Raw genomic sequence first — 144179 nt, 5'->3', positions numbered from 1 at the left:
ACAGTATTTATCAAAACTGAATACAATTGTCATTCTACTTCTTCCCCTCCTTGGGCTTTACTGTCTTTACATCTGTGAGATCAAAGGTGTTATCTTATGGTCAAAATGACCCCTCTGTCCTCTGAAGATAATGATCCTTGACCCCCCCTGGTTTGATAACCCCTGTCTTTTCCTGCCTGGCAGGTGTCCCGTGAAATGTTAATTGTTAACTCAGCAGCTGCATGTCCTGCTTTTCAAGCCTTTTACAAACATTCACACATACCCTGAAGAGAAACAAATACTTACTACAATTTCTAATAAAGTTAATATCTAAACAAAAGGTAGAAAATATGAATTTTCTACCACACCACATTCTCATCCTCCTATTAATGTGTTTGAAATGCAAATAGGCCTCTGTCATCTACAAACATTTCTTAAAGTCATCTATGCACACTATTCAGACTATGAATAGCTATACCTAAACTCACACTTATCAAGACATAAACTGCAGTCATCATCAAACACACCTGACTATTAACCGTTCATATTTCTTATCTTTTCTCCAAAAAAGATTTGCATTTAAATCAAAATTTTAAACTTACATTTTTCTGTAGCTTTTACCTAATTTTTACATGGCCTCTTAACCATTTTCAAAACATGTCTATCCTTCCTCAAGCAGTCTCTCGTAACACGCATGACTGCTGCTTTCTCTAAACAAATGCTCTTTTCAACAGCCTTCTAAGACTGTAATTTAGACAAAATGTAACAATAAATTCATTACAATATCTTATTTTATGTATTAGTTCCTTCGTTAGTACTAATTGGCCCTTTGTATTGCACTTTTGCACTTTCCAAAACTTTCTAACTTCTAACTTCATCTATCATCTTGTTAACTCTAGCCTATAGCTTGCGTTATCTTTTCCATAAATTAAATGCATTTTCAATTCAAGCATAATTTTTATAGTTTCCTTTGCCTCTATAGGGAATTTAGACATTATAAATTCCTACTCAGAATGAGTCTCTGTTGCACTGAAACTGTTTCAGCACACATCAAATTCAGATAATCAAATTGTTTTCAACCAAATCATAAACTTTATCCTATTTACAAACAGCACATCAGCTTGTAGTTCTTTCATAATCAACACGAACAAGCTCAAATGCCTTTTACATTTTACATTTAGCAGCTGTTACCCCCTCAACACTGCTTCTACTTAGCTTATTTGATTCTTTAGAAATCAAATAATTATTATTCAGTCTCAATAACGTTTCAAAAAGTTTCATTACCATAGGATAATGTCTGACTTCCAAATGTTCTCTCTTAGGAGTTTACCAATCTGCAATTAGAATAATCTAAAACATTTTGCAACTCATTCAATCTTCTTCAGATCTCTCTGTAAATTTCCGTCACCCCTGTATGACCAGATCAAGCTGTTTTAACACAAAAAGGACCTTCGAAAAACACCCCAGGGGAGTTTGAGCTTTACTGTCTTCATGACCCTTGAGTTCAAAGGCTAAATAACCCATCTGACTTCCTAAGGACAATGGTCTTTTCTTTACAAGTTAACCACACTGTTCTGTTTACTGCTTTCAAAATACATCCCCCATTCACTAATGCAAACAGAGCTACTAATGCAATCTGTTGCAAATTGAATTATAATAGCCAAATGCCAAATCATAGTAACATTACTCTATTTTTTCTAATCCATGTTAACACAGAAGCTTTCTTCAAATTTGTATCATTTTTGCATTTCTTTGTTTGAAACCAGTCTATGTTTATTGTTTCTTTACAATCAGAATCAAACTTTTACAAAACCATCATTTGCAAATCTCTTTAAGGTCAGAGCTTCAGCTGGTTACAACATTTGCTCTCTTTTGTCTCACATTATTTATCAGAACTGTTCATACAGTATAAAGACATTTAGCATGTCATCAATTTCATTAACACTGTTTGGAAGCTTTTTCTTCTATCAAATGGTTACTCTACAGACTGTTCAACTTATCATCATTATTCCTCAGTCCCACTTATCTTCTACTGTTTCACAGAAATCACAAAATTATTCATATCTCAGTCCCTAAATTACAGACAGCTACCATAGCCGCTCGCACCTTCAAATCTTTTATAAACTCTGTTATAAACATATGGAAATCTATTCTTCAATGCCCTTGTTTTCCTAACATTAATACAATAATGCACATTCACATCATAATTAACACTGACATATAGAATTTTCCCATTCTGCTTAATGCAACATTCCTTATCTTTATGTCATGTTAATCCCTGTTAATCATACTCAATGCCTTATTTTTATCTAAAAACTCACTTTTCAGACCATTTCAACTTAATTTAACTTTCTTTTCGCTCTGCTTCATCTAACCAGTTCAAGCAACACTGTTTGCTTATAATCCAACAATTCTCAATCCAACATTTCAGTTTCTTTCTACATCTGTTCTCTTTATCTGCAATCCAACAATTCAGTTCAACAACTCACTCTTTTGTAATTTTCCATCAGAAAAAACAAACATTCTATCTTACTATCCTTTGCTACTTTTCAGTTCCTTCTCTTTCATCTTCAATTCAACAATTCTTTTTATTCTACTTGCTTCTTCAGTTCAACAATTCTGTCTGTTCACAGTTTTACACACACGCTGAACACGATCACAAAAACCCTTCTGTTACAATTATCCGTTCCCCAATTTCTTGCATGCTTTTCTGGCCATAATTATTTTTCCCATTTTACAGCATAAAACAACCGGTGTATTAAAAAGTATTATTCAGTTTACTGTGAGATGACCCCGTGCCGACTGATTTCTATTTCCCAGGATTTACAAAATCGACGCGCGTCTAATAATCTGTGAGACGTCTCTCTACAGATGCTGAAACAATTATGGCTTTTTAGATTAATATCTGATTAATCCCGACTGGTAATCTGCACCGGTCTTGCCCAAAATAGTTCAACCAATCAACTTGAAACCACTTCTTGATCTGATCTGCAGATCTCAGTTAGTTTCACAAAACGAGTGTTCTAAGCCCACATACAAATTAGGTTATAGCACTCGTACCATGGAAATAGACTTCAGCCGCCCTGGTTCATTCACAGTTATACCAAAAGTTACCCCCACAAAACAAAAATAATTTGATTGTCTTTTTTACCTGAGAAGCATCTGCCACCGTTCTTTTCTTAATTCCAGTGGAGTGCCACTAGCCCTGATAACAGTTTGGCTCTTTCTCTCTCAATTCGGCGAGGTAAGACTAAAGCCTGGTGCTTTAGGATGATCAGTCTTCCATCTGCTTTTCAGGGCCAGCGGTCACTTCCAAGGAATCCTCACTTCTGACACCAATTGTTGTGGCAAAACAATATTTAACAAACGCAGCATTCTCAGGCAAAAGAGACGTCAATATTCAAATTGTATTTAAAAGAAAATATACATTTATTCTGCAGAATAGTTCCCAGTCTAGCCACACAGGCCAGCTGCAGGGTGAGGGTGAAACCCACCAACCCTAACAGCCCAGTATGCAGGCAGAGTGAGACCCAGATAGCTGTTTTTCTGGAGTCTTATAATGTTCTCATCAAAAGCATTCTTTAAAACACCCACCCCAGGGGGCAGGAACAAAGGAACCCCCATGGTCGCCTTACCCCTCCCCAGCCTGGGGTCCTCTCAGTGTCACACCCATACAGCTGTATCAGCGTTACAACATAAAGCTCAAAATACAGAACACATGGCATTCATATATTATCATTGAGAAAACAAAATAAACAAAGAAAAGATTAAAATTGCCACTACAGCCGTCATCTTGGCCCAGAGGGTCGCTGGCTCCGGCGCCCTAGCTAAATCATTTCAGTATGACCTGAGCTACATCTGTGCCGAATTTGGCACTTTTAGATGAATTTGCGCGAAAATGTGCTTAAGTCCCCCAACTATAAGAACACTGCTTTCTCACATAATGCAGTGAATTAGTAGCCTGGTTCTAGACTCTGGTACATTTCATTTGTACAGGGAGTCTGGCCTCTCTCCATTGACAAGCGTTAACTTCCTTGAAGGCGGGTACTCTGTTGAAGTTTAAAACTATTGGATATGCCATAACCAATCGCTAACGTTTGGTCATGAGGTATGACGACTCAAACTAGCGCACAACCTCAACGTCATCGTTCTCAGCCACTCCCTCTGTTTGCGCTGATTAGACCGGTAAAACCCAAGAATATACCACAATCCCAGACGTAGCCAGGCTAAGACGTAGTAGCCTACTGAAAGAAAATTAAAATTGAGCAGAAGTAGGAGGGCGGAGCCAGGCTAGTGAATTAGCCCCTGCACCAGAGAATAATTGTTTCTCGAGCCGTCGATATCAACAAATTCAGCACCATCGACACGGACAGCACCTGGTAACGTCGCACGTAAGAAGGTAGGCTACATCTTAAGCAGCTTCCTAAGGTATGGTTCAGGGAACACGCCTAGAAATGGTATACCTTTAGTTAAGTTATACCTTAAGAGTCTTCGTAGCGCGCTAAGAGACAACGTTATCGGAAACGCAGCCCAAATCCTTTAAATTTCACTGTAGGCTATTCAACGCAAAACAAGAATGAAAAATACAAGCATAAGATAAACATAAATTATAGTGCCATTCATTAGTCCACAAACAATATTTATTTTAAAGCCTAAACAAATTTAGGCTAGCCTTTTTAAAGCGAAACTTTTTAAAGCGAAACTGAAACTGAAATAATAGACAAAACACCAATAATAAACAATTCTGTACTTTATTTAACGATCACCTTAATCACTGTCATCTTGCTGTAAACAGGACAAAGCAAAGAAAAAAGGAAGAAAGAATTGTGTTAGTGACTTTATTTTTGTCTTCAATTGCATTCAAAAAACCTCCTCATTTATAAGTTGCTTTGGATAAAAGAGTCTGCTTAATGAATAAATGTAAAATGTAATGTAAATGCATAAGGTAAAATAATTACTTTCTGGTAGGCAAATGTTGCTTCTTTTCTCATTCTTTTTGCAATCACCTGGTCAAATTCCTCAACTTCACTAAAATAAAAGATGAATGTCTTCTGGAAGTGAATTCCCCGTTTTAATTGTTATATCCATCTTCAAAAAAAAAGAGAGAGTCAAACTCAAATTCAAAATTTAAGACCACCCCACAGAGCCCATACAGTCAAATTTCAGTCAATACAAATTAAAACAAGGAACCCTCAAAAAAGGCCAAATGACACATTCTAGCTCACATGTTAATACCATAGACTGGTTAATACATAGTGAAGGCATAGCCAATTTGATTATTAGGCAACTGTAGCTTATGAGTTGTAAATGGCTGGCAACTTCATATCACAGTAAAATTCATATTGATCCATTTTAATGTTTTATAAGAACTAAATTATGTAGTCTACATAAATTATATAAGGTAAAATAATTACTCCGGCATTAATTAATTCAATAGTTTTAGGAGAAAAGTTCCGATAATTAAAAAAAGGTAAATCTGATTAAATAATTAATGATGACATTCTTTGATATTAACACATATAATGTATTTAATTGGTCTACTTTAATGTCAACTAATTTTAATCAATTTTTTTACAATGGCTTGTCTACAAAAAGTCCATGGTTAGAGGCTAACGTTATCTATCAAAACATTTTCGGGGGGAAAAGGCGAAAAAAAACACATTAACGGCTCAAATTTTGTTACAAACTATCATTACAAATATTAACGTTAAATAGACTGTTCATATGTTGGTATATCGATGAACTATAAAGTAGTTTGATTAAAAAAGAAATCATTGAATAAAATTGACGATACTCACGTTTCGGTTCTTTACGTGTTTATCCATGTGTTTATCCGATCCAATTTGATAGGTGGCGCTGTCTCGAAAAACGAGGGGTCTGAGAATGCGGGACTCTGGGTGCGGGACTGTAGATGCAGCAGGCTCCGCTAAAGGGTGCCATGCATAGACATCATATAATGTCTATGGTGCCATGTGCGTTGGATGTAGACGATTTGTCAAAAGCGTCAGTATATGACGCCCAAGGATGAGAATGCGTTGGCTATTCACAACGCCAGACACGGTTAACTCTAGAGTGACCCACACACCGTATATATTTATTTATTAAGATGGATTGTGTTTATTTATATATATTTACTAACTTATGCTACATATTCATGATCTACTGTATACATATATGTTTGATTTATTTGTTTGTTGTATTATTTACATATAATATGTTGATGCTTTGGCTGGCAACATTGTGTTACACAGTCATGCTAATAAAGCTCATTTGAAATTGAAATTGAAAGAGAGAGAGAGAGAGAGAGAGAGAGAGAGAGAGAGAGAGAGAGAGAGAGAGAGAGAGAGAGAGAGAGATAACAACTGGAGGTGCACGGAAATCTTCAAACCGGTCATACAAGCTGTGTGTGAAACACCGCCTATCACCTTTACAATCACAGTCAACATAAGCACACCAGAGAGAAGTCTATATTGGATATCACTGACACCAGTGCGAACACCTGACGAGACTTAAAAACGGGTTTTCTACGGCGCGTTATTAACAGCAGCCTACATACTTTATTTTCGTTGTTATTATTAATTTTTCTCCAGGTGGTTGAATATCACATGGAAAGAGCTCTTTGCTAGGAATAACCTGGCAAAATGTCTTCAGTATATCAAACGCATCGGACCCAATAACGATAAACCAAATTCGAACAAGACTAAACAAGGTAAATATAACTTCATCCATTTATATTCTTTTAGTGGTCTCTAATAAGTATAGAGTTCTAACATCTGGTGAAGTGGTATGGATGTAGGTTATTAATTTTGTGGGTGCGCTAAAGTGCGTAACTGAGATTAAGTCATAAATGTCAATTAAATATTATTTGGCAGTATTAATTATTTATGAGGTAAGTGGAATTCAGTGGGGATTAGTTAGAAAAAATTCGAAAAAAAATATTTTCAACAGTTTTAGTCAAAAGCGCACAAAGACACATGTAGTAAAGGGATTTAAAAAATAATAAATTATTTGTATGTTCATTTGTTTTTTTAAATGATTTTATTACATTTATTATTATTTATTTAAACAGCATCTATATAAAATGGCATTATAATATAAAGTTGGAAATCTTTACAACATGTTAGGCAAGTCATATATCATAAATTGCTTTAAGTTGGTTAAGCTGGGCTTATTGTCAGTGGAGGAAATTCACTAAAAAGATTCACTAAAATATTTTATATTTTAAAAGCATAAAAAAATCCCACTATATTTATATATGAAGTTTGCATAGCGTTTTGAGGCTATTATGTGGATAAAAGATGAAAATCCTCAACATTTTGAACTGGAACTCCACCCTTTAAATTCACTTCCTGCATCCATTTCCATCTCTGGTTTTTGGTGTAATTTGGTCTACAAGTTTGTTCAAGGTTTTATCAAGCCAGATACTGTTAAATAATAACATTCTCATTTGGCAGTGGATTTATGATGAAGTCGCTGAGAGCATTTAGATGTTGAAGCTTGATCTCAGCATCTGTACCAATGCTGGAGTTACTGAATATCTTTAACATGACGTGCATTTTTCTTTTGTTTCTATCAGCACATCTCCTCTAATGGCCTCCTTCTTACAACAGTTAAGACTTCTTCTCTGGAAAAATGGCCTCAGTGTCATCCGGCAGCCAGTGAGTAAATGCAAATTGTACAATTGGACATCCTCATTTTATGGATTCCAAAGAAAAAAGAAAAAAAAGAAGAAGCTGGACGCCCAGATTAAAATGATAATGTCTGCATTGAGCATGCATTCTATGGAGTTCTGTGGGTTTCTACCCTTTGCACAACAACATAGAATTAAGTTAACACAGCAAAGTGATACTGTACTCTATGGAGTGATATCTATCAGATAAATTACTTGCTGCATTGTACAGTAGGACAGTAGTTCTTAGATTACCTGTGCTTTATTGCTTTAATATTGTTTGTACCCTTAAAACATATTTTTTTACATGTTTAAGAAGACCTTAGTATATGCACGTCTTATGGTATGTTCAGTACAATGTAACCAACAGTAAAATCTGACGGGACATTTGTTTATTGATGTTTTCAGGGCTGGTCACTGGCTCTCCTTATCTGGCCACTTGTGATCTTTATCATCCTAGCCGTCACCCGTTCACAGTTCCCTCCAAAACTCAAAGACACCTGTAAGTGCCTCTATTACACAGCATCCTAGACTGCAAAAGGAAGTCAACTATGGTAAATACTGTTGTGATCACAGTGAGTGACGGTGACTGAAGGCATTCTGGGTTGGTTAAAGGGTGATATAGGTTCTGGGCTTCTATATAAAGGGTTGCGGTTTCAATCCTGAGAAGGTCTGAGTCAGAAGCTGTGGAGTTACTGAGATCTCAATCCTGCTTTATTACTATTATGTCCTTTGAGCAAAACACTTAACCTCAGGTTAGCCCTTTGGGGACTGTCATTGCACTTAGTGTACTGTAACTTCCATACTTTAAAGCGGGTCTGCTCATCTGCAAGGAACAGTAACATTGCTGATGGTTTGATTCATGGTCTGATGGGGATAATGTTTTACTTCCTATTTAAATATGTGTAATATGGTGCAGATCTTAAGCAGGCTGATGCAACAGATCTTTTGAGCACATTTGACGTTTTCCGCCATGTCTTGCTGCTTGGGAATGTTCTGGACTAGTGTCTTATTTCTACGTAATGGATGCCCAGCAGCTAATCTCCAAATCGACTTTATTCTTGTTAAATGTTTTACATTATCCATCTGCCTCCAGGTTCCTTTAAATATGATATGGGATAAAAAGATTTATTCTCAGATTTTTATGCAATCTTTCTCTTTAATCTGACTGTCCTTTGGGAGTTTTCTGTTATTTCACATCTCTCTTTTGAGGATTGGGTTGTTAGGCCTGGTCCTTCCCGTAAGTAGCTCCCTTATGCCTTGCAACGTTCCACACAGGCAGACTCGAGTGTTTGTCTAATTGTATATGCATCCATAAGAAACTCATTTGATAATGTGAGAAAACAAGTGCTTAACCTCAGAGGTAATCTATTCTGACCTCCACTAATTTTAGTTGGTGTGTTTTCCTTGATATTTGCATATAAAAGAGAGATGTATAGAGAATAAGTAAACAAAATATTATATTTTTTAGTGCTGTTTTTATTGTTAAAAGAAAAGTTAATATGAGGATAATATTTAGGTAAATATCCTGGCCGGCCTTTCCCATATAAAAACTAAATTAATAAAATATTACTCATGGTCATCTATTTTTGGCTAAAGCCCATATCTGTAAAAATCTGTAATGGCTGGATAAACAACATTTGGATATGATAAAATCGCATTTGTTATTAAATTTAAATGTATTGATGACTAACTTAACCCTTTGGTTCTGTTCGTTCATTTGGTTTGAATTTTTAAACTTGGTAAAGGCTTTGACACTTGCCATGTGAATAACAAAAAAAAAAAAAATCATGGATATGAATCTGATTCAAAAAGGTTAAATGGTCCTGAAACATATAATCACAGTTGTACTAGGATCTTAGTGTTTTTTGTTTAACTTTTTTATTTATTTAATTTTCAGGACTATGCTCAATAAGTGATTAACATGTTATAAATTGATCATAACTATTACATAAATACATTAAATAGATAAATACATAAAAACATTATCACACTAAAATATAGTATTTTTTATAAAAACAAAAACAAATCTGTAATTTTTGACCTCCACACAAACAGAACCAGATGGTCAATGCAATAGTCCTGGTTATTTCCTCATGTTAAAGGGATAGTTCAACCAAAAATGTTAATTCTGTCATTATTTACACACCCTCAAGTTGAATGAAACAGTTGATTGTCCCCATTGTATTTTTTCCCATACTATGGAAGTCAATGGGGACCATCAACTATTTCATTAACTGTCTGGTTACCAACATTCTTCAAACTATCTTATTTTGTGTTCAGCAGAAAAAAGAAATTCGTACAGGTTCGGAACAACTTGAGGGTGTGTAAATGAGGAACTATTCCTTTAATAATACTTTCTCTGTATGTTTGACGAAGTTACAGCAATCAAATCATTTATATGCTTGGCACACCCCAAGTATAATGTCATGTTTATTTCATATTAATCTCAATGGTTTCTCTATGGTTTTGCTTCATTCAAACACTATTTGCTGGACAAACATTGCATAAGGTCAATAATCCTAAAGTACGAATCCTTTTAAGTCGTCACTCTTAGTCTATAGTAATGTATGTTTAGACTCATGGCATTGTGTTTGTTTCTAAGAACTGACGAAATCAAACATGGTATATTGCCATTGAAAGTCCTAAACCATAAAACCAGACTGTAAAAACAAACATTCTCCCTCCCTATATATATATATAAAAAAAACAACCCAGGTTGAGAAAAACATGATTGAGATCTCAATTGTTTTTTCCCCAGACAGCAAAGCGATTAAATAGAAAATGAACGTAGACGTAAAAGTACTTCCTCTTACACAAGTTGGTAATCAGATATATCTAAGACTTCAATATGAGCTTTACTTCAAGACAAAACTATGTGGGCTATTGTAAGAGTAGTTTATTACATTATGTAAAAGATGAAAGCTGATGTTATATTTTAATATTTGATGTCAATTCAGATCTATTGATGACGGGGGAGTGGAAGGAGAGAAAAAAGTATAAAGAAGTGAAAAAAGAAGAAATTGTCAGTGTCCGAGGGGTTTTATTTCTATATTCCTGAAGTTTTCTTAGGATTGAATCTCAGAGATCACCTGTTTCAGTGGGAAATTTGTCAACACAAGAAGTAAAACCGTGTTCAACAAGACATCATCTATCCTTAACAATGACAAAACAAATCTCTGAGCATTAAAATAACTCTGCGCTGTTTCTTTCAGGCTATGTGGCACCGAAAAACCTTCCGAGCGCCGGATTCTTCCCTTTCCTGCAGACACTCATGTGCAACACCGACAGTATGTGCACCGGCAAATCTTACCTAACAGAAGGACAGTCCAAATCGAACTGGTACACAGGTCATCGTCGCCGCAGGGATGCTGAATCTCACAGGTAATGCTTACGTCTGTGTAAAATAACACATTTCCAGAAACAATTCATGTAGCACTATTTTCTTAGGAAGCCTCAAGTCTGTTTTTGTTTTGAATCCCATATTGGTTGTGTTATGATGATCAGATGATCAGAATAATGGTGATATTTGTGGCCCAGCACATTAATGTCACGTGCCTTAGATGTCTGATAAAGATGGCTCAGTTCACCTGTATTTTTATGCATCACTGATGATATAATAATGGATCTCATGGCAGAACACTGCACATCCCGTGACATCGCTGTCTCTTTATTCTCAGTATTCATAAAGTATAGTGTATTCAGTATTTATAAAGCTAAGAATACCCTTGTTTGGTCAGATGATTCGCAAAAGCTTTTGGCTGTTTAATAGAAGAATATCTACTAAACCTATTGTTCCACAGCAGTTCTTTACTGCAGTGTGTATAATATCCATGTTGAGTCAACAGTCAAAATCTTTCGTCAGAGTCATTGTTGCATAATGTTTGTTTGGTGAGTCATGTGCCTCATAGATTTTTTCTCTCGAATCCTGCTACTAAAAAAATACATATTTTGATAATAAATTGAATTATTATAGGAAAAAAGTTGTCTAAACGCATAGCAGTAGAAACTTATTCACTGTTATAATTCGGTCAGTTCATGTACATACAGTATTGTCATAATGTTTGAAACTTGGATGAACTTGCTTTTCTGTGAAACACAAAAGTCAGGAGTAAAAGGAGTACAAATGTCAAAGCTGCTCTTTTCCATACATTTAGGTTAACATTTGTTTTTCTTGCCTCCAGATCAAAAACTTTAATATCAAAAACTTTAATATTATACTAACATGTCAGTGAACTGAAGTAAAGTATAAGGTTAAAGAATGAAAAAGAATTAAGTGGCACCGCCTCAATAAATTAAAGTAAAATTCTCTTTAACAATAAGGTTTGTTAGTTTAGCTTTGCTTTGCTTTATCATAAACCAAAGATCATTTCATGGGTGAATTTAAACATTACAAATGAAAACATTCCATAGAGGGGCAGAAACTCCCATGGTGACATTCCTCAGGACTTCCTTTTATTAATTACATTTCTCTTAACAAACTCACATTTACCGGTAAATTCACATAACTTGTTTGTGTAATCCTTCACCTAGTGCTTATCATTAAGTAATTATCCATCTTTCACTGTGACACAGGCTTTTGAAAAATCTGTCTATCCTGTTTCTTTTATGTGTTGGCTTGTGCAAAAACGTCAGCATTTACATAACCAAATGTCTTTGTTGAGTACGTAGTATAATATAACTATAACAATTTGCTACACTTTAAGTAACAAAACTATAGATTATTCTTTTTAAAAATAAATAGAATTCTTGTATATATATCCATGGTCCTGTTTTATTTTAGTCTACCAGACCTGCTCCATGGTTTACCTCCACTGGCCCATCTAGAGAAGGGAGGACTGGTTCACTCAATCCTGAAAAGAGATACATCAAACCATCCAGAGCTCCTGGAGATATGGGACAGGATGCTCAGTATGTAAATTATCTTTAGTCTTTTAATACTAAGCCACTCATTTAAAACAAAACAAAATTAACCAGTTTCTATGTGTTTTTTTTAACTGTTGTTTACATATTTTTGTAAAGATTCCAGCCTTCAAAACATTCCCAATGTGACTTCAGTCATGCAAGCTTTTAACAACACAGATCAGGTTTGTGTTTTTTCGTAATCTTGACGTATCCATGTATGTTGTGACATATACCACATTTTAAAAATTCCTCACATCTAATTTAATTTAATTAAAAAAAAATTTTTTAAGAGAGAATATGTAAAAGGTTAATTAATTATTTTATATTATTTTTTAGTTTCACAGTCTATACAAAAATACATATACTGTAAAAAAAAGTGTATTAGTAATATTCAATGTTTGTTGTGATGGTCCATTAAAAAGTAATCATTATAGTTTAAATGTTTCTGTATATTTTTCATGCAATGTGGTTACATATCTTGGCTTGACTTATGCAACAACAAACAGGGAAATGGCCGGTTATTTAATTATTATTATATATTTTTTTTTCATTCTTTGTTGTAGACAATGGAAGCTGTTTGGGAGTCAGTGAACATTCTGAAAAAGTCCTTATGCAGCTTATCCATGACTGCCATCAACACATCAGGCAATACCCAGGATCTCTTCACACAAGGCTTTATAAACTTCTGCAGTTCTAATGACACGGTTCTAGAAGCATCCTTACTAACCGTGAACCAGGTGGGTCAGACCTCCCACACTGTTTCATTATGCCCCTCGCCCTCGAATATCAAATGAAAGTGTCATTTAAATGAATCATTAGACATCATGGCTTTTATATTTATCTGATGACTTGTGTGGGTCACCAGGTACTGACAAACATGCTGCTCAATAACCTGACAGAAGTGTTGGAAATGATTGGAGGGACTGTGGTGGTCCTAGATAGGCTTCAACAGGAGACGTCAGTGTGGGACTTCATGCTTGGCCTGCCAGACCTTTTCCTGAAGCCCACAGATAAAGAGAAACTAAAATCTGGGGCAGGGGAGTTGGAGAATCTTAAGAAGTGAGTTTTAAGGAATAAAAGGAATTCAGGAGTTTTAAGGAATTCAGAAAGCATGCATTTAATTGATTAAAAGTGACGGCAAAGAGATTTATAATGTTACAAAAGATTTCTATTTCAAAAAAATTCTGTTCTTTTGAACTTTCGATTGATCAGATAATCCTGAAACAAAAATGCACAACTGTTTTCAACATTGGTAATAATAATAAATCCTCAAATCAGCATAATAGAATGATTTCTGGTGGATCAATCAGAATGTGACACTGATTGATTGTAATTGCTATGCCATCACAGGAATAAATTAAATTAACAATAAGAAACATTACTGTTTTTTCAGTATGTATTTTTGATCAAATAAATGCAGCTTTGCTGAGCATAAGTGACTTTTTTTTTCAAGAAACATTTAACAAGTTTACTAACCCCAAACTTTTGAACGATTGTGTAAATTAAGACTTGCAAGTGATAAAATATGTTAGTTCAGTTATTAGGGTTCTGGAAATTCCTTATATCTACGTTGATATATATGTAGGTGCTCTGCTTGGATTTTGAAAGTCAGTTTGATGTGTACATCCACAACATTACACGTTCCCATTACGTGTGAATTACATACATGTAATGTTTGTTGTTTTGACTAGTTTCAAAGAATCTCATCCTCTCTTTATTTATTTTCAATTAGTGTCTTGACATTCCTCCAGAGGACTTTCCCACAGGCCAACATCTCTACTGCTGCCACAAACCCAGTCATCAATAAAGGCATTGGCATTCTCAACTACATGGGTGATTGGAAAGGGAGAGGTATGCTGAAGTTGACCTGCTGAACTTGTTTTGTGAACTGCATGCATGACATTTGTGGTGATCTATTTAAAGTGCTATCATTCTCTTAATTACTTAGTGAGTACAAGAGATCTTGTACACAAATCTTGGTTATTGAATCTCTGTTATAAAGTTCTGCCCCACAGACAGAAATTTGGGTTAAGATTTTTGAAGAACAGCATGCTAACATCGCTACACTACAAACCTTATCTTCTCCCCACACGAACTCTGGTCAAACGTACTTATTTCATATATTAGAGAAATCTAATACATTGGCGGGCCACCCAAACGACCGCTCGGCCAAATACAAATACAGCAAAATCTAACAATACAGTATTTAAACTTGAATGCACAAAAACAGCATTTGGTATCATTGACATCAAATGCCAGAGTAAAGTGACTCTTTATGTGACAAGGTTGGATGAGTTTTTTCATTGGATAAGGATAAACAGAAAAGGTTGATGAGCAGAAAATTGTTGGTTTGAAACATTGCAAGGTTACTACCAATGTGCCATTGAGCAAGGTACGTAACTCCCGGTTGCTGGCTGCCAGGTTCCTTACTGTCTTGGGGGAGATGTTGATCATTAGGGGATTTAGAGACCAATGGTCTATTGTCAAAACCTGTTTGGATTGCCTTGTTCTATGTGCACCACACCCTGTCTTAAATGAAGGTGAATGTCCTACTTTTTTATCACATTACAATGATGTTGTCATAGAAGAAAGCTAAGTGGTGTTTTTAATGGCTTTTATTATTTTTATCCCTGTTTAATAAGCTCAGATATGCATATGAGAGCCATTCATAGGTTGATTTCAACCAAAGGTATGAGTTTCGGGCTTGGTTGTTTGATTATTGGCAGAAGTGTTCAGGAAACCTTTATGAAAACAGTCATTTTTTTCAAATCTTTTATAAAGACTCTGGTGTGTGAACCAGCATTTTCCCTAAAATGTGGATTGACGTTCAACTTTCAAGTGCTTTAGAAAGCTGCCTGCATCCTCGCACAAGAACTCTCACTTGTTGGTCAAAAGTGTAATCACATACTTCTCTTGTTTTTATATAGATGTGTATGTCAAACTGAGTGATGTTATGAGCCCAAGCAGCATTGTTGTACTCAGCTCAGAGATAAAGGACCTTATCAACCAAACCCAGATCCCTCTAGACAAGGTAGGCCTCTCTTGGTTTCTCAATGCAGGTTCTTTGTTTAAAAATATGAGTGCTTATTCCACTATGGACATAGAGCCCTGTGGAAATAAATACCATAGAACACTTTTTTCACTCTCTTACTAATGTTTAATTTGTGCACTAACTACATCCATTGTATGGGCGTGTATCAAAGAGAATTATCTGCCTTTTGTTTCCTTTAAAAGTTATGAACATTTCCACCACATCTCAAATGATGTGCGTATTATTCTGTGGTGGAAATGACAAGAGATTGAAATAAAATGTTAAACATTTAAACACTAAGGCTAATTTCTTAGTAAACATTTTGTATTCATTAAATATACACACTACAAATATTCTGTTCACATGTGATATTTACCTTCCTTATTAATTTTATATTTCAGCTGATTTCAGGAGAGTTTGATGTTAGCATGTTGCTAATTTTACAACAACATGACCCTCTAACATTAAACTTGATTCATGCATTTAGTTATTGTATGAATTTGTAGTATTTATTCTCAACTGATTTTTCACTTTTTTTATAAGTTGAACATTTTGGAAAAATCTTTATTCAGTTTGAGTAGAATTTGATCTTAACATGTTGCTAGGCTAGCAACAACATGAGATTCGGTCACATTAGCAACATTTCTGTTAAATTTCTTTTTGGTTTAGTTTTGGGAGAGACCAACAGTGTGTCCGAAATCGCGAACTGTCTGAGTAGTTACAACATTTGAATTTAAACTTACTTTGAGATCTTTAAAAAATAATGTTCTATATGGTATGAATGCGTAGAATGTATGTAACCCGGACGTACTACATTTGCCATGTTGTCATTAGCATGTGACCTACCAGCGTCAGTTGTGTCCCTTGCACCTCCATTCATAAATCTAGTTGGGAAGTATTCGACATCAGATTGTTGTACTTTACACACAAACATTCACCACACATTGTGTCCTTCTCAGATTCTTGTGCTGCTAAACGAGGAAGACTTTCGTACCTTTTTGTGTGACCAAAACATTCTCGCCTCCTATTGTTGGAGTTGGGAAGTGGGCCAGGTATTTCAAGGGATAAATACATGGAAGATTGTTGAACAGGTACATTTCTCAGATACTTACAGTATTAGAATCTATTCATATCTGCTTCATAACCTACAATATAACCTGTTTGTAGGGTGAGAAATTCTCAATTGTGGTTCCTCCTACTTACCTGCTATCTTGTGGGAAAGCACACAAACATCAGCTATGCATGTTACCTAGGAAACCAGCTCAGTCTAAATACAAAACAGCACGCTAGCCGCGCTGAGACTGATTGCATAAAAAGTATATATATGGAGCAAGCCTCCAGGGAGCCCCAATTAGATATTCCCCTCACCTCAGAGGGGACTCCACAACAATATCCTATCACCATGATATTGCATTCAAAAGGCATGTGACATGCTCATATGACAAATGCAATGCTGAGTATTTAGTATGACTGTCAAATAATCATATTAATTTAGGGTGATTAAAAAAAATGCATGCACGTTTTGAGGCTAGTTGACCTAGTTTTGTTGACCGAATAACTTCCTGTAAAGTTGCTTGAAATAAAGATTTTTTGTTGATATATTTGGAACACACCCACTTCTTGCATATGTCTTTTGCATTCATTTAAATTTTGCATGATGTTTTAATATTGTAAATGACCAGACCAATAACATTTTCATGTCTCATGCCTGCATGTGCTCCCCGCAGGTGCTGTTGGCCTGGAGTCAGACCTCTGCCTATGCAGACCTGGCCTTCACTAAGGAGGTGTTCAGCTTGCTGGGCCTAGTCTCTCCATCAAGCATGGATGCTCTTCTCAAACACAGCAGATCGCAGAGCAGCAGTGACGCTCAGCCACAGAGCCTATGGGAACAATTGTATGTCAACCTAACCTAGACTACTTTGCATCTGTTGAGATGGAGTTAGATGCAGTAATGAAATTGATCTGCTTTTCTGTAACAAATAGTCGGTTTTACTTCAGGGTCAATATTTAATGTGGGTGGAAGTCAAGTGATGAACCATGAAAGTATATAACCGGTTTTTACTTGCATAGTTTTGGTTGTTTTTTGAGGATGAGTGCGTGTCACGCAATCTGTCTATGGTGGCATCTGCATAATCTGGTTTGAGAGGTGACTTTGTGCTTGAATAGCAAAGAGTATAAATTTTTAAATTTTTTAGCAAAAATAGATTTTATTTATTTCTTATAAATCTTATATCAGATCTTTCTTATATCAGATTTGAAAAACCTGATATAGTTTGGCAACAGAAGCTGGCATGGTATTAAACAAACAAACAAATGTTGTTATGTTACTGCTGGTTTAGCGCGAGAATCTACAGCCTATAAGTTTTTGTCATAAAAAAGGTTATTGTACAACTTTTGTTTATTCTCATTGCCACTTCCTGACATCTGAATGAAAAAAAAGAAATCTGTTTTTAAAGTTGAACCTAAAATCCAACCTATTTACCCCATACAGAATTTTCAGATTAGGCAGTACAGCATTTGATTTTCTACAAGGGATGCCAGGCTGGGAATACATTCAGACTTTAATGATAGGTGGCCATTCATCCATGCAGATGGCAAGAGTTGCAATGGAAGCACAGCTACGTATGTATCAGCATTTGCAGAAAATTATGCTATGCAAACAATTTCCAATGCCAGCCACATACAGTAGTTCATCGGAATTATCATTATCTGTTTCACAGAATTTATTGATGTGGTCCTGGGGGATGCCAAGTATGTCCAGGAGGTCTTCCTTTCTCTAATGCAGAATGAGACATTTGCTAAGGCCTGGGTTGACCATGGCATGAACTCTATTGTGCAAACAGTGGCCAAGGTGGGTTAAAAAAAAAAACATTCATGTAGTTTGCATTAAAGACTTCATTTGCCAAATTGGATGTCCCCTATTTTATTCATACAGGTTCTAGAAGGTCACACTAGCTGCAGAGAACTTTCTGCTCCCTGGGCTTGGATGTCAACATACAGCTCTATAGACCCTGCGTTGTGGGGCACTCTAGTTTGCTCTGGGAATGACACAATACTCTTAACACCACTTTTGCCTGTAATCGAGAAGGTAAAGGGATGTGTTTTGAAGTGATTTGCAGATTCAAGCTTTGTTACTATTTGACAAAAAATTTAAATTAATGATTATGACTAAAAATGTTTTCACAGGTCCAACAGTTGGTTGATGTTGTATATGGAACTGTAAAGTACAACGTCACACCCTCCATTCTTATGGCGGAGTGGCACAGTCTATACACAACCTCCCAGCAGTATGGCTCTGCCCTTCAGAACTTGCAAGCTGAGCTTAATGAGGAATATTTTGCTGCTTGGATCCCAGGGAACATTTCAGTTGGTTTGCACCAGATTCTGTTGACCAGGTCAGTAACCTACTTATTGCTCAATTTCTGCTATGTCATCAGGATGTTTTATGTTGAGAATTACATTAAATAGTGAACCAAACTATTACAGTCCCCATAGAAACACATTTCTGGGCAATTTACATGTTTTTTTGCATTTTAATTTCTTGTGAAACAGGGGTACTGATGCACTTGAGATGGGTTCTCTGCTAGAGAAGAGCTCTCTGTGGCCCTCCATGGAACCATATTTTCATATGGCTTATTGGATTTTGACCTACCAACCAAACGCCACTGTATTACCAAACTGTGAGTGTCAAAAATCAATCAGTAGACTGGGTTCTTAATATCTGATTATGTTGTGGAATTATACGATTTAACATAGTTGTTGCTATTCATTTTATAATGATGAGTAATCTTTTTACATCATTTATTGATCTAGACTTTTTTTTATTCATAATTTTTTTTCTTATGTTGAATTATAATTCAGTTATGTAAGAATATAAGCTGTATAAATTAAAATGAATGTATTTCAATCAAACATGAAATAACAATGAACAATAGTATAGTTATAAGTTAACATTTCATATAGATTAATAACTGCTGTAAAATCGTTATTGTATACTTGTTCACGAAACCTAATGCATGTTAAAAAAAATCTACATTATTGTTGCCGTTTTATTGATATGACATAAATATAACTTTGACAATGTACTGAAAAGTGTTATAATTTCCAATTATCTTATAACTTAACATCATTGTGAAATTTAAAGCTATTGCTTGATTGTCATTTTATTTATTTAAAAAAAAGTATAATTAATATACAAAAAACTATGAATAATATGCAGTGAATTATGCTCACCTTTTTGCAGGCACTTTATCGGCCTTCACCTGTCAGACCGGCTTTACCTGGGAAACATCTGTTCCAATGATTTATTCTTTGATATCTGAAGTGATCTCTGAACCTGACAGTCTGCTAAGGTAGTGATTGTTTACTGCAAAACATTTATTGATACGAAAGTAATGTTTACCTCCTGTACTACTACGCATTCATGATATTCAAAATATATTAAACTGCACAAGAAGACCAGTAGGTATATATATATATATATATATATATATATATATATATATATATATATATTGTTATAGACTAAATTCCACTGTAATACAGACATTTTTTATTCTGATTTTAGACCTCTCCAGGGAACAGTGGCTTTACTCCAAAACAGTTACATGGGACTTTTGCAACAAGTCCTTGTAAACAGCATACCAAATCAACTGCTTAGTAGTGACATTTCACTACAAGACTTGTTGCTGAACCTCATTAATACAGTTGAAAAAGAAATTCAGCTCCTCTCCAACATTGAGTCCACACAGCAGTTTGACACTCAACTCTCACTCAATCTGTTAAATGACATCATGGCGGCTCTTGGACTGGGGCAGATAGAGAACCTGTTGTCAGGAGGATCCCAGACAAACAGCCTACACCCGGTGATCATGGATGTTCTTCAGGTCTTGAACAATAGGTCCATCCAGATGCTAAACAATGAGGAGGGTTTTGCAGTTCTTCAAACAATTTTGAGCCAACTTGGAGCCATTTTGCCTCCAGAGCAGCAGTATCAGTTAGAAGCAGGGTTAAATAAGACTCATGTCCTCATTCGAGATCTGGAGATCTGTTCATCTCTTGGCCAGGACTGTGTTGCTGATGTCCAGAATGTATTTGATTTTCTTGGTGCAATGCTTGCATTTGAAAATAATGTCACCATCCAAATAACACCTCTTAGGGGAAACATGACTCTCCCTGTTGTAGTTGATGTGCTCACTCTGTTCCTGCCATGGAACATGTCCCAGCCAGCAGAAGCCTCTATGGAAATTGTGAGGAAGGTTCAACATCTTCTCGAGCAGGCTTATGCATCTCCTGTTTTCAACATCAGTCAAGGACTACAAGCCTCCAATCTCACCATTTTTGAATTAGCACAAATCAATTCTACAATTCATTATAGATGGTCAGCGTCCATACTGGAGACTCTGAATATGGCCGTTCAAATCCCACAATGCCTGAACCCTCAAACGACACAATCTCCCCAATGGCATCCTGCCAGTGGAGAAGCCAAATGTGTACTTCAGCTCATTCAGAGTGCATCTGGTTTAATTGAAATAATACCTGTAGCAGAGAACGTTCAAATGAGCCTTAAAGATCTGCTTAACATCACTGTGGTAGAGTATCAGAAACTAAGTAACATGTCTAGTTCCGGATCTGACCCATTTGCATTGACAGAAGAGGTGCTGATTATAACACTGTCAGCCATCAGACAGAACCTTCAGGGTCTCGGTGTAGAGAACATCACTGATATTACAAGTGATTTAAACATTCTGGAAGACCTCTTGAAAAAGGTAATCAGAGAACAGTATCCATACCACACCATTAACTCAACATTGATGGCACAGGGGCAGTATGCACAGAAGGTGTATGGAGATATCACACTGTGGTATCTTAAGAAGCTTGGAAATGGCACCAGTGGCAGTATGTTTGCAGAGATTCTCAATCATCTGATACGCATGGCAGAAATGCAAGTGGCACTCATCAATGCAGAGGCAGACATGGCGACACAGGTGATGAATCAGATCCAGAACTTGACCCATGTGCAGCTTCCTCTGGAAGGACAAGATCTTGTACGAGTTGCCAATGCAATTATGATTATGCTGCAAGGTGAGCTGGGACTGATTAAAAGAAACCTTGAGATTCAACAGGCGTTCTACGATTCTCTTGGCTTCCCACTGAACATTAGTATTCCTGCTGATATTGAAGCTCAGATCATGACCTATCTCAGCTTGACGAGGGAATGGATCACTAACCAACAAGTGACAACGGCACTTGCAGGAATTTTCCAATGGGAAATTAGCTCTGTAGATATCACAACATCTGGGATGGATCTTGAGAATCTCCTCCAAGCCATAATTCCCCTTCTCCCTCCTAAAGAGAGAGAGTATCTCGCTGTTGTTGACCAGGTCTCTCAGGCAGTAAACTACGCTCTACAGGTGGCTAGCTCTGACGGTGTTTTTCAAAATGAAAACTTCACCGAAGCCATCATCAGTGCTATGAGAGTGGTTCTGGAGAGCATGCATAATGAGATTGGTGTTCTACCTCAGGAGGTGGTTGAAAATGTTCTTAGTGCTTTTAACGGTACCCTTCAGCTGATCTTGAACACCAATATGAGCTATGCTCAAGCTAGCAACCTCACACATGAGACTGTCCAGAGGGTGGAGGGACTGATTAATGCACTTTTGCCAGCAGAGGCAGCAGAGGTGTTGGTTCCCATCACAAAAAGCATTCTCACCTATTTGCAGACCATCTCCCAACCTGGTGGATCCGACATATGGAATGATCTGTAAGTGCAATTTTTCGATTGACTATATATGTATAAAGAGAGAGGAATATTCCATAACAGTCTTGATGATTTTCCTTTTTTCAGCATTATCAATTTGATGAAAGAATTTCAGAATTTCGTCCCATCGAACAACACAGCTCAGCCTATTGTATCCATGTTGATGAAGGTCTCAAAATTCATTCTAAGCTCAAATGAAGGCAACTTGACAAAGGACTGGATCATTAACCAACAACTGACAATGGCACTTGCCAGAATTTTCCAGGGGAATGTTAGTTCTTTAGATCTCGCAACAACTGGGGTGAATCTTGACCAGCTTTTGCAAGCCATGGCCCCCTTACTCTCCCCTGAGGACAGAGCCTTCCTTGCTGTCACTGACCAGGTGTCTCAGACATTAAACTACGCTCTGGAGATGGCTAGTGCTGATGGTGGTCTCCAAAGTCAAAACTTTACAAAAGCCATCATTAGCATTGTCAGACTGGTTCTTGAAAGTATTTCTAATGAAACCGGAGCAATACCTCAGGATGTGGTTGACAATATTCCTGGTGCTTTTGATAATTTACTTCAGCTGATCCTGAACCCCAATATGAGCTATGCTCAACTTCGCAACCTCACACAGGAGACTATCCAGATGGTAGAGGAGGTGATTCATGCCCTTTTACCAGTAGAGGCGACTGAAGTGTTGGTTCCCATTAAAAACAGCATTTTAACCTATCTGAATAACACCTCCCAACCTGCTGGATTTGATCAATGGAATGAACTGTAAGTGTAGAGACTATATTTGTTGCATATTGTTCTTTCTTTCTATTTCACTCTCTTACGCTTTCTAATTACATTTGTATGTACTTTATGTATATTTGGAAAGATGACAGTTATACGGATTTTTTCCCCCAGCATTATAAACGTGATGACAGAACTTCAGAATTCCTTGCCATCTAACAACACTGCTCAGTCCATCATATCAATGATAATAAAAGTCACAGAAAACCTTCTGAGCTCAAATGAAGGCAACATGACAAAGGACTGGATCATTAACCAACAACTGACAATGTCACTCGCCAGAATCTTCCAGGGGAATGTTAGTGCTGTAGATCTTGCAACAACTGGGGTGGATCTTGACAATCTTTTGCAAGCCATTGCCCCCTTACTCTCCCCTGAGGACAGAGCCTTCCTTTCTGTCACTGAGCAGGTGTCTCAGACACTAAACTATGCTGTGCAGGTGGCTAGCACTGATGGTGGTCTCCAAAGTGAAAACTTTACAGAAGCCGTCATCAGTGCTGTGAGAGTGTTTTTGGAGAGTATGTCTAATGAGACTGGATCTCTGCCTCAGGATGTTTTTGACAATATCCTTGGTGCTTTTAATGGTTCACTTCATCTGATACTGAACCCCAATATGAGCTATGCTCAACTTGGCAACCTCACACAGGAGACTATCCAGATGGTAGAGGAGGCGATTCATGCCCTTTTACCAGTAGAGGCGACTGAGGTGTTGGTTCCCATCAGAAACAGCATTGTAACCTATCTGAATAGCATCTCCCAACCTGCTGGATTTGATCAATGGAATGAACTGTAAGTGTAGAGACTATATATTTCTTACATATTGTTATTTCTCTCTGTTTCACTCTCGCTTTCTTTTTACATTTGTCTATACAATATGTACTTTATATATATTTGGAGGACAGATGACAATTTTACTGGTGTTCTTTTTCAGCATTATAAATGTGATGACAGAGCTTCAGAATTCCCTCCCATCAAACAATACTGCTCAGCCCATTTTATCAATGATAATCAAGGCCACAGAAATTCTTCTGAACTCAAATGAAGGCAACTTGACAAAGGACTGGATCATTAACCAACAACTGACAATGGCACTTGCCAGAATCCTTCTGGGGAATGTTAGTACTGTAGATCTCGCAACAACTGGGGTGAATCTTGACCAGCTTTTGCAAGCCATTGCCCCCCTACTCTCCCCGGAGGAAAGAGCTTTCCTTTCTGTCGCCGAACAGTTGTCTCAGACACTAACCTATGCTCTGCAGGTTGCTAGCACTGATGGTGGTCTCCAAAGTGAAAACTTCACAGAAGCAGTCATCAGTGCTGTGAGAGTGGTTCTGAAGAGTCTGTCTAATGAGACTGAAGCTCTACCTCAGGATGTGGTTGATAAAATTCTGGGTGCTTTCAATAGTTCACTTCAGCTGATCCTGAACCCCAATATGAGCTATGCTCAACTTGGCAACCTCACACAGGAAACTATTCAGATGGTAGATGGAGCGATTCATGCCTTTTTACCGGCAGAGGTGGCTGAGGTGTTGGTTCCCATCAAAAACAGCATTTTAACCTATCTAAAAAACATCTCCCAACCTGCTGGATTTGATCAATGGAATGAACTGTAAGTGTAGAGACTATATATTTGTTGCATATTTTTTCTTTCTCTCTGTTTACTCTCACTTTCTAATTGCATTTCTATATGTAAATATATGTATATTTGGAGGAAAGATGACAGTTTACTGATTTTATTTTTCAGCATTATAAACGTGATGACAGAACTTCAGAATTCCCTGCCATCTAACAACACAGCTCAGCCCATCATATCAATGATAATAAAAGTCACAGAAAACCTTCTGAGCCCAAATGAAGGCAACATGACAAAGGACTGGATCATTAACCAACAACTGACAATGGCACTTGAGGCAGTCTTCCAGGGGAATGCTAGTTCTGTAGATCTTGCAGCAACCGGTGTAGATCTTGACCAGCTTCTGCAAGCCATGGCCCCCTTACTCTCCCCTGAGGAAAAACAAATTATTTATATTGCTGAACAGGTGTCTCAGAGAGTAAACTACGCTCTACAGGTGGCTAGCACTGAAGGTGGTCTCCAAAGTGAAAACTTCACAGAAGCTGTCATCAGTGCTGTGAGAATAGTTCTGGAGAGTATTTCTAATGAGACTGGAGCTCTACCTCAGGATGTGGTTGACAATGTTCTTGGTGCTCTTAATGGTTCACTTCAGCTGACCCTGAAACCCAATATGAGCTACAATCAAGCTACCAGTCTCACACAAGAGACTGTCCAGATGCTAGAGGGAGCTATTCATGCCCTTTTGCCAGAAGAGGCAGCTGAAGTGTTGGTTCCCATCACAAGTGGCATTCTAACCTATTTGAAGACCATCTCCCAACCTAGTGGACCTGACAAATGGAATGAAGTGTAAGTGCAGACAATATATTTCTTCCAAATCATTCTGGCAATCTCTGTCTTTCAATATGTATGTAAGGGTGTTCTGACACAAGGCCGGAGCACGTTTGACCTCCAAAGTCTGGTTCGTTTGACTAGCATGATCCCTCCTTACTTTGCCCGGACGTGTAGTGTGATCACTAAATGTGTGGTAGCACGGAACAGCAACTACTCTTGTGTGCGATATTGTCATCATTACTACAATACAACATCTTTTATTACTACTTGGATAGTACACTTTTTAATTAATTCAAGTATATTTAGGTTTATAACGGGTCTGGTTCTGAACATGAATTATAGAACATGAATAATAACTGAAATGCAACTAATCTTTCAAGAAAGAGTCATGAGAAACAATGTTCATTTTCTTTTTCAGAATTATAAATATCATGAAAGAACTTCAGGTTTCCTGGCCATCAAACAACACAGCTCAGCCCATCATATCTATGTTGCTAAACCTCACGGAATTTGTTCTGAGCTCAAATGGAGGAAACTTGACAAAGGAGTGGATAATTACCCAACAATTAACAATGGCACTTTCCGGAATATTCCAGGGGAACGTTAGCACGGTAGATCTCACAACAACTGGGAAGGTTCTTAATAAGCTTTTGGAAGCACTGACACCATTGCTCTCTCCTGAGGACAGAGCCTTCATCTCTGTCACTGGACAAGTATCTCAGACACTAACCTACGCTCTGCAGGTGGCTAGCACTGAAGGAGGTATCCAAAGTGAAAACTTTACGGAAGCCATCATCAGTTCTGTGAGAGTGTTTCTGGAGAGTATTTCTAATGAGACTGGAGCTCTACCTCAGCATGTGGTCGACAGTATTCTTGGTGCAATTCATGGTTCACTTCAGCTGATCCTGAACCCTAACATGGACTACAGTAAAGCTAGCAACCTCACACAGGAGACTATCCAGATGGTAGAAGGAGCGATTCATGCCCTTTTGCCAGCAGAGGTGGCTGATGTGTTGGTTCCATTGAAAAACAGCATTTTAACCTATTTGCAGACCAGCTCCCAACCTGCTGGACCTGACAAATGGAATGAAGTGTAAGTGTAGACTGTATACTTCCAAAGTATTGTGTCTATGTCTCTCTTTCATAGAGAGACATAGACATTTATAGAGCAGTGATTCTCAGCCTTTGTATCTCCAAGGCCACTCTACTAGCTACAAATTGAATGAAGTATAAATGTAGAGGATGTATCTTTATAAGGGAGATCTGTTAATATATAGTAGATAGTGAAAAACAGACATTTATCTATCCATCCATCTATTCATCTACTGTATATACAGTACTAGCATTCAGAAGTTTTGGGCCAGTAAGATTTGTTTAAATAAATAAATTCAGCTATTTTAAATTGTAATATTGTTTCACAATATTAGTGTTTTACTGTATTTTTTATCAAATAATGCAGCCTTGGTGAGCATGAGAGACTCATTTTAGAAACATTAAAATGTCTTACCGACCCTAAACGTGTGTATGTAGTGTATATGCAGTACATGTATTTGTGTATGCATGTCTCATGGAAGTTAATGATCTTTTTCTTTCTCATTTTCAGCATTGTTAATGTGATGAGAGAGCTTCAGAATTCTCTGCCATCTGACAACACAGCTCGGCCCATCATATCTATGTTGCTAAACCTCACGGAATTTGTTCTAAACTCAAATGAAGGCAAGTTTACCGTTTGTTGGAATTCATTGGATTATAATTACTGTGGGCATCATTCTTTTTTTATTCAATCAAGTTGTCATAGATATATGTACCATATTATATGTACCATATTATTTTTCTCAGGATATACAAACATCTGGGACAACTTAGGAAACTTCAGTCTTGGCAGCCTAAATGAAATAATAGAGCAGGTAAATTGCTTTTATTTCTCTAAGGCCCGTTATTGACATCTCCTTCATAACAAACAGATATTCTGACACAAAAATATCACCATGTTGTGATGTGATGATTTATTGCATAAGTAAAAACACACAAACATGTCAATTTATACTTGATTTAAACTATTAACTTGATTTGTGATGCCACAGCTTGCCATCTATCTGAGCTATGTGTCACCATTCATGAATGAGTCCGCCCAGACTGCCACAGAATCTGTAGCCGTTCTAGTTCAGATCCTCTCCGGGAGTGCTGACCAGCTGACCTTTGACAAGTAAGGCTGGCATCTCACTATTTGATTTTCAGTCAAAAGCTTAATTTACATTGTCAAGAGAATCAGAGAGTCCATGTGGCCATATCTCTGAGTATCTCTGACAAAATTGACCATGTTTGAAATGATCACAGATCATGGTTTTGGCTGTGACTAATGAGTTTTTTCCTCACACTGGAGATCTGATAGCTATTGTTTACGTTGGATTTGGTCCAAAAAAATTTGTCTGCGCAAAGCCACTTATTACATATGCTGATCTTTGATGATTCTATATTCAAGCGGTTGTGGGTTTTCTACTAAATGATTACAAATTATGAAAGCGGAGGTAGAAAATTAATGTCAGAGGTAGTCGTTTAGTCTGTCACATCACGTTTTCAGCATAAATGATCAGTAGGTGTGGCAATTTTTTTTAACCAAAATTGAGTTGTCTTCTAATAGGATGTTGATTAAATCAACTGATGAAATTCCGCCATATTGGTCAGGATGGAGAATAGGGTGTTAAAGTACCCCTATTATGCTATTTTAAATGTTCCTAATTTTCTCTCCTACAAAAGGTTTACATGCATCAAATGTCAAAAAACACTTTTAGTTTCTCATAATATACATTGCACATCACCACATTTTTCAATGATTGTCAAACGACTCCTCCGAAGGTTCAGTCTCTCCAAATCCCTCCTTTCCATGAGCCTTCTCTGCTCTGATTGGCCAGATAGCCCAGTCTGTTGTGATTGGTCTACCACTTACAGTGCGTGTGTCGGAAAAGGAATGGGCATTACCATAACTGAATGGTAGGCTTCCTAAAGCTCAGTGATTTTACACACTGTAAAGACAGTAAAGTTAGCGTTGATTTTATCATATCAATCCAAGCGCGAGTTCGATGATGAAACATTGAAGAACTAACAGTTAAGCGGTTCAAAGTCAAATTCAAAGTCGATTCTTTCTTTTGGGAGACAATAACTTATTGTGAACTTTCGACTTTACAACTTTGTTTACCGTTTACAGTGACAGAAAGCTATATTACACTGCATGAAAGGTAATATTCAAAAAAGCATAATAGGGGCACTTTAATATATTAAAAGGACACATACACTTACTGTAGCATACCCCCCGAACAAGGATGAGACTTTTACTGATGGTTTTATGATGTTTAATCCTTTATGAACCTTAATCCGTTCACCATATCACCAACGTAAGAGCTGAAATGTACACAACATGTAACTGATCAGCTAACATTGTTCACATTCACATGTCTTACATTTGAGCGAAAAACAAACATATAACAGACAAAATGCTCATATCTCAACTGATTTAACGTACCTTTTGCCTCTTCAGAGGGGCTGCAAGTATAAATTGGACGTTTACCACGGCTCCGTGTCGAAGTTATTGCCGTAGTCGGGATAACAAGCTAGGCTATATGTTATAACATGCGCTAACCAGGGCGCGCGCGCTTCCCAAAGGAAAACAAAAGCGCGTAGCGGAAGACCGGAAGTCAACAATTTCAATACAAACATTTCAAATAAAAGACAATCACCTTTTCTGTAACAAAATATACTTATGGTTATTTACACTTACATTTATGGATTTGACAGGAATCAAACCAATAAGCATTCATAACATAACCACAGAATATATTAGAAATTTCCATTTTTTTTTATTGTCTCAGCTTTTGAATGGTAATCCGACTGTGTTTGTTAAACAGGTTGGAGGAGATGCTGGCTGCTCTGTTTTCAACCTTCAGAGATACTCCTATGTGGGATTCGTTGCCGTCTATAGTGTCCACAATTCAAGAAGCCATTGTCAACAGTACTCACAACATGCAGGCACAAACAGGTGAGAAAAGCATGCCTACGGTTGAATACAGCTGCAAAGGAGTTGCAGTGTGGGTTTCCAGATTCTCCCAAATAGGAACTGTATGCATCTGACTATAATGCAAATGCTTTCTTTTCCACAGAGCTCTTCTATGTCCTCCAGCAGCCATTGTCCAGCCTTTTAACAGATATTTTCCATGTTATGAACACAAGCAGTTTTACGGCTCAGTCTTTTGTTAGTGGATTGCCACAGGCCATTGTGTTGACTGCAGAAGCTGCTCTACAGGTTAGAACAACATTTCTATCTACTGATGTGATGGACTGTTAAGACACTTATACTGTACTTCCAGAAAGTAAAGAATGTAAAGAATGCAGGGTTTTCAGGATATAATAGAGGGTTGGTGAACTGGAATTCCTGTTTAATACAACTAAAGCTAGGTGAAGAATGATTGACCTTTTCATTCATGACACATACTGCATCATTAACAAAGTAATGTGCATGATACTGTGTTATCAGATACCTACACTGTGTTTGTTGTGGGTCCAGTTAAAAAAAGTCCTTAGTGACAGTAGAAAGAAATAATGGCATTATATAAGCATGATAGTGTAAAATCAAAATGGAGAGTTGTATCTATGATCAGTTGTTACACAGTCGTTCCCTTTAAGGTGGCGTCCCACTAGCCAATTCAAATTACTTGATTTTGATCTTGAATCAAATTTTTTGTCTAAGACAACATTTAGTAAATATTCTTATTAGGTGTGTGATTGGAAGTGAGAGAAGTGGCTCCCTATTATGCGTATTAAAGAATATCTGAAAACACAAAAAAAGAGGATTTGAAAGGTTGGCTTAGAGAGCTAACAAGTTCAAATATCTTTTGATTAGTAAGAACACGATATCATAGTAATCTGCTATGTTTTTGATCAGGCTTTAAGGAGATAAGATCTTGGATAACCTTGGCATTATTTGTTAATTAGCTTGTTGTGTGTTTCCAAACAGCTATCGGCACAATTAAATAATTTCTTTAGAAATGAATACAGCAATATTGGCCTAAAAGGCCCACTCAGTGTGCCAAGAAGTGTATTAATCACAGATAAACACAGATAAACAGCTAGCCCACATTAGCTAGTGTGCGTTAGATGCTGCTTTTCATCCCTAGAGTGAATTTGATTTCCTTAGACAAAAGATGCTCAAATCCAGGCAGGAGTCATATATCTCTACTTATACTTCTACTTTTGTGTTTTATATTGTATATAATTGTATATTGCTCTACTTTCTGCCACTCGTTCAGTGAATGCTTTGTCTATGAGAGTATCAATGATCAAGTCACTTGAATTCCCAAGGCATAAAAAAGATCCGCCCTCCTCTTCCCTTGGGCCCAATGTATGAACCATGGTCAACATTTTTTGCCATCCTGACAAACTGAGAAATGTGTTTATGTATTTATTTGGCTGGTATATTGTTTTATTTAGTTAAAAACGTGACAAGTCCCTGAAGGTTAAGAATATAAATGATATATACTTTGGTAGTATATTAGTCTATTGGAACAGTAAATAATACAAATTCTTAAAAAAAGGTTTTATTGTCATCCTATATCTCTTGCTATCTCTGCCTTCTCTGATAATTATTTATTTTATTTCCATTGCTTACCCCTCAGGCTGGTTTGGGGGGTCAGAGCCTGAACTGCAGCTACGTGGAGCAGATATGGCAGGATGTCAAAGTTGTGACTGGAATAAGTGAAGACCATGTCACATTGTGGTGTAACACAAGCCTACTGCCAGTCATAGCAGCCTTCAATAAACCAGGAGATGCAACTCCAGCCTTCAATATGACGGTGAGACAATTTACAGTTTTTCTGTTAGTAGTTTGTGGTAATAGCAGTTTTTTTGCTCTCAAATGCACCTGTCATATGTCACCACTAGATGGTGGTGTGCACTTAAGACTGATTTAGACTTTGTCCCTTTATGTTTCTAAACAGGGAATGGAGATGAACCCTCTTTGGATAAACGTCACTGCAGAAATGATGGCCGGGTCACTGGAGAATTTCTACGGGGCGATCATGAACAATACCTTTGCTAGCATTAACCTAAATGAAGTGCTGTTGAATTACACATCAATGATATCCAACCTCTCAGTATCCGAATTAACAAACCAGGCAAACTGGAATGCCCACCTCTTGCAGATGCAGCTGTATCAAAGGTATTAATGCGCTGGAGTTATTTTTACAGGAACATATATTCTCACCGTGATACATGACCTGAGTCATATTAAATGACAGAAAACAAATGGTAGTCTTATAACAGAGAAAGATCTTTTACAAAGATACATACTCAGTGCTTCAATGTGTATTGAGCTTTTCACCATTATTTTTCAAACTGTATAGCTTGAATAAATTGGCCACAACAAAAGTATGCAGCAATTCCACATGCACTCATACGGCCATTATACCTCGACATTATCATAAGCCCGATTATATTACCGAAATGCCTCCTCAAATTTGCAATGAGATTTGCAGTTATTACCCATAAGGACCAGGGGTTGGAATCATGCAAACAAACTAAGTAAGAGTAATTAAATTTGCATTAAGGTTGATTTATTCAGTTTGACTCCTTTGCTTCCAAACAGGTTTGAGCAGATAAAGTAGTTTATATTATTCTGTTATCTCTATCTCCCTGCTCTTAAATTGATTCTGCTTTATGTGCTCATCCCTGCAATGAACTGACTACTGATAGGAATCAAATTATGCATTTGTGCATATCTGGGCAAATCAGTCACGTAAGACTGGATGAACATTTATGCACCCGCTGTAGATCATTGAACATGATGAAAATTGTCTCTAAGTCTATTATAATACAGTTCTATAAATATAATGTGAGTGCCCACTGAAATGGAGAGCAAAATCAAGATGAATTATAAACTGTTTTGCAGCAATTAGATATAAGTAATCCAGTTTAAAAATTGTAGACATTTTATGTTTGTATGGCCGATACATAAAAATCGATTTAAATATCTTGGACTGAATTAGTTCATAATCTCTCTTATATAGGCATAACATTACATTATCTAATCTAGCTAGTGAATGGGTCCTTAAAGAGCCATTTTTATTTGTCTTCTTTTTTTTTGTGAACATGCAATACTAATTTCTCTCTCATCAGCCTCTCCACAGTACAAATGGCTCTGGAGCAAATTAAGACAGAAGCTCCATGGATGGTGCCATACATCGAAGCAATTGGAAAAACCATTGAGGTCATCCTACAGAATGGCAATCTCATCCAGAACTCAACTGCCAGCCCTCTGATCGTCATGCAGGCTTTGGAGATCACACTCACCGGAATGAATTTCACAGAGGAAATCATTAATTATATCCTGAGTGGAGACATATTTATGAACCCCAATGGAAGCATGGTTGACAATATAATAAAAGAGGTGATCCAGCAAATCATTGGTACAGGATTGCTGGGAGAGTGGCCCATGCTTTATGGAGTAATGCAGCAGGTTCTGTACTTCGAAGATACAAGTGGCACCCTGTGGAAATCTGTTGAGTTTTTCAACTGGCTGTACACTACTGAAGATACTGGACTAAATTTTGCCTTGGAGATCCTGCGCAAGTTGTACAAGATATTAAGGGATGCTTTAACCAATATGCCAACTCCTCTGTCGTGCTTGTCAGGCACTTTTATTGACATGGCAGGGAATGCTTTATACCTGCTGAAACAGATTAAGCTAACCAGTGACCTCTTCGCCCCTGTGGAACAATACCTAAGCCCACTTAAAATGCAAATGACTAATGGAGAGAACCTACAAGGTCTTGTGTCCCAAACAATAAACACCAGAAGTGTTGCACGTAAAGTACAGAGGGAGCCGGTGGATGACTTCCTTGACCTTCTTGACATTGACTACCAAGCCTTGCTTGCAGTTCTCTCCATTCCACCCAACTCGACTGAAATTTTAGAGACCATCCATGTTTTCTTTGCAAATCCAGACTTGGGTGTCATCCTGAAGGGTCTTTCAAGGGAAATGGCTGGAATCACGAATCAGGAAGTAACCATTGACACAGCTCTGAACGTGCTGTCTTACTTGACACTCCCCAGTAATGGACAACAGTTCCTAGAGATGTTCATGGACATCGCTAGTGAAGGAGGGAGTTTGAACGACCTTAATAAAGTAGAGAAGCTGGTAGAAAGCCTAGGAAGAATGATTGACATGGCCATGGTGCTATCTGACCAGCCATCTCTGAACATCGCACAAAGAATCGAGCACATGGCCCAACAACTTCAAGCTTCGGTGTCGAACATCGTCTCACAGGAAGGCAATGGCACTGACACTGCAATCCAGTTCCTCACGACGCTCAACAGCATCCTTAGCGAGAACTTTGAGGAAATGAAGGACATCAGCCCTCAGGTCACTGGCATTCTCCAAAACATAATTGGCTCATTTTACAGTACAGGGTCTCAGATGAGCATAGCATCCTATTTGGAAGCCATGGATCAAACTGCTGAAACCTTCGCCTCACTCCTCTCTGGAGAGGTAGCAGGGTATTTCAACATATCTGGACAAATGCTGCAAGCCTTTGCATTGCTTGAGGCATATCCTGGAGACATAGAAAAAGTCATGATGTCCACCAGCACGATTTCTAACTCCCTAAATCACGTCCTTGCCCTCTCAAATATCACAACTCTTCCAAATGGACAATCCATTCAAGAGGTCACTCATCCCCTCATTCTTAGCAGTGCCATGGCCACCCACATTCTTTTCAACCTCTCCGTGTCAAACTACAGCCTGAGCAGTAATGCTGAGAGGGAGATGCTTTTGAACCAGACATTCGATCAGATGGTTGTAATTCTCCCCAAAGAAACACATGTGTACCTCTTCGCTATCAAATCGGCTCTTTTCACTGCCCTCTCAACAGTATCTAACACTGCAGAAATCACATCCCACTTCCCAGAAATCTCTCAGTTGGTAACTCAGTCTCTCCTTAACTCTCTAAACATTACTTATGATCTGACATCCACGCATATGACTCCAGATGGCCTTGTTTACATCTTGATGACGGTGTCTAATCAAGTGTCCATGAGTCTCTACGAGGGCCTTAAGTTATCCGGTTCCCCTATCCAAATCTTACAAGTTGTGAACTCTTTAAGTGAGGTTGCATCTTCCATATACTCGATAATGCCTGTTGAGGGACGGCTGTACATCAATATCACGGTCGAACTCATGGAGACAATGTCTTTTGTACTTAATGACACCAGCACCTTTGGGTATGTCAATGGGGCTGTATCTCAAGTAGTCAATTCTTTCAACAACCTTCTGGCCATGGTGCCCAACATGGACACCGACTCTTTCAGCAGCATTATAGGAGACCTGGAGCACACCCTGAAGACAATCTTAATGATCATCCAAGCAGACCAAAGCCCTCTCACCCAAACAGCTGATATTACCCAGCAGCTGCTGCACACCATCCAAAATCTCATCTCGCTGGGCAATAGCAGCAGTGTGGAGTCTGAACTCTCCAAAATAGTGCTGGGGGCTTCTAGCATGAATATTGGCCATCTGCTGGGGATGAATGACACTAACTGGACCGACAAGTGAGTTTCTTTGAGGTTCTGCTCTCAAGGCTGGTTCCGGGTTATGAGCTCATAACAAGGCCCAGTTTTTCATTTCTTTTTCTTGTTCATTGCATGGCTATTACTTTGCTCTCATGGTTTCATCCACCATGGCATTTACCCTGCATAATTGCTTACTTCTTCAGAGAGATATAGTTTATGACTCTGAAAAGAGCACATTCTTGAGGTCATGAAAATAAATGATCATAATCCATAGTCTAGTGCATTATGATTTAGTTAACCCAGCAAATATATCAACTTTTTGTTAGTTAATTCAACTTTTCTATGTTTACATAGGCTGCCTGTGCTGCTGACAAACCTTGCTAATAGCCTTCCAGATGACCTACAGTATTCTTCTCTTATTAAGTCCATCATGAGAAGTCTGGCCAACGAATCCCAAGGTACATAAATCATCTCACAACATCTATTGACCTCTAACACTGTTCAGGGGTTTTATTTCCACAATCGTATGTGCTGACTATATATCTACAGTTGCATATAGCGTATTTTGCTGTGTGAATACATAATTATTTTTCTACATAATTTGCTTTTGTTTAGCTCAAGAAGAACAAGATGCATGTGCACAGTAAATGTTGCAGGCTCCATATTCTCCCACTGAATACATTACTCTTAGTAATCCCCATTGACATTAAACAATGTATGTTGCTTTATGTTTATGTCATTGCAAACATGTTTTTGGTTTTTATAGCAATGCAGTAAACAGCAGGTTTGAAGTCAGCTTTCTGCACTATTCAGCCAGAAGGCATGTGGCCAGACAGAGTATATGAGAAAACCTTTTACAGTGTCTTTGCTCTTTAAAATAGCAAATATTTCTGTTTTCTTCCTCGCTACGCTCTTTTATATTATCAGCTTTAAATGCAACTGGGCATTGCCCAATTTTAAAATACAAATGGACGGAAGAAATTTGGAACCTTAAATTTCTTAAGTCTAAAGTATTAATTTCACTTCTGAAAAAAATCTTGTTTTGCAGAGGTTTAGATATTTGTTTTTACCAGAAAACAAGACATAATTAGATCAGAAGATAGTGCAAGTACATCAATTTCTTTGGATGAAGTATCCTTTTAAGAGTTAACTTTAAAATATATCACCATGCTGTACTTCAGAGTGCACAATTTTTAGTTTCTCTGGAGATCCACAGTTTTCCTCCACTTCCTTTGTGTGCAGCACTCCCTCATTTTCATTGATAAGTCGCTCTTTAAGCCTCCCAGTTTGCGGTATATTTTCTTTAATAAAGCTGATGTCTTCTTGAGCATTTAATTTCCCTCATAAGTGTCTGATCTTTTATATCGCTTGAGGTGTTATACACGTAGGAGCTGTCAGACCTAAATCAGCACACGGCACCATAAAGCTTTTCAATGTCTCTTTTCTAAGGGGTGTTTCTTTGCTAGATCATTTGCTGCTTGCTGCACTGTGAGGTTGGCCTGAAAGCGGAGTTAGGTGCAAGTAATGATGCCTGTAGGGAATTTAAGTTACTTTAGCTCTGCAAAAGCTTGATCTTTGTTTTGTCTCTTCCATTTCTCTCGTCTCTCTGCAGAAAATCTGCATCTTCTACTGCAAGTGCTAAACACTGTCTTTGAATTTGGCTCAGCCAACTGGGCAAATGAGAGTACAGGCCTGATACTGGACCACCTGTTAACTCAGGTAAGATTCTTGATGGTTTATATAGAAATATATCATATATTTATTAGAAGAAAGAAAAAAAAATCAACATTTTGTCATTAGTTACTCATTATTATGCACATGCCATACAAAATGACAAAAGGAGACATTTGTTGTCCATTTGTCCAAGTATTCTGAAGACATGCATATAGTTTTATGTCAATATAACGTAGCACATGAGTGGATTTCTGTGTAGTGTTGGCTTACCTGTAACTTTCTTTCTTGATAATGTAGGTGTGTGCTCTGGAAAACATGACCTCTGTGCAGCTGATCAGCCAGGTTCTGCCACTAGGTCCTAGACTGCTATGTGACACCGTTGTTCCCACAATCCAGGCCTTCCATGTGCTCTCAACCAGCCTGGTGAACCAAACCAGCAACATCTATGACCTGATTTTCCAGACATTTGTTGGAGACCCTAGCACTTACAACACTAAAGTGGACTGGTACTGCATTCTATAATGATCTTGAACCTTGTTGGCGTAGCTTGTATTATGCATGTTAACAGTGTTGCGCGGTAACTTACTAAAAGTAGCTACACTGCTAACATTTTTAATTAGAGTGAAATCAGATAATTCCTTTTCAATACAATGAAGCATGTCCAGTACCAAGCTACTTTTTCAACGATTTGCACTATATTTGTTATTAGTGTCACATTCTCTACCATGCACAGCTTAAAGCGTAGCAAACTGGGGTAGCGATTAAACTGACTCGCCTCAAATGTCCACTTTTTCATATGAAGCATTGGCAAGTCTGATATATTTTGAGAATTAATTTTTTGTTCAGACCCCAAATTCCAATGAATAGGTAAAAAAATGTATGATTCACCAATTCTTCAGATGATTACACATCTTCTCTCTCTCTCTACAGTATATATATAATTAAATTAAATATAGCTGTTTATCACTGTTTCCCATCTAAAAGAATATTATTATATTTATGCCAATACTAATATTAATATAAATATATTTACAACATTTTAAACGGTTTGTCTCCAGGAATAATACTCATGGTTTTAATATCTCTCTCTCTTTTTTTTATTTTTTCCAAAGGACATCAGCTCTCTCTCAAATTGTAGGCTTCAACGTATCCACTCTGAAAACTCTTGATATCAATATTACATCTCCAGGTGTGTACCGCCGTCGCTTCCAGCAAAAGAACAGCAGAAACACCAGTGTTCCTTAGCTATCAGATGGTGTTTCAATCAGTCTTTTTCAACTTTGTCATGCATGCATGTCTGCTCTCTCATTGTCTTTTGTCTTGCATTTTGACAGCTGAAGTGAAAGTTTCAGAGCTGCTGAAAAATACAACTCTGTTTGTTCAGGATGTCAAGCGGTATACCAACTTTCCCCCTACCGTTCTTCAGACTCTGCTAGATCACGCTCTACCCAGCAGCAACATGCAGGTACACCACAAATCATGCATACATGTCAGGGGCTCAAAAGAGTTGTCCAAAAATCAAGGCTTCACACAGTGTGAGGCAGAAACAAAAATAAATAAATAAACCGAATCACACTTAATTCTGAGGAAGATGGGCTCCTCCTGCTGAATCTTGGTTCCTCTCAACGATTTTTTTCGCCATCCTCCTCATCGTACCTAAACATCTTTGACTATTTTCATTGCTATTTTGGCCTTTGGCTTTCTCATTGAGGGATGTTGGGCTTTATTCTTGATAAAGCTGATTTGAAGCAATACCCTTTAGTAAAATCAGTATGTGGATAAATAGAGAAATTAAATCGATGAAAATGTAGAAATATGTGCAAACAATCAAACTGTGGATTATATATAATCTATATTTATGATATAAAAAAATAAAAGAATAATGTATATATATATATATATATATATATATATATATATATATATATATACTGTTTTGCCCGATGCCGTCTGATGCCTTTTAGTTTGAGGCTGTTTTGCCCAATGCCTAATTGTGCGAGACCTGACACCTGACTGTTTTTCCTGACACTTGCAGCCTTTCAGTCTAAGGCGCATTCGATGGCTAAAGCCATTTAGTCTTAGGCATGATGCCTCTTCATCATATGACTGAGGTCTGAGGATGCATTTTCAACTGCATTTTCAACCATAAAATGTTTATTTTATGTTTCTGACATTTAAATACAGATATGTATTAATAATAATTATGTATGACTGCTTGGTTTTAAATACTGGTGTACCACAGGGAGGTTTACTGTCTCCAATACTGTTCTCTGTATACATTAATGAATTACAGTGTGATGATAATAATCTCTCCCTCATAAAGTATGCTGATATGGCATTTGTTTCCTGTCAGAAGGAAATGAACTGCTGCTCATACTTTGAGTATATTGATAGTCTTATTTGTTGGTGTGCTTGTAGTTTTCTTAATATTGAAAAGACTGTAGAGGATGTTTTTGTTTTAAATACCTAGGAACAATTATTGATGATAAACAAAGTAACTTAGAGTCCATCCATATGAAGGCAAGACAACACCTTGGTCTTCTTAGGAAATTGAGGAGTTTTAACATTAGTACACATACTTTATGATTGAGAGTATCCTTACATTTAATATATGAGAGTATCCTTATGTCATGAAACTGCACGAGGAAACAGACAGAGGAGATCCAAATGCAGGCTTTAATAAAGGATGATCCAGATAACACAACGAATACTCAGGCAGAGGGTCAGAGTCCAGGTAAGCAGTCCAATATAGCAGAAATACAATACAGGGGCAAGGCAAACGGGTAAACTAGATACAGGCGAGGTGTCCAGGAAACAGGGAAACTCAGACTAAAACAGGATACAATGAAATAGCTCAGGCTTGCAGCGTGACAGTCTAACAACACTTAGCAAAGAGACAAAGGAAAACCAAGGCTTAAATCAGAGAAGCTAACAAGCATAATCAAAAACAGGTGAAAGACATAAAGCATAATCAGTCCAAGTAAAACCATAAGAAGGAATGAAAAATAGAGAAGGTGTGCCCGCCAGTGGCTCACGCGTCCGAAAACTTTCGTCTTTCATAAAAAAATCAGATTGAGTTAGATTTTCTGCATTTTTCTGCATCCTTAACAAGCATTTTGAGAGGTATTTTGACAATTCAGAGAATGACGAATACGAATCGGTGTGCAAGGTCCTTTAAACAGAAAATAGCTTTTGATTAATCTGGCAAATAAGATCACTGGGCAGAAACATCACTCACTCCAGGACTTATTTGGTTGTTTTATGGAAAAAAAACAGCAATAGCAAGTTTTAAAGACCACACTCCCCCCTTTCACTTTTTTTTGAAGTAATGCAAGAGAATGGCATTAACCCGCTTTAAGCTCTTTTTTAATTGATTGTCTAGATTATTATATATACATATTATTGTGGTATGTTTGTAAATGTAAAATTATAGCAATGGTCTCTGTTTGCCCTTTTTCCTCTCATCACAGATCTTGACATGGTTGGCAAACCTGCGCCAGTGCTCAGACCCCTCGTCTTTGCAACTGGACCCAACAGATCAGGAGATCTTCAGTGCCTTCTGTGAACTGTCAGATGATTGGTACAGCATCACTGTTCTCTTTCTTCGTCATGTGGACACGAAGGCTGCTTTATTCAAGGTAAAGAGCTGTGGGACACAGAATGTATTGGACACACTGTATCCAATGAAATACAAAGGGTGCTCCTCTGTTTTGTAGTTAATTAAATAGAAGTAATGTTTTGCACACGATTACTATGAAACTAAATAATAGTTGCTTTTTTTCTTATACATTTATTATTATTTTTTTTTATTCACTTTACTAGATTAGGGCTGGGTCTTGCTGTTAAATGGCCAAGATTTTGCTATACCGTTTATTTAAAATGAAAGCTATTTATCAGGAATATCCAGATATTTTGTTACATTTCCAGAAAAAATACAGTCCAAAAAATACCGTAAACCAGTGGTGCTGCCTGTTGTAAACCTGTGACTTTTTTTTTGCAGCTAATGTTATCCAAAGAGATTCAGGATTTAATGGGAATTATGCTACAGATTATCAAATTGTTGACGGACATGATGCAGAAACTGGTACCTGCCATTACCAAACTGGAGGAATACCTGACAAACATAGGAAAACTAAACCTGGTGGCCAACAAAGAGTTCCGCAGTGTAAGTTCTCCCAAATAAAAAATGATATATGTATGTATTTATTAAATAAAGTAATTTTTGTATTTATTTATTTAAATGTGTCTTTGGATTCTCTCTCTCACAGCTGGTGAGGGGAAAGCGGTCCACCATATCTAGCAGGGCCACCTTTAACACCATCTCTCGTGCCTTGTGCAAAAACGGCATCCTGACGCTGTTTGCCATAACGAAAGTTCCTATCGTAACCGAGACTGATCCTTCTGTCCAGTCGGACCACAACAGAGAAGAGCTCATTGAGAAGTTCAAAATCCCACACGATGCTAGTATGAACGCATAATCTCAGCATCCAGCTAAATGTGCAATAAAGCATTATGATAATGACCTGTCAAGAATCTGCTTACTGCATGTTGAGTTCAGATTGATGAAGTGCTGTGGTCAGGCTTAATTAATATACTGCTTATGTCTTGGTCTCCAGGTCCCTTCTGTATGAACCTCTACTTGGATATGGTGAACACTACAGGCGGTGCGGTGGCCTGGGCCTTCCTCAAGCCCATGCTGTTAGGACAGGTTCTCTACTCACCAGACACACCACTGACGAGAGAGATCATGACAAAGGTGCTGCTTTTAAATTTATCTGTAAACTTCCAATGTTATACAATACATAAATGATAACTGACAGTTTTTTTTGCATGCATGTAAAAAGCAAAAAAAAAAAAAAAAAAAAAAAAAGTGAGATCAAATCCCATGTTCTCAAGTTGGAATTTCTGATTTTCTTCATTGAAAAGTCAGTGTAAGAGAATATTAATAAAACTGTGAATGTGTGACATCATGCAAACATGGCAGTACCCGGGGAGAAGTATGCACAAATAAGTATATTCAAAATATGAATTAAAGAAAAGTTCCTACATGAACACTGTTAAACACAGTGAATGACCCTTTCTTTTGGTAATCGTATTGATATCATTGCATAGCGTAATTTTTCCTCCAATGTTTGGTTGCTAGGATACGTCTTAGATAAGAATCAAATACCTGCAAAGTAAAGTACATATCGCAATTCCGATTTGAAATGGAGTGCAGCATAAATCCTGATTTTTTTTACACAAGGTCATCTGACCTACATCTAAAGTCATATCTGATTCTCCTCTTACGATATACTGTAGACCAAGTCTAGTTACAAATATTTTTTTTGTGTGTTTTCTTTAAACGTCATGTGTTTGACTGTAACAACATTTTTTCTTTCTTTCCTGCAGTCAAATTCGTCACTGCACCAGTTTGGTGATCTAAAGCTTTACGCGTCTGAGTGGATTGAGTCATCATCCTATGTAATGCAGTCTGTTAATATTCTGACAAAAACCTTGCCAATACTCCAGGTATACTACAATAAGTCAAGTGAAAATCAAATAAGCACTTTTTATTACATTTTTTTTATTCCCCTCCACTGCATTAACTGTTTTCTTATCAAACAACTCTTCACAGAATTCTCTGCGCAATCCCTTCGTCCAAAACTTCATTCAGACACAGACTGGTATTGATGTTGTAAAAATGAGCTCAGCTCTCAACCAATTCTGTAAGTTCTCAAGAGTTTAAAATCATGGTGATACATCATTGCTATTACAAAAAGTGTATCATTATTATGTGACAAGTCAATATAACAAGAATGTTTCTCAATTTTATGAGAAAGAGTCATTATTACGAGAAAGTTCTCGTTTAGCGTTTCTGATGAATTATTATGAGAAAGTTTTCCATTATAATAAAAAGTGTTTAAAAAAAATTATAATAACATATTAACCCATAATTAAAGTTTCTCATTATTATGACTAAGACATTTGAATAAGACACTTTTTGAGTAGTTTTATATACAATATATCAATTCGCCCTTGTTATCTTAAAGACCCTGAAGTTTGACTATAAACCATAAGCAGTGGTTAAAAAACGGACATTAATGATTCACACAGCAATTAAAGGGATAGTTCACCCAAAAATAGTGCCACTGTTCGTCCGACTGTTTGTACTCTATTTTATTTTACTTTTTATTCTAAACTTTTTTAATTAATCTTATTTATTTTGATTATTTAAATTTCTTCTATGTAAAGCACTTTGAATTACCATTGTGTATGAAATGTGCTATATAAATAAACTTGCCTTGCCTTGCCTTGCCTTTCCTTGCCTTGCCAAAAATGAAAATTCTGTCTTCATTTACACACCCTCAAGTAGTTCCAAACCTGTATGAATTTCTGCTGAACACAAAAGATATTTTGACTTCCATAATATGAAAAAAAAGTGAATGAGGCCCATCAACTATAAGGTTACCGACATTCTTCAAAACATCATCTTTTAACAATAGTAGCTGAAATACAGTGAGCAGCAAAATAGATACTAAATAGATACTAATTAATACAATTATTTTGATCTGTCGAACAGATACTGTAACTCTGACCGTTTAACTAAAACAGGTTTGTGACAAGTTATTAAACAAGTTGCTGAACACAAAAGATGTTTTGAAGAATCTCGGTAACCTATTAGTTGATGCGCCTCATTGACTTCCAAAGTATTTTTTTTTTTATATTACGGAAGTCAAAATAACTTCTTTTGTGTTCAGCAGAAGAAAGAAATTCATACAGGTTTGGAACAACTTAAGGATGAGTAAAGGTTGACAGAATTTTCATTTTTGGGTGAACTATCCCTTTAAATTACAGACTACCATCTATACACGCTGAATTCATGACTCCCTGAGAAATACAGTAATTACTTTCCAATTAGGGTTTAAGTCTGTGACATACAAATTTACCAAACCTCCTCAGGGAAAACTAGCCCGGTCTGAATAGTGCTTTACAGTCGAGCACTTGACAACTAATGACAACAGCCAGAGATGCATTACTCCTATACACCCAAATGGGTCTTATCCTAAATCTGCAGTGGCTTGAACAGTTTTTCTTACTCTCTTTTCAGCAAACATGACAGTCCTGTTAGAGGAAAACAAGTTTATCATGGAGCAGATCACCACCCTCTCTATGCTGATGTTGAACCTCTCCTCATGTGTCAACTTTGACCGCTACCGAGGCTTCAACTCCACGGATGAACTCGACAAACAGGCGGAGAAACTGGCTCAAAACCGCGAGCTCTACGCCAGTGAGTACACGCGCACACGCACACACACACACACACACACGCACACACGCACACACACACACACACACACACACACACACTCCACTCATGCGTTTGGTGATACTTTTCGGTTGAAGACGCCACAGACACTGGAGGGCCATCGGGCTGTAAAGCCTGTAATTCAGTGCAATTCGATTCAATTCCATTGAGATATAGATTTTCACTGTTATCGAGGAGCAGCAGGCCTCTGAGGTTACTATGACAACAGATCACTCGCACACTGAACTTCCCTTTTATACACATGAGTTCTGCTCATCTTCACAGGCATCATTTTGAAACTTCCCGAGGAGACCTCCAGCGGCCTGCCCCCGAACATCGACTACACCATCCGCATGAACATCGAGAACGTCATGCGCACCGACCGTTCGCGAAATCCCTTCTGGGTGAAAGATGCCTACATCTCGTCAACAAAGACCCAGCGGTACAGCCGAGGCTTTGTGTTCCTGCAGGAGAGCATCGAGAGAGCCATCATCGAAATGCAGACGGGTAAAGCCATGGATGGGCCAGCGGTCCAGATGCAGGCGTTCCCTTATCCCTGCTACTACAAGGATGAGTAAGTGTCTCACAAGCACAAACCCCACATACACACTGAGCGTCTCATATATGGACTGAGATGCTCATCTAAGATGTGGCATCTGTGTAAATAATCAGTAGCTTTACACCGACACTGAACACCTGTTTCACTTTGTTTATTAGAAAAAAACTCTAGTAAGACGAATATTCTCTTGTATTTCATAGAAATACTAGATTTGCATTTGCTACATGAAACTGTAGTGCTTGCAAGACAGCAAAAGAATTGTGTAGGTTTTAGGTAAGCTTAGGTCTGGCTTTGGTTTTGTGTAGATGAAGTGCTGGATCAGAGCTGTTGTCATGGCACTGTGTTTTCTGCTGGCTAGAGAATCAATATAAATAAGTTCACAATGAAATCCCATACAATTATATTGCTATGCAAAGGTGGCTAAACAGATGCTGGTGTTGTTTTTGTTTATTAAAAAACTAGTAAAAATAATTTACACTGAAGACGTAAAGCGCCACGTTAAGAGCTGCAGATTGCGTGGTTATTTTAACAATAGCTGAAACACAGTGAGCAGCAAAATGAATACTTTTGCTACAACGCTGCAGAAAACGAGAATGCAGCAAATACAGTTATTTTGATCTATCATACAGATAACTGACCGTTTAACTAAACCAGGTTTGTGACAAGTTAACACGTTGCTCATTCAGACGTTTTGTTTTCCCCATACATTTAGCGTTATTAATCAGCATAATAATAAACAATGTTATAATTTGGAAAATTGTTTAGAGAAGACAAGAGAAGACAAAATTCGATTAATTATTAGATTAATTTCGCCGTACAAAGGTAAATGTGAAAGAAGGCTAAATGGCTTATCAGTATGCAAATATTATTATGACATCATCACTGTTTAAATGTTCCTATTCAAAATCCGACGATGCAAATCCGTGAAAGATTTGTAATGTTTAATCTAAAAATTTTAAAAGAATCTTACAAAGCGTAATCTTACAAAAACCAATACATTACCAAATTAACGTCTGAATTAATCGCAGAAGTTTAACACTTTGGGCCATTAATTTAGACTCTTAATTACAAAAATTAGTCATATGGCTCATCAGTTTCTCTTTCTTAAACATTTGAAGTAAATTTGAATATCGTGCAAAAGTATTTTGCAATTTATTTCAGTAATTCAACTTAAAAGGTGAAACTAATATATTATATAGACTTATTACATGCAAAGTGAGATATTTCAAGCCTTTATTTGTTATAAAGGCTTGAAATATCTCACTTTACATGGAATGAGTCTATATAATATATTAGTTTCACCTTTTAAGTTGAATTACTGAAATAAATGAACTTTTGCACGATATTCTATTTTTTCGAGTGTCACCTGCATAGCCTCCACCAGGTAATCTCAAATCTTTCTCTTCCACAGTTATCTCAACAGCATCGCTTTTGCCTTCCCAATGGCACTCATGATTTCCTGGGTGCTGTTTATCGCCAACTTTGTGAAGAAACTCGTCCACGAGAGAGAACTACGACTTCATGAGGTATGGACCCAAACATATTTTCCCCTAGTCGGTTCCAACATGCTTTGTTTAGGTCTCTAAAAAATGTTCTCTTATCCCACAGTACATGAAAATGATGGGGGTCAATCCCATCAGCCACTTCTTTGCCTGGTTCATAGAGAGTGCTGTGTTCTTGCTTGTGACCATCATCATCCTCACCATCATTTTGAAAGGTGGCGGCATCCTTCCTCGCAGCGATGGCTTTGTGGTCTTCCTCTACCTTTGTGACTACGGCTTCAGCGTCCTCGCAATCAGCTTCCTGGTCAGCTCCTTCTTCGATAAGACCAACATCGCCGGGCTGAGCGGCAGCCTTATCTATGTCATCTCCTTCTTCCCCTTCATCGTGCTGATCCACTTGGAGGACAATCTTTCCTTCTCTGTGAAGAGCGCTCTGGTCTGTACTGCATTTAAATTGGTTTGCAATTTAACGTCATTGCACAGTTACATTTTGAGATATGTAAAAGGGCTTTCAGAGTTCTCATTAACGCATGAGATTAATTATATAAATGCAGAATAATGAATGCAGATTTTTTCAGGCTTTCAGTTTGACATTATACATTTCATTCTGTTTGTTGTGATTTCTAAAACACCATTCTATCATGGTGGGGGACCTTTTTGCATTTTTATATTCATACATTATTTAGTATGTTTGTTAGGTCACTTTCCTCAATGATTTCAGGTTTTACTGTCATTTTGGGGACCAAATATTCAAATATTCAAACGCACACACGCACGCACGCACACACGCACTGAGGAAAGAATTCTTTACGGATAATTTATTTATAAATCAAAGCCAGACGGGACATTAACAAAAGTCATTTGCATTCTTTGTTTGGTGAAATTTAATTATCATAGCAGCACCACAAGTGAAATATCACCCACAAATGTGAAACCGCATAATTCATAGAAATGTTAATGCGAACACCAGCAGAGGACTAATGCACAGGCCGCTGCAAAAACAACTTTACATGTGATATGTCCATGAAGTGTGGGTTTATACAGTTGTGAGTTATTGCAGACTTGCATTTCCATGTTGGTATTTTCTATTTTCTATGAGTTTTGATCTGTTTTTGTGCGAGTGAGAATTTTACCTCTGTTCAGTCTCGTTATATAGATATGGATATACAATATATTCCATTACTTAACCCAATAATTAAAGATAATTTTGTTTTATTTAATGCATTACTGTATTAGCTACTAGAAATATGAGATTAATCACAAAATATTCACCCCCATTTTTTTTTTTATTCTGTCATTATTTACTCTCATGTTTTTCCAAACCTGTATTTTTTTACGGATAGTGTCGCAATCCTTAACAGCTCACGTTTTGTAAGAAAGTAAGGTTTGGAATGACCTTTTTGAGAGTAAATAATGACAGAATGTTTGATTTTGTGTGAACATCGAATGACAGCCGTAGTATAAATCTGTCTGACTGTGTTTGCTTTTGGTTCACAGAGTCTCTTTTCTCCGACATGCTTCAGTTATGCCAGTCAGTATATCTCCCGCTATGAAAAACAGGAGGAAGGTAAGTCGGCACAAACCCTCAGACTCTCAGTAATTAGTTTTTGTTTGGGATAATTACATTGACTGAATGTATTGTGTATTTACACCTCAGGCATCCAGTGGAGCAACATGTATATCTCTCCTCTGGCTGGTGACACTTCCTCCTTCGGTTGGCTCTGCTGGTTGCTGTTTATTGACTCAGTAGTATATTTTATCATTGGGATTTACATCCGCATGGTCTTCCCAGGTATGTGTGAACTGCTCAATTGAGAAACCCAAAATTTGTTTTTGTGTGGTTAGATAAAAAGAAACAATATTCATTTTACAAGTGAATATTAAAATATTAAGGTGGTAATCCAGTGTATTTTTCTCTCAATCAGGAAAGTATGGGATTGGTGTTCCATGGTACTTCCCTGTGACACGATCCTTCTGGGCAGATATGTTCAGCTGCTGTTGCAGAGCGCCAAAGAAAATAGGCAGAGGGCTGCTGTTCACCAACATGATGCAGGAGCACAAGAGCACTGACAAGACCAAAGGTACATAATTACACACTGATTTGGAATGCTTGATTCTGATTGGTCTATAGCAGCATTGAGCGGTAAAGAACTTTTGCATGAGTGCTAATCTGTATGTTTGTTTGTCTCTCATTTCACTCCTTTTTTAATACCGGTGGAAGTTAATTGGTGCATCCGATTACAGAGGAAGACATGCTATATTGCAAAAAAAAAAAGTTAGCTATAGTTCATGAAAAACTAAATTTCTTTGTGTTCTGTGCTGTTCGACTATTTTTCTTTTTGGAAAACAAGCTGATTTAAGGGAAAGATACGGTAATCGAAGAATTTCACAAAGAAATGAAATGCTTCAATGACTACATTTTTAATGTCTGTTTATTAATTTGTTTAAGTAGCTGTGTAAGGAGCAGAGTAATATACAGTCAACTGGTCATTATTACAAAATAATAAGACCCCTCTGTTTCGCCTCAGTACATTACCTACACTACCGTTCAAAAGTTTGAGGGCTGTAAAATCTTTGAAAGAAATCCATTAGGCTGCATTTATCTGATCAAAAATACGGTAAAACTAATATTGTGAAATATTATTACATTTTAAAAACGTATTTTTATTTATTTTAAAATTTCTTTTTTCCCTCCTGTGATGGGAAATCTGAATTTTTAGTAGCCAATTTTCTACTATTCAAGGTCTTAATAATAATAATAATATATCTTTACGGTCACAGTTTTGATCAACGTAATGTACCCTTGCTAAATAGAATAATACATTTTTGAAGGGTAGTGTTTCTTCATTTGCTTCAAACGTATTTGCTCCAATATACTTGCACTCTCTAACCTCTGTGAAGGTGACACAAATTGCAACTGTGGAAAACATTTGATCCCTTTCAGTTTCTGTGCAATATTTTAACATCTTTGTTTCTCTTTATCTGTGTTAGGTAAACGTAGCTTGGCGAGTAATGGAGAAGAAGACTTCTCAGGATTGCCTGTTGGAGTGTCTCTGTATGGCCTGACAAAGACCTACGGAGGCCGGCATGCTGTAGACAACCTGAACCTTTCTTTCTATGAGGGGCATGTCACCTCTCTGCTGGGTCACAATGGAGCTGGAAAAACCACCACTATGTAAGAGCATAACAGTCTATTTTATATTTAAATAATGCTGTAATTGCTAAGATAATGATGTAATATTCTATCAAGCATACAAATACGTAGTCCACATGAATTTTAGGTAAAATAGTTGAAATTTAACTGTACTTTTGTATTTTCTATATTTCAGGTCGCTTCTGACGGGGTTGTTTTCACCCACCAGCGGCACTATTGAGGTTTATGGGATGGACATGCAGACGTCCATAGATGATGTGCGTAAAGAGATGGGCGTGTGCATGCAGTATGATGTCCTGTTCGACCACCTTACCACTAAGGAACATCTGCTGCTATACGCTCAGATCAAAGCTCCCAACTTGACCAAACGGGAAGTGAACGAACAAGTGCACAGGTAAGTTTCAACATTTGTCTCACAGTATTACTTTGTCCTGTAACATTTCCTGAGGGAAATTTACTTTTTCTGGGAGGCATTTGTTATTTTGACTGATATGGCATGTAGGTTTCTAATGTGCCCTTAATGGTGTTGGAGAAGCTACTTTAAAATTGTAGCTTCCCACACTACAACCTACTTGTAATCTATAGCTCAGCTGCTAAGAAAAGTATCTGTGATATGCTTTCATTAATAATAATAATAATACATAAAATAAATAATGAATGATAATTTTTTTTAAAATAGGAAAATAACGTTCATCCTAAATATAACAAAATCAGACGAAAACATGAACAGCAGAAAAGAATCATAAATCATAAAAGTTTTGTTTATCCATGAAAAATATCTGTATATTCATTAACTTGAAATTGTATAAAATATTTATACTTATTTTTAGACAATTATTATTTTAGTATTATTTATATATGATTATTGTTTTTATTAATATATTGAATTGCTTTTATTTTTTGATTTTTTTTTAAATTTTTGTTTACTTTTTAGATGTTTAAATATACGTATTTATGGTTTAATTTACTTTTATTTTGGTTTTAGTTCAGTTTTAGGTTGATTTATTTCCATTTATTAATTTTAGTGCTTGCAATTATTTTATTGCTCTAAAAATGAGGAGTTATTCATCTTATATATATATATATATATATATACATAAAATGTATTTTAGAATAAATTTGATTTTATTCCAGATTTATTTCAATTTAGTTTTAGTTAACCATAACTGTTTCAGGCAAAAAGTACAGATTTACATAGTCCCCAACATTTTTAATTTGGGAATGGTCTGTCTTAGTTGTTAATGAATAGGTTAGTAAAAGTTTGTTGGTTCATATACCACAATGGACAATCCTTGAACACACTGTGCCCTTGAGCAAGGCAATTTACCTCAGATCACTATAGATAAAAGTATCCGCTAAATGAGAAATTTGCATTAACTTGGTCCCTCTTTTTCCTGTCTTAGAATCCTAATGGAAACAGACATGCACGCCCACCGCCACAAGCGTGTCGGCACCCTGTCTGGAGGTATGAAGAGGAAGTTATCCATCTCCATTGCCTTCATTGGAGGCTCACGGCTGGTGGTGCTAGATGAGCCGACCACCGGGGTGGATCCCTGTTCCCGACGCAGCATCTGGGACATTGTCCTTCAGCACAAGCAAGGTGAAATCCCTCGCAATTTAGACCAGGGTAAAAAAATAATCTCCTGGCTTGTACCTGAAGCAAACTCCCCAAAGGGCTTTGTTCTTATCGGGTATCTGACACTTGGTTTAGAATTTAATTAGGCTTGAATGGATTTTCTCAAGGTGCGTGCAGTCAAATCCAGACAGGGAAAAATCCAGACGCAGATGTAGTAACGACTGATTGTTATCCGTCATGCTCCCTCTGATGTTTAATTATCTTCCTCGGAGACAGTTAGCGAATTTATCTCGAGCAAGGATTTAAGACCGTAAAAGAGGGTCATGTCAGATTCTCCTGGTTTATCTTTGTTCATCAGCTCTTTGTTCAGAATCTGTCTCTCTCTCTCTCTCTCTCTCTCTCTCTCTCTCTCTCTCTCTCTCTCTCTCTCTCTCTCTCTCTCGCCTATATCAGTGGATCTTTGATTTGACATGCCTCTGTGTTCGTTTTGTTTAACTGTCCAGAACGCACCATCATTCTTTCCAGCCATCACCTGGATGAGGCTGAAGTTCTCAGTGACCGCATCGCCTTCCTGGAGCGCGGAGGCCTCAAATGCTGTGGTTCACCCTTCTACCTTAAAGACAAGCTGGCTAAAGGCTACAACCTCACCCTCACAAAGAAGGTACATCTATGGAAAATGTCATTCTGTTCTTACTTGAGTTGACTCTCTCAAAAAGTACCATGTTGTAGTACACTACAGTAAGGGTATAAATAGTAATACTAAGGTACATTGATATACACTACTGTTCATAAGTCAGTAAGATTTTTTATAAATGTTTTAAAGGTGCAGTGTGTAATTTTTAGCGGCATCTAGTGGTGAGATTTGCGAATTGCAAACAGATAGTCACTTACGTCCTATCCCTCCCTTTTCAAACTCGAATGAGAAGCTACGGTGGCCGACATAGGATAAAAGATGTCGTCGTCTGAGTCTGAGTCAGCAGAGAGCAAATCAAGCAATGAGGTTTCTTTATATTATATATCAAATTATATGTAGCCTACTTAATTATTCAGTAAAACCACATGTTATTGCGATTGTAATTTTTACTTGTTCATCATTCTGTTAGTATTTTATTCACTAACTTTACCATAGCTTGTTTCCATGCTAGTAAGATAAGAGCTATGGATAAGAGCATCAAAGCAGCTGTAAGGGGAAATATCTAACATTACTATGTCCAAGGCGTCGTTCAGACAGGATGTTTTTCTCCACGTTTGCAGAGTCAGGGACAACCTGAGTATGTACCGGAATATGAGGGAAATAGACACGCATTCATGCGTGACAAAAAAAAAAATCTTTAACTTTTTGCAGGCAAAATATTTTTTAGTAATTCTGTGAATTACACTAGGCAAATCAAAAGTAATACTACCCATCGGATGAAGAAGGGTTAGCTCTCCACGGAACATAAAATATTCATTTTATTTACATTTTTCATGTTCACAATAATGAGGAAAAAACTAATAGAGTTTTTAACAAATAGAGTAGCCTAATGCGAATACGTCCATCTCGCGAATATGCAGTCTTCACAGAGGCCGAAATCATATGGCACTCCAGTAAAAAATAAATCGCTATACAAATATATCAGACGCAGCCAGTCTTTATTTACAAACTTGGACACCACACGCGGCTATTGACTGACCACGATCAGGTAACTTAGCCTACTTGCATTTTTTTTTTTTTTTTACAATTAAAACTAAAAGTGTGTTGTAACGCAAGCGTTAGGCTACTGAACATGTACCGAGTAAAATATTACTGTGATGTAATTCGAGTGATGGCTTTCCAAAGGAACCGGAGAGCTGTTACCGAGTTATACTTTATTATACAAGGTTATTAGCCTATATTCCGACCTGTTTGCACTTTATGACAAACCACAGCACACAGTGATTTCTGGCTTCATCATACTTCCTCTTCTTCTAAGCAGATTTACCCTCCGTCGGCTCTTGTCCTAAACAATATCTGCGTCTTTTTCTGCTGCTTCTCATTCAAGTTAGTGACGAAACGCGCACTGTAGCGCTGTTTGTTCGCTGTCGGCTACGGTAGAAACATGACGTCACAATATGTCGATCTTCATGGAAGGGGGTGCCCGCGCTCATGTAGATATAAATGACTCATTCTAAGGTAATAAAAACATAACGGTTCATTAAGTATGGTCTTTATACACCACTGAAAACATAGTTATGGATCTTATATTGCATTTCTGTCAATAGATCATCAGAAATATTACACATTGCACCTTTAAGTCATTTATGATAAAAAATAAAGTAAAAACAATAATATTGTGAAATATTGTAATAAACTATCTTTTCTATTTAAAAATGTCATTTATTCTTGTGAATTTTTTCAAAGCTGAATTTTTAGCATCATTACTCCAGTCTTCAGTGTCTCATGATCCTTCAGAAATCATTCTAATATTCTGATCTGGTGCTCAAGAAACCGTGATACAAGTCACTTTTGATCAATTTACTGCACCCTTGCGGAATAAAAGTATTATTTTCTTAAAAAAAAAAAAATCAAACTTATTTGAAAACTTTTGAAAGGTAGTTTATATACTGTATACAATGGTATGTAATGATTATCTTATTCATGTATCATTATATTACTGTGGTAAAATGTGACACTGGTTTTCCAGGATATATATATTTTTAAAATTTGTCATGTCAACATGCATTTCTATGTTTTTGTTTCAGGTTCAGACTCTTGATTCAAATGAAAAGTTTGACATTGAAGAAATCCAGGATTTCATTCAATCCTACCTGCCTGACGCACGACGGAAGGAGGGAGAGGTGGGCGATTTGGTCTACGCCCTCCCACCGTACACCACCGAGAACGCAGCTGCGTACCAGTCTCTTCTCACCGATCTGGATCAGAACCTGGACAAGCTTCTGCTGGGCTGCTACGGCATTTCCGACACCACCTTGGAAGAGGTAATTATCAGATGAAGACCCCAGGTGCAAGATTGAATTATGGACTGAGCCACTGCCACTGGGGTTCAGCCAGCCCAGAAACCTTCAAAGCCTCAAACAGTGCAGCCCAAGATTGTTAAAGAAAGCTGAACCACACTAGGTTCCCTGGGATTCTTGGTGCATACAGTGCAAGCTTCACATTTTACATCATTTCAGAATCAAAGATCCTACATAAAGCTGGGGGATATTGAGTTATTGAAATGAAATTCAAATTTTCGAGGCAATCAATCCATGTGTAAATGCATGAGATTTGTGTAGGCTACTATTTTTAGTCATCTTATGGTGGGAGATGGGACCACCCAATGGGATATGGTTTCCCAACATGAAGGTCACAGCTTCCAGCCGGGGTTGCCAAGCATTTTAAAGGGAATATTCTGTCATTATTTACTCACCATCAGTTAGTTGTTCTAAACCTGTATGAGTTTCTTTGAACACAAAATAATAAATCTTGAAGAATATTGGTAACCAAACAGTTGCTGGCCCCCATTGACTTTCATAGGAATTTTTTTTCATTACTATGGAAGACAATGCCAGCAAATGTTTGCTTACCAACATTCTTCGAAAAATATCTTCTTTTGTGTTTAGAACAGGATTAGAACAACTTTAGGATGAGTAAATGGTGACAGTAAATTACCCTTTTAAATTTAGATTTTCTCTATGAAAAGTTTTTCATTTCCCATCATCTTCAGAACAAAAATAAAGATGTTTTTAATATTGTCTCGTACTTTTTAAAAATATGAATTTGCATGCTGTTTTCATTATTCACAAACCACAAATTCCCACACAATTTCTACACTGAAAATAAACTGGTGTAGGATTTACAATTCTCACTCAGAAATTGCTAGTAAATGTCACAAAAAAATGACAAACAGCAAGTAACACATTGCATTTTGTCTGAAATTCTGAAGTAGAAAAACTGAAATAGTATATTCTTCTAAAACATACTCCAATAATCTTTTAGTTCCAACTTTGAGAAATATTTTTTTACAGTGTACAAATACTTAAGATTTTTCTGAGAGAGTGAGGACCGTGAAACACATCAAGTAAAAAATGGGGGGAAAGTTGCTTCAATGTTAACCTTACACAACCAAGGGGAACCATGATCCACCCTGTCCAAGTGCACTCAACAAGATTGTGTTTTCTCTCAGGTGTTCCTGCAGTTGACTCAAGATGACAACGAGCCTAGAGAAAGTGACACCTTCTCTGTATCAGAGTCTGTAATGGTGAATGACATGTGTGCTTCAAGAGACAGCATTCCTGACGACATCAACAGCATACTTGGAGAGAGAGCCAGTAAGTGGTCTTTTAGGACTATTAGTTTCTTGCAGCATTAGTGCCTGTGCTTTCCCAGTTACCCCTTGAATGCTTTGAACTTTGAAAGCTCATCTTCAGAATTTACCTGGATTGAAGCGGTTGAGATGATTGGCTCTGTCTCATGTGGCATACTCTCTTCTTCTCTTTTAAAGGCCTCACTGGGACCTCGACTGTGAGTGGGCTTGCCTTGACTGCACAGCGGGTGAAGGCCATGTTGCTGAAACGCGTGCATCACTCCAGGAGGGACTGGAAGGGGCTGTTCTCCCAGGTTTTGCTGCCCGTATTCTTTGTAATTGCTGCCATGGGCCTGGGCTCCATCAAGAGTGATCTTCAGCACTTTCCTAAGATTGTGCTCTCTCCTGCTCTGTACCACGTTGATGAACAGTTTGCCTTCTTCAGGTTAGACTCGCTCTGTTGTGTAACTTGCTTGTGATTCAAAAGTAGGCCTGATTTCAGTTAGAAAATATGGGTAATGCTGAACTTCAAATAGTTAACTTGTTTATAAGATGAATAATCTATTCATTTACATTTGCCATTTTTCAACACTTTTGTCTACAGCAACTTACATCGCATTCAAAGTGTACATTTCATCAGCTAATGTATCCTCCGGGTATTGAAACCATTACTATTACTAGAGCCATGCTCTGTTTTTTGAGTTACATGAACTCTATTAAAATGTATTTATTCAAGTTTAGACTTTGCTAATCTACTCAAAGATAATGGTGATGATGATAACAGAAAATGATAATGTTGTTAATGACTGGGTAATATAGCTAAACCGTAATGTACTGTCCTATGGTCATTATTGAAAATATACAAAACATATTTTATGATTATGACTGGCTATCCTTTATTTATTTATTTATCTCTGAAATTGCCTAAGTTTTTTTTTTTTTTTTTTAAATGTAAATGTAGAATCCTATTTTTTTTAGCAAGGCTTTTTTTTTTCCTCAGTGTTTTTTCCCCTTCACAAAATGAACACAAAGTATAAATCTGTAATCATTTTTATTTATGGAAAATACATATTAAACAACACCATTTACCTCCATATATACTACAACCTTTCAAAGCATGTAAAATGCCTCCCCAAAACTTGCATACACATTTTTGAGTAATTATGCTTACGAATCATTCATTGACTGATTCACTGAAATGATTTGGACTTACTCATTCTGTTGACATTTAATGAAGGTTATGATAGAGATGCTTTTAAAATACCTTACGGGTCACTCACTGGCGCACGACTAGCCAATTGCCACTTTAGCAACCTAAAAACTTCATGGGCAAATAAAAGCCCATTATTGCGGTACTCCCAATGTTGGTTATTTTTTCTATTGCCTCCAAAGTAATATAAAATATATAGTGTAAATATTAAATATTTTGCACATCCTTAAACATTGCCATTGCACATTCTCTCCACAGAAATCAGAATCCCAACACCAGCAGTCTTGTAGATGCCATGATGTCCTATCCCGGCATTGACCACGTCTGCATGAGAGACCCCACAGCTTCGTAAGTAATCATCCATATGTCTTAGTGAAATGCGGTGCAGTTCAGAACTGTGAGTTCAGTAATCAGACTGCAGGCCGCTATAAGCCATGAGTGATTACATATCCCAGCATCAGCTCACCTGGCCACTGCAAATGGCTTTCATTTTTGCCGGCTATGATTTTAGCCTCTCTGATCTTCGCAGGTCTGTTCTTAAGCTCTGGTTGCCGTCTACTTAGCTGAGCCCTGGGACTCTGATACTCTGTCTGCTTGTATCAGCGGGTCTGCTCGTGTTCCCGGTCAATTTCATCACACTAATGTGCCACTTTTAGTTTTCTATCACTGTTTTTTATCACGCTATTTTCCCATCTCTTCTCATCTTACTATTTTTCCTCTCTCTGTAACTCGCTCATAACACTCTCCTGCTTTCTTGTTCTCTGTTTTTCCATTTCTCTCTTTCACCCACACATCTGAAAGCTCTGCTTTTTGTAATTCTTCTGTAAAAGCTTATAGTAATGCTTCTTTATAGGGGCGTAAATCTCAGAGAAGAACCTCACTTGCACGTTTTTATGAGATTTACCCAGGGATCATTTGCATTTCTCATGCATTTCCTGTTTGTAGGATTGATTTCCCTAATAGACTTTATCACTGATACCTTCAAAATAATCATTACACAGGTTAAAGTGGTTCTAGCATGTAGACTATTGTTTTCTTCTTCTTTTTACTACAATAAAACATTTTTTTTTTTTTTTTTTTTTTTTTAACAGGGTTTGCAAAGAGAGACCTCCTGCAGGAACTCAGACCTGGATCTCCGGAGGCAACAGCTCTGCTACATTTAACACCTGCACGTGTAGCAACCAAGTGCAGGTGGGTCAAACAGAGCATAACCATCATAACACAAACAACATTATCACTTATCCTCAATGATGTGCATCTTTCACGGTTTAAATATTGATAAAAAGATCATTAGTGTTTTGATAGCGTGAAGGTGATTGTTGATCACAGCAGGGTTGCGCGCCCTTCACAATTGATTTGAGAATGCCTTTTAAAATCAGTTCCTTTGACTTTGAATCAAGGCAGCAAGTAGAATGCAAAATCAACATTCAAATGTAAGGAATAAGAAAAATAGAATGTTTCATAATTGATTTTGTTTCATTATTTTCAATGTTTCATAATTGAAATAATACTTTTTAATAATTATTTTAGTTCAAATTACACATAAACATGTTATCATTCACACATTTGCATAGACATCATATGATATTAATTCATGTTTTGAAATGCCACCTATAAAATTAGTTATAGTCAAAAAAAAAAAATAGCTTTCATTTTATGGACTGTCATATAGAAGAACACTTAATTTCTCAGAAGACTCTATATTATCAGAATGTATATCAGTTTTTATTTGTGAAAAAAAATGAAATGAAAACAGTGCGGTTCTGTATGGAAATTAAAATAGTTTTTTTGGCTGTTTTTATGCAGTATTCAACTTAGTTTAACTTATTTAGGAGAATGTAACTTAATTCAGGGAAATATATCAACGGAGGCAAAACTATTACATACCAGCGAGTAAATAGGTATAATTAGTCTTAATGATGTAATTAATACATTTTGTCACCAAACTTGAGTTGGGCTAATGCAATTTTCTGCTGTGTGCCTGTTGATTTTTGTAATTTTCTTATAATTTACTTGTAATTTAGTAAATGGCTCTTCATGTTATTTCAAATCAGCTTCCTGTGGGGCGTGGCTAATTCTACTCTAGATTTGACAGGGAGCAAGTTGTTACATTCAGATTTTTTGCCAATCCTGTATCGTGGCGTCTGCTCAAAATATCACTTACTTTTCTGTCACTTTCAGTCGTGTCCTGCATCAGGTTACCAACCACCTCACACAAGAAATCCATCATCCCAGATTGTCTACAACCTGACGGGCATCAACATAGAGGACTACCTGTTGGCCACCGCGAATGACTTCGTCAGAAACCGGTGAATTTGATCACACATATCATCACTTCACAGCATTAAACTAATTTCGAAAGATAATTCCTTAATGTCACAAGTTCAGAATATGGTGAGGTGGAATATTAAGGAATTTATGAACCGCTGGTAGGCTGATTAATAATTAAAGAGGAAGCACTTCGGTTTATCCCATCTTTACCATGGCATTTCCAGCCAGCTGACATTTTCCATCCTAGTCAAATAGCACACAGCTCTTGAGCGTGCTGCTGGCATGAAAATACTTTATTACACCTAAAATAGTAAGGCATGCATTTATTATTCATACATTGCTCTTCCAAAAAAATGTAATCAAATACACAGCCCTGCTGCAGTGTGGTGGCGAAAATAGTAATAAAAAAGGTAAATCACTGCTCTATCAAGAAATTGGATGAGAATTCAACAAATGCATAAAACTATTAATTAGGAGTATATCATGAGGAAAAAGTATTTTGCGTCTCAAAACACTAAATTTATTGTTAAATAAATTGAGCTTTAATATATAAAGAATGTGGGAAAGAACATATAAATTTGCAGGCTGTGAGTCCAATTAAAGTTACTAAAAGTGAGTCCTTTAACCCTAGAATGCATTAACCAAACAACCTACACAAATGCATAAATAGGGTCAAAATGACCAGCAACCGCATTGCACCCATACTGTCAAGTCACTTTTATAGCACTTTATACAGTACAGATTGTTTCAAAGCAGCTCCACTGTACGTAACAGAATCAATGATGCAAACTTCACTTAATATGAGACAAATTCAAATTCTGCTGTAAATCAGCTCTAAAAAGTAAAATCAGTTCAGAGTTGGGTCAGTTGAATTCAATAACTGTGAAATCAAGTATTAAACGAATTCAGCTATAAGTAGCTATTCAGAAGACGTAATAAATATATACAGTACAACATGTGAACAAGATGTTACACCAGCCAACACGTTCTAATGTAAGTTGTTTTGTGCTTTGTTTCAGATATGGAGGCTGGGACTTTGGAAAGCCTCTTCCCATTGATCTTAAGTTGGACATGTTAGATGTGCCAGCTAACAGAACGCTTAGTAAGGTAATTTGGATGAGTGATATTACATTGCCCCAATGGCAAAGTGGCTCATTGTCCCAATGTAGCAGTTTATGTGGACGCTAACAGGCTCTGTTCCAAAACCAAGTAAGCTGCCACGTAGGCAGCATTTTAATGCATCATAATCACCCTCCTGTTGTGAAAGCTGTTCTGAAAGGTAGGCAGCATCATTATGTTGCCTTCTAAGATACCTTTTTGGCATAATTTGAAGGCAATATTGCATGCATCCCATGTGAAGAATGCAGTGTTCAGCTAAAAAAATACTTTTAAGATGAGAAATGAAGCAAGAGAAAAGTTAACTCAGTACCACAATTCAGTAGTTGAGTCTAATTACAAATGGTCTTTTACACCCAATATTTGTATGAGCAATGTACAGTACCTGTCAAAAGTTTGGAAACATTGTAATTTTTTTGTAATGTTTTTAAAAGAAGTCTATAATGCACACCAATGCTGCATTTATTTAATCAAACTTACAGTAAAAATAATGTTTTCAATTTGAATATCATTTTTAAATGTAATGTATTCCTGCGATGGCCAAACTGAATTTTCAGCATCATTACTCCAGTCCTCAGTGTCACATGATCATTCAGAAATCATTCTAATATCTGGTACTGTATTTTTACACATGTTAGGATATTAGGTTGTTATTTTTCCTGTTAAAGCCTTAAAAGGCAGCAGTCGATGGAGCTCAGTAAGTTTTGGAACAGAACCTTAGCCTTATTTACCTTAGCCTTTATTTGATTAGAGAGGAATTGTGGTGCATTGTATTAATATTTGTGTTCACACAGATTTGGTATAATCCAGAAGGTCACCACACCATGCCTGCCTACCTCAACAGCCTGAACAACTTCATCCTGAGATCCAGTCTGCCACCTGAGAAACGACAGCAATATAGTTAGTTAAACCTCTTTCTCTGATTTTTTAAGATTTTGTAGATTCTACTTTTCTCTTAAAATCTATAAAATTTCACACTGTTGTTCAAAAGTTTGGAGTCAGTAAGATTTTTACTTGTATTCAGCAAGGATGCATTCAATTGCTAAAAAGAAACCGTAAAGACATTTATACAATTATTTGTATATTTTAAATCCTGAAAATGTTCCCTAAAAATTTCTATTATTTATTATGAGATTTATCAGCAAATCAGTAGTATGTCTGAATGGATCAGTTATTTTAATTTGTAATAATATTTCATAATAATAATCATTTTGTACTATATTTTTGATCAAATAAATCCTGCCTTGATGAGCATAAGATACTTCTTTCAAAAGCATTAAACATCTTACCTACCCCAAACTTTTAAACAGTAATGTATATCTAATAATTTTAAGTTGTATAACAGATAAAATGTGTTATGCATCCCGAGTTTTCATTATTGAGAGCTTAGTTTTTGTGCATAGAATTTTGACTTGCAGCATAAGGTCTAATCCACTTAGCACCTTTTTTTTTTTTTGCAATAACCGCCCACTTAGACAGTTCTCTACCAAGTTCTTTCTTTTTTATATATATATTTTTTTATAATTACTGGGTTTATCTTTTTTGCAATATGCTGAAATATCATCCTTGCCTTCAGAGACAATAGTGACAATTGCAATACCACTACCATTAGACAGGGGGCAGTGTGTCTATTCTATCTCCCACTAGAAGGCAGAGTGGTCTGAATGCTAATTAGAGGTGCTGAGAACTGAAATGAAGGAATAGAGCTGGTCTTATTTCAACACTGCCAGACTGGCCCACTGGCTGAGATTCACTGTCCGCCTCCAGGCAAGATTAATGCAATCCTAGCAGTCAATAATGCAAAGGGGGGGGATGCATTCATTCAAATGTAGCCAGTGAACTCATTCAGGGCAAAACAGAGCATAAATTCAGGAAAGGTTCATGGGAGGAGCAGATTGCCGATCACGTGTTGGCCCTAGCAAGTGTATTTTCTCATGTGCTAAAATCTCTCTTTACAGCTATCTCCATATCCAGCCACCCTTACCCTGGCCAAGTGCAAGACGAGGATGTAATGTAAGAGCACGCACGCACGCATGCACACACACACACACACACACACACACACGCCCGTCCTTCTGTCTGGCAGCTAAAGCTGATAAAGTACTCTGTGGGACCAAATACAGACTGAGCGTATTAGTTGGGCCGGTACCAAATCACAGACCCAGTGGTGGGGAAAAGAAAGCAATCAGCCAAATGATGGGCTTTAGATAAGATATGCAAACATTGCTCTGACATTTTCATTCTAGTGGAGCACTTGAACTAATGTAATTTGACTCCTGTATTTACTCCTCTTTGATTTTTTTTTTCCTGAGCTTGGCTTATTGATTACTAACCCAATATAATGTGTGTTTACTCTGAAGGTGGTTCAGAGGTTAATTGATTCAACGTCGCCACCCAAACATGCTTGTATTTTGAACACTGTGGGCGATTTCAACCGTGCCTAAATTCAAAAGACACGCTCTGTAAAAATGAACGCAATTGTTTCAGTCTCACAGCTGGGATGAGTCTGGCTTGACGCCTGCTACTTAGGCTTAGGCTGAGGAGAAAACGTGCAGAGAAAGCAAGTAAAATGAAGAAGAATAGGTTGGCTACTCAAAATAAAAAATGATTCTGTGAGTAGCTGAAAAGAGCAGAAAAGAATGCATTCGTTTTCCAGATACTTATACCAAAAGCGAAGTCCCTTTTTAAGGCAAGTCAAAGCACTTGGCGGCCATTTTGGTAACAGCCCCAGGGAAGCTGTTTCAAGTACAAATAGAGTGCTGCAGGAATGAGTCCTAAAGCACAGAAATGATTTATCATTTTTGAACTTTTGGTTCCATCATCCTGCAGTCAATGGGTTGTTTTGAATGGGGTTTTAGTTATATGACTGAAATAAGGTCTGTGACACAAGCTTTTTTTCTATGACATACATCAGTAATACCCTACTTGTAATTATTTAAGCTTTTACTGGCTAAATGGGACCACAATGGTTGTCTGGGACATTAAACATCATCATTTTGTTGGTCACAGAGCGTATTTTCTAAAATAATCAACGGAAAAGCTATATTGGCTTTATGTTGAGAGAACCAGGGTGATTCTAACTTCTAGGTTGGCGACTTGGCGTACAAAATTAAGTAATTCTTGCAGCAGTCTATTGTATATACTTCAAAAACTCAAAAACTCTGAGAAGATTATGTTTCAGTAACATATTGTAATGAGTGAATGTTTACCTTGTCTCATACCTAATGAAATATATATTTTCATTTGTTTTTCAAAGCTGTCGTCATCTTAGTTAGGACCAAATCGATATTAAGTGTCTCAACCATAGATTAGCAGCACTTTAACATGAGGTTTATCATTTTTGTCATTTCAACAACTATCTGAAAAAGTGTTATGTGAGTGAAACCAAATATAATCAAAATGACATATTTAGGAATTATAGCTAAAATAGGCCATGTCCAACAGTCTTCATTGGCGTCAGGCACCCACGTTGAATTCAAAGTAATAAAAAGTGCTTCAATGTGATCGAGTCAACTTTAGGAGGCAGTAAGAAAAGCTGCAATACAAAGTTCCAAAATTGTCTAGGAAAGTCTGAAGCTGTAGACAAGTACGTTATAAGTAATTTCTTATCCCTTGACTTCAGTGATCAACCAGCCGAGCCCTTTCTTATCTGAATATAAAATGATCCTCACTTCTGCATTCAGGCTCAACTCTCTGTGGTATGGGTCTTCTGTCTTTCCCTGGGATCAGTTTGTTCTTATTATCCTCTATTCTTGCTATATTTTTTTGGAGTTCTTGGGAGCAGAGATGGGCCGCAAAGGTGCAGCATTAAAGGCAAGAGCTCAGCTGGCGACTGCTAGAAAAAGAAGTGTCCTGCTGAGACTGAACTCAGCAGGATCGTCTCACTCTGTCTTACACAATTCTCACAGATACAGAGATCTTAATTCTTATGGCTTTCATGTTTTCTCCTCACTGTGTCTGGTGCCGTTGTCAATGCATCAGGCTTGACGGAAGAACAGTGTTAAGCTCATGTGTGACACTGTTGGAAATATGAAGTGCAGTTTGTATTGTAAGGGTAAGACAGCAGGACATGCTCTCACTGCACCGCTCCCGCAGAATAACAGCTTTTTTTTTTTTTTTTGAAGGTGTGTCTATTAAATGTACAGCTATGGACCAATTTACTTTTTAAATACATGTTTCTGGTCTTATTATAAACTATTTATTGTGCATGTAATAAATATGTGCTACTATTCAAAGGTTTGGGGTCAGAAAATGTTTTAAAAATAAGAGTTTCCACAAAATATCTATATATATACAGAGAGAGAGAGAGAGAGAGAACAGAAAACAGTTATTATTTCTAATTGTAAAAATGTTTCACAATATTACTGTTTTCACTATCTTTCATCAAATAAATGCCCCCTTGCTGAGCATAAAAGACTTCTTTTAACAAAATGTAAAACATTGACCAACCCTAAACTTTTGTCCGGTATTATATGTATTTATAAAATATAGCATAAAATATAAACAATACAATCTAAATATATTTATAAAATGCACTAATATGTAATTTATAATATTTATTTTATTCCTATATTCTATTATAAATGGACACATGGGGTCATATACTCTGAACTTGCATGTCTTGAGGTCCTTAGTATTGATATCTTTCTTTTTGTATCCTCAAGGGTGGGCGGTTTGGTCAGCATCCTGGTTGCGCTCTGCGTCCTCACTGGCTACTCCATCATGACTGCCAGCTTTGTCATCTATGAGGTTCAGGAACATCACACAGGCTCCAAGAGACTCCAACAGATCTCTGGCATCAGCGAACCTTTTTACTGGATCATCAACTTCTTCTATGATATGGTACTTCATCATTAGTTGATAGATTTCAGCCTTTTAGATCTGATGCGTTGATCTTAAATATCCAAAACCAAAACTATGCAATAAATTAAAACCCAGAATACATGACCTGCATGCAGCAACAACAACCATTTGTGCCTTTGTGTGTGTTTACGAGGTCTTTTCTGTTGCATTGCAGGCTCTTTACATGGTTCCTGTGGTCCTCTCGGTGGCGATGATAGCAGCGTTCCAGCTCCCAGCCTTCACAGACAAGCAGAACCTTGGCGCGGTCACTCTTCTGCTGGTGCTATTTGGGTCAGCATACATTAAAGTACCTTTACCACCAGAGAGTTTCCTGTCACAAGACAGACGTCTCATTAGAATGTCTCAGCGCTGACAGGTCCTCAAGGCACTAGAGCTTCATGAATGTATTATTCAGCAAATGCTACACGTCGCGGCATTGGCAAAGGGGAAGTTTTAGTTAATGCACCGACTTTCAGGTAAACACAGGCTCTCTGCTAGAAAGAGGAGAGCTGCTTGAAGCTTTCCTGCAAGGCCTGGGCTCTGAAGAAGCGATTTCACACACTTCGTCATCCAGTTAATTGCATTGTGGAGAGCAGTGAGGCCACTCACAGTCGGTCTTTAGGCTTCAGAGCTCCAGGCTTCTTGGGAGGCCCTTCATTGTGTGAAGTCAGCAGTCTGGCCCGCATTCATCCGCCTGTGAGCTCACCGGCTCTCGGCCCATAAATAACCACACATCACTTTCCACCACTAACAATACACGCACACAGGCTGGCCAACTCACACACACACACACACACACACACACACACACACACACACACACACACACACACACACGGTACCCTCTCAGTTTAAACACATCCTCTTCCTTGACCCCGCCACCCCAATCACCGAGAGTAATGAATAAAAAAACAGATCATTCTGTGGAGCTGAAGAGGAGAGAGAATGCTTCACAAAAAGGAAATAGATGAACTCATTTATCTTCTGGCTTCTTAGCTCAACTGTGGAATATATTCTCTCTCTCTTTGCTAAACTCAAAGCAGAAGTCTTACTATAGTTCTTTTGTCTTCCTCCATGTTGTAATTGTTCTGTTCAGATATTTTTTTTTAAGCTGGTCACTTACCACATTGATTTCATTGTTTATTTTCAGTTTCTCCACCTTCCCTTGGATGTACCTTCTGTCTGCGATATTCAAGGATACAGAGATGGCCTTTATTGGTTATGTTTGCATCAATCTCTTCATCAGTATCAACACCATCATCGCCACATCCATTATGTACTTCCTGGGTCAGCTTAACCAGAATGACCTGGTGAGAGAAAAGTCAGAGGGACGTTTCACCGCCCCACAAAAAAAATATTACAAAAGAAATCAAATTATATTAAGACACTGAAACCAATTTTAAGACCATTTAGATTTTTTGCTTTGTGATATATTTTCATGACAATTAAGCACATTTATTGCCTTCAAATTCTCATTACCTCTTATCCATTTTTTTTATTCTTTATTAAGTAGGGATATATACTACCATTTAAAAGTTTGTGGTCTATAATATTATGGAACTTTTATGGAAATATTATTTAAACTTAAAATAGCTATTTTCAATTTGAATATATTTTAAAATGTTATTTATTCCTGAGATGGCAAAGCTGAATTTTCAGCATCACTTCAGTCTTCAGTGTCACATGATGCTGATTTGGTGCTCAAGAAACATTTCTTCTTATTATTAATGTTGAAAACAGTTGTGCTGCTTAATAATCTTTTTGGAAACAGTGATCATTTTTTTGATGAATATAAAGTTCAAAAGAACAGCATTTGTTTAAAATTGAAATATTTTGTAACATAATTGTCTTCCATCCTTGCTGAATAAAAGTATTAATCTCTTTAAAATATCTTTTCCAAATTTTCTGAACTGTAGTGTATGAAATAGAACATAGATATTCAAATAAATTTCCACCAACCAAAAAAAAAGAGAGAGCTTTTTCTAAGTAGCTTTGCACATTGTCCTTCCTTCTCTAACTTGCTCTCCCTGTCCGTTTCAGAGCATCCAGAATGTGTACCGTACCATGAGCAACATCTTCCTAGTCTTCCCTCAGTTCAGCTTTGGCAATGGGTTGATGGAGTTGACAAGGGTTGACATGCAGGTGCAAATCTTGAGCGCTTATGGGGTGGATGCCTACAAGAACCCCTTCAACATGGATGTTCTGGGCTGGATGTACATCTCCATGTTCCTGCAGGGTTTCATCTGCTTCACGCTCCGCCTGCTACTTAACAAGACACTCCTTCGCAAAGTCAGGTATACCTGAGGCTCGGCACTATAGATTTAAAGTGGTTACTGGTTATTAAAACCTTTTACCCTATAGCTGTCTCATTTTTGTGTATTTGTGTTTTCTTCACAGACGTTTATTTTGGTGGAAGAAGAACGTTGTTCAGAGCTATAGTCCCAATGAAGATGAAGACGTGGTGGCTGAACGCTTGCGTGTGTACCGTGGGGATGCAAGTGCAGATATTCTGCAGGTTAATGAGCTGACTAAGGTGTACCAAAACCTGAGCAAGAGGGTACAGGCGGTGAAGAGTCTGTCTGTTGGGATCCCAGCTGGCGAGGTCTGTGCCATTTGCATAGTAAAATTAATTATGAGAGCGTTTACATGCAGAAGAATATTAAAGTCAACATTATTTTGCAATAAATTTTGCTTTCGTAATGAGATGTATTTCCGATTATCAACAAGAATTGATCATTGATTTTGTGCATTGTGAATGAATTATGACAGCAAAATATTCATTGTGATTGAACGGAAGCTTTAATATCTTCCTTAGTGCTTTGGATTGCTGGGAGTCAATGGTGCAGGGAAGACCACTACGTTCAAGATGCTAACAGGAGACATTAGCCCCACCGATGGCTCAGCTAAGATCCGTGACATTGACGGGTACTTTTCTTTCGCCTTTTAAAACAACATCTGGTACCTTTACTGTCGCTCAGCGTCTTTTTCTAAAGCATTTTACTAGGCATTTGTGTTGGGTTTCATTGCATGTTCATAAATCTCCCTGGCCTGTGTCCTCAGGAGGATGGTTGACATCATAGACTGCAGGAGAGAGGGCATAAACATTGGTTACTGCCCCCAGGTGGACGCACTGGATAACCTTCTGACTGGAGAAGAACATCTCTATTTTTATGCCCGCATCAGGGGCATCTCCAAGAGAGAGACTGACCAGGTAAGGTCACAGCTATTTCAACAACTATTTTGTTCTGGCAAAGGCCAGTGTCTTATTAAATTGGCTCACAAAGTGCATGTTTTCGGTTATAATGATACCTGTGTATGGTTGTCATTGTATTTAATACAATTCCAGTATTCGATACAAATAAAATTTCAAGTGTCTCGATACTAATTTCAAGAGTTCAAACTTTGGGGGGTCTGTAAGATTTAAATAATACCCCTTTTTTAACAAGGAAACATCAAATTGATCAAAAGTTATCAGTGCATTTATAACGTTACACTAGATTTCTATTTCAAATAAATGCTGTTCTTTTGAACTTTTTTATTCATAAAGGAATTCTGAAAAAAAGGTCACAGTTTCCACAAAAATAATTCTGTTTTCAACATTGATAATAATGAGAAATGTGTCTCAAGCACCAAATCAGCATATTAGAATGATTTCTGAAGGATCATGTGACACTAAAGAAAATTCAGCTGTGCCATTACAGTAGCCTAATACATGACATTTTATAAAAATGTAAAATATATTAATATTATTGTTTTACTGTATTTTTGATCAAATAAATGCAGCCATGTATACATGACATTTTATAAAAATTTACAATATATTAATATTATTATTTACTGTATTTTTGATCAAATAAATGCAGCCAAAACATCACAAAATCTTACTGACCCCAATGTTTAAACAGTTATGACCTGTATATAGAAACAAATTCAATTTAAAGTGAAAGTCACACATGCGCAAGTTTAAAGGCAGTCGTCCGAGTTAGTACTGAGTCAATAGTTTGTATTGCTGAAAATAAAGAGAGACTGGCATCATTACATCTTTTTTTTTATTTTGGTATCGACTTGATTCTATAATGCTGGTACTCTTGACATCCCTGCTTATATGCAACTAAATGTATTCCACTGATAGAGTTTGGTGATAGAGTTTGCTGATTGGAAATGAGAGAGATGAGATGAGGCGTAGCAGACAGCTGTCTATTAATATCATGTCACAACTCAATGACCGACTGACATCATTTAACACTAAGAAAGATTTTGCATGTGTCTTTCGTCAAGTGTGACATCTTTCCACACAAGCAAAAACATGTCAGGAAATGGAGGTTTAACAGCAGTCCTGAAAGCACCAGCATATAGTGTGATTGAGACCAGCGTCACAAGTTTTAAACAACTTTTGCAATGCGGGTCTACCCACTTGACCAGCACTAACCATCATCGACCCACCTGGAAATCCCTGCTGGACTTCTCAGTAGAACGTGAATAGATTTCAGTTTGGTATTGTCTGAGTATTGCATTTGACAGGAAATGGTTGGCTCTTTTCCATATTGATTAATGAGAAAGCTAATTAATCTTGCATTCTCCCAGGATTATTGGTAAAAAGCACTTCTGTAAAACTTGCCTTTGGCTGCAGATGATGTGAACTCTTTATCAGTTTTCCTAAAGACTGAAACACTGGTATATAGCTTGCATAAGAGGTTGCTATGTCATATTAGCAAGTTATTATGAAAATACATTTATTAATAGTTGAGCGTAACACTGAATCATGGCTTTTATTGCTTTTATACAGCAGTTGCAATGTCAATATGGAAAGAAGACATTTAAAAATTTAAATGTAAGGAATACATGAGCTTCTAAATCAAATTTTAGAGTCAGAACCATCAGTTTGTGTAATGCAGGACCTGCCGTGCTGTTCTCAACAGCTACATTTCTGAAGATACGCAGGAGAACTGTTTAGAAGATAAATCGCACTGCTTTATGTATTTTTTCTCTTTATTGCATCCTGATCCTGCACCATATTTTGATCTAGAGGGCTTAAACTTGAACTGAATATATCAACTCCATTATGATCAGAGACCGTGACATGCATTTACAGTATGACGTTATGAGCACATGGCTCAAACACACACACACCTCACTGTCAAGCTTTTTCCTTTCTCTTATGTAATTTGGTGTTGTCTCTAATACTTTAGACATCGGTTAGCCTGCGGTGAAAGGATCTCAAATAATGCATATAATGACGTGAAAATGAAACCTTAGAACTTTCTGCAAGATGAGTCATCTACAGAAATTGTGAAAAAGGTCTGCTTTTATATGAAGCTTACCACCTGCAGTATTTGATTACAGCAATGTGACGAAATTCAACAAATTTAAAAGCAAAAATGTATTGTTTACTCACCCTCATGGTTTTAAACGGTATCATTTGCCAAGGTAAATGCTTTGAATTTGGATTTTTTGGATTTTCAGGCAATAATCTGTTCTGTTTCTCACACAAATATATTGATTAGCTTCAAAACACGTATAATAGAACACAATGGCACACAAGTCAGTTAACTTTTTTTATACTGCTTTTTCATGTCTTTTTGGAGCCTGACAGTCCATGATCACCATCCACTTTCATTTCAAGGAATAGCTGCTCGAACATGCTACAAACGTTGTCCTTTTTATATACCCGTGAATGAAAGAAAGTCATAAGGGTTTTAAATGACATAAGGGTGAGTAAATCGTGACAGAATATTCATGCTTGGAGAACTAACGCTTTAAATCTTTGAGTAAAGTTGATATAAAGTGCAACTTTGTCTAAAATGAAGTAAAACCGGCACCCTGTAATGATGATGTTACCCTTCTATAAAAAGGGCAAAGAAGGAATTGACTTAACAATCTATGAATACCATCAGTCATCTTTTGGGTACCGAAAGCCTTTGTGTAGAAGCTGCTGAGACTTTGAAATGGCTTTTGCGGTTTGGCCCATTAACTTGGATTAGAGGATTCGGAGGAAACGGCTGGTAAATTTTGATGTCCTGAGGGAAGCAAGCAGTTCAATGCCGGCCCAAAAGGATGATCTGTAGGTGCATATAACCCCTGTTAGACGGAGAGTCCTTTATGGTTTCTTGCAGGTTTATGAGAAGCTATTTAAATTCATAGAATGTCTACTTGGATCCTTTGATGTATGAATCCAATTAGTTAAATGAATGCAGAAACCATGACATTCTCTGTGTGGGGTCAAATGTCAACAGGCATTTAATCAAAACATTATTCAAAGTGACTCATTATGATGTCAAGACTACACAATTAATGTGTTAGTACAACTTGTTAAGCCTTTTTGGGGACAATTATTGCTTTGTTAATCAAAACTAAATTGCAGGGAAATTATGACTGAACTGCAAGTGTGATGCATGCTTTGAAATAGGGCTGCACAATTTTGGGAAAACATCAAATTGTGATATTTTTTTCTGATAAAAATTGCAAGTGTGATTTAAATGGTGATTCGCAATATTATTCATCAAAAATATTTATACAAATATAGTAAACAAAATAATGGATGCAAGGCTAACATCACTATTATGGTTGTAGAGTTAGGGATTTGAACAAACCCCAGTAAACAACCACATAGCAACACCCTAACTACCTCCCAAAACACCTTTGCAACCACATACCGTAGCAACGCCCTGGCAACCAATCACAATATCTTAGATTTGTGGGGTTTTGTACGAGCAAGAGGAACTCATATTTGCATCATAAAATGTGAAAATCGAATTGTTATCACTTTTTCATATTTAAAGGTGCAGTGTGTGATTTTTAGCGGCATCTAGTGGTGAGATTTGCGAATTGCAAACAGATAGTAACTTACGGCCTATTCCTCCCTTTTCAAACTAGAAGAAGAAGCTACGGTGGCCGACATAACCAGCACATTTCTCCCCACATAGCAAACCCACAACACAGCGAGGGAGAAGATTAGTAAAAGTTTAGCTGGCTAATATGAGCTGTTATGCTGTAGGCTAACGTTAGTGTTTTATGGTCAATAGTACTAATCAGCTGATTGCCTCACGAACGTAACCAGCGCATTTATCCCCACTTAGCAAAGCCATAACACAGCAAGGGAGAATAACTAAGTTGCATGAAACAATATAACTACATATTTTACACCACTGACAAGGGAAAAGTCACTTCTCACGGTGTCTATGGCTAGCTAATGCTAACATTATGAAATAACAGTTTTCATTTGCATTGTTAAAGTTGGAATACCTTACCTATCCAGCTGAAAAAAGGCAACTTCGGCGTTGCTTTGAAAGCCTTTTTCCCTCATAAGACCCATCGGTGAAAAGCCACACCGATGTTGACCCGTGATTTTTGCCTTCATTTCTCCCTTATTTTTCTATACAATATCTGTGGTCATTCATTTTCGCGGAATTTGCGGCGTCTTTTTCTGCTGCTTCTCATTCAAATTAGTGATGAAACGTGCTCTGTAGCGCTGTTTGTTCACTGTCGGCTACGGTAGAAACATGACGTCACAATATGTCGACCTTCATAGAAGGGGGTGCCCGCACTTATGTAGATATAAATGACTCATTCTGAGGTAATTAAAACATAACGGTTCATTAAGTATGGTCTTTATACACCACTGAAAACATAGTTATGGATCTTATATTGCATTTCTGTCAATAGATCCTCAGAAATAATACACATTGCACCTTTAACATGATGTTATATTAATATATGCTGTGAGAATCTCAATGTTTGATATTTTTTTCTTTAGGTTGTGAACTATCTGTTGAAAAAGTTGGAGCTGAATTACCACAGACACGACACAAGCGAGAACTACAGTTGTGGAACACGCCGGAAGCTGTCTACAGCCTTGGCCCTGATTGGAAACCCACAGATCCTTCTTCTGGTGAGCGAAAAACACACATCATCCCACTAAGCTGAAACTAGTTACCATTTAGTAATCAGTACAGCTACATTATAAATCACTGTATTGCATGTTGTCTTGAGTGTTTGCTCAGAGGGGTTTGAATGGGTAGAACGTTGCACACTCATTGCAAACATCTCTGAAATGCGTCGGTGTGCTGTTTGGCCAAAGTCTCTTAGCACATCAGTTATTCTAACTTGAAATGTTGGCTTGGTGCATTGCACGATTGCATTTACCTGGGGAGTGTGTGGGATGTGCATGGGATTTTTTTGTCTCTGTGTAAACTCACATAAACATCCCACATGTTTCTTAAATGTCTCCTCTAACCTTTCAGGATGAACCCAGCTCTGGAATGGACCCACGCTCCAAACGACACCTTTGGAAGATCATCTCTGAGCAAGTGATGGGCAAATGTGCTGTGGTCCTGACATCACACAGGTAAGCAATCAGTTCCTCCAAACAAACGGGGGGCAGTTACAACACATTTAGCCAAACTTTTTGTCAAGCTTTTTGATGCCAAGGATATTCAAATATGATGAACCACTTTCAAATATACAGTAAGGGACATCTTTTGTGAATTATAAAGGCAGCTACATTTTCATTGATACAGATGCGTTTGTACTGAGAAAAATATTAAGCATGATATTTTAAGGACAATAACTGGCCTTGACATTGTCATTCATACATATATATTAAATAATGTAGTAAAATATAGCATTAAACATGTTTAACTACATATTATAAGTTAACATATTAATATGTTTTTTATGTATCGTTTCAGACAATGCTTAGTGAAGCCAACTTTCAAAGTTTGTCTTAAAAGTTTCAAGCATTCAAAGTTTACTAATAACTTGATCAAATGAAAGTTTAAGACACATTTAGAATTTTGGCTTCACTAAGCATTGCCTAAACCTTTACAAAAGTTTTTTTAAAAGCCTTAAGACAGTGATATATTATATACTAAGATACTAAGGATTTATTAATGCCACTTGTGGTCTTTCAGAATAGTATATTTCTACAGAAAGTTTTTGCCAATTTTGCTGGGTTTGAGAGAGTTGGAAAGGGAGTTTCAGCAATATGTCTTTGTGTCCTACAGTATGGAGGAGTGTGAGGCCCTTTGCACCCGTCTGGCTATAATGGTAAAAGGACAGTTCAGATGTCTCGGCTCCCTACAGCACATCAAGAACAGGTCAGTGGTTTATCTTTCTGTGTCCTGTTTCCTCCAACCAATTATTTTCCATAGTTCTTTCACGTCTCCTTTTATTTTCCACACTCTAGAGCCTGATATCTCCTGCAGACGCTTCATAATTTTGTTTCCTGGTGATAAAATAATCTGTGTTCATCTGACAGGTTTGGCAAAGGATTCACGGTGAAGATGTACTTAGCTGGATCTTCCTATGATGTAGATGTGATCAGTAACTTCATGCAGCAGAATTTCCCCAGCACGTTCCTGAAGGTGAGAGACGAATCATAATGATGTTTTCTTAAGAACGCCTTTCTAACACATTAATTTAACACATTTTTGGGGTATATTTTCTGGTATATTTCCTAAATTTAAACGAATTGATCACTTTTATTTCTGGAGTCATAACATGAGGAATCACAGTCTTTGATTTTTTTATGATAAGAGTTCATTGTTCTATGAAAACATATTGTGAAAGTTTCAAAACTACTTTCCAGTGAAAGTGAGTATTTATTTAAAGAGCACATATTTTGCCCTTTTTACAAAGTGAATTCAAGTTTTCATGCTTGAATGTTTTTTTTAAACATATTTTATATTGTTGCAGAACCTCTCTCGGTGCTTACTGATATATAGAAATTAACTCCCTTTGGAGTGACTTTGTGCTTTGTAACTTTGCAGACCTTTTTCATGCTCAAAAACCTTACACACTAAAGAAAGTTGAAAAAAATATATAAAACACACATAATATATTCTCTTTAAAACTAGGCGGTGAAATCAGCCTGTTCTGAACACTTTTTACTTTTTACGTCAGATGAAGACATTTAAACATATGACAGCCCACATATGTGCCCACATGCAGTTATTGAAGATTTAAATGACAGTATATTGTACTTGACAGCAATGCACTCACTGCATCTCACTTTACATGCAAATAGGGCGTTTACAGAGAAGTCTTAAAGGCACAGCAGCAAAAATAAAAACAGCATGGGTCAGAGAGAGGGTGGAAATGGTCATAAAAATTAAATTATGCTTGTTTTGGGGACAAAGAAAATTATGTTACTAACATTATTAGTGGACCTCAGGTAAAAAAATTTTTATTTAAATTTAAAAATTTAAGTTATCCATCTTCTGTCCATTAAGGATCATCACTCGAATATGGTGGAGTACCATTTGCCTGTTGCTCCTGGTGGCGTGGCTTCAATCTTTGGCTTGTTAGAGTCCAACAAAGCTGTACTGCAAATCAAACACTTCTCAGTCAGCCAGACCACTCTGGATGAGGTAAGATACATTCTGTGGAACACAAAGAAAGACTTTTAATTTCCTACAGTTCATAGTGATTTGTCAAGTCATAAAAGTAGTCTTTAAACCAGTTTTTTTTTTTTTTAAGTATCATTGATACTTTTATAGTTTGATTAATATTTAGCATTCGATTTTATGTTTGTATTTTCCGTTTTCATTTGAACTTCAGTTAAAATTTTAGCAATTTGTTGTGGTTTTTTGTCAAATGTCTAGTTTTTTTTTTACATCAAGTTTAGACTAAATGAAAATAGGAGGAGATGCCCTTTTTATATTTTATTTGATTAAATATTAACATTTATTTTATTTCAAGTAACAATCAGACTAATTTATAATAATAACCCTGCCTGACACTATATTTATTCTTTTGAAATCATTCAAGAGCTTTATGTGAGGAACAGACCAAAGTCTTTTTTGTTATACACTGAAATATGAATAAATAATGAGTAGATAATGACAAAATGTTTAATTGTGATGGTGGAAATGGAGAGAAATGAAAAGAGACGCTGAGGTGGTGATGTGGAGACTAAACGATTGTCTCGACTTGTCTCCTTAGGTTTTCATTAACTTTGCCATGAAACCGGACACAGACGCACAGGAAGTCACGGACGGATCGGACATCGACAGTCTAGACTCGTACGATGCTTTAGACTGATGAAATATTTGCACATTATGACATTCAATGAACCTCAAAAAGACATTAATTTAATATATAGGAAATCTTTTATAGACTATATCATATTTTGGGTTTGTGATTTTGATGAAAGACAATAAAAACATTTTGTATTGAATAATGAAGTCGCCAAATACCTCATGCATAATTATTGAAGATCATTATGAAAAATTATGTGTATTCACCTTTCTACTCTTCCAAATTTGGGCTCAAATATTGATCAACATTAAAGAAGCTTTTTATGGATTTTTGTTTTGTTATTTGTATAACCTTTGAGGTTAAATATGCAGAAAGTCTACATTAGTTTACGTAGTTTGATGCAAATTCAACGTTTACTTTAATTTGTCAAACAAATTCGCTGCTACTTATAAAAGAAATTTGATTTCAAAGGAATTCAAAGGAAGTCATTTATTTACTAAATTGTTTGAAATTTTACCACCTCTACCAGATATACATTATATACATTTTAATCAAAACATAACATAATTAAATATGTATGCATAGAGAAAAGTCCGTCCTGTTAAACTGCTGGCTGCATCGATGCAGCTCTTGTCTGGGGTTGAAATAAATCACAAAGACCTTTTTGGCTCCGAGATATAAATGATTCTTCAATGTCTGCACATCTTCACTCTCATTAATATTTTCTCTGAAGGCACATCTCTTGTGCAAGAATGTACTGAATATTTCATCGGCCCGTTCCTCTGTCTGCTTCAAGGCACGGTTCCTCTTTTAAAAATGTACCAAGCTTATTTTTACATTAAAGCTATTTTTCACGTGCAGTTGTTGAGCGTTTGTCTTATTGAATGCGGTGCAATTGGTTCTTTATGTCATGAGTTGAGGTATGCAATTTCTTTGCATAGAATATTGAGCACTGTGGAAGTGATGAACTATCCAATGTTTATTCGAACTGCATTTCAGTTTTCTTTTTCCTCTTTTATGTGGGGAACACAGGTAAAGTGGGACACTTTCTGATAATATGTCACCGGTGTCATTTTAAAAAAGCTAAATAGCTTCACTACACATTACAGATGGATTTTTAAAAGCAACCGACTGTTTAACCGACTGAACTATATAGGTATGTACTGTATAGTGTAAGGAATTGTACTTAAGTGACACACTTGATACACAATAGTCAAATTAAAAATGGAAATGATCATAGTCACAAACTACCCATGATATTTAATTCTCAAGAATGTTCTCAAAATTTTTTATTTTATTTTTGTTGGTACAATATCTTAAGTTTATTTCTTAATAAGTATAGTTTTTTTTATGTCAGAAGAAGCACTCAAAATAATGAAATTAAGTAGACTAATTATGAATGCACCCATATATTCACTTAATTGTGCTTTTGTGATAAAAGAAAAACAAACTAATATGATTGCCATCTATGAAAGTTTAATATTTTATCCAATCTAAAAGACAATATACGACAACATGACAAAATATTATATAGGCTATAGAATATCTACACTAATGCCCATGAGACAGTATACTTTATATTTAAAGTTTTTTCAAAAAGTTTAGGATGATTTATATTGACGTTTTATTCTGAAGTAAGTAAAACTATTATATAAAAATAAAAGAAGGAAGGAGGGCCATTAAAACGGAACTTCATATCTAAAGCCCAGTTGACCAATCAGAGTGTTAGTTCGCTCAGCTTAGCTCCTCCCCTTCGCTTCCCCTGCTGTAGGCGCCACCTGCGAAAACACGTCTGTTTATAGAAATATTGTGATCGGTCTCTTTCTCGGTTATTATGGATCAAAAAATATCATCCTGTCATGCTGTCAAAACCTGTGACATTTACCAGGACTAAAGAGGCACTTGCACAGTTCCGAAAACTTCAGCTGTGTTCTAAATGGTAACGTTAGGCTATGCTTTGCTTTAGTTTCATAATGAAAGCAGCTCGGGTATCCTGGTCCTGTTAACAACAGGCCAAAAACTTAGTTTCTGTCTAATCAAAGTCATTTTAATATGATTTTGCAGCTCATCTCTCAGGAGGGAGACGGTAAGCCTTGGACTCAATGACCATATACTTTGCTGGTGAAGTAAATTAGCAAATTATTGCCATACTGATTCGCATCGTGCGTATCCGAATCTGCTCTTATTTAACTTATGGGTTGCATCTTTAGGATGTCATTGTCATGAATATTTCTCTATCAAATAAACATACTTTTAAAACTGTTACACTCATATATGACTGATATATGACATTTTCTGTATAAGTGCGTTTGTGTGTATCACTATGCATATATATATATATATATATATATATATATATATATATATATATATATATATTATATATAATACTGTAGCGTAGTCTATATACACACACTATATATATATATATATATATATATATATATATATATATATATATATATATATTATACTGTAGCGTATCCTATATACAATACACACTCAAACACATACATACATGCATGCATACATGCATATTACTGTCTGGTATTTTTTTGATAAAGCCTATTTTTTTTTTTAAATCACAAACATCGAATCTTTCATTGAAGTAAATTATTTGAAGATGTGAGGAAAATCTCTTTATGAAATGTTTTTCTCTAATACATGTTGGCACCCTTTTTTTCCATACTTTTTTTTCAACCTCTTTTTGCCAAGATAACAGCTCTGAGTTTTCTCCTATAATGCATGAGTTTGGAGGAGAACACCTGACAAGAGGATCTCTCCAGATCCTTCAGATTCCCAGCTCCATGTTGGCGCTTCTTGTCTTCAGTTCCCCCTCACTAGAGGGTTTAGGTCAGGAGACTGGGATGGTCATGGCAGAAGCTTAATGTTTTGCTCAGTGACACATTTTTGTGTTGATTTTGATGTTTGTTTTGGATTATTGTCCTGATGGAAGATCCAACCATTGGCCAATTGATTTCTAGCAAAGGTCGTCTTCATCTGTTGGTATTTGATAGAATCCATGATGCCATGTTTCTGAACAATATGTCCAGGACCTCTGGCAGAAAAATAGACCCACAACATTAAAGATCCAGCAGCATATGTAACTGTGGGCACGGGGTACTTTTTATCCCTGTTTGCACCAAACCCATCTGGTGGGTTTGCTGCCAAAAAGCTCTTTTTTTAGTTTCATTTGACCATAAAATAGTGTCTGACAACTGAATATGCTGGAGTTTGTTTTTAGATGAGTGCAGAGGATTGTCGCCTCGAAACACTCCCAAATAACGTGGTGATAGGTGCTGTTTGAGATGTTTTTTAGGCTTTCTGACCCCAGGGCTCAACTAATCTCTGCAATTCTCCAGCTGTGATCCGTGGAGGAGTCTCTGGCCACTCAAACGTTCCTCCTTGCCGCGCATTCACAACTTTTCCTGTTGATTGGAACTTCTTGTTGCCCTAATGGTGGAAATAGAAATGTTCTTACAGCCGAGCTTTACTATTTTGTGAAGCTCAACAATCTATTGCTGCACATCCGTGGTTTTACCTATTGTTATGGATGGTTGATCCATTAACATATTATTTACCTATTGTTATGGATGGGCCTTCAACATCTCAAACTTACTTTCACCTTCCCATAATACTCTTTTCTAACCATTTACCATCGAGTTCATATGTTATTTTTGTCATCATACCCAGCTTTTCTTCACATTTGGCAGTTTCAGATGTGGTTTTATCTTTGAAAGTCTTCTTAAAAGGCCAGCATCTCTCCGTCTTCTCCTCAGTGTTGCAGATGAAACTGGTGTTTGGTGTGTAGTGTTTATTGAAGCTGCCAGCTGAGCGTCTGCTTCTCAAGCTAGAGACTCTGAAGTACTTGCCTTCTGCAGTGTTGTGCATCTGGCCTGTCCACTTCACTCTCTGTCCTGGTTCAACGCAGTTTACTTTCTTCTTTCGAGGCAGTAGTACATGCGATAGCCTTCATCTCTCAAATGAACGACAAACTGATGATTTTCTTGAGAAAGCTGTTTGTTTACAGCCCTTTTTGAAGCTGGAGTTTAGGAATGCATGTGTGCTCAATACTCAAAACAAAGCCGTTAAAGTGCTGTCTCTACACTTCATTAAGTAGGACAACCTTTTTAACTGCGCTAAGATAATAAGAAAGGATTCTTTAGTACTAAATGAACACATTACTGTGAGTTCTTAAGAATAGGGTAATGTTGTCTTAGACTGAAGTATTGGCTGCTTTCATCACAGATCAAGATTGAATTACATTAATTTAAACTGTAATAACACCTTTAGTAATGGTGTTTTTGATCAGTTAAGTTACCTTGGTTAACAGAAGTATCACTTTAAGAAAAAAAAAAAGTGTTTTTGATGATTCCAAATGTTCTCTGATCTTTCTCCTTAGCCATTTATTTTGATTATACTACCGGTCAAATGTTTGGAAGAATTAAGATTTTGTAATGTTTTTGAAAGAAGTCTCTTATGCTGCTCACCAAGGCTGCATTTATTTGACCGTAAATATTGTGAAATATTGTGAAATAATTTAAAAATGCAATTTATTCCTGTGATGGCAAGGCTGAATTGTTAGCATCATTACCCCAGTCTTCAGTGTCTCATGATTTTTCAGAAATTATTCTAATATGCTGATTTGGAGCTAAAACAAAATGACTTATTATCATTGAACCGGATGTGTTGCCTAATTTTTTACCATTACAAAGTTTGGCGTAATTATTTTTTAAAATTAATTTTTAATTAAAATGTTTAAAATTTTATATTTTAAGAAGTGTAGCCTATACTTTTATTCAGCAAGGACAGATTAAATTGATCGAAAGGGACAGGAAAGCCTTTTATAAGGGTTCAAAAGATTTCCACTTCAAATAAATGCCATTCACTGAACTTTCATCAAAATATCCTGAGAAAAATGTATCATGGTTCATATATCATGTATATGTTTAAAGTGTACAGTATATGTAAAATGTACATTTCTAAAATGCCTTAATTGTGCAAGTTTTTTATTTATTTTTTACAAAAAAGTGTGTAAAAGATCATGTCAAGTGACACTGAAGACTGAAGTAATGGCTAAAGAAAATTCAGCTTTGCATCACAGAAATAAATTATATTTTAAAGTATGTTAAAATAGAAAACCATTATTTTATATTGTAATATTTCACAATATCACTGTTCTGTATTTTTTTTATCAAATAAATGGAACATTGGTGAGAACAAGAGACTTCTTTCAAAAACAATAAAAATAGTAATGTTTTTGACCGGTACTAATATATATATATAAATATATAATTGTTTTTCCACTATTTCACCCAGCCCTGATAAGTATACAGAATAATAAAGTATGCATGTGGTCTGTCCTATAGGTCTTGTGCTGGACCTCATGCTGGTGATGGTTGCACTGTGTGCCAAGGTCCTGCTTGGGTGAAAGACTTTCGAATCAACAAACAGCTCTGTAACATAACAGAGTTATTCTGCAAGCTGGAGTCCCTCCTGAAGTCACCAAGTAAGACAAGACCTTCACATCATGACATCAAGCACCCAATTATAACCATAATACATGTATATTATTATTACATCCCTGGATGTAATGTACACTGAACACTATGGACTTCTTAAATTGATGTTCCTTTTTTTTTTTCAACACCCAAATCCCCAACTGAACTTTGAGCTTGATAATGACTATAATTATGCAATGTAATTTCCCATAGTAGCTCTGGCGGTTTCCTCTGAGCTGAGTTGAAGCTCGGGGTGAAGTTGCCGATGGCAGAGAGATGTGCTGTCTGACAGACAGGTCTGTGCCCCAGGGGTCAGGGAGTTTAACGCTGCAGAGGAGATTGAGTTGGTGGAGAGGTCACGCTGAATCTCTCATGCTGGTGCTGCTGTAGCATCAAATACAACAGCTAGGCAGAAGTGTATAACACCACTGGATAAATGTGCTCATTACATCTTTACACAACACACTCCGCTTTAGCTCTGCCAGCATTCTGAGGTTAATGTCAGCTGGGGACTATTTAAATAGCTACTATTTAAAATAATGTCAAAGCTCACTGTTCTTTCAAAGGTTTCTTTTTTGAAGCTTAAGGGTCAATGACAAATCAGGAAGTCGTAGATGATTAAAGGGAGACATCTTTGGAAGTAAAATAAATAAATATATATACCGTATAAACCACAACAACAAGATTTAAATACTTGATTTAACCATCAAGTAAAAAACGAAACATTTTATTTTCCTTGAACACAAAACATATTTTTTTTTAAGGCTAAAAGAATAATAAATTCAGTAACACCAAATGGAAAAACCAAAAGGAAAATGTTTTATAGTGTATATATATATACATATATATGTCTGTATATGTGCCTGTGTGTGTAAATTATTATTATTTTCTTTTGGTTATTCCATTCAATATCTAAAAAACATTGAAAATTAACCTTTTCCTGCAAATGACTTCGTGCCATTTGCTTGGTTTTAAAGCAAACTGTTTTGTTTTTGTTTAATCTACTTAATATTTTTTTAAGATCTCTTTTTTTATTTTTTTTATCGTTTTATTATTATTTTTTCTTCTTTTTTATATACCTTAGCAATAACACTGCCTGAACATGTTTGACTCAAAATTCGGTTTAGGTATTATTTAGGAGTTCTTTTTTTACTACTACTACTATTTTATTATTATTATTACTTCATCTACGTTTATTGTTAAATAGGTGTATTCAAGTCATTGCTGGGTATGGAATTTGATTTGAGCAATTTCCAGGTCTGGATAAGTATGAAAAACTATCTGTGTTTCCAGACTACTAAATACCAAAAATAGTGATAGCCCCTATTCCGTTTTGTAAAATATAAAGTTATTAAAAATAATTGCATCTTACAAGCAGAGTGTTTTCATGGCATAAGTTCAGTGATTATTTAGTGGTTGTCGAACACGACTGAATGAATTCAAGGTGCACATTTTCATAGTGCATATATGCAGTTTATAAAGTGTTTTAATTTTCCTCTCATCATGGAAGCGAAGGTTATCACTTCGAGAAAACCATATTTAAAAATATCAAAAAAATATTTACAGATGATTTTACTAAATACCAAAAATAGTGATGAAAATAATGCTAAATGAATCTTTTAAATTAAATGTAATCTGAAAAATCATTTGGAAGGAGGTTTCGAAAATGTAAGTATGGAATTTTAAATGGAAAATGTGTAGGAACCCTCTCATTTTGTCCTTTGATATAATACTTTAATGTGCTCAACATTTGACTTCCTGAGATGACTATTTTGTAATAATTAATTTTATTCTCTTTAGCCACGGCCTCTGATGCCGTACAATCAGAAGAGGGCTCTATCCCTAAGAATAAGAAGAACGTCAAGATATGGTTTAGCCCAAAAAGTCGCAAAATACGCTGCTGTATCGAGAAACCCGCTGGATCAAACAAATCAAATGGATTCCAGGGAACGGAAGCCACTTCGTCCGAACCTAAGGACCTGTCTGTGTTCAACTTCACCTCTTCCTCCCAGGAATCTGGCTCATCCACTCCTCCACGGGGGAACGGAAACAAGAAAACAAAGAAAAGAAGGAGCCAAGTCTACAGACAAGCCAGCGGTGGTCAAAAACCCACAACACGGACTCAGACTATGCAGGAATGTAAGAGGCTGAAGCTAGAAGCTATCAATAAGCATTGGGCCATTGGAAAACAAGCTGCTATAGACATGAAGGATGAAGAGCATGAGAAAGAGAGCTCTGGAGATGAATACAGGAGGTCTGGTAAGAGAGTTTCTTTCCTTTTCCCTCGCAGCCAGCCCGAGGAGACTCATAAGACTCCTCACCAAGCAGAGAATCAAATTCCCAGTCCCCAAAAAAGCATATTAAGCAATATGGAAATTGAAAATCGTGAAAAGCAAAACTGTGCAACTTTGAGTTCATCATATCATGATCAACAGGTTGTGCCTACCACTGATATCCCACCAGAATCAAGTGAAAATGCTCCAGGGCCTCCTCAGCCTTCCCTTCCTGGAACTGGTAAGAGAACAAGAGAGAATCAGGACAGTTCTGGTCCGCAGCATACGCCAAGACAACCCAGAAATTCAGGACGGAAGAATAGGTTGTCTAAAGAAGGAACTGAAGACCCCTCTCAGAGGAATGTGAAGCCAATCACACCAGCTACCCCTGACCTCAGGAGGAAGTCTTCCAGTGTGAGACGAAATCAGACAAGTCCCGCTTTCATGAAGAGGAACCACAACGGAGAGACGCCACTGCACTTAGCTGCCATAAAGGTTTGCGTTGACTTCCTTCCACACATCTACACAGTGGTTTGTTGGCATCTGTTTGACTAGCTTCAACGAAATGAGATAAATTTGTGCTAAAATAGTGCCTTTGATATCAATACATGGAAAACATTTTTTTTCTCTTTTTTTTAAAGTTAAGTAGGAATACACATTATATTGCTTATTTTATTAAATGAATTATTATTGGATGATATTTGATAATTGCAAACAGTATAAGCACAATCATTTTTTTTTATATCTGCCATTTACCACTTTTTAAGTATCAGACAGAATTTTAATAATAAGCATCCCTTTTGTTACCTCAAAAGTTGCATCGGTGTAAGCATTTTGTTATTATAGAAATAATGTAAAAATTTCTGAAATAATGTAAAATACCACTAAATAAAAACATAAACATAAGCCCCAAAAAACGTTTTTTATTTTCACTCATCACTCCACAAAAATGCTTAATAAGAACAAGATTGAAAAATATAAGTATAAACTAAACTTTAAATGCAGTGGCATTCATTATAAAGAATATTTATTATAAAAGCTTTGACTAATTTAATTTATGGTGATACTAAATTACTGGCATGTTGGAAATGCGCTATATAAAACAAAAAACAATCGCACAAACTGTGTAAATTATAAATGTGTGGAGAGATGAGATAACTGAAAGCCAAGAGATGAATCATTTCTGTACGACTGTGTTGACCAACATAAAGTCTTTCACCAAATTCAAAATACATAGTTAATGATTTTTGTTAAAGAGTATTTTGTCTGCGTGCTTGGCGTTAATTGCATTATATAAGTTGCAGTTTTAAATTATAAAAAAATGGCACTATTTGCAGAATGTATAAGCCTATTTCTTTTTATTCTAACTATGCACAATTATATAGCTGCATTTTATTATATAAGTGTAGTTTTCCCCCCTCCTGTCCATGTCACCAATTTGTGCGTCACAGAACCAGCAGTTTAAATCCACTATTTATTACCGCACTTCTTAACTCTTATCTGAGATTGTTCTTTGTTAGTATTCCAGCTGCGAGTCACTTTGACTACTTAATGATGGATGCTAGGTCAGTGTTTGAGTCTGGTTGATCAATATCTACCACGGATCTTTTGACCCTGGTCTTCTCTACAGGGTGATGTGGAGGAGGTCCGTAAGCTCCTTGCTCAGGGAGCTGACCCCAACCTGAAGGACAACGCAGGCTGGACACCACTGGTGAGCGAAAAGAGCTTACACACAATTCAGTATAAATATTTTACACTGCCTTGTCTCTTGTTCGAGGTTGTCTGGGCTGAAAATGGTTGAAAAGCTTTTCCTTGTTTGTACAATAAAGTGTGTTATCCTAGCAGAACGCTGCATGTCCACTCAACTGTCTTAATAGATAATGTAGATTTCACCATTTCCTTTCCATGTTTGTGGTAGTCTTTGAAATGTTTTATGCATACCATATATATATATATATATATATATATATATATATATATATATACACATATATACACAAGGCATTTTATGTTATTATTATTATTATTATTTTTTTTACATATGTCAGATTGGGGCAAGTTGTCAAGTGATAAGGATTATACATTTAAATAGTTTTATGGTTTTGGCCAAAACAATGGTTTGATATTTTTATCTTTTTATGAAATGTTTTGTTTTTCATAGTTGTTTTGCTGTTTAAATTATGCTTATGCTTATTGGCAGGGTCCATTGTGAAAACATACTCCATATAGTGTTATAGACGATGCTTACCCCATATAGACCGTTCAGTGAACTGTATCTTTCTTTCCTGAGCAACACTGGTGGATATTTTTGTACCATAGCTTTTTTTGTAGCCAAGACTCCATGGTTTGTGACACCACAGAAATGTACTTTAAAAAAAGTAAACACACCCTGAGAAATATTCACTGGAGTGCGACCCTTAGATCTGGTCCCATATATTTGAAATTGTACTTTACAAATGTATTTTACAGTTTAAATAATATATCATTATTTCTTTCACAGTAGGCTACTGAGAATTGGGAAAAGGAGTCTTGACAGTTAAATCATAAATTTTCTATGAAAAACCTTTCAAAACTGGAATAATGAACCACAACATGTTCGAAGTTTCTTAAAGTAAAATCGCTGCACATATATAACTGCATTTTCCCCAGTCATAAATTCCACAGGTCTAGCTTAAAGACATTTGCCAAGCTGTTGATTCTGGGGAACTATTGGGTCAAGATTATTATAATAATGCTCTCACTCTTCTAATCCTTCAAAATATGATAGAATATTGTTGTACTAAGGCAATTATGTATTATCGTTGTGTTTTGTTTTTGCAGCACGAGGCCTGTAATCTCGGTCATCTGGGAGTGGTGGAGGAACTGCTTCAGCAGGGGGCGCTGTTGAACACACCAGGTTATCAGAACGACTCTCCACTGCATGATGCCATCAGGAACGGCCACATAGCGGTGGTCAAGCTCTTGGTTGAACGAGGCGCGTCCCAAAGTGTTCTGTGAGTACTTGACTCCACATTCTCTCACCTGATCAAAAACTGAAGCAGTCACCAGAAGCTGAGGTTTGGTTGAATATTCAATTGGGTGGGGGGGATATGGTATAACCATAACTTTGTATATTTGTGTGTGTGTGTGTGTGTGTGTGTGTGTGTGTGTGTGTGTGTGTATATAGTTATTTGTATTTTTCAGTTTTTGTGATACTTTTTTATAATAAAAAAAAAAAAACCTTAACCCAAACTTTTGAATGATTGTGTATCACAATTTCCACAAAAATATTAAGCAGTGAAAGATACATGTACACACTGCCGGTCAAAAGTCTGGACTGTAAGGAGTGTTTTTTTTTGTGGAAAATTATGTGAAATTAAATATTTGTATTATCAAATGAGATGAATTTCTTTTATATTAAATTGTTTATTAATTTGTTTTAATTTTTTAAATAAACAAAAAATATAGGATTTGTCATAACATAAATACACATCTTGCATCAAACTCTAATCAAAACAATACAACTAATACTATTAAATTAATAGTTGTGAAGGAGTCAACATATCTGCATTTGACCGAGTCAGCACTACAAAAGATGTTGCAAAATCTCTACAAGTTTAAAAAATGAACTACAAAATGTCTACCGTTGCAACATTATATGTTCATATCTCATATCTTGTGACTGCGCCGTTGTGTATACCTGGTGTAGAGATGTTCGGGAACTTCTGCTCCGCTTCTTCCCTCATGCCCTTTATCTTAATGAACTCTATTTCCCCAAGATTGGCAGCAAACCCAGATGCACGAATACTCATCCCGAGAGTTCTCTGTATACGTCTCTGCGTCTCTTTTTGTCTGTCTGCCCTTTGTACATTGATTGACTAGTGCTGTGCTGTACATTGGGAGAGCATAAAGCATCAGCAGATTTATGCTTCGTTAGTCAATGGTGAAGTGAAGCATCAGCTCTGTCATAGAAGCACCGCACAGAAGCAATCCACTCCTGTCAGACGTAATCAATCACTTTCACTCCTTGCGGTCTGGAATCGGAGACGTGGGGCTGTGGAGGGAACTGCTGTGGGCAGAGCCTCCGCTGTAATGTGTTGTATGAATTGACTGGCACATCCCTGCTGTACCAGCAGTAATCTTTAATGCGTTTCAGAACAGAAAAGACGCTTCTTGGGGGACCATGCAGGTAGCAAGTACAAGCAAGACCGAGCCGGTAGACCGAGTTGTCTGCTGTCTACATAAGCAGCACCTAACTGTCACAGGACATCATATGTGACTGATTTGGAACGTTCTGCATAGACAGCTACTCGCAGAACATCACACAAACAGCGCTTTGTTTATATTCACAAACATATATATATATATATATTAGGGGTGTGCAAAGCAGCCGCTATTTGTATCTGTATTTGTATTTGTTGAGGGGGGGAAAGTATTTGTATTTGTATTCGAGTAAAATTCAAAATAGGCGTAAAAATCGTAATCGTAAAAAAAATTTTTCCGTTACACTTCTAATTTACGTTATGTGTAAGTATTCTTTAATTATATCCATTATAATAATTATGGATATGCAATATTGGTTGATGTTTTTTCCATAAATCCAGCAATGAAACAAGGAATGTCATTGAAAAGAAAATAACATAACAGCCATTACCTCATCCATGGTTAAACAACAACTAATAAAATACCATTGTGAACATTATGAAGCCGACAGCCTTTATCTTGCTGTCTGCAAAAGACAGAGTAACTTAAACGTGCCATATAACTCCCACACGTGCATACGATTCGACACAACTACACAAGCATTTTTAAACTTTTTAACCGAACGTTAACGTTACTCTGTCAACAGCCTATTGTCTAAATTACCGCACTAAACAGAGGGAGCATGAGAGCACCCGACTGCAGACGTCAATAATGCAGCGTAATGGAATAATCTCCCGATCAAACTTCGCTTCTCGAAAGTTATAAACTGCCTCAGGAACCCAGTTAAGGTACAAACATCTATTCAACAAAAATAGTAATGGAGTTAAGTGTTTTTTTGCTCAGCCGAGCGCTCTCTGTTGCTGTGTGGAGCAGCCTGTGTCCGTCACTCACTCACTCATCCGGGCGTGCACTGCGGTCTCACGAGGAAACGCAGCTTTTTGATATAAAGTTTTTCTTGTTCCCGAATACAAATAGTTTTTTAAAGTATTTGTTCGAAATAAGTATTTGTAAAAAACATGTTATTTGTGCCTTTCCGAATACCGTATTCGGGTTCGGCTCCACCCCTAATATATATATATATATATATATATATATATTAATATATATATATATATATATATATATATTAATATATATATATATATATATATATATATTAGGGCTGTCAAACGATTAAGAAATTTAATCGCGATTAATGTCATAGTTAACTCGCGATTAATCGCACATTTTTTATCTATTCTAGATGTCTCTTGATTTATTTTTGTCCCATTTCTTTTTTTCTCATTTTAATGCTCTTATCAACATGGAAAAGTGGATCGGCTTGCTTTGTGCAAATGTTTTTTTTATTGAAAACAACATTGGCATATACTGTGTTCAATTTCACACTAACATTCTCACTTGGAGCAAATAATCTCTCACACAATGTAACACTGTCCATCAATAAAAGGGAGAAATAAATACTGACGAGGTAACGTTACTGATATTGATGAGTGGGCGTAGAAACGCATCAGCTGTGTGTGTGCTTGGCCATCAAGTGGACTGAACGTGCTGCGATGATAGCTCAGTTCACAACGACAAAACACACAGATCACTTTGATCTTGTCAATTGAACCATTTGGCAACTTTTTAAAAGTAAACTTTCCATTCAGATTCTTATTGGCATCCATTTCGGCGTCTCGCGCTCATCATTCATTCATCCATTCAAAATGTAACGTTAAAGGGGTTCGCACACCGGACGAGATTTACAATTCGAACTCATTATTCTCTATGAGTGTACACACACCGGCGGCGCCATTTGTAGTTTTTATTGCTGGCCATAAACTGAGAAAGTGTGCGTCCGATGTGCGATACGAGTTGTTGCTCGGCGCTGCGCTTCTTGTCCACTCTTTGGCCGGTTCGCAAGCCCAAACAAGTGTGTGCGGCGTGTCTGTTGTTTTGTTTCTGGTCTAGCCTAGATCCGGTGTGGTGTTGTAGTTTTAATAACGTTACTAGTTGTTGCAAAAGCATGTGGAAAAACCGACAAAGTTTGCTAGGCGTTATTCTCGCGATAAAAAAATTGACGCCGTTAAAATGGGTTTGGGTTAATGCCGTTAATAACGTGTTAACGGACAGCCCTAATACATTGTCTCTAAAATAACTCTTTTCTATTTTAAAGGGGTCATGACATAAAAAATTGTCTGATTGTCGGTATCTGCAACACCATTGAAAAAGCTATGCTGGTCAACCACTAATCTTTTACATTTTTTCAGCTTGGTGCAGTGCATTCTGGTCTTAGGTGTTTTAGGAGGCAGCATAATTAAGATTCCATGACACTTAGTAAGGCAGATCACCAGGCTCTGGAACACAACAGCTGTGTACTAGTTGGGAAATTTAGATTGATTGGGCTTGCATAAGCTTGATTTGTTTTGTTGATCTGATCCGAGCGAACTTCTTTCTTTCAGTCGATGAGATCTGGTTAGCTCTAGTGCTTAGCGCCACCATTCTTGATTGCTTCGGTTATGTAGACAGGAACAGCTGGAGCACCTCCGAGGACTAATTTTCACATCTCCATCGATCTGTGATTCATTGGTCCCTTTTACCGTTGGCATCTGTGTCTGATTTGTCAACTGCGAGATAGATGCAGTTGCTGAGAGGTTTTAGCTTACTAATATCACTCTTTAACCGCATGGAGTGTCTTATTTTGCTGGAGGTGATGAATGCACACCTCCCCTTTATCAGTATGGGTAACACACACGCGCATGTATGTGGCGTCTGCGTATGAGACACGTTGGCATTATTGGATTTTCACTTTTTTGAGATTAGAAGCTGTGTGCCGTCCTAAACAAAATCATTTACATCCAATGGGAGTGTGAAGAGACTGTGGGCTTGTTTGGGGGGTGTGGGGTGGCTCATGAATCCAAATGAAATTTTATGGACCAGTGGACCTCTTAATTGCCCCCCAGGTGTTATCTGTGCTAAAGCTTAATCTCAACATGCATCCCTCTCGACTTTCTTTCATTTCCACCTCTCTTTCCCTAACAGCCAACAGGGACAAATGATCCGACGAGGGCCCGTCACATACTGCTTGCCAAACTGATCCTTTTCGGGTTTGTCCTAGGCCTTAACCTCTTGCTCATCTGATAGTTTTGCATACTAAGTGAGTTGCACTGTTTAAACGAGGCCGTAATCTGCAAACATTTGAGTATTTTGAGGCCCTGTCCCTAATGCCACCCTCAAATGTCCTACGCTTTGGCGCAAGGCAGTGCAGACCTGGCGGGCACTAGTCAGCAAGATCATATTATAAAAGCGTATACATTTGTGACACACTTTAATTAACTTGCTTTGGCATAATTATAGTAAATAAATAACGCCTCTTATGTTACACAGGGTTGCATTTATTAGATCATAAATGGTTAAAAATAATATTGTGGAATATTATTACAATTTAAAATAACCTTTTCTATTTGAATATCAGTTGATATTTTAATTTTCAGCATCCATTACTTTTTCAGTGTCATAAGATCCTAACTCCTTCAGAAATCACTCTAGTATGCTGATTTGGTGCTCAAAAAACATTATTTACCAATGTTGAAAACCGTTGTGCTGCTTAATATTTGGGTGGAAACAAGGATTCTTTGATGAATGGAAAGTTCAAAAGAACAGCACGTGGGTGTAGTAGATTTTTTTTTAAATAACACAAGCATCTTTACTGTCGTATTTCATCAATTTACCGGTAATGCTTTTTTTTTGTGCTAAAATGATACTTTATATTAACAAACCTTGATGGTTGCAAACAGGTACGCAGGACACGGATAACTATACAGAACGGCAAAAAGTCCCATAAACTGTGGTAGCAAACAAAAATCCCATTTATTTAAACAGAAACACTTCTTTTTCATTATTTATAATAAACTACCGGTAATTAGGAATTTTGCCAGCTACAGCAGTGTGCAGGAAAATCATCTTGATTTAAATACTTGGGAGATTCATAGCAATTCTAAAATCTTTAGTGATGAAAAAATAAAGATTTTGTTTACTTGCACTATTATAAATACAAAAGTTATCCAAGAAGAACATTACCGGTACATCAAAATTATGAGTAATATCTCTGGCTTATTTTTAGCCAATTAACTCTTTCCCCACTAGGTTTTTTTCTTCTTTTTTTCTTCTTTTACAAAAGTTGGCAGTTGTATGAATATCTGAACATGCAATATATCGAAAGAATGAACAGAGCCTCTCCTTTTAAACAAACAAACAAAAAGTTTTTTATCAACACTTGAATGTGGGTAAATATCATAAAAAAGCAACATTTTGAGCAAAAAAGCTGAGAAAATCGTGTTTTTGTCAAAGACTACATCCAGATCAGATTCAGAACGATGATCAAAGTAGATGGAGTAGATCGAGTCCATCAACACCCCTAAAGCTTCACAGTCCTATAGCTCGTCCTGGGTCGACATTTCATTCAGTAACATTAGGCAGTTTGGATGTATATGCTGTTTAATGTTGATGATCGTGTTATTTTACATATGCTTCTGCTTACATAGATATTGCTTGTTTCTGCTTCTTCTTTACATGTCTTTTGATAAGGAGGTTCAGTACTTTCAGAAGATGCCTAATAGCGCCCTCTACCGTATAACAGTGAAAACACGGAAAGCCGGAAATTTCCATCAATTGCGGGGAAGCATTGTCTCATAAATGACGGAAATTCCCGTCAATGGTGGGGAATGGCACAAAGGGGGTATTTTGTGAGCTCCTTTTTAAGTCACTAAATGATGAAAGGGACATTTTACATTCTTCTGCCATTTATTTGTGCATTGCTTTGAAGTTCACAAAACAAATCCACAAAGTGCACCATTTTGTGAGGCTTATTTATTTCAGGTTGATTGAAGCACCAACTTTTCTATGTGCACAATGCATTAGCAGGCATAACAGAAAAACATCTAGAGGATACACAGTATGTCAAGTATGTCCTTGAAGATGTTTTTCTTTTCAATAAAGTGTACTTTGCATAAACTATACATATGTCTGTGTTTCCCAGAAATATGCTTGGCCTGCGGCCGGTGGATTATGCACTGACTCCAGAAATGCAGGAGGTCCTAAGAGTGGCCCCGGAAGCTTTAACAACCACTCTGAGGCCCCGCGCCAGCCTCAATAAGGTACACGACCCGAACCCTCCGCACATACAAACAGACACACTGAAAACAAACAGAAATTGCTGGTATATTTGCACTTTATCTTGTATGTTGCTTTTAGGCCGCATCTGTCAAGAGCATAAATGCAAATGAAGAGTATTATTTGTATTCTTGCAGGCTGCAGGCTGTGTGCGGGAGACGGGTCCAGTGGTTCTGATTGGCAGTCAGCTGACGCAGACTCAGCAGAAGCAGCTCGCCAAAGCCGCTCAACTCCTTGGAGGAAAACAAGTGAAGTCCTTTTCAAGTGCAGGTACATCTCCTTTGAGTTATGTGTAAAGGAATGAGTGGGCGCCGGTGTATCATAGCATGAGTCATTTTAAATCATGGTAATGGTATACTCTACCGTTCAAAAGTTTGGGTTTGGTAAAACATTTTTAATGCTATCTTTATGCTCACCATTGCTGCAATTATTTGATTAAAAATGCAGTCAAAACAGTTATTTAAATTTAATAATATTTCACAATATTACAGTTTTTTTATTTTCGTGATATAAATTTTTTATTTTTGTGATGGAAAAGCTGTATTTTCAGATCATTAATCCAGTCTTCAGAGTCACATGATGAAACCATTGTAATATGGTGATTTGCTGCTCAAGAAACATTTCTTATTACATTTTTATTAATGTTGAAAAGTTGTTCCGCTTAATCTTTGTGGAAACCGTGATAAAAATAAAGTTCAAGAAAACATTTATTTGAGATATAAATCTTTTTTAATCTTGAAAATGTCTTTACTGTCATTTTTGACCGATTCATTGCATCATTGCTGAATGAAAGTATTTGTTTCTTTCATAAAAAATCTATGCATGAAAAAAACAAAATAACAAATGAAGACAAAACCGCTTCATATTATTTAACATCAGATGCAAACCAAATACTCAAAACAGCAAAATTATTATTGATAGTTTTGACTAAATTCTGATTGGAAGAACCACATTCGAAGCCGTTTTAAAATAGCTTTTAATACATTTTGTGAAGTTGAAAATGTCATTTTTCTAACTTTTAAAATCCAGCACGGTCTAATATCGACAATGAACCAATCAAATTAATATGGTGGCAGAATAAGCTTATTTACATATGCATAAGCACATGGGTGTTTATATTACCAATGGTGTAGGATAGTTTATGTGCTAAAAAATCATCGAAACCTAATTTTTCTTCATATAATCATTTAATACATATTATTATGAAATATGCGCCATTTAATCAGAATGTCAGGTCTTAATATTTTTTTTGTGTCTGCTGAGGATCAAACTATTCCAACACCACGTGGACGGCTAAGCCCTTGGAGACGACAACAATGAAACATTTTCTGAGCAGTGAAATGAAGTGTCTCTTCTTTCTTTGCCTTTCTTCCATCACATAGAAGAGCATTACAAGGCATCCAGCTGGAGCATAAGAGGGATATTATGAAATCATACATTATGAAACCAGCACTTTCAGTGACAAATGTTGCTCTCGCAGAGTCTTTCGACTCCTCCAGAAATCACACCAACAGACAAACAATGTGCAGTGTCTCATCTTCTAAGCAATCAAAGTTGAAACAGAGTAGAATTAAAGTAATTGAAGCGGTTTCTCATACGCTGCACATAGCTGAACAAGGGCAAAATGCAATTTTCTCGAAGAATGTAGACTGTGCGTTTGTCACACAACAAAGAGGGGAGCTTTGCGTTTTCTAGAATTAAAATGATCCCTAGGGCTTGGTGAAGTGTAGCATACTACTTCTATATTAGGTGCTTCTATGTAGTGTCTTTGTTTTTCTGATACATCTATTGTGTGCAGTGTTGTATTAAAACTATATGAAAAACAGTTTGGTAAATTAATTAAAACTCAAAATTAAAATATTTACGGAGCCCCTAAAGGAACATGGTGATGGAATAAAAAATATGAGATAAAATGTCAATGCTTTTGCTTTCCCTCGCAAAACTTTTCCGTTCCCTTGAGAAACTTTGCGTTTGCTCGCAAAGAACTCAAAAGTTTCTCGGGGACGCAAAACATTTGCCAGAGAACGCAAAAGCATTTATATTTTCACTTTTTTTTTTTCATCACCATGTCCCTTTGATTGATCATTTTTAAGGCAGCATGAACAACAATATAAAAAATTTAATTGTGTGTAACTGAAATAAGTTGAAAGTTGAAGTACTAAAACTTAAATAAAAATAAATTAAAGATAAATAGAGATTAAAACTAATACAAATGATAACGGCACATAAAATTACTAAAATCTGAAACTATAAAAATAAAGCTATTTCAAAATATTATAATAGTGTATATATAATAGATACTACTAAATAACAACCTGGTTAATCAACAACTTAACTGACAGTATTTTAATTTCACACTGCTTTTCAAATAATCATAATGCCACATCTGATGATCATGAATGAATTCGAGTGATCTTTAGACATAACCAGTGAATATTTAATAATAACAATGCTTAGTTCTCAATAGAAATGAATACAGATGTAATATATTACCACATTTATTTATTTGTTTATTTCTTGTGATTAATTGCTTCACTCTTTGATTAAATGTGTCTCCAGTCACCCATGTGGTTGTACCAGATGTTCCCACCATGCCCTCTACCCTGACCACCCTGCAGGGAGTCCTCAACGGCTGCTGGATGCTCCGTTTCAGCTGTAAGTGCACAGTAATGAGTCAAAGCTTTAGATAAGATAGTTTATGCTTAGTTTGATAAGTTTGCATTAATATTAGTTCTATTCAAATGTCTCTATCTGAACTCTTATAATATAATATAACTTATAATACAGTCCCAAAAGTAATAGGGTTACTTGCACCTGCCAATGTCCAGATTTGCAAACATGCGTTTTGGTGAGCATTTACTCTGTGTTGTTCTTGATGAGCAAAGTCTATTTCGATTGGACAAACCATATGTTTGGAAATGGTTTTCTGTTCCATTTATTGCAGCTATAAATTTAGCATGTGGTCCTTTTCCTGTGAATTCATCAGCGATGGATATTTCCATACGATTTCTCACATCTTCAGTTTAATAGTGAAAATCAATAGACTCCGGTTGAAGCCGTGCCCATTAATTTAGTTCTGATTCAAGTAATCCCTTCCTTTTTTGAGTCTGCCTTCTGTGCTGAATTCATTTTGCTCTATGCGTGAGCAACGTCAGAAGTGCACGGCCGTTCTCGCATGCAGCCTATAGAGGGATCATTGCTGCTGAGGTGTTTGTTCTCCAATCTATCTATTTTTTGATTTTGTTTATTGTTAACATATTTGCTATTAATTTTTTATATCCAGCCCACAGTAGACAACACCTTTTGAGGGCAGTTTTATGGCATTGTCTATCAGTTCTCCCTATAGATACGAACAGTTGTGAAAGCCTTGTGGTGGAAATGTTACTTGCTGGATATAAGAAATGCTTGATGTATCATGATTTAAATCTATAGTGTGTTTCAAGTCAATTTTCACATTCACCTAATTTAAAGCATTTCTAACCTGCTCTAGTTATTATGCAAATTTCTAATAAGGTAAGACTGGGTTAACAAAAGGGACATGAATGAATGCATTACATACGCATGTAAAAACTATTGTCAACTACATACTAAAACTCTAAAACTTTATTATAATTATTATTATAAATATTAATTGTAATATTTAATAGTAGTGATATAAGCAGAATCATATTTAGAATAATAATGGAAATTCTTATTATTTTTTAAGTAATCTTAAAAATGACCATTATTATTTAAAGGAACACTCCACTTTTTTTGGAAATGGGCTCATTTTCCAACTCCCCTAGAGTTAAACATTTTCGAAGCACAGTTACTTGATTATTACGCAGGAATGAGACTATAGTTCCTAGTCATATTGGCCTAGAAAATCACAACTTTTAATTTTCTGTCGGCTTAGTACACAATGTAACTACAGAAGAGTCAAGTTTTAAATAGGAAAAATATCTAAACTCTTTGGTAATTTTTTTCAGTGAGATGCTAACGGTCTAATCAGATTCAATGATCTATGCTAAGCTATGCTAAAAGTGCTACCACCAGACCCGAAGATCGGCTGAATGGATTAGAAAACGGTAAAACTCAACTGTTTAACTCTAGGGGAGTTATTTCCAAAAAAAGTGGAGTGTTCCTTTAAAGCTCCAGTCCGTAACTTTTTTGGGTTAAAAATTATCCAAAATAATTTTTTTGAGCAAGTACATAATCAGCCAGTGTTCAAAACTATCTGCTTGCCTTAGCTCGATTCAAAACAGTAAGCTTGTAATTATGTTTTTAATTGCATTGGTACTGGTGGATTTCCGTGGGAAAATCGAGCATGTCTTTGCGTCATTACATCACATCTATATACATAAAGAAGAGGCTTGTTCGACTTGAACCAGCGCTGCACAGACCGATAGGTTTATGACATCAAAGTACCGCGAGATTTTTCATACGGAGACGTCTGCTCTCTAATCACTCTCGCGGTATTTTTATGTCATTCACCGATCGGTCTGTGCAGTGCCGGTTCAAGTCGAACAAGCCTTGGGTGTCTCTGCTAGTAGGCTATATTGCGTGAGAATGTTGGAGGTGGAGATTTCTAGCCTTTTCTCACAGCATTTGATGTAATTAAACTTATCAATTTGATGGCAATGTGTGAACATCTTGTAACTAAACTTAAAAAACGACTTTCTAAGTTGTCTATGAAAGTCTGTAGACTTCTTTTTATATGAAGGACTCAAAAGCATAAGGAAAATCAAAAGGATGTGACATTTACATGCGTTCCTGATAGCCTCTCTTCCATTCTATGACATATGAAACGAATGCTTAAAAACTTTGACTTGAATGTACGAATATGCATTGAATCACGTTTTCTTGAATGTTATCGTGTGCTTGAGTGCAAGCATCAATAATAAGTTACTGGCTGCAATTAATTTAATGGCCACCGGTGTCGCTAATAACAAGGGTTTAATAACAAGGGTTTCTGAATTCTACATATAGTCCCTTGAAATTGGAGACTTTTTGTTTTTTACCCTTCAATCTTTGCAGCATTACCATGAGATGTTGCATTTTTATTATATCACCATTTAAATGACATTCGCAATGCGATTTTTGTGCAATCATAAAATAATGTCTCAAATGGAAGAATGAGTGAGTGTACATCATTCAGTTTAGCTCTCTGTGTGTGCCACACTGTATGAGCTCTTGATGTTCTGCCTGAGCTTTTCTGTATGGGTCTCCATGGCTCACTGTATCACGGTTCAGTGCCCATGAGTGTGGGAGCTGCCAGCGCCATGATCCACAGCCACCCACCCCACACACGCATGCTGAGCTTCGATGTCTCCCATCATCGTGAATCTAATTAGCTAATATGCTAATGGCTCTTTGGTGCTCGGCTAACAACCTGGCCCTATCGTCCAGAGAGAGAGTCGGATTAACCCTGGGATGTAGCATTTGCACCGCCACCGCCCTCACGGGGTCCCGGGAAATGAACACCATAATTAAAGAGGCAGAGGAAGTGCAATTACAGCTTATGATTACTATGGAGGATTCTGCGTGTGCTTGCACTCGTTCCTATAGGTGTTTTGAGACTATGGGCTTGGCTGGTTATAGAGATAGCGATACACAGTGACACTTTGGATGCAGGAATACTAATCCTGCTAATGGCTCAGTGGCACACTTCCACAACGGAATGCAAAGTTTTAATCTAAAATGGGTTATTCCATTACGATAAGAGACTACAGTGGGATGTGGACAAAAATGGTTGGTTACCCCTCCAATTTGATTTTCATTCCTGGCCCGTTTGCACTTGGTATTGCGTTTATTTTTTTCCATATTAGCATTATAGTTTACTAAAATTATATATTGTATAATAAAATGAACAACATTTTAATAGACTGAATTAAAATTAAAAGGGTTGAAAAGCAAACGTAAGATCATGCTTATTTTATGTTAATAATAATGTTAATAACGTTAAAAATTCTATAAATCATTTTACAATTCCAAGGTTCCAGGCTGTCCTGGAAGGAGTTATGGATGACGAACCGAACCTAGCTGAATAGAGAAGTTGTGATGAAGTGTTGGGTTGGCTGAGATCACATGCTGTTCTGTCTTTGCTAGGGTGAGTTGAAGGTGGTGGTCCTTCATTCAGCAAGAAATGTCTGTCATGCAGACTGAGATGCGGGCAGCTACCATCTGATCATCTGGCTGTAATAAAAGGTAGAGTTGTATGTCCTCAGCATAGGAAAAGACAGGTTTCTGAATGACAGATCCTACTAATGTCTGTTACGGCTGGCTCAAATACCACAACATAAAAGAGGCAAACAACAAATTCTTCAAACATTAAACCAATTTATTTACAAAACAAGAAAACAATTGGTAGATGTAGAAGAGAAGTGGTCCAAGCACTGAGCCCTGAGGCACCCCAGTAGACCACTCACCCTAATAGACACCCTGAAGGATCTACTTGAAAGGTAAGACTTGAACCACTGGAGTGAGATTCCCATTGTCATGAGGGTTGACGGGAGGATCTGGTGGTTAACCATGTCAAAAGAAGCAGGCAGATCCAGCAAGAGGAGTACTGATGATTTGGAAGCTGCTTTTGCCAGTCGCAGTGCTTCAATAACAGAGAGCAAGGCAGTCTCGGTTGAGTGGCCGCTTTTGAAACCAGACTGGTTGTTGTCCAGGAGATTGTTCTGTGCGAGAAAGGTAGAGACTTGCTTGAACGCGACTTGCTCAAGTATCTTAGCAATGAATGGAAGAAGGCATACCGGTTTGTAGTTTTCTAAAAGTGCTGGATTTAAAGTGGGTTTCTTAACCCTTAAACTGGCAAGAGTGGAAAATGATCGACAAAAAGTAATTTAATGTCACTTTATATCATCTGTACTTTAGTAAAACATATCCAAAGGAATTTTTTAAATATTTGATATAGTTTGGATTTTTGGGAGTTTTGCCCTATTATGGTATTAAAAAGCCAGTCATCAATATTTCTATGATTTATTTGTTGCAAAAAAATAATAATATGCTAAATATATTGCATGTATTATATTTCTAAGTGTCCTAAAATTGAGGCATACACATTTCTTGTATTTTTACTGAGCTGAATTGTTTTGTCTTCAACCTCAGGGCAACTCTAGCCCTTGAGGTTCACTGTCCTGCAGGGTTGTTCTACAATAAAATTAGCCGTGTGAAACCCTGCAGTAAAAATGCAAAGATGGAGTTAACTGAGCTTAATAATGTCAGTGTTTTACGAGAATATTAATATTTGCACACATTTTTTAACTCAAAATACATAGATTGAGAAGGGGGACTGTGTACATGGGACCTATAATGATCTTCCCTATAGGACCCCGTTCATGGAACAAGATTTCTACTGATGATCAAAAAATGAGCACATAAAATTTGAACCAAGTCATGTGACCCACATACTAAAAACATACTCCACTATGATAATGATAACAGAACTGGATGAAAAAATCTTTCTTGTGCATTCTACAAGAGATTAAAGAGTATGTATCCTGTGGTGCATGTTGCATGTTTAGGGGTTAAGCAGTGGATTTATCTGAGCCCGTTTAAATGCTGTGGGAAAGGTACCAGTGTGAAGTGCAGGTACAACAGAAGAAGAAATGGCTTGAAGGAGATGAGTGGGAATAGGATCAAGTGGACAGGAAGTAGGGTGATTGGAAAGGATATGTTTGGATACTTCTTCCCCCGAGAGCAGAGAGAAGGATGGGGAGAGAGTGTGTGTTTGCTGTTAATATGTGTTTGTGGTGTGGAGATTTGGCCACTAATAGTTGTTGTCTTTGATGAATAGAAAGTACAAAAGAACAGCATTTATTTAAAAAACAAAACATTATTATCATTTTGTAACATTCTAAATGTATTTACTTTTACTTATAAATGTATTTCAAAAATAAATCTTACTGACCTTTTAAATGTTTGTGTGTGCATATCAAATGTTTTAGTTTATTTTATAACACACACACACACACACACACACACACACACACACACACACACACACACACACACACACACACACACACACACACACACACACACACACACACACACACACACACACACACGGCAAACTCTTATAACCCTGTTTCGATATAAAGGCATATAAGACAGCCTTTCAGTTAGAGAAGCCAATGAGTTATCGAGCTAGCATCTTTTCTCTTCTCTTAAATGGCTTCATAAATATTTTTAGATGCTCTACAAGGTGCTCATTTATTCCCCTTGTCCTTTTTCTGTCATTCTCATTGGAGCAACAGACAATAGCTGCCTGTTACTCTAGAGCTCTTCAGTCAAGAAAGAGCCATTTCAGCCAGACGTACAACTAGGGCAAACCGAGCAGAACGCTATCAAATAGTTGTAAACAAGTTCAGCAGGCGAAAAAGGCTTGTGATGGAGGTTTTGATTTTTATGTGTGTGTGAAGCAGAAGCTGTTTTTTTTTGGACAGCCTTGTGCAGCAGAGAGATCACTTTTAGTATATTGTGCTGAAGACGTTTTGTGAAGAATTTTACCTGACAGAAATAAATAAGAGAGAAAATGAGAGATCATCCCCTCTAGCTGTGCGTCTCCTGCCCTGAAAACCTTGTCCTGCTCTGTTATTTTTTCCAAGTGAAAGTTGTAAAATACAGCATAAGACTTGCAGAATTTAAGTGCACGTTGCATCACTGCTGTTGTACATATTTGCCTTGCAACTTTTACACTTAGAAGTTCACCCGAAAAAGGAAAAATCTCTTTTTCTCACCCTTGTGCTTTTTTTACTTCCCCCATCAAACAAAAAAGATCAGTTTTTTTCCACTTGACTGTCATTCTTCAAAACAGACCAAAAACACAGTAAAATGACTATAATAAATGTATTAGCCACTATATTTTAAGTATTATGTAGCCCAAAATATCTTTGTGTGATAATTAACTCCTTTGATATTCCACAGAAGAAAAAATACCATACAGGTTTAAAATGACATGAGGGTGCGTAAATAATTACAGAATTTTCATTTTTGGTCAACTATTCCTTTAAAATGCTAATGTATAGCAGCTAAGTTGATCTGTAATGTTTCGCTCTCTCACTATCAATCTCTTTTCCAGGGGTGTGTTGTAGCCTTCAGGCAGGCAGCTGGGTCAGGGAGAGCGAGTACGAGGCAGGTGACGGCGCCCTGCGTGCCCGTGCGAACAGAGGCAGCCTGGTGAGTGACAGCCCGACATGTGAAGGGTCTAACAGTTATCGACACATTTTCCTCTCCAGAGAGGAGGAATAATGGCTGAGTGAAACCCTCTCCTGGTCCTGCTCTTTAATGGTCTCTCATTGTCAATCTGCCATGTTGATCTGTTCTCCTCAGGCTGGCTTGGCTTTTATTACTGACTGTGCTATGGATTGTGGCTTGTTTAGAAAGCCACGCACTTCCTCGAGGACAGGGAATTCAAAGGGAGGCAACACGCTTGTGACTTTCTGAGAGGACTGTGCATTGTGAGACAATATAGGGCACTGGTGATCTCCCTAGGCCACGGTGTGCTGCTTAAATGCAATGCAGCAAAGAAGCCAAGCTTGCTGTTCTGCTCCGATTGCTAAGAAGACTCGTGACGCAGTTTAATAGCAGCATCTTTGCAGTCATTTAACATAAAAAACGCAGGGTTTTGGATGCGTGGTAGGACGAGGTGATATTTTCACAATACATTCTTGATTATTTTGATGGTTATGTAAAATTAAGCAACATTTTTAAACATCAAAATGGCTTTACATTCTATTTGTCCATGATGGTTTCTGAAGGCCAGCTGCGGAAGCATTCCTTGTCTTATTACTTGTGATTTATTACGTTCGTATTAGGATGTTTTAATTGCACTTTTGATTCAAACTTCAGTACCAAAAATGCTGCTTGAGAGGGCGAGTTTGAACAAATTCAGATTCAAACTCTGATTTGATGATTTTTGCATCATTACTCAAAAATGATCACAGAAGTTATTGAATATTTTGGTAAAAATATGTGGGTAATTATTGAAGTTTATTACTGTAAATTGGTATATTGGTGCATATATATATATATATATATATATATAAACATTATATGTATAATATATATATATGTATATAAACATATAAACATTAAACATATATATATATATATATATATATATACGGTATATATAGTATATATTGTGTGTATATATATACAGTATACAGTATATAGGAAAATATAGTTACAGTTTTTTTTTTCAAGATTTTTTTATGAATATAACGTTTTTTTCAAATATACCTTTATTTTTATTTTTGTAAGTGTAAAAATCTTTTGTGTCACTTTTGATCAATTTAATTATTAATTCTTTGCTGAATAAAATGAGTAATTTCTTTCCAAAAAAAAATGGAAAGAATGTGTTCCATTTGGTGAATTGTGCAGTTTTTTTGTATGAAATTGTGCAAAGTGCAAATGTGTCCTGGTTATCGTGCAACTGTAATGACCCGACAAGCGTGTGCCAGTGACCCACATCTTACAGGCATCTTACAGCTCCCCTGAGCTGGCATTGTCCCAGAACCATCCAGACCACACCAGAGCAGAAACCTGTCACTTAACCCCAGATGACCTGCCAGATACTTTCATTAATGGCACAGAAAGTGGCTCAGACTTGTACTGAACTATACTGTAGCACTTTCTTTACACCTGCTTTTATCTCTTTATGGCAGGTAGTTAGTTACCCTTTTAGTTGTGAAGTGCTCTATTTTAAGGGTTTCTGTGGTCATGGAATAATCAGGGACATTTTTTATAAAATTCCCTGAAATTTGAATCAAATGTTTAATCAACTAGACACTCTAAAAAAAAATGTATTGGTAAAAAATGATGACCAGTGTTCATGCATCACCTTTAAAATGCAAATATTTCTGTCTGAATTGTGACTTGGCAGTTCGCACACTTCAGAGACATTGAGCTTTGTTGCTCGTGGGAATTGCGGGTTCAAATCTGGCGTGTTTTGTGACCCAGTCAGCTTTCTCCCTCTTTTTTTCCAATAATTTCCTGTCACTTCCACTATCAAAATGGCAAAGGCTCAACGAAATGCCAATAATTACAATGCAGGCCATTTTAGGATGACTTAAATGATTACTCTGGTATTTTATTGATGCTTTATGTACTAAATTGTTCTCCTTTTCTCATACATCTTCAGCTGCCTCCACTCTTTGATGGCTGCTTCTTCTACATGCTGGGCTCCTTCCTCAAACCGCCTAAACATGAGCTCCTTCAGTTAGTGAAAGCAGGAGGAGGTCAGCTTCTGAATCGCCAGCCCAAGCCTGACAGTGATGTCACGCAAACCCTGAGCGCAGCGGCCTACCACGCTCAGCCGGGTTCAGACCAGATTCTCTGCACCCAGTATATCTTATATGATCCTCAGAACTCCTACAAACCCCGGAAGGTCCGGCTAGGTAAGGTGTGGTCGGCTCCATCCACGTGGCTTCTGGACTGCATAGCTGCCTTCCAGCTCTTGCCTGTGCCGGAGCTCTAGACCAACATCTCCTTGCTGTACAACTGTGTTTCAACTTCATGACATCAAATAAAAGCTATTATCTGCATAAAAGAAATGAGTTTTTATCTGTATCTGAAGATAGAGACATCATAATTGCTCTGTTTTCATCACGCTTTTGTATGCGAGGCAAAATAAAGGGCCTGACTATTCCCTGGAGATTCAAGTCACGTGGCAAATCTCTCGAGAAAGTATTTGCACGCCTTTTAGAGTCTATTGTGCCTGTTCTTTTTTTTTTCGGTCAAATTATGCCATCCGAAAGCTAGAAAAAAAATGAAAATGTTTGCCATTGTTAGGATACGACCTATTTGGAGCAGACTCGCGAATTGCGTGCCAACCGCTCAGAGATCTCATGGGATTTTGTTTTATATTCCCCCAGACAAAACTTACATCTTCATCAGACTTTAAAATGCAATGCTAATTGCTTAGATAGCTTTTGTTTAAAAACACACAAATGATATTCATATAGACCAGGACAGATAATGGGATTCTGGCTTTCTGTGACTCTACAGATGATGAGGTGGCATTTAGATTAGATGGAGGGGGGAAATACCAATGGATAAAGAGAAAAAGAGCAATTAATTTTCAAACCTTTGGGGCTTTCAAACAAGCAAGTTTTTGTTTTCTTTGCTCGTTGTTTCTGCAAGGGTTAAAAATGAAAGATTTCTGGTCCTCTTTGGCCATCTCCCAAGACGCGGCTTTCAATGGGATTAGTCAGGGATGCTCCTAATTGCTATTGATTGCTGTGAGCTGCATTAAATTGCTTCGCCCTCGTCCTGCAGGGACGTAGAGGGAGGCAATTAGTGGTGTGGACAGGGTTTCATGGGGTGATTAATTGGAGGGTATTGAGGGTCCTGTGGGTAGAGGGAAACATGCACCCTTAACTCTTAACACCTGACTTTGCAAACTTTATCATCTCTCTAAGAGTCAAGAGCTTTCAAATGCACTTTTACAGCAATGTGTGCAGACAGATACAATCCTGAGGGCAAAGTTACTCATTATGCATTGTTTTTCGCAATGCTGGATCTTATGTTGCTTTTGGTTTACAGTGCATCTGATGATGTTTTTAATATGAACACTGGCTTTTCTATTCTTTCAAGATCATCTTTTAAGCCAGAATTTATATTAAAGGGAACGACTGGAGATCTAACTTGATAATTATCGCCTAGACTGATATGTAGGCTGTTATAAATCTCGGAACGACTGGAGAATGATCTTCTTTGAATGTTTGGGAAGTTCTGCTGCCAAACAAGCTTTCTTCACTATATGAATTGGATTTCAGTTAGAGAATGTCTCAAGTCTAGTCTTCAGAAAAGCCTAGTTTTTCTTTTTGAGGTTCGTTCTCATTTGATTCAAAGTGTATTTATCTTGCATAACCTTGGTAATATTTAAATCGTGTCCTCTGACCAGGGTTATTATACAAATAAAACTAAAACCACAATAAAAACTATATATAATATATATATATATTTAAATTAAAATTTTCTTATAGTTTAACTTTGTTTAACACTAATAAAAATGACAAAAACACAACAAAATTGCCAAATCTTTAACAAAAATTCAAATGAAAATGGAAAATATAAAAATAAATTCTAATTCAAACTATTAAAAAAAACTATAATGGTATCTTAATTATACTAAAATAAATAACCCTGACTGACAAATAATGCGGATATTGTATTATCTACTAGTTAACTACTAGTTACCATATCTGATATCAGCCAGTTTTTTTTAAATCCATTTTTAAATGCTGTATATTTATAAATGGTAGTATATCTTATTAACATTCTATATTCAGTTGTGCATGTCCATATTTTTTAATTGCCTTGGCCTTGCCTTAAATGTAATATTTAAAACGCACAAATAATTTTAACTGTAATTTAACTTATAATTTAATATAATCTTTAGGAAGTCTCGAAATGAATGTCCATTTCTACAGTATATAGAAAACATGAGATCCCATCCTCCCTTCAGAGTGTCTCCAAAACCACGCCTTCTTCAAAACACATGAACGCGTACAGCAGGGAGCAAACAAAAGCGGAATGAGAGACGGCGTTAAACTACCTCACCTCATGTATGAAAGCACATGGTCCAAGAAGAACTGTAAAAGGTGGCTGTTGTTTCGGTTGCGGTGCTCGGCGACTGACGTCTGTCTAACTGCATGAAACGTGATGACGTGTGTGCAGGGTGCGTGGACCGAATGCAATAATTGGATGGACATTTGATGCTCCTACGCCTTCCATATACGATATATATATATACTGTACATATAAATACATTTATATCGCTGAACTTTGTAATTACTATCAGGATTTGAAAAGACTTTCAACCAGCATAACATTTTTTTTTTTTAAATTATTGAGGCTGTTTGCCAGTTGGCGGTTCAAGTGCCGCCTGCTGATACCCCATCTGATGTAAGAAAATGAAATCAATAAAGAGAGTCTGATCCTCAGTAGTAGAAGCATCAGGTAAGATCCTCACCTTAATTAATTTATTCCCTTAATTATGTATGATCTTGTGGGCAGGGGCGCTGCTAGAAATTTTAGGCCCTATGAAAGAATATGAGGTCGGGCCCCCCACCGCACCTATTCCATTAATAAAATCAATCTCTGAGGGCCCCAAAAGTGCGTGGGCCCTTAGAATCGTCCTAACTTTTCCCCCCTTAGCGGCGCCCCTGCTTGTGGGTACATGAGCTTATGTAACACTATCACAGACATCCTGTGTAAATGACTCTCAACTCAAAACATTGTTTAGAGAATAAATGGTGTGTGTGAATAGTGCTTTCCATGAATGTTATAGTATGTAGGTCCGTCAGGATTGGAAGCAAATTCAGTTCTGGCTACTGTTTCTGCTACTTATGATGAAAGTTCCACTTCTTCAAAAGCATTTCTTTGTGCCACTTCCTCCTGTTGTATCAGCACTTTAATGCGTTCCTAGACAATGATGGATGAGTAAACCAGTGGTGGAGTTACAGTAATGGTCTGAGTTCCTCTCTTTCCTGCTCTCTGACCTCAGTGTGGCGTCTGTTTTCATAGCAGTAGCAGAATAAAGTGAGCATGTGCCCGACTCTCCCTGTGACAGAGGGAATGTGAGGTTTCCACACTGTAAATGAATGGCTGGTTGTAAAATACTGCCCTGTCAGCATTTGGGAACTGCTCATAAGTGTCGGCGATGCCCTGTGCATCTGGTTGGAGATGTGTGGGTTGTATATGCTTACAAAAGATAGGAAGAAAAAAAAAAATCCATACACCGGCTTTCTTTTTTTTTTACTGAATAACACTTTTTTTCAGTCTATTTAACAAAATAGTTTTGTCTTCATAAATAATACACGTTTTTAATCCTCTTTCTAACTCTGAATTCAGAATACACATTAAACGCTTTGAGATATTTACATGTTTATACATTAGGAAGGGCACCTGGGCTTTGTACTGTCCCATAAAATAATAAGAGTAATATTATTAATAATAATAATTCTTAAACTTAAATAATAGCACTGTTAAATGATACATAATCATTAAGTAAAATGAGTTTTAAATGAATAGTTCACAGAAGAAAAAAAACTGTAATTTACTCACCCTCATCTTGTTTCAAACCTTTACAACTGTTTCTTCTGTTTTTATTCACTTGTTATATTTCCCTTTGAGATGTTGAGTCTGATTTGTGAATTTATCAATATGAAAGATTTTGTCAACGTGACCAACCGATTCACTGAAAATATCGGAATAAATTGTTTCCGCAAATCAGACATTACTTCTCTCTTGAAACCTCTTGTACATCTTTTGGTTGGTTTAGTTTGGGGTCCTTTTGAAGCTTGATAGCTTCAGCTCCTCATTCATTGTAATTGCATGGAAATGGGCAATTTGAAAAATGAATACAATTCTTCAAAGTCATATGACTTTACAACAACATGAGGGTGAGTAAATGATGACAAGTTGTTTTGGGTGAACAGTCTCTTCAAGCAGTCTCTCCCTCAGTGCCCGTCAGTAAGAAAAGCTGATTGTTTAACAGTATTTTTTTCCCCTCTTTCATTAGAGATGCAGTTTGTTTGTTTTCAGGCACAAGTTCATATAACAGTTTTGTTTAGAAAAAAGAACAATCTTTCACAGCTTCCAGCTACAGTTAGTCAGTGTCTCAAAAAAAAAAAGAGAGCAATGGTTCACCTTTACAAAACTGACAGTGAATTGTAGAGACATTGACAGACATTGAAGGCCATGTGCACAAAGAATCAGGTCTTTCTAGAAGCATGATGCAGAACACAATTTCTTCACAGATGAAGCCGGTCCTTTCTTCAGTGGAGTACTGTATGAATCAGGAAAAAAGACGCTGTGAAAAAGTACAAATGAGATGTATTCCACGTCATCAGGCTTGGCCATTGTGAATTCCACGTGATTGTCAAAAGAGAACAGTAGGGGAAAAAAATCATACATGAGGACAGATGGGAGTTTTAAGTGCCAAAGCTGACTTTCAGTCAATAAATAATCAATAAATGACAGTTTCACTGATACCTCTCATCATCATGTCCCATGATGTGCGATACGCTGACAAAACAATGAACAGCTGTCCAGTTTAATGAACATTTAGAGTTAATATATATATAAAAAAAGAAACACTGAGTTTTATCCTGTACAACAATTCCAGGACACATTTTGTTTCAGTAGCTGCTGAGACTTTGATTTATATTAGGGTGACTCTCACACAAATTGTGTAAAGAACGTGTCCAGGTCATATTTCACCAACAAAATAAAGAAAAAGATTTTACACTAAGAACATCAAATCAAACTTTTAGCACCATTAAGATCTGTTGTATTGTCATTTTATACAGTATTATCGTGTCAATTAAGCAAATCCCTTCCCTAAATTCTTGCAATAAATAGTGATTTTAACAAAAGTTAACTTTCAATATTTATACTTAATGGCCGAATTAATTGTAGCATTACATATTTCTTTAAACATACTAATAAGATTCAACATTGAGAATAATAGAATGGAAATCACCATTAATTTGAAAGGATTTGTTTTGGGATTTTGTGATGGGAACTAAAATACGGGTTTATAGTGTTTGTAAAAGTTTTATTTTCCAATATATTACATTATTTCTGAATGTAATAATAAAATGTGACTTGTTCGCCAAATCAGTTTTTTTTTTGTCTCTCCCAACAATCCAACTTTGACCCTTCTAGTCGACTTATATTCCAGAAAATATGGAACATAAAACAAACAAAAAAGATTGGTTACAGAGAATTTGGTGCATGTAAAGGTACTTAAAAAAATGTCACAATAAAAAACAATCCTTATTGATCCCCAAGTAGTCATCATTTTCATTGCGCAATATTTGATAGGGTGAAATGTGATCTGGACAGTTTTTACAGCCGTATATCATGAGATCGTAATCTGAGATTGTGTAGTAATTAAATGAATGAGTTTCCCACAGTGCTTTGAAGCTCTTGTTGATGTTATAGTTTTGGTGCTACAGTAGATGTATCAGTCTACAGCAGAGGGCAGTTTAGCTCAGAAATCCTCCTCTAGCCTGTGATTTTTAGAAAGCCAAGCGCCTTGCACCCATTGGGATGGGCAGGCTTAGGACAAAAAGAAAAACAGAAGCCACGGAAACAAAAAGATCGCCCGCTCGCATAAGCCTGAGCTTTGCTTGTAGCTGTGGGTCGTGTCTGGTGCTTAGTGCTTCACAGTCTTGCTCATGACAGCTTGTGTACTCATCTACGTCCTTTTAGTATCACCCTGTCTCTGTGTTAGATGATGCTACACAACATCTGTTTTTTTTAATATGCTCAGAGCTGTAATAAATGTCCAGTGTGAAGAAGACTCTCGGGACTGTTTAATAATCATTTGTCATTCGCTATATGTCATTTATAGACCTTTACGGTTCATTATTTCAATTGAGACCTAATGATTTGCTGACTTATTGGACAAGGCTTGGCTTCTACCTAGAGCTATAGAGAGACACGAGACCCCAAAGATGAAGTAAAAAAGCAGTGGGCGAATAAATATTTATATCTAGGACAATATATATATATATATATATATCTAGCACCTTTGGCGGTCACGCTATTGCATTCATTGTCGTCTCATTACCAAATCTGCAGATCTGTTATTAAGTAGCTCATCCATCAGAGCTTAGAAACAGAGTCCAAAAGGTTAAAGGCATTGAATTTTCTTGGAGGGGGAAAAAATACCTATGATAAATCACAGGTGCTTGGTGAAGTTCCTATTGAATTAATGACGGGTATTCATCATTGTGAAAAGAAAGAAAAAAGGAAATCTTGGAGGTGGGTGCCTGTTTTAAAGGGGACCATAAGCTATGCATTAGTTAAACCGACGAATGATGGTCGTTGCTAACGTTGTGCTGTAATGGGTTTCTCTGCACAGATGTGTTACGATACAGGAAAATCTTCAGCAAATGTGGGCTGAAAGCGGCTCAGAGTCTGTCTAGAGGTTCTGATTGGTTTAAGTGCTTCTCAAAGTGCAGTTGATCAACATCTTCCTTCTAAGCTGCGAAGCGAAATTGCCGTGAGCCCAGGTTACGGATGCGCGGAAGATCAAAAGAAGTGGTTTTGAACGTGGCTTTGAAGCGCCAGACTGTATGCAGATTCCTTCCTTTGTTTTAGCCCTCTGCATGCTGGGCTGCGTGTCTGCCGGGCAGTACCACAGAGGGCAGAGGCGGGCAATTTATCACTGCATATTGCCTGATTAAGGAAAATTAAAGTAGGCTGTTGTGGGATGGCTAATTGCTTAGATAACAAGTTCAAGCTGCTAGACTTTAGGAAAGCGTGATTGTTTGGGCTTGGGAAAGAGGGAAAACAAGGGTTTCGCAAACAGATGAGAAAACTGCATTACGGTAGAGATTTGTTGGTTGCACATGTTTAACGTTAGAGGACGCTTTCCATTAATAGGGTACAATGCCTGAAACTACAACGTTTTATTGAACAAATGATGAATGAAAGGAGGTGCTTTATCTTCAGAAAGCGGAGGTCAAGCTAAATATTAAGGAGCCTTTTTTTAACATATTTATTTTCTATGATATTGATTGGAAAACAAAATGCAGTAATATTCTAAAATATTATTACAATAAAAAATAACTGTTTTCTATTTGAATATATTTGTAATTAATTCCTGTGATGCAAAGCTGATTTTTTTTAAGTGTCACGCTATCCTTCAGAAATCATTCTAATATGCTGATTGGGGCTCAAGAAAATTGTATATTATTATCAATGGCGAGAACAGTATATGCTGCTTAATAATTTGTGGAAACTGATTTTTTTTCTCAGGATTCTATGAACTAAAAGTTTTTGTAAAAACGCAGTTGAATTTATGTTGATGCATCCTTGCTGTATTCGTACTACATTATAATATAGTAATATAAACTATTATTATTATATAATATAGAATATGTATGTCTCTAATGCATTAACAACACAGGAAGTTAAAGTGTACCCTATTCATGGAAATTGTTTCCACCCAATACGGCTGGATCCATTATCATAATTTTTCCATTCTTCAGTTTTCTCATATGAATGAAGCAATAAAATAATTTCCCCAAACAATCACTGAATCATCTTCGCTTCTCAGCTGATTCTCTTGGGCCATTTTCCAATTATGTGGAGTAGATCTACCTTATTCCCTCTTGTTTCACTAATTAAACTATTAAAATCAAACTTGTCATTAATCATGTTTCTTAATGAACAAGTTAATACCCCCTAGTAATACTACCACTAAATATTACTCGTACTCAACAAATGTGGGAACACAGAGGCTTGTAGGACAAGTGGAGCTGTGGGTTTGTGTATGTAATGCTGTATCTCACTGTAAGCTCAGACTAAAATGATCAACTTTATCTTCAAAGGACTGAGGTGCTATTTTAGGTTTAAATGTTCTCATTGAGCACTCAAGGTCTCGTGAAATATACAAACACTGTTTAAGCAGCTTAAGCAACTAATAAAACTAGTGGGTGAATCTCATGAAACTTGTCAAGAACTTGTCCAGATCATATTTCACACCAAGTGAACAAAATAAGAAATAGCATTTGGCCTGAAGAAAATGAAGCTTGTTTTAGGACTATTAGGGTATTTTAACACTTAAGTACGTTTGCACTTAAATTGTCATTTTGCGGCAATGCAAAAAAACGCCGTTCTCGTAATTGTATTGTACTGTAATTCTTAATTTAATGCAAAAAAAGTTTTTAATCTTTGTTGTAAAGTATTTATATATTATGATAGTATGTTGTACTTTAATTTGTGATGATTTAATGTTTTTTTATATATATTTAATTATTTTTAATAATGTAATCTTATTTTGATATTTAATCATTTAATATTTTTAAATATTAATACAGAAAAACATATTATATTTCATTAGTGAGAATCTAATGAAAATCCCTGTGAATATTGGCAAACAAGAAAAGAAAAAAGCATTTCGATTAATTTGAGAAATGTGAGGGAAAACATAAAATGAAAATTGGTGTGTGTGAAATTTTTATGGGGGAAAATGCAAATATCTTAAAGTCCTAAAATAGACTATTTTCTGTATGCAAAGTACCATTTTCTTAATTTATTTCTTTTGATTTTCGAGTGAAATACTTCCATGAGGTTCACCATAGTATAAACTCATCACAGAACAAAAATGTGTTCTCAGTGAAAGACAAACTGTTATGATTCTGCCAAGGACTTTTATGTGTGTGTGTGTGTTTGAGTGTACATTATGTCGAGTCCATGTCCCATGTATCTCAGCTTGTCCAGCCGTCTCAGTTTGCCAGAGGAATTGTGCTCCTGCCAGTCAGTCAGTCTCTCGCTGTCATAAGGTGGGCCGCTGACAGCACATGGCATCGGTGTCCCTCGCTCTCTTCATCTCCGGAGGGTTTCTATGATGACGGCTGACCGTTGAGGCACTCCCGCCGCAAGCACTGCGCAGGCTTCCACCAGTCCCCGCTGTGGCACCGACAGATGGTGCAGTCGTCCACCTTCACTTCAATGCCAGCTGGGATGATTGTGGTACCAGCGAAGCAATTTGGACCTGTCACATGGGGGAAAAGGAGGAGATTTTAAGGAAGGAGGAATGAGCGAGAGCTCACAGGAGCCTCTTTTGGAGGGAATGCTGGGGTGACTCACGGGAGTTTCGAAAGCGGAACAGACGTGTGGATGTTTTTCACGGGCATGCACCGATGGGCTTGTTTTTGTAACACTAAAGCTCTTTTGCTCCTCTTTCTTCCTCTCTTTTTTTCTCTCTCTAATTCTCCTCCTCACACACCCATCCTCTCACTGGGATGCTTTGCATTCTAATGCGCCACAAGCTGCAGGGCCCGCTGAACAGCCATGCTGGCACTATGTGTGATCTGAGCACGCTCCACTCATTATTCTCTTCTATTGTGGCCGTGTAGACCATTGTAGAGCTATGCAGAAAAACGAAATATAGAAAAAATATAGAATTAATTAGATGATACGCTAATTAATCAATCAAATAGCCAGACTCTAAAAAAATACTGGTTTGTTTCAACCCATATTTGGGTCAAATATGGACAAACCGTTGGTTCAAATTAACCTAGGTTTAAACAGTTTAATTTAAACCAACAGTTGGGTTTGTCCATCTTTTTGGAGTGCACAGTGTTACAGAAAGATATATTTCAAATAAGTGCTGCTCTTTTGAACTTTCTATTCATCGAATAATCCTGAAATAAATTAATCACCGTTTCCACAAAAATATTAAGCAGCACATCTGATTTCAACATTGATAATAAGAAATGTTTTTTTTTTAACGCTAAATCAGCATATTAGAATGATTTCTGAAGGATCATGTGACACTGTAGACTGGAGTAATGATGCTGAAAATTCAGCTTTGCATCACTGGAATGAATTACATTTTTAAAATATATTCAAATAGGAAAGATGTTTTAAATTATAATCATTTTTTTACTGTAGTTTTGATCAAATAAATGCAGTTTCTGTGTACATTAGTACTGCATTTACATGGCATTGAAAAAAATAGTTTTGGTCAAAATGAAATTTAACAAACTTTTTTTTTGTAGGCTATGTAAACACTTACTATTCAAAAGTATAGAAGCTTGTTTCTGTCACTGAAAAAAAAAAAGGTAATTGCGACTTTTTATCTCACAATTTAGATTTTTTCTCATAATTGCATGATATAAACTCTCAATTGCGAGTAATAAAGTCAGAATTGTGAGATATAAATGCGTAATTGTGTGAAAAAAGTTAGCCTTTTTCCCTCAAAATTGGACTTTATAACTCGCAATGACCGGCGTGCCCCTAGTCTGCGGAGTTTAATTCCGTTTTATGAGCAGCAAGTGATAAGGAAAGCCTGGAGTATTATGGGCGATAACACGCACCCCTTGAACACTCACTTTGAGATAATACCTCCGGGTAGGCGATTCAGAAGTATTAAGTGTATGACCAACCGTTACTAAGTTTACTTTTGTGCCAGAGGCTATCCGTCTTTGTAATTTGAAATTTTTAAAAGATTCTTAATGTTATATCTAGGTATTTATTAGTAACTGAAATTATTTGGAAGCATGTTGTAATATGCATTATGATTTATTCATGTTTATACCATGTTTCAATATGGTTTAATATAGTGTTTGGATATGTTTGTGTTAAGCATGTTATTTTAAACCCTATTTTAATAGCCCCTTTTGGGATTAATAAAGTGGTAAACTAAACTAAAAAGTATTGCAAGTTTATATCTCTAAATTCTGAGAAAATGAGCCAGAATTGACAGATATAAACTCGCAATTGCGATAAATAAAGAATTGGAGGAAAAAGTCAGAATTGCAAGAGAAAAAGTCAGAATTGCAAGAGAAAAAGTCAGAATTGTGAGTTTTATCACACAATTCTGATTTTATAACTCACAACTGTGAGTTTAAATCTCGCAATTCTGAGAGAGAAAAAAGAGACAGAATTGTGAGATAACAAGCTTCCATTGAAAAGCCCCCAATGGATAAATGGAATAAATGAAATACTAATGTTTTTAATAGTTAGCGTATGCTATGTAAACGTGTAAAATGGACATCTTTGGCTTCATCTTACTGTTTCTTTAGTCTCTCAGTGCCACTTTTTAAAGATCGTCCTTGCACTCAAACAAGCTGCAAGGATGCATCATGTGAACGGCTCCTTTTACTTATTTTGTGCTTTCTGGTTCGGTGAGATGGTCAGAATCATAAGCTGAATAAGAAATGACATAAAACAGTGCAGATTTGGTCAACAGCAATGTTAAAACTCTGACAACACAGACACTGTTTTTCAATTCCAAGGGTATTTTATGATCATCATTTACAAGCAGAGTTTAGTTTTATATGCAATTCCCCAATGAGCAGATATTAGTGGCCCGCTGTGAATTAAACCCCAAGCGGTTGGTATAATTGCTTATCAAATATATGTGCGTTTATGTCCATATTTACCCATGTAAATTAGCAATGATCATTTCTAAATGATGGCAAATCAAAAGTGGAATAGCTCAAAAAGCTCAATGTGTAGAATTAATTCCTGTGATGTGTTTGTGTATTTTTTTTTTTACCATAAAATTACAAGCTGAGCACAGCCACATTTGTCTGAATGTTTCTGAAGATTTTTTTTGTGTGCTTTGCAAGCAATTGACATAAAGGCATTAAGTAAAAGGCAAGGGCAATTTAAAGGCGAAACGTCCATTCCTGTAGCCTCTATATTGCGCAGTACAATTATTTGATCTGTGGCTGGTGCATTTCTTTGTCTTTATAGACCTTACTCACAGCAGCCGAGCGTCATCTTTGATTTTTAGCGGGAATGAAAGTGAGGCTTTGATGGATAGACGTAAATCTCTTCATTTGGTTGTACTGATATTTAATGTGTTTTTGGATTGTTCTTCTGATTGAAACACTGCAAAAATATCTTTCCAAGAAATGTCAGTAGACATAAAAACCGAGACAACATGTGCTGTGGAAAATAAGTGATCTCTGAGCTTTATAGCTTTTTACAGTGGATGGATGCCATTGAAAACATGGTTAGTCTATACCGCACAACCTCACTTTCATACCTGTCATCGCGCTGCTCTGAATAAGGTCTATATACTGTCTCTGTTACAGCACTTGACCTTTGGTGACCTCAAGGGGGACTGATGCTGCAATCAGTGGTATTCATATAAGATAATAATTATATTATGTTTGGCTGTATAGTATCTTAAAAGGGTCCTTTTATGCTTTCTTTACAACTTATAAAGCAACAGTCAACGTCCAAATCCTTCACTTGAGAATGGCAAGTGGCAAGAATTGCTTAGATTTTCAAATTCCTGCAGTACTCCGACTCTCTGCCACAAGGAAAAGTGTGTACGTCTGCTTAGACCCTATAGGCACGAAGCACTTTTCCATGTCAAAGACCATCTTTTTAAAAAAAAGAACACTGCCATGGATTTTAGCGTACACACACTCTAAGTTCACATCTGTGTGTACGCACGTTTTCTAAACGAGAATTATAAAACGTGCGTAGAATTAAAGAATTAAACAAAGCGTTACTGACAGACTGGGAAGAGAGGTGCTGCAACAATGTAAAATATTTTAAAAAATAAAGCATAAAAACCAAACCCCCAAAACAAAATCAAGACTTTGAAAAAGGGCATAATAGGTCCCATTTAAAGTTCCTGCACTCTAGAGATTAAAAGCAACCATCTGTGTGTGAATAATTTGTGTGATGGCTTTATGAAAAAAATAATTATACAGGCACCAGCCACTAGTCAATCAAGTCTTATTAAAATATATTATTATAATGACTTGGTCATCGATAAATATTTAAAAAATCAATTTTTCATATTAAATCTTCTGGAAACAGAATGTTTAAGCCCCCCACGCTGCACTTTGTGGACATTTTCATCTCTATTTGAATGAAGCACTGCTCTAAAACATCTCTGTGGTGCCTGGAGGATCTTGAATCGAGCACCATTGAGCATTTCTTTGTAAACAGCAGCAATTTCATCTAAAGGCCAGATAGAATTTTCTTTATAACTGTGGTGGTGCTATTTATGATTATTTGCAAATTAGATCTGAATTAGTAAAACGTCAGCTCATAAGAAGTGTTTTCATCATAACTCAGCCCAATAAAAAACAGCATTTACAGAAGTAACATTTCAGCATATATGTAAGGCCATTCTTGATGACAAGCAAGTCCTTGAAAAGTACTTCTGGTTTGATGTGGCAGTATTTCCTGAAATATGGTCCTCGCTTTAAGTCAGGAAAGTCAGTGGTGTCACACATTTCAAAAAGAGTTCAAGCTTCATGACCTCCCTTTTACTGTGGGAGAAAACAACTAGATTGCCTTTTAACCACATCACAGACTTGTTAATAGACTTGCGATAGGGTGGCGGGGGTTAGCGGTGCACAAATTGCTTTACTGCCTACAATATTCTGCATGCTCCTAAGAGACCTGAAGGAGTCTTACATGCACTCAAATATTTGATTTCCATCAGTAAAAATTATGAGCTGTTGGCAAAAGTACAAAAGCAACCTTTCAAGGGGGGATGAAACAGAGATGCGGGGCAATAGCCTAGCCAAGAGCAGTTATTCATCATCCTATAGAAAAGAGCGTCACTAGTGCAAGGACACCTTGGCCAGGTGGACAGGAACCAAACAGATAACGGATAGGATCATGCTTGATGTCATTCCTTATCCTTAATGACCAGGAGATCTGTTTTGAGACTATAGTTTGTCATGAAAATCAAGTCCATTGATTACAATTTACATCGTCGCACATTGTACATAAGGTTATAATATGCAGGTTGTATTAGTTTGTAATTGGCAGTTAAACAGCTTATGTCCCATACTGTGGTATTTTAGTATTATTTATTATCATATTTCATATTTTGAATTACAGTAGTGGACAAAAGTGATGTCCAGCCAGGAAAATTTACGTCCTCACCCTTTATTAAAAAATTATTAAACTTTTGTTAAAGATTTTGAAAGCATATTGTGTAGTTGTACAAAATATTAATAACTGATTATGTTGTGGTCAATATGTTTTTTTCCCCCCAATGAATTTTCTTTTTTGCATAGTAAAATAAAACCTGTAGCTTGCATTTTTCCCAAATAAATTTGTCATAAAAATACCTTTACCAAATGTAGTGTTTTGTTCATCCCTCATATTTAAAAGGGTTTAAAACATATACAAAATATTTTTCTCATCTTTTGATGGTTTAATCGAACTTGTAGGGTCATTAAAACAAATATCCCCTCAGGACATCACTTTTGGCCACTACTGAAGCTTTTATTATCAGTTTTTGGGGAAAGTTACTTTTAAAAGTAATGCGTTTGTACTGTATTACTTTTTCCCCAGGGCTGGGTTTGCTTGTTTGTTTTTTAATAACAAAAATAAAAGTTCTATTTTTGGCAAATGTAAAAGGCCCTTTCACACCAAAAGTGAAATGAACAAGCCTGTACATTAGAGGGCGCAGCTCAAACAAACCTTTATAGCTGTGCCATTCTGGGGTGCGTTTCCCAAAGCCAACTATGGTCGCAAGTTCTTTCGTTTCCAATAGAGTTCAATGGAACTTGCGACCATAGTTGGCTAACGATACTTTTGGGAAACGCACCCCTGGATTGCAGAAAATGATGAAAAACAAAACTTATTGTGTTTCACTGCTTTTATTAATTTTTGAGGAATACTGAATCTGTTTTTGTGCAAGTGAGATGAGTAAATGCCGGCTCACATTTAGTCTAGAACTGCAATAACCATCATGTTTACACAGCGCACACAACGCTCCTGCATCTTACTCCTGGAGACAGGAGAGTAAATAAATGCTAAAGCATAAAGCTTATTTATATAGCACCTTTTAAAAACAGTGTTTACAAAGTGCAAATAAAAAAAATAATACAATTAATTAAATATGCATGTGCGCATTCACAGAAAAGAAAAACATGTTTGTCTTTAGTTACAAATAAGTAACTTGAGTTTCTTATTTGAAAAAAACCCCCAACTCAGATATTTTGTTGTAAATTTAAAAGTAACGTAGGCCTATTACTTTACTCGTTACGTGAAAAAAGTAATCTGATTACGCAACTCGCATTATTTGTAATCCATTACCCCAACACTGTTTATTATATTTTTAGTTTTCATTTTAAATTTTTAGTAATTTTGTTGTGCTTTTGTCATTTGTTTTTTTAAACGTAATAATTCAATTTAGCTATATATTTCTATAATATTTCTATTTATTTTTGTTTTTAGTAATTTAAGTACTTCAACTTTAGTACAAAAAACACGTTTTTTAAGTTTAAGTTTTTCATCAAATATTTATATTTTATTGTATTCTTTCTAACCAGGAAGTGCAACCTCTGAATCATATGATGTTCTTTCTGTTGCACTTCGATCAAAAAAATCATATTGGTTTGTTTTGACACATACTGTACTGTACTGAAATTTGAACTACGATATAATAAACATTTGACATCTTGTGTATCTTCAATCTCAAGTGTCAAGCCTAAAATAGAACAGAAGGCATACAATCTGTATGCAATCTGTAACAATCACATTTCAGCTCTTATGTTGAACTGGAAATTGCAAAAACCACCAAGTGAGGTAATGAGGTACGTATGCAGTGCATACATACTACATATTTACAGCATGTTGTGGTTTATGTTTTTTGTTGTTTTATTTAATATATTTAGTGCCGCTTTAAATTCACCCTGTTCTTCACATGTTCTTTCTACATTCAGATCATAGTCATTATCATAGGTGAAGTTACTCTGTTGCAGTGGAGGCCCACGTCATTGCCCTCAGATTAGCTTGCAACCTACAAGTATGCAATTACTATGGTAACTACTGAAGCCACTGAGAGATGGTTGCCCACGATTGGCTCACCCACATAGAAACATGGCCTGTTGTCTTTCCAGCAGTGCACAAACTGTGCTTATTGCTGGACAAAGTTCTGGTTAACATGGGCTGGATCCAAGGCTGCATCAAGTGCCAAGGTTTAGAGGCACAATTTGGCAATTAGCAATGAGGAGCAAGCACATCACTATTTCTTGAGGCTGTTTTTGAGTTCAAATTTACCTCAGCAAAAAAAAGTACTGCATTCCTGTGAGGTTCGTTAAGAGAGGCTCAAAAAGGAAGTGAAACTTCCCAGGCTTCCACATCTTTCATTTTGACATGAGATGCAAGAGAGTCAGATGTGAGCTATATGTTTATGGAAATCTAAAGTTGTGCTATAAAAAAAATGATGCAGTCATGTCTGAATTTTGATTGACTGAGACTTGGCATTCCCAGTGTCATTGTTGATCCTCTGCCAGCTCTGTCAATGCTGGGATAAGTGTCTCTTGACATTTAACGTCTCAGTTTGTCCATGTGGAACAATCTGAGAGAGATTACATGACAGGCTGTTTAGAACAGCCTTTGACCAACGCTACTGGAATAGATTGAACTGAAATAAAGTCTCTCGAACTAATTATTTTGCCTTTCATCCTCCTAAAATTGCAACCAAAAAGAGCTAAGTCTAGCTGACATGTTAAGCAACCAATCGCAGTTTGTTTTGTTCCGAGTCATGTTTAGGTTGGTGAAAATTAAAAGTTGATGTCCCTACAATGCGTCTAAAATTCTACATCCAAGAACTTTGAACTTCACATACTTTTGAAAATCCAGCATTTCGTTTATACTGATAAGCGCTCGTTGTAAACACGACAGACTTTCTTCTTTCATGAGGGGGTTTGGCTTCACAGTGGCTTTGTTTCCCGGCGGATCTTTAAAGAACGGGACAAGAAACACAAGAAACGATTTCAAACCGTGTTTTTGAGACTGTCTTTGGCTCACTGCAATTTTAAGGAGAAAATACTCAGCAATGGTGTTGACTTATGAATTTGCACATGGTTTGTCTTAAAGCATATAACCACCATAAGCATGCAAATAAGGTCAAAACTCGCACCTCTGATTGGTCACCTCACCAAAAATGGGTGTGACGGATTGACTGGCTTTAAGAGTTCCCTATCTAGAAACATATTGGCTCAATCTCTTTGAGACATCACACTTCCTGAATTTTTTCCGGAAAATTACCTTTAAGTTAACTTCGTTGGATTCAACCTGGACCATCCAGAAGATATCAATGAAAGCTTCAGCGCACTCCTATAGCGAAATCATCAAGAATCTACGGACTCTACCGCATCTAGACTCTTGTTCAGCAACCGAAGTCAATGCAAGTAACCATTTTGCAGCCTTTAGATGCGTTCTAAGTTTTGCCCCTTTTTAAAGGTGATTCTGATTCTTTGATGGTTCTCATAGGCTGTGGTAAATCAGTTAAATCTTGTTCTTTTTTAACTTTTCTTTATTCTATATATAATCTTTGCTTAGTACACGTAGTTCACTTATTAATCTAATTTAAATCCAACCCCGATGTAAACGCCATCTTTGCATGATAAATGCATTACGTAAATGCTGTACTGGGTCAGAAGGTTTTTTAATATAATACATTGAACACTTTTATCTCAAAGTGTCAAGGTAATAATCTGAATCTTCCTGATATGACCCCTCTAAAGATCTTGGAAGCAGACTTGGTTATTTCCTCAGGGGACGGGCTCCACCGCAGCCTCCCTAAAATGCCACCACCACAAGCTCGTCACCGTGCCCTGTCTGCCTGGATTAGTTCTCATCCAGGCTGTAGGCGAGGTTTGTGTATCTGTGTGTGCGTATCTCTGGCTGTCTTTCTGCGCTAGTAACGCATAAAGTCACAGCCGGTCTCTATTTAGCAACAATACCTTACACCACACTTCTGATTGTAATGTGCATCCTAGAGAATTTAGGTCAATGTGTGCCAGAAGGGGAAAAGGAGGGAATTTCATAGATTTTAAAGTTGCACTTAGAAGATTAGATATGATTTTTCTTTACCAATCTATTTTCAAACACGTCTCCTGAGGCGCTCTAAAGAGCGTCAAGATTTCTTTTAAACTGAAGACAGGAACTCGGGTGCAATTCGCAAACTTGATGTCATTTTAGCTTGTTAAAATCCATAACTTCAACAAAAAGGTTAGCTGTCTGATACTGTCATATATTTTTACCCCCGTAAAGCTTTATCTAAAAGCAGATGTGTTTTCAAAACCAGTACTTAAAGATAATATTTTATTTTATCAGTGTAGAAAAACAATGTTATCACATAAATTTTTTTCGCAATTCCAAGTATTTTGGTACTTCCATGCATTATTATTATTAATTTAACAGATTCAATTTGACATTTTCATTTGTGAACTACAATTGATTTCAATATTTTACATAATAAATTAATACATGTGCACCATATTCACATTATTTATCCTAATCTTAAATGAAAGTTAGCATATTTATCTTTTGCATATTTATCTACAGTAACATTCCAGTCGTGCAAGCTTCTACAGGTTGCCTGGCCTATAAGCACAGTACCGATCAACATTTTATTCATCCCACTGATTCACTGAGCTTACATTTTTCGTTTGTGCCACTGTATCGGACTGACTCAGGGATATCTCTTGCCCTTGGCCATGCAGTGAGCCATTGGAATCCAATAATTGTAATTTTGGAATTGGGTCTTGCTGACTATAGTGCATCAAGTCACAGGAGATAGAGGAGTCCCCTTTGGCCAATTAATCCTTCTTAGCATGGTCTTAATCAATGGGACACTGTTTATCTGAACCAAATTTCCCCTGTAATTGAGCAGAGGATTGGTAATCAGAGCTCGCCTGCTGGTGAAACTGAGATCTAATAGAAAGTTTGAGTGGTTTTTAAACAACCTGTGCATAGAGCTGTCTGTTTATATCACACTATAACGGCAATTTCATGAAATCTGATACATGCCAGTCAGCAGAACAATTCGCTTTCCTTTGGGAAACAGTAGAGAGAGAACTCCGAGGAATTCTTTAAAGTACACCTTGCAGGTGTTTTCATCTCCATAAACCTATAATAGCAGATAGGCTGTTCTTACCGTTTTTACAGATGGGGCAGCACTGTTCTGGCTCATACACTGGGTTGACGCACTCTGGTACTGCACAGTCAGCGACCACACAGTGCACCTCGTTATTTGGCTCGCAGCGACACCATTCACAGGGCGAAGGCTGGAGAGACAGAGAAATATGATACGGTGAGAGACTCTTAAAGTAAGACACCACAGTGGAAGTCAACATGAAATCCAGACTGACCCTATTTGTGAGTCTATGGCATGTTTGGTTTGATTAAAACTAACCCTTTTTGCGATTGCTCTGTTAGTGCGGTTCATTTGAATTAGTGTGAACGCTGCCATCTGAACCCTGGCGTGCAAACAAGCGGACCAAGACCGCTGAAAAGAACAAACAAACTCTTTTGCGGTTCCAATGATATATGAACGCAACATGGACCAAAGACATGTAAACGAACCATAAACAGGAAGATAAACAGGAAGAGCATTCTGTCCTAAAAAGGACAGAATGCTCATGCATACCTGTTTTTTTATCGTCATAGTCGCGATGTTGCCCATCACAGTTCGGTACAGGTATCAGAACCTCGTCTCCTCGCAGCAGATCGTTTGTGTGTGTGACGGAGGGATCCCTGTAGCTGTTTTGACTCCTTTACGCATTTTATAAACTCTTCAAAAAGTTCTCAGCTGGTCAAAAGACCATCACATGTAGGCTACGCAGATACAATGAGCGCCTTTAGCCCAGAACACAGCATTGTTTTGCATGTTCTGTAAGTTCCGTCTCAAAATAGGCAATACGTCACGAAAGCAAACCAATCAGGTTGTGAACGAACCCCTATGCCTTTAGGTCGGTATCTTTAGGTTCGGTGGGAAAATACCAATCTGCATGCTTAGCGGACCAGGACTAAACTTTTTTTGTTTGTTCTGGACCTAACGAACCAAGCGAACGAAACTACAAGTGTGAACACACCCTAAAAAGGTATATGACAGTACAATAACTTGCTTGGTGTCACAAATCCCCTCTCCCTTTTCAACTCACCTCCTGGCTATTTTGTTTGCACACTACCATTGTACCTTTTTTTTATTACTTTTAAAAGAAATCAGTTATGTCCTATGACGTCTCTTATGCTTATTTACTTGATAAAAAAATACAGTAAAGGCCCGTTTCACACTGAACATGAAACGATTGATTGCCTTCAGCTAATTCACGACTGCACGATAGACCTGGCTCTGACCGAGAATTTACCTCGTGGATGTATCTCGTATCACCAATAATTCCATCAGATAGTATCTAACCAGTAAACAACAAGTTGAGACTTTACCATTAAGTACATACTTGTCGGAGAATATAGCCCAAATTATTAGGTGATTAGTTTCTACATTGCATGTTTTTTTTGTTTTTTTAAACACTCCTCCAACAGATTTGGATTTCTGTGATAATTTCAGAAACTCTACATGTAGCCTAGTATTTGAATGGCACCACCGATTTTATGTTTTATTACAGTATTAAAAAACAGTTCACAGATTTAAATATTCCACAGAGCCATCTTTTGGAGTAAGTGTGTACCAGCTTCCCACACAGTTCAGGTATGTTTTTAGTCCATTATTTTGGCTTCTGAGGCAAGTTGAATGATGCTACTTCACAGTTGCTATGATAATGTTTGATGGTGGGCAGTGTTAAAATTGCATTTCCCACATAGCTTAACATTTTGTCTGAAATCTCATCACAAAATCAAGTGTTCTGGCATTATTATCAGTTAACAACATTTAACACTATTTTATAAACTCAGCATTTTTTTATTTATTTAAAGCAATTTTTCCCTATTTGTGCCACAATGTAGGCCAATGTTGTGCAGATTTGGTTAGTGCACCTTTACTCTATTCTCAGCTCTTGAACTCTGTAGCCCCTTCGAAGTGATCGATAGGCTCTCTCTGGCTTCTCTCGCAGGTCTCCTTTATGTTCACACAGAGAGTTTTGAGGTACGACCTTTTCAAGGAAGTGTCTGGGTGGTTTGATGTATCTTCCACATCCTGATAATTGAAACAGCGGTTGTCCACTGGGACACTCAAACTCTTGGATATTATTTTGCACTCTTATTCTAATTTATGTGCTTATTTTAACTTCCACAGTAGCAATTTTGGAATGTTCTCTAGTCTTCATTTTCACAGCAGTCCCTTAGAGTAATGGTTCCTCATCTCTGGGGTTCCTCTCCAGAGAGTGTGGAAGTTATTTGAATGATTCCCAGGTAGAGGCCAATTGTGAGGCAACTTTGTCATCATTATGCAATTGTTTCCCATCTATGCAAATTTAGAAATTACGCAACATTGCTGACTGAAATTGTATGCAAACAGTATATATACAGGGGTTGGACAATGAAACTGAAACACTGGCACTATATTAGTGTTGGAGGTCTCACACCTATATACTGTATGTGCGGCCTGGTGGGCAAACTTCACTGATTGGACAGTCCATCAGTAAGAGCAGAGTGTGATGGTTGAATTAGCAGAGCAATATCACAGATGCACATAAGATACATACAACACACTGGGAGACATATCAGAGTTCAAAAGAGGACAAATTGTTGGTGCACGTCTTTCTGGTGCATCTGTGGCCAGGACAGCAAGTCTTTGTTTTATCGAGAGCTATGATATCCAGGGTAATGTCGTACCACGTAGGACAAACCATATCCAACAGTAGTAACTGTCGACGCAAGAGGAAGCTGTCTGAAAGGTATGTCCAAGTACTAACCAGGATTATATCCAAAAAACATAAAACTACAGCTGCCCAACTCACTGCAGAATTAAAAGCGCACCTCGACTCTTCTTTTTCCACCAAAACTGTTCGTCGGGAGCTCCACAGGGTCAATATTCATGGTCGGGCTGCTACAGCCAAACACTCGTGCCAATGCCAAATGTCGGTTTGATTGATGCCAACAGTGCAAATCTTGGGCTGTGGACAATGTGAAACATGTATTGTTCTCTGATGAGTCCACCTTCACTGTCTTTCCCACATCTGTGGGAGTTACAGTGTGGAAAAGCCCCAAAGAGGCTTACCAACCAACTGTTGCGTGCCCATAGTGAAGCATGGCGTGAATCAGTGATGGTTTGGACTGCAATATCATGGCGTTTACTACTGTGCTTGAAGGGTGCGTCAATGCAAGGACTACCTAATCATTCTGCACCATGAAGGGGGTGCCATGTATCCGCATGATCATTCACCAATACACACAGAAAGACTTGTGACAGAATGGTTTTATGAACATGAATGTAAAGTTGAACATTTCTCATTGCCTGCACAGTCACCAGATCTAAATATTTTTTGAGCCACTTTGGGGTATTTTTGAGAGCTGAATTTTGAGTTTCTGCAGTTAAAAATATACATGTCTAATGTATAAATACAAATACTCTGATTCATTCTGAACTTCATACACTGTTCACTCATTGGCCAAAGGAGAACTGGCCCCCGACTGAGCCTGGGTTCTCCCAAGGTTTTTTTCTCCATTCTGTCACCTGATGGATTTTGGTTCCTTGCCGCTGTTGCCTTACCTTCTGGCTTGCTTAGTTGGGGACATTTAATATTCAACAATATTACAGATCTGCCTTAAAGGTGGATGATGATGAAATTGTTTTTTTTGTATTATTTTCATGTTATCACTGTGAAGCTGCTTTGATACAATCTGTATTGTAAAAAGCGCTATACATGTATAAATAAAGAAGACTTGACTTGACATGTCAGATATATAGAATTCTATATAAATGCCTAGGCCATAGTCCATTTCTGATATATAACATTACACACAGAACTGAAAAACCATTTCTCTGTCTTTTTTTCAGTCAGCCTAAACCATGTCATGCTTACAAAGTACTGGGTTGATTCAGCAACCGCTTGATGAATAAATAATGACAGAATTTGCCAGCTTTTGTCAGGTTAGTGCCATCAAATCTTTTCAAATCAAAATGTTTATTTTAAATGCTAACAAGCAAACTAGGTATCTTAACTACAGTAACTGAGAAGAATGGTATATTCTGTATATTCCACTTTATTTTGAAATATGTCTATGAAATAATGAGTATTTATGACTTTGGAATGGCACGAATTCTTATCACAAATATACACATTTTTTGGCTTTTTCTGTTCATGGGAATTGCTGCACCATTATTTGAATAATTGTATATTATTACACCATTATTGTATATTATTACATTTCTGATGAAAAACTAATTCTAAATGACACAAAAGAAACCAAGCATTTACCAGAATTAACTCAACATTCAGTTTGGAGTCAGTAAGATTTTTCTTTTTGTTTAAAATCAAAAGTCACAGTAAAGACATTAATAATGCTACAAAAGGTTTCTATTTCAAATGTTGGATCTTTTGAACTTTCTATTCATCAAATAATCCTGAAAAAGGTGTATCATGGTTTCCAGCACAACTGTATTTAACACGATAACAAGAAGAATTGAAGAATAAATTCAGCCTTGGTGAGCATGAGAAACTTAAAAAAACATTAACGATGTATTAAATTGTAGCACTGAGATTTTTTTGAAAACTATGGGATGATACAACACGTTTCATTAATTCATTTCATCTTTTAAAAAGAGGTGACGTATGCTAGCATGGATCACACAGGGCTGAAGGTTTCGGGGACAGACAGAGATTGGAACCGCTGTCCTGGCAGTGGTCATGGCCTTTAGTCTCTGCACACTGTGTAAGTGTCACGTACACTAATAATCCTCTGTTCTCCATTGATAACAGCATTCAGTCCTGTAGGACAGGGGCTTCTGAACTTGCCCATACAAATCATGTGTAATTGTGCCAGACTCCTCGTAGGGCCAACACACTGCAAAAAAGCATACAATGGGCAGCAGTGGGCACAAGCGTCTGGTTTTCATTTCTTATATTGTAGAGAATGCTGAGATTAACGTTCTCACTTAAGAACAGACTATGATCTTGAACATATTGCTTTGCAAAAGGGCACTTGAGAAGTGTCTGAAATGGGTATTATGAGATTCAAAGTGTACATGCAGTACTACAAAAAAATCATCCTTACAAAGTATTCATTATATTTATTCAGTATTGGACAAGAGGTTCATATCATGTTCGGCTGAAAATACTTTTTATGTAACTAGGCCTGGATCACTCTTATTGTAAAGGCTTTACGCTTTCCAAGATTATCTACTTATGGTGTTATATATTATTCAACAACATGGTTCCAACAAAAATGCAAGCAAATCAAATGAGAGTAATTTCAGGGCACAATTTCCCTGCTGAAAAAAAGCTGGTGTTCAGCTGGTTTATCTGCTAGATTTTCTTAGGCTGGTTTAAGCAGATTTTTTTTTAACAAGGTTTGAAATGCTCTAAAAACAAAGTCAAGATTAAATACATTCATTAAAAATTAATTATTGTTACTTAGGTGCGTATGCATTTTGGGGGCTCTCAAAAATAGCGCATTCATTTTTGTGATTAATTTATTTGTCTAGAAAGGCCGACCGAGCATGGTCCGCATGCAGGCCTATCCTATGATCAGCCAATCATTCATTCAAGAGCTTTTAAATTATTCAAGCTAAACGTTTCAGTTCAGTTCACATCAGAGACCATAGTTGCACTGCTTCCACGGCAACTGGCGATTCGTTTTGATGTGTGACCAAAAGTGGTTTCATTTACTTTGTCTCTTGCCTCTTAACATGCAAAGCCAACCTATCCTGCTTACAGGTGATTAAGACACGTGCTGTGTCATCCATCCCATGTAATCTTATAGCAGTCACTACTGCTGTATAAATATATACAATAACTATATATACTGCAGAAAAAATCAGAGAGTGCTGAACAATATATTTGGCATTCTGGAGGTAACACATGAGCAGTATTTTGTAACCGCAAAGGATTACATGTGTAAAAGGGCGTCTGTGATATTTTTTTTTTACTGTTGTCCGATTACATTGATTTCTGTATGGCTCATGTGATTAAAAAGATTTCGGAAACGCCTGTAGCATTAGGACTAATTTTACACCTGACCAGTTACATTTAGATTCGTTGACGCTGTATGAGTCAGTTTAACACTGATGGTTTTATCTCGTCACGTCGCGGAGGATGAGGAAGCATACTCTTTTCTACTCGAACGGACAATGACTTCTTCAGTCTGGGCCTGGGCCCGCATTGTTTCAAGATCATCCCTGATTCAAGAGCTCTCCTGCTATTGTGTGCTATCACTGCTTAGATAAATGGTGATGAGCCCTTGGAAGGGTGCTTTTTGCATGGGCCTGATGAAGCATTGTAATACTGGTGACAGAGATGGTGTGAGATGCCAAAATGCTTCATTTGTGGAATAATTTGCAAGCTGTGAGCACAACTATCTTTTCCCATTTCCGTCTAGTCTTCAAGAGAACAGTATTTCTGAGGGGAGTTTAATGCATCCTTACTGAATAAAAGTATTATTTAAAAAAGTATAAAGTTTGAGAAAATAATGTCGTAAAAGCATTTGACCCATAAATGAACATTCTGTCATCCTTTATTTACCCTCAAGTTGTTCCAAATCTGTATGGATTTCTTTCTTCTGCAGAACTGCAAATATATTTTACACATAGAATGGAGAAAAAATAAAAAATAAAAATGGAAGTCAACGGGGCCTATCAACTGTTTGGTTACCAATATTTTTCAAAATATCTTCTTTTGAGTTCAGCAGAAGAAAGAAATCCATACAGATTTGGAATAACTTGAGGGTGATTAAATGATGACAGAATTTTCATTTTTGGATCAACTATCCTTTTATGACATTATTTTCTCTCTCTTTGTTTTTTTTTTTTTTTTCTCTCTCTCTCTCTCTCTCTCTCTCTCTCTCTCTCTCTCTCTCTCTCTCTCTCTCTCTCTCTCTCTCTCTCTCTCTCTCTCTATACCTATGCTTTTATATTTTTCATGGAACAAAAAATGTGAAGTTTTAATGTACCTTGTTTTCATTTAACAACAGTGATGATTATAAGTGTCAAGTTTTAAATAATAATTTAAAAAAATTATCGAAAAGGCACGCCTCACATACTCAATGGCTAGAAGTAATTATTAACTGATAACACAATTCACACAAATCTATCATGGCCTAAGAAGACTTATTATGACACACGTTCTGTGTTTTGGATACTTATTTGACTTTGGCAGACAAGGTCACTTCTATTTTGTTTAACAGTCATTCCCACATGTGTCAGTCATTCTCATGTGTCCCACAGACAAAATAACAACTGGGAAACATTCCAAACGGGTTTGGAACGCCATATGGGTGAGTAAATAATGATAGGATTTCCTCTATGGGGCCTCACCACTGAATCGTGTGGGCATGCTGGCTCTAAAGTGGTAAGAAAATATGTTAAAACCAGTTATATTCACTAATGGTGCCACTGATGGCTCAGATGCAGAGCTTGAGTCATCAGATCCTAATGAGTTTAAGCACAGATGCTGAGCTACGTCGTTCTGACAGCATTCTGGGAAATGCAGTTTCAGACATGAGGGTGACTAAAAGGCTCATGCGAAGTGCCTTCAGAAAATGTTAAAGATCAGAGTGGGTTGCAAAGGTTGCATTCCTATGTGGCTATGTTAAAACAACACCAGGATCGGGGAATACAAGACAGAGAGGATGGTGGGAAAATCAAGATACTGAAGCTGGTGACCACCAATTTCCACTTGAAGCATTTGGAATTATAAGATTAAACTTTCTCATAGTTCCAGTTTCCGCTGGCCTAGTTGTCAGCTATTAATCAGTGTTTTAAATTAAAACCATGCTGTTCCTCAGGCAGTTGGATCGGAAAATCAATTTAAGCAATTCATTTCAGGTGCTTTTTATAGCTATTTCCTCTCACAGGTGTCGGAGTTTGAGTGAGTACAGTCACTAATTACTGCTCACTGTAGCATATGCAGATGAGAGGGCAACTTATTTTGCATGTACGTGTGCGCGCGCGAGAGAGAAAGAGAGACTTCATAGTTGAAACATTTTCTAAGCGCTGAGCCGATTACTCTACATATCTGTTTTAATAAAGTTGCAGTCTGACGGTGATAGGCACTGCCTTGGTTTTGATGGAATTTAAATTGACATTTCCTCGTTGAATATTCAGCATGAAAAATGCGCAGCCGTCTGTTTCGAGATGCTGAACAAAACCGACGCACTGTTCTTTTGTTGAAGCGTTGAGCGATACTCATGACAAGACAATTCCAAACCTTGAGGAATGGAGAGAGTGTTATCTGATTCATTTACAAAACATGGTTTCTCTGAATGCTTGAGGATTCAGCAAGAAAAATCCAATGAGGGTACCCAGATATAAGCCTTTGGACGGATATGTCTAATTTTATTTTGCATGCATTATCTATAAGCCATTCCCTCAAAACTTGATTTTCTCACCCCCTCTCACATGTATTCCCCTTCCTGGTGATCCCAGGCACACAGACGGGATTGTTCAGAGCTCACATCCCGGCCCTAGCCTTTCTGCCTGGGATCTGAACTCACCATATAGCTCAGGTCTCTTGCTTGCAGCTGAGAAGTGGCTGGGGATGCGGCGGTGGAGTGGCTCTCTTCCACGGCTGCTGGGGGACCCTGTAGGTGAAACACCTACTGAGGGTAAGTTTCAGAGCTCTTGGTGAATATAACACAACAGCAGAACAGGAACCACTACCCCCCCAGAACCCCAATCCCACTGCCCCCTAAAATCACCAAATATAGGCCTGGTTTCACAGACAGGGCTTAGATAAAGCCTTAGTTAAATTAGGACATTTAAGTAGCTTTTATACTGTAAATGTGCCTGAAAAAACATTATTGGCGTGCATCTTGAGAAAAAACTAAGGCACTGACATATTTTAGGATTTGTCAGTGCAAGTTGCTTTCAGTTAAGACAGCTCAAACATGCATTTTAATCTGGGACTAGCTTAAGTCTTGTCTGTGAAACTGGGCATTAATGTTATTATAATAATTTTTTTATATGTTCTTACACTCCTAGTACAGTATATTTTGTTCTTGTGTAAAGTGGCCACAAAATGTATTTGGACAATTTCTTTGCATTAGTAAACCAAGTCTGTAAACATTTTTATTTTATTTATTTTTTTATTATTAACTTTACCGACTGGGCCAGTTCTCCACTACCGTTTAAAAGTTAGGGTCTATAAGATTGGTTTAATGTCTTCTATGCTCACCAAGGCATGTGATCAAACATACAGTAAAAACATTAGCATTGTAAAATGTATCCATTCAAAATGTTTTCCTATTTTAATATGTTTTAAAAGTTTACTGCAGAGTTCAGTGTCACATGATCCTTCAGAAATCATTTTAATATGCTTATTTAGTGCTTACATGCATATCTTATTATCAATATTGAAAACAATATAGAATAAATGTAGTAGTGCTGCCTAAGATTTTTGTGAAAATATAACATATTTCTTTGATGAATAGAAAGTTCTAAAATATAAATCTTTTGTAACATTATAAATGTCTTTACTGTCACATTTGATCAAGGTAGTGCATCCTAAAAGTATTAATTTCTGTAAAAAAAATCTTTTTTTTTTTTTTTTTTTTTTACAGTAGTGTACAGTATGTATGCATTTGCTTGTGTGTATTTTTTCTTTTTTCGATTATTTAAAATGATCTACAGTAAACCAATGATCCATTTCCAAATACTTTTTTGGAGCCACTGTATTTACAAACTTGTATTTTTATATTAAATATAACAAATAATAGGCTTCCTAATACATCCTTCCTCCTCAAAGCACAGAGAGAATGTGCAGGAAGAGAGCAGTGAAGTAATTGTCCGTTATACTTTATTCTCTCAGGGTTTCGACTGACAGAATTGTATGAACATGCTCTTCCTGAACTTTCACTGGAACATTGTAAAAATAAAGACATGTATTGGATGAGCTATTACCATGTTTTAGAAATGATATGATAAACTCAGTTGGTATAAATCCTATAGCTATTTTAATCACCCTCAGCCTGATAACGTGACATTTAATGAACCACATAACTGTCCGGTTCAAGCTGGGTTACACATGGGTCAACGTGAATCGCTTTGATGATGCTCTTCGATTCTTTCATTTGGAAATCCGTCACTCATCTGTCATTTGCAGTGATTAGTAACAACAAAAAGCTCTGCTGACTGATTGGTCTTCTTTATTCTACAGTGAAAAGCCTTCTCCGCGTGGAAGATTCATATCTCTGTGGGGCTCCTCCCACTCCTGCCGAGACAAGTAAATACAGTCCTCGCCAAAGAAAGGCTGAGGAAATGCCAATGTGGCCCACACCAAAGGTTACCCTGTCGGCTTCTCTTAATTGGATCAGCTATCAAGAGCCGTGATGCCCTTTGATTCCCATTCACAGCTGGACTTCAGAAGTTGCTTTTTAATTCAAAGAGATCTCACTGGACATTATTGAGCGACGAAGCCTCGTTTGCTGAATGCGCAACTCAAATTCAGAGCAGAAACTGATCAAAAACGTGTTTCTGCTGGTTATGAATTGCATCGCTTTGTTTATGGGCTTTCAGTCAGGGTCTCTTCTGACGGGAGATAATCAGTAGAGCCAGATAAACGGTTTTAAAGGTAATAAAAGATTGTAAGTTGTCCTTCCACTCAAGGTTGGAGAGAACATGCGGGTAAGATGCTGTATTGATGGACCTGATCTTTTTATCAAACAGACTTACATGGGCAAATACGTCTAGTTGAACCACATGCTTGCATCACAACAGGGCTAATAAGCCGCCTAACAAAGATGGATTTGATTTAAAAGTCTCAGAGACCCTAATTAAAAGAAACTGCTTGACTTTGTCAATCTTTAGTAATGCCATTTATGTCATTTAACTTTCTTGTTAGCCACAAAGAGATTCCTTAGATGTTGTTGCTTAAGTGCTCTAACCTTGGCAGCTTTTACAGATTTTAATTTGATTGGCACGAGTTTGACTTCAAAACCTTAATACTCAGTCTTTGTTTAGAGAAACCGGCGAAGCTACTGTGGAAATGAATTTAGATTGACACCTCAAAGAAAACACTAGGTATTACAATAAAATGCTGATTTTGTCAAAAGCTGGCCAGCCCCATGTTGATACAACAGAACTGTGAGTGATAATATATCAGATGTTGCCGGATGGGAAATTCATCACCCAGAGTGAGACTAAATTACATAGAACTTCCACCCCACGGTAATCCTGATATTAAACATTGTTCTGGTTTTTATCGACTGGTAACATAGTCGAAGATAATAATATTTGCAATACATTTAATGTCGGGAGACAGGTTGCCTAAAAAGGCCTGAATTTACATTATCTCAAGATTAAACTCAATGAATCAGATGTGAGCATGAGATGAATGCTAATGATATCTTGTTCTCTGGAGAGAGGAGATTTAAGATACATGCAGTGCAAATCCATGAAAAAGATCCAAAGCATCACAATTAAGATTAAATGCATAATTATCAATGTGGCCAGTGAAGTATAAACGATAAGAAACGTCGAAGAACATTTCTTATGCTCTGTTTGTTCTTTCTCCTTAATAAATGCATGATGTTTATCTTAAAATATCATTTTGGAAATAGGATTTTGCTCAGTGTCATTAATCATTACAAATAACTGTCCAAATTATAATATGAAATGTTATTAAATTATAAATAAATGTTAAATGATCAAATGAGTGTATTAAAATTCATGTTAAACATACATATTTATATATTAATGTTTAAATTACAGTGACGGGATAAAAATGCTGCAGAAGGGTACAGAATTCTCAAGAGAGATGAAATTCATAAATGGTGCGAACATGTGCTGGAAACTCTAATCTAAGTGGTGTACTTGCAAGTCCAAAGACTAATTTTGTGACTGATGATTTATTAAGTTGTCCTTTGGCTTTGTTGATATCTATAACTTATATTTTTAGATTTTGCAGTTGCTGAAACAGCCCATGTTAACCCTGGAAATGAGCTTTGTTGATGAAAGTAAAAATTCTGTGATCAAGGGCATCTGTTGTGATCTCATCAGTCGCTTTCCTGGTGCAAGTTTCAATTCTCTGATATTGTATGTTACAAAGAAAAAAAAACTCATTTTGTGTGGCTTATTTTGGGAACTAATATTTCTGAGAGCCTTTCTGGTATGTAAAAATAATATATGTACCAGCTACTATCTGCTTCCCTGCATGTAGAAAAGCATCAGTCCATGTAGACATCTCGATCTCCGAATGCAATGTACTGCAACACGAGGAGAGCTTGTTTCCATATAAATTCCAAGTGTCTAAGTTATCATGCTTTTCATTGGAATTACAGGTTCATGACATTTCCTCATATGGAGTCAGTTCATTACGTTGCATTCGGAGATCGACTACTTTTGACTGACAAAATTCCAGCCACCGGAAACACTGATAAAGTGAGTTGTACAAAACCTTTCTTTTTAGTAAACTTTGTGTACACATACAATGTAGTCAATGCTCGAGTTCATGTGTAGAGCCCCTGGTGATACTCCAAGCACAGTTTTATGTTGTGTCGAGTCTTCTTAGTGTTTTAAAAATAGCGATTTTGATGCTATTATAGAAGTGCCCCTAGCTCTCCCATTCAAAAGGCATTTTGAGTTAAAACGAAAATACGGTCAATCTTAAAAGTGGCGTTTCCATTCTAATTATGCTTTTACACGAAAGTTTGACTCGGGTAGATTAACAAAAAGAGGTTCAATTTTGGTGACAGTTACCCTTTAATAGACTACTTATGGTAAATAAATGTGGCAATAAGAGACAACTTCTTGTTCCTCAACAAAGAGCTTACAACAACATGTTAGGTCTGATAAAGCGGTCATGAAATACTAAATGCCTCATATATTTGTCAATTCTATGTCTCAAGTTAGTAGAACGGTTCGTCATGCAGCACAACACTCATGTATCTGTGTATGGCTGATGGGTCTTTTTAAGAATGCTTCAGTGCTTTGTTGCATGATTGATTGGCTTGCTTTCTTCCTCTGATCAATATAAATAACTAGAATCTAAAGTCAAGAGAAAATGCATGCTACTTTTAAATGGATTGCTTTGTCAAGTGGATTGTTTCTGTGGCACAGTTCTAATCAAATTACAGTTGATAGTGATGGATAGGACTTATCATGATGAGCTGGAGTAAAACAAGAACAAAACTATCCCACAGTATTGCATGCACTCATACACGGACCCACCCACACAGACTAATATTTGAGGACATGGTTGGTGCGCTCGTGGATATGTATGTTTGAAAGCTACATCAAGCAAGATTCATATTGTCATGAATGCTGTCTTAGAGCCAGACATGTGAAACTTGCAGACTTGATTAAACAATTCAAACTCTGTAAAGTACAATCCACCCACCGTTCAAGAATAATGGAAAGGCTTTTTTTCCATTTGTACCTTTTTTAAACAAAATCCCCATGATACTCCACTGTACATGGTTGAAGTTTCAGCTGGAGTGCAAGACGCACGTAATAATTAATGCAAAGGCTGTGGGTTACACAATGCAATGCTAAATTAATAACGTAACATCATAATCTTGCAATAGTTATTCTGGTAATTGGGAGGCAGCGTGATCCTACCTTGAACTCCTCCAGGATTTTATAAGTCTTCCCTCTGTATTCACAGAAGTTTTTGACCTCCTTGCATTCGGGGCAACACCCGTTGTGTTCCACCTTGGTGCACTTGGGGTGTATTTTAGGGCACTCGGGTTGGTCACAGACAGGTCCGTCCTCCGTGCACACGCACGGGCAGTTCGAGTGGCCAGGGAAGAAGCGTTCCCCGATCTTGTACACGAAGCCACTGTCATCCACGCAGCCTTTCCCTCGGTAGTCATCGAAAATGATGTCATTGTTGGCAGTTCTCTCGGCCTCTTCCGCGACGGGATAGTCCTCAGGGCCGACAGAAGCCGGCGAGACAGCGGCGTTCAGGGCGAGCAGCACGACGCAAATCGCCGGGAGAAAAGGGCCCATCCTTTGCCGCGGCAGTCTTGACGCATTCAAGGAGAGTGTCTCAGGTCCCTTAAGTTGTAAGTCTCCATGCTGCAAATATGACACTGAAAGAAATGTAAACAACCCGTAGCTTGATAACTGGACATGCATTTTCTTTATCTTAACTCATAAAAAGATCGTATATGGTACAGTTTACTGAGAAATGTAACCTCGAATGAATGGGGAGTGTTGTAACAATGTTTTAATCAGTTTTTTTTTTTTTTTTGCACTGTCCCTTCAAATGCTTTAATCGTAGGCTATTTATCTGCTACAAAGTATATTTTGGAAATATATGACTTACACCTAAACTGTATAAATTAGTGTCAGGTACATAGAGTGCTGTTATAGGCTACTGGTATGAGAAGCAACACTTATTTACATTTTTTTTAGTATGAATTTGTTGGTGTAGTCAAATTTATTTACACATATCAAATACATGTATACAAACATTGGGAAGTGTTACAACCTTCCTAATATTGTTGTTAGTCACGAATTAAACATGTAGATACCAGACAATACATGTTTTATATCAAATTTAAATAAATTCCGAGTGATCTGATTTGCAAATCAAAGTATAAACCAGACATAAAAGCTATTTTGAGGAAAGTGAAATTGCCTGTCCTGTAAATACAACTTCTACTGTCTCCTCATGAGGATGGGGGTCATGTATGTTAGTGGTTTCACCCCTGTTAAACTGATGGTGTTACAACTCACCCAGTGTTACAGCATTCCCCGGTCTCACTGGTTAATCTCTGGTAAAGATCTGTAATTTGTTTCCATACAGAATGCACTATCAGCCGAAGATACCTATTGATGGATGAAGAGTCAGCTCACATAAACGAGGTGTGTTTTCCTCCTAAATGCTGTCTCTGGTGGAGGTGGTGAAAATATTACTTTGAAGCATCAGAAATCAAACGTGTGTGCGGGGAAAAGCCACCGAAGAACAAAGTAAATCAACACAAACAAAAACCCAGATAATCACAGGCATCATAGACAGTGCTCAACAAAGTTAGCCAGGATGTCTATTTCTCAGGGACAACAGGTAGCTCCCCAGCTTCTAATTCATCACTGCAGATAGATGTGCATTGACCATGTCCGTACATTTCCACGCTCTGAATTTCATCTGCTCCAAGAGCCCTGAAGAAACGACACGGTTTCTGTGTCATTAACGAGTGCGTAATGGGCTTCGGTCCAAATGCCTCTTCACTCGTGAAAGCACGAGAAATGAACCATAAAACGGCACAGTATAGTGCGAGATTCTGCACGCACTTAGAAGCTGGCAGAGGAAAGCACTTCAAAGGAATAGTTTCCCTTTTACACTGAAAGATAGTCTAGTATTGTCAATGTCTGGTCTATAATAAAATGACTGCCTCTGGCATGCTGAATGTATATGTGCAGAGACTGTCTGCCTTGAATGTAAAGATAAATGTATTTTAAACAAGTAATATAATCATGGCCATGCAATATTAATTAAATATTGCATTGAAGTATTGCAATAAACACGAATACACCTTTAACCAAGTGCCTGGACTAGACTTACCGCGTTGAAATGTCTGGTTCCACTTTGTTGGAATCGTAATCAAACGAGCAAGTGCACCTTCATGATGATAAACTCCAAAAAATCATTCCAATTCGAGTTGGTGCACAAATGTGCTTACTCCAATACAACAGATAATCCGAATGTCTTTACTATTTACAAATGAATGCTGACCATGTCCACTTCAGAAATGACATATCCAGAAACGCAATTATGATTCCCCGATCATTAAGAGATCTCTCACGATATGGAAAAGGAAGGGAAAAAGATCCAAAACATCTGTACAAATGTACTTCCTTCTCGTCATCATCTAGTCATCCGCGGCATTTAAATCAACTCCCAAATACTGCAGGTGGAACAGTATTACGCCATTTGGTCTTCGGCACCTCCGCCGAGAAAACAATTTGATGTCAAGTTAACAAACGAGATTAGATTCAATAGCATTACGTTTCCCCAGAGCGAAAGTAAGTTTATCTACATTGGAGATGCTCGCGCCGAGCAGACAGAAAAGCATCGTCTGAGACAGCGCTACTAAGTTGAGTGCGGAGAGGAATGAGAACAGAGGAGCGTTTCATCTTCAATAGGTCGCCTCAGTGAGTTCAGCACCGCGGACAGCGCCGGATCTAGAGTTCAGCACACGGACAGCGCTCGATCCTGCACTGCATCTTCTCCTTGCTAAATTCTCTAATCATGCTCTAAGCGTGATTTGGCGAAACGTGCAACAGGACAGTCTCTCTGGATCTTTGGTCATATTTTGCTACTCTTCTCAGCGTTTTCATTCGTAAATGAAAAGAAGTCATTACATCGAGTTTGGTCATGAACAGTGAATCTTATAGCAACACTTTTTATTCAATCAACACAGATTTTATTGCATACGCTGATAAATTGTAAACTGAATCCACAGAAATATGCAAAATTGTTGTGCAGAAGGTAACCCATAGGGGCCACTGCATTACTGTATTTGACAGTGAGCTGAATGTGGCCAAAACAGGCATTATTATTGGTGCATTTTGTGTCCTTCGTGAACATATGTGTAAACAGTGAAAAGCTGACACCAACTTTTACTGTGCTATTATACACATATTTCATAATGCATCAACTCAAATACAGAAATACATTTATTTATTTGTGTGTGTGTGTGTGTGTGTGTGCGCGCGTGTGTGTGTGTGTGAGTGTGTTATTATGCTGTTGGTAACACTTTATTTTGATGGTCTTTTTTGATCATTCTGTTGACTATAAGTAACTTTGCAACTACATGTCAACTAACTCTCATTAGAGATCCTCCAACAGACATTCTACTGACTATAAGTAACTTTGCAACTACATATCTACTTATTTTAACCTTACCAGTCTACTAATACTAACACTCTGAGGAGAGTTAGTAGACATGTAGGTCCAACATAACCATCATAACTCCAACTTATTAAAAGTATGGACAACTGTACATCTTGTCAACATATGATCTCTTCAAGACTTCCTCTCTCTCTCTCTCTCTCTCTCTCTCTCTCTCTCTCTCTCTCTCTCTCTCTCTCTCTCTCTCTCTCTCTCTCTCTCTCTCTCTCTCTCTCTCTCTGCCATACCTGTTACCATGACAGTAAACGACTAATAATTAAAAACTGGATATTTCTAAAAATACCAGCATTAAACTCTCTTTGTAATAAACACCTTGTAGTTGCATGATCTTTAGCACATGGCTAGCGATAGCTAAATGAACTGTTAAACGTACAACTTTTTTTTTACGAGTTTTATAAGTACTCATATATATTCCCCTCCTTAAATTTAGCTTGAAATGGCATAATGCAATTTATTATCATTTAGAAACATTATTTGTCTGATATAATGTTTAAAACTTAAAAATTACACTCTCATAAATGGAAGAGATTCCCATTTTGTGGAATTCATTATAGTTGTATGAATTATACAAATTAATTTCAAACTCAAAACTGCATAATGCAAAACTGCATATTTTTTTTTCTTTTTTTTTTATATTCTAGCTGTGTCTCATTATATTAATGGTCTCCAGGACCAAAACAATTACAGCTTCTGCATTATTATTGTTCTCATGGTAACACGGCAATGAAGGTTCTGCAGAAATGACAAAATTAGTAGTTCATCCTCAAATGGCAACACTGGCAGCTGTTATTGAATAATCGCACTCAGTTTATGTCTTCCTCCGACACTGAAAGGCTAAGCACCCAATATCTGCAGTTAAATTCAGTCTGTTGCAAAGCACTCCTGTGGGCCTGCTCGATCACCTCATTTCCCTCATGAATGGAACATTCAATATAATGTCCAACGCCCATAAAATGGGTCCAAACAATAACATAGCAGAATTAGCTATTGACATAGCCATAGCAATTGACGATACAATACCAGCGTGTTGTGTAACATCTTGATGAGCACATTGTAGATCAACAGGTGAATGTGGTGATGTTGGGTTCTGTGGGATTCACCCTTGAATACAAACATCTTCTAAACCCGCCGATGCCAAGCCACCTTAGATACATGCTGTTCACATAGCAGAGCAAATCAATAGAAAGATATCTAAAAGCAAGGACACACGCTTTGCTTTTAACTGTGAAATTTCAGCTCTAGGTTATCTACCCCTGAAGATACATTAGGCCAGTTTCAGGGGAGTATGTATGTGCAAAGCCAAACATGAGAAACTATCTCTTAGACTCTTCATCCCAGTGTGACTCTAATCGAATAAGCATACCTCAGGGGGAGATGGAGTCTAGTGTGCCTTTGGCTTAACCTTCACTCTCTCTTCCTTTGCTAAATCTCTCTGTGGAGAAAATACAAGTCGGCTACACTGATGTGCTAATGAATGAAGGGAAATACTTTATCATATCTAAATATGAAATGTGCAATATGGAAATCATCGGTCAAAGCCGGTGAATGGATTTTGTGTCGTGAAGCTTATGCCTCCTCCCTGTCATGAGGTTGCTCTGCATGTTTGCCACAGAAGCCAGCGCTATCTTTCACATGAACAGTGGGGCTCGCAGCGCATCTGTCACGTCATGTAAGAATCAAGCGTGTCTGACCGCGAGTGATGACATCACCAGCCGGTAATTGGGGCATGTTTTCTCACTTTCTCGTTCGGAGGGTGTCATCCCCTGTAAACGATCCCACCCTAATTGGTCTTAGCCCTCCTGACTTATGAAGGGTTCACAGACGGGGTCAGATTAGGGTCGCAACTCTCATTACAGAAATCATAACCCCGGCGCATGAGCTCTTATTAAACAGTCTGCCAGGAGCAGTTGAGATATTATGTGATTCTAATATACAGTAAGTGATGTTTGTGAAACCAAGTGTAAGAATCTAATGTCTTCAAGCTTCAATGGTGAGAAAAAAGAATCCAGGTTTTCACGAATATAATGTAAGTGCAGAGGGTGCATGAGTTCACAGTTTATTAAAGAGCAGATCCACGCTGACATATAGTAGTTTACAAAGGAAATATCTCCTGGAGAGCTTTTGAGGACATTTGCATGCAACACAGCCTCTTTGAACTTGATCTTTGTGACCGAAAAATGATATGGTGAACAATTTGAACTTAAAGGGACAGTTCATGCAAAACAATAAAATGTTGTTGTAATTTACTCACCCTCATGTTATTCCAACCCTGTATGCATATCATTCTTTCCTCTGCAAAACACAAAAGAAGATACACTGCCATTCAAAAGTTAGGGGTCTGTACGTTTTTTTAATGTTTTCGAAAGAAGTTTTTCTGTTCACCAAGGCTGTGTTTATTTGATCAAAAATACAGTAAAAACTGTCAACAGATTTAAAAACTGTAATTTATTCCTGTGATGTCAAAGCTGAATTTTTAGTGTCACATGATCCTTCAGAAATCATTCTAATTTGCTGATTTGCTGATCAAGAAAACATTTCTTATTATTATCAATATTAAAAGCAGTTTATATTTGTGGAAACCATATATTTTTTAGGAGTCTTTGATAAAGAAAGTTCAAAAGAACAGCATTTATTTGAAATAGAAATCTTTTGTAACATTGTAAATGTCTTAACTGTCACTTTTGATCAATTGAATGCACCATTGCTGAATAATGCCATTAACTTTTGAACGGTAGTGTCATTTGAAGAATATTTTAACTTACAATGAAAGTCAGTGGGGCCCAAAACATGCAGGTTTGAAGCAACATGAGGGTGAGTAAATGATGACAGAATTATAATTCTGGGGTGAACTGTCCCTTTAAGTATGTGCGTCACAATATTTACTGTTACTTAGTGTGATATTTAGCTGATCCTAAAAACATGACAACATCCATTTGAATGGCCATTCTTTCTCCATCTCCATTGTATCCCACTAACACAATTTTGGTAGGGAATATCACACTTTCTGACTGTTTTTCCTGAGATCTTGCCCAGACTCAAAGGTCAGTCAGACTCACCAATTAAGGATGGGACTAAAGGACTGCGACTGACATTTCACTCCAATTCCCTGTCATGTACTGCAGTGCCCTATTTTGGCGGCAAATCAATGTGAGGCCTGCTGAAAAAAAAGAAAGAAATATGGCATACTGAGTGAACATAAACAATTGTAAAAGTATGAATAGAATGAAATTAATGGAGCAACTTTACCCCGTGAATGTGCGTGACTGCATCTTTTCAGACCTTAGAGTAACAAAAGGTTTAGAAACAAGAACACAAACAAAAGGAACTTCATTTTGAGAATTTTTTTCTGTGGTTCTCCCACCATAATACTGTCACCACAGCCTTTTCAAACCACTAGCTGCCATGACACCAACTGATCCATTAGCTCTGCAACTGTTCCTGGCTGATCCATTAGCTTTGCTTCCAAGCCCTAGAAAATGAGGAATTACTATATTCACAAAACAACAAACACTTAAAACACAAAGGTATGTAATCCATTAGGGTGTTTTCAAATTCAGCTTTCATGTGTATATCTGAGAATCAGGAGAGTTTAGACTATCCTCTTGTTTGCTTTCCTAAGAGTGCTAAACAGAGACTATTTGGGTCTGATCAAATCGCTGGTAAAAGCATCAGGATGCATCCACAGAAACCATTCAGATTCAATTAGCTAATGGAGGAGCAGTGTATTTCCTAAAGCCCTTTTTGCCTTGGCAATGCATTTCACAGTGAGGACTTCAACATCGTTATAATGGTTTAGCCATTAGGTCTCCATTAATAGACTTCTCACAACTTCTCAGCATTATATTTGGTTAGGGCAGTTCATAGTTTCACAATATAAACGGCACAGCAAGACATGCCCGGGGACAAGGCTACTTCAAAAATAGCTATGCACCAACTCATTTGTGTATGCGTGGCTGTTGTCTTGAATGCCTAACATGGAATTGTAGCTCCACCTTTTTTTTTTCCAATCAAAGGAGAAAAGAAGGATGTTCACTGTCGACAGAAGAATATGGCCTCTTCAAAAATGCCACAGACCCATCATGTCTCCCTTCTGTAGCAAATCCAATCCTGCATCAGAGGTGTGGACTTCCCTGGAGAGGAATAAAATGAATTCATCACACCCTCCATTATTCACTGGTTTTCTGGGAGTAAAAAATGACTTGCTTCAGTCCGACTGGTTGCTCTATCTTTAAATAGATTAATAGAAATAATACATTATGCACTGTAATTCACACTGTAATGTGTACAGCATTCACCATTAACGTGCAACAAACATACTTTAGATATTAGGCCTGATCCTAAATAA

At 37.0% G+C, this 144179-nt stretch overlaps 4 protein-coding genes across 7 annotated transcripts; 3 read left to right on the top strand and 1 right to left on the bottom strand.

Annotated features, from left to right (window-relative positions):
• Positions 1 to 30851: 30851 nt before the first annotated feature.
• Positions 30852 to 32944, top strand: LOC307001231 (uncharacterized protein; the record flags this gene model as incomplete). Its single annotated transcript, XM_079617454.1, has 5 exons — positions 30852 to 30917; positions 31192 to 31368; positions 31513 to 31733; positions 32690 to 32834; positions 32936 to 32944. 5 exons carry the CDS (start codon positions 30852 to 30854, stop codon positions 32942 to 32944), a joined length of 618 nt encoding a protein of 205 aa, XP_079473580.1.
• A 32-nt stretch (positions 32945 to 32976) lies between these two features.
• Positions 32977 to 76373, top strand: abca12 (ATP-binding cassette, sub-family A (ABC1), member 12). Its single transcript, XM_079618386.1, has 45 exons — positions 32977 to 35119; positions 35435 to 35538; positions 36693 to 36799; positions 37052 to 37260; positions 37867 to 37943; positions 38089 to 38219; positions 40225 to 40392; positions 40755 to 40919; positions 41023 to 41218; positions 41371 to 41510; positions 42146 to 42265; positions 42372 to 42462; positions 43845 to 44024; positions 44328 to 44616; positions 46013 to 46127; positions 46210 to 46539; positions 47601 to 47670; positions 47761 to 47895; positions 48029 to 48184; positions 49095 to 49278; positions 49433 to 49651; positions 50661 to 50857; positions 51337 to 51494; positions 53555 to 53791; positions 54979 to 55123; positions 55297 to 55543; positions 56567 to 56656; positions 57400 to 57499; positions 58490 to 58617; positions 59599 to 59686; positions 60490 to 60595; positions 61654 to 61708; positions 64360 to 64537; positions 64713 to 64828; positions 65688 to 65847; positions 66578 to 66831; positions 66935 to 67139; positions 67353 to 67462; positions 67598 to 67748; positions 72291 to 72425; positions 72778 to 72881; positions 73540 to 73632; positions 73794 to 73899; positions 74767 to 74904; positions 75479 to 76373. The coding sequence occupies exons 1-45, from the start codon at positions 33006 to 33008 to the stop codon at positions 75575 to 75577; spliced, it is 8700 nt and encodes a 2899-aa protein (XP_079474512.1). The 5' UTR covers positions 32977 to 33005; the 3' UTR covers positions 75578 to 76373.
• An 849-nt stretch (positions 76374 to 77222) lies between these two features.
• bard1 (BRCA1 associated RING domain 1) lies at positions 77223 to 104179 on the top strand. Of its 2 annotated transcripts, XM_079618682.1 has the most exons (10): positions 77223 to 77453; positions 80884 to 81023; positions 82816 to 83783; positions 84919 to 84999; positions 86109 to 86281; positions 92488 to 92605; positions 92759 to 92891; positions 95181 to 95276; positions 101689 to 101786; positions 103753 to 104179. In XM_079618682.1, exons 1-10 carry the CDS (start codon positions 77374 to 77376, stop codon positions 104086 to 104088), a joined length of 2223 nt encoding a protein of 740 aa, XP_079474808.1. In that variant the 5' UTR covers positions 77223 to 77373; the 3' UTR covers positions 104089 to 104179. The 2 variants fall into 2 exon arrangements, with proteins under 2 accessions (XP_079474808.1, XP_079474809.1); XM_079618683.1 differs by lacking the exons at positions 101689 to 101786; positions 103753 to 104179 and adding an exon at positions 98709 to 98807.
• An 8298-nt stretch (positions 104180 to 112477) lies between these two features.
• vwc2l (von Willebrand factor C domain containing 2 like) lies at positions 112478 to 139144 on the bottom strand. 3 transcript variants are annotated; one of them, XM_079619309.1, is made up of 5 exons: positions 138485 to 139025; positions 136537 to 137009; positions 131475 to 131576; positions 123022 to 123151; positions 112478 to 113130 (listed from the first exon to the last, which is right to left on the bottom strand). In XM_079619309.1, the coding sequence occupies exons 2-5, from the start codon at positions 136924 to 136926 to the stop codon at positions 112979 to 112981; spliced, it is 774 nt and encodes a 257-aa protein (XP_079475435.1). In that variant the 5' UTR covers positions 136927 to 137009; positions 138485 to 139025; the 3' UTR covers positions 112478 to 112978. The 3 variants fall into 3 exon arrangements, with proteins under 3 accessions (XP_079475435.1, XP_079475436.1, XP_079475434.1); XM_079619310.1 differs by lacking the exon at positions 131475 to 131576 and having other exon boundaries at positions 138485 to 139144; XM_079619308.1 differs by lacking the exons at positions 131475 to 131576; positions 138485 to 139025 and having other exon boundaries at positions 136537 to 137074.
• Positions 139145 to 144179: the final 5035 nt, after the last annotated feature.

The sequence above is a fragment of the Phoxinus phoxinus genome (genome assembly GCF_949152265.1).
Source record: "Phoxinus phoxinus genome assembly, chromosome: 7".
NCBI classification, from domain to species: Eukaryota; Metazoa; Chordata; class Actinopteri; order Cypriniformes; family Leuciscidae; genus Phoxinus; species Phoxinus phoxinus.
This window is presented reverse-complemented; position numbering and strand designations above follow the sequence as displayed.

Excerpts from the sequence above, each read along its gene's own strand:
- bard1 (XM_079618682.1), top strand. The coding sequence starts at position 77,374 with ATGCTGTCAAAACCTGTGACATTTACCAGGACTAAAGAGGCACTTGCA. Across the intron at positions 83,784-84,918 it reads TGCACTTAGCTGCCATAAAG|GGTGATGTGGAGGAGGTCCG; the intron begins GTTTGCGTTGAC and ends TCTTCTCTACAG. Across the intron at positions 92,892-95,180 it reads GAAGTCCTTTTCAAGTGCAG|TCACCCATGTGGTTGTACCA; the intron begins GTACATCTCCTT and ends ATGTGTCTCCAG.
- abca12 (XM_079618386.1), top strand. The coding sequence starts at position 33,006 with ATGCTTTATGGAGTAATGCAGCAGGTTCTGTACTTCGAAGATACAAGT. Across the intron at positions 67,463-67,597 it reads AAGATCCGTGACATTGACGG|GAGGATGGTTGACATCATAG; the intron begins GTACTTTTCTTT and ends CTGTGTCCTCAG. Across the intron at positions 73,633-73,793 it reads CTACAGCACATCAAGAACAG|GTTTGGCAAAGGATTCACGG; the intron begins GTCAGTGGTTTA and ends TTCATCTGACAG.
- vwc2l (XM_079619308.1), bottom strand. The coding sequence starts at position 137,055 with ATGCATGTCCAGTTATCAAGCTACGGGTTGTTTACATTTCTTTCAGTG. Across the intron at positions 123,152-136,536 it reads AAATCCTGGAGGAGTTCAAG|CCTTCGCCCTGTGAATGGTG; the intron begins GTAGGATCACGC and ends CTGTCTCTCCAG. Across the intron at positions 113,131-123,021 it reads CTGCCCCATCTGTAAAAACG|GTCCAAATTGCTTCGCTGGT; the intron begins GTAAGAACAGCC and ends CCCATGTGACAG.